The following is a 121,595-nucleotide window of genomic DNA, read 5'->3' as shown; positions in this document are numbered from 1 at the left end:
TCCGCGTAATCTGGTCAGGATCCATGCTCTTCGCTTTTAAAGCCTAATGGAATTAGAGAAACTGTAAGCGAACAGCATGGGTCCTGACCAGACTGCACGGATGCGCAGGCTGGTCTGGATCCATGCTGGTCGCAAACGCACTATGTTGGTTTTCCCATGGCGCGGCTCAGTTATGTGATTCATCCGCGGCTCATATGACAGTGACATTTAAGCCGGATAGGCTTCTCTTTTGTACTTAATTTCATATACTTATTGTTGTCTATACCATTATTTTGATAATAGAAGTTTGAATATATTTTGTTACGAATATACCGTTTTTGGTTCATTCCCGCTTTATTTGATCTCATTTCTACAGTAACTGTTATCAAGTTAATTTTGCGATTAGAATGATTTATTTTCAGAAAAGGTTCAATGTTTATCTATATACAAAGGACTTTTATCGTTTTTTTCGATTTATATGCTATGGTGAACTTATCTATTTAAAACATTGTCATATAAATGCTACACTCGTCTATGAACATTGCGGCAGTCAAAATGGATGAGGAGGGAGGCAGGTTCATATCATATAACAATTAAAATTGTTCAGCACAAACTGGTACATGCCCCAAAAGTACAATTAATATTGCATAGAGTTACATATAAATACATCTGTGCAATGCTTTGACACAAAGTTCTGGAGACAAAAGCATGTATCTTCTCTGAGAGAAACACAAAAGTCCCTATTAAGTGCTTCTTTTCTCCTTTCATAGGTCAGAATGAATAGTGTACTGCATTTAACCAGAATGAAGCGGTCAAACCGCCTAGTTTCTGTATAAATCCACAGACAGTTATTTGCAAAAGAAATCCTGATTTTCCTGCAATTTTTTGCCCCTTTCCTCTTCAGTCACATTAGTTTTATGAAATTGGGTTAAGCAAAAGATAGAAATGAGGGACTGCTTCTCTCTCTAGGATACATTTCCTTCTTTCGGATAACGAGAGGCAGATAACTGTACCTTATTACAACATAGACATAGAACATACTAGTAAGACTTGGTCTCCAACAGCAACAATAATAACAACAAAAATCAGAGCAACACTAATACGAATATCATTTTATCACGATCAGAAAGTATTAAGAAACACCTTATTGGTTTTGACAAGGCTTAATTCCGTCAAAATAATTATCATCTTAACAATCATAACCTTTGAAAGTGGGTGGGGTGGATTTTGACAGCCTTTGTCGAAATGAGCGAGGGTATTTTGTTTGGGTGGTGGGGAGTTGGTGGATGGGGCGGAAGGGGGGAAATAGATGTGATGAAAATGCATGGACGTTTCTACTAGAGCAACTTCCAAGAGTACAGTCCCCTAAAAATATAACAGTATATGTATAGACACAAGTCTGGCTTCGAGCTGGTATTTTTTCATCTTTTATTTCTTTTTCACAATCTCTCTGATTAGATCTTGTTTATGTCTGATAATGTATTATGAATAAGAAAAGGGACAAAATAATGTAAAATTTGGGTAGCTTTCGGAGTTATATCCGAGGGACATAAGATCTGAATATGCAACCAATATAAACGAACTATAAAAGGAAAATTTGTCTCGATTGGATCGTATCATTAAAGGTATACTGTGCCCAAATTTAATGCCGGTATTTGAAAATACTAAATATAGTATATGCAAATTTGAAACTAACTTTTTTATGTGAATTATATTTAAAAAAATGCACACTTAATACAAGTGTAACTTAACACAGTATAAATGTGTAATACCACTAAATTTCTGGAATTAAGATGGGCATTGGATATCATTGATAATGGGAGGAGCGTCGTTTTTTTATGCACGAGCGCGCTCATACTCACCCATATGTACTATCTGCACATCAACCACAAGGTCAGTTGCCATGTTTCGATTTTAAATGCAGCTATCCCTATCCATCACGCATCAATAGTCAAGTTATGCAACCAGAAAAGCATGCCAATCTTACGGTGTCCCGTTACGCCATCGTGCTATCACTGTCGCATCATGTATGCGAAAAGGCACAACAATACGATGATACGATGGTGATGGAGCAAAGGTTCTATGACGAAGACGCGATACTACGATATCACGATGTTGATGGGGCGATGCTACGACAGCACGATGACGAAGACGCGATATTACTTCGCGTCTTCGTCATCGTGCCTTCGCCCCATCACCATCGTGTCATCGCTGTCGTTTTATCGTCTTCGTATCGAAGGGGTCAAAGGTGGTCATTTTAGAGCTTTTCCGGCCATAACTTTGACAAGTATAACGCAATGCTATTTTTATTTGGCATACATGTCAAAGTGGGATGGTGTGTCGCGAACACACACTATGCACACATCAAAAAGGTCAAGGTCATATTTAGGGGTCAAATGTCATTTTAGAGCTTGCTCTGGCAGTATCTTTGACATGCATTGAGCAACCTTATCTTTGTTTAGCATAAATCTTTGTCTCAATTAGACAGAGTGTCGCACATAAAGCTGAGGCACCTATCTGAACTAAAAGTTGTTATTCAAATGTCACACTCGTATGGGATGGGTCAGAACAGGTTCACATCGTGCCAGATAAACTGTTTCAAGCGTTTATTACAATTTTGGTACATAGACATTGTACCTTAGGCCTTGTTATCAACATCAATAACAAGAACAAAATCAAACTCAAAGCAAAACTGAAGCACATATCAGTTTTATCATAACAGGATTTTCACAAGGCCTTAATGTACAAATGTTGTTCCTAGTATAATATATAAAACGTAAAATGTTAACAGTGCTGTCAAATATAGCTACCCCATGAGTAGTCTAATATTTGAAATAAAATGACGGAACAAGTATAGCTTACTACAGAATTGCGTCAAAATTGGAATGCCGTTTTCTGGCACGACTACTACTAACAGTTACTTTCAGTTCTGTGCCCAAAAAACAATCACCACCATCATGTTTTGTTACAGATATGACAAACATTCATCATCAATGAAGTTTAAACACAATCCGGCCCATACTCATATCGCTGCTGCTTTTAAAGTAAGTGAAACTAATAGTATTCATACACCATAGCAAATTATTATTATGCAAGCAGATCAGATGTGCCTAATGCTGGCTGATCTCTGGTATTTTATATAACTGTGTTGTTTTCATCCCTCGTAATATTTCGAGAAAAAAGGGATACAAGCTCTCTCTTTCTTGATATGACTTTCGGGACATAGTAAACACCTTCTATGTAGCTTTTGACCTATACAATTTTCAAGGAAATATATATCTAACTCTGTCCTTCAGTTTTTGCTGTAATAATCATAACTGGACAACCAGTCTGTAAGTACTCATAAACTATACAGACAAAAATCTTGCATATTGGGGAAGGTTAGGGATATTGATTAAACACGGCTACTGACAGTGCGACGCGCTCCTTGCAAGCATACATTTTGGTTAATGGTAGCATGTTTAAATGGTATTTGTTTTACTTGGCAACTGTTTAGACTTTTAGAATACAGTACAAATACCTTTGCCATAATTTTGGCTTGGCTTATCCCATCAAGGGACGTTACCTAGAATATTCCTTTTTTCACTAAATTAAAGAAACTCATATTTTATAAGCTGCCATATCAAAATTAAGTCTGTCTGATAAATATATGTTATATAGCTCGTATTTCATTGTTAACATTTACTGTTTAGGTATTCCAGACGAATCATTATTTAGCCAAAAGCTCACTGGTCCGTTTTTATCAACCCTTAATTATGTCCGAGATTTAGTCTTAGACTTTCAGGCCGAGTATTGACGTTCATATCCCGTTATAAATTCATTCACAGATTTAAAACAAAATGCATGAAAGTGCAACTGGCAGCTGGCAAAAATAGTCAGCAAACTTTCATCAGTAGCAATCAGCAATACACATATTTGGTTTCACATGGAGCCTATTTAACTTTGACAAAGTTAAGACCTAGGTGTAAGGATTCTTATGAAAATTATTATCTATAGATAATTATTAGGCTATTTCGAGAACATATGATGGTCGTGCCATAACGTTGAATTAAGGACACCTTTTAAATATGATATCAGTAATATCTTATGAAAGAAATTTGTTTTAAACGTCCATGCTTGTACATATTACTACCGTATCATTGCCAACACATATTTCGTACACTCATTTAATCTCACAGTGTTCAGAAGAGCGAAGGGAAAGGCAAATAAGTTAGAATTAGACCTTCATTTTAAGTCATTATTTCATAGTCACATATCAGGTTGTAAGCCCAATAAATCACTATTACCAAAACTCATTTTTATATGACATGTTATTGGATTTAAATTACACAGATACTATGTAGGTCATATGGCGACTTGTCTAAGTTTGAATTTTATAGAAAGATCCCAGTTGCCGTTCCGGACATTTTGGGTAGAACCACTGACTTTCAACAAATCAGCTGTGCGGCTTCCTCGCATAGAGAAAACTATATCCAAAGTCAGTGATCTTAACCACTCAGCCACGGAGGTTCTAAAGGCGTTCTAAAGATATCATTCAGGGAGGTAATGTATTGATTTTCACGTTTCTCTAAATTGATAGAAAGTAGAATTTAAAATATCGTAAACAGATTGCCCGTCCTTCGTGCAATGTAGATATATTTTGAAAATAACGTCATTTATTTTTGATGTAGCGATGCGGAAAGATGCATGTTAGGTAGCATTTTAGTTTAGCATTTTAAGTAGGCCTATTGCAATAAACCCGCCATAAACAATTTTGCGTATGAATGAGATAAAATGGAAATGGATTGAAATAGATCTAAAATTACTACCTGTAAATACGGTCGATGCTGACTGAAGTATCGTACCATCATTTAGATTAAAGTGCTGAAAAAATATTGGAATATCTTGGCCCATTGAAACTTCAAAGTGTTTCTATCTTTTTCCCTGTAAAATAGTGTTAGTGACACAAATAAATTTGTTTTGAAGCGTATTGTTTTCATTTTTTTTTTCAATGCCCCTCTGCTTGAGTATAATTAGTGCGTTCAAATAATGTCAAGCACGTGCGTGCACGCGAAACTATTGTCTTAACATTCGGATAGCCTTACCTAGTAGTAGCTTTTACTTCGAAAACAGTTGTTGTCGTTGTTCCTGACGTTTTGTCATGTTTGATAACAAGTAATTGAGAATAACTTCTGAATTGGTACTCACAAGTCATGAAATGTCACCAGTGTACTATGTCATATTACGGAGATATTATCTAATCCATCAATATTTGGGTGTTCGGATGGACATTGTAGTTTTTATGTCGAGGATGTAGGGCAGTTCTCTTGCCTTGATACAACTGAACTTTAATAGCTAAATGTAAAAGAACGAAGTTATACATACATTATACACTTTTATTTTAAAATGCGATAATACATGATAAGAATTTCACAAATTTAAATCTATTATTATCCCCCTTGAATGTTTTTGGATTAATCACTTTTACTTTGTTTCATTTTATACAAAATCTGTATACAAATTGTAAATCGAAAACATGTAACCTGGCTTGCTCAATCCCATGGTGACATTATACAGCTCGCAAGTTGAAATGGTAATAAGTCGAATATATTACTTAGTAGTTTAAGGAGGTAGGTTACCTTGTTACAAGGGTAAATTCAAATTAGTTGAACCGCAGCATTCTTTTGTATTTCGTGTAATATGAAGTTTTAACTGCTACAATCTCAATTTTGTTTGTCTCTGTCCCTTCAAGTTCATTTTTTATCCAGGTTTGAAGAACATGACCCTCCAAACGTATTTCATATTGAAAGAAGAAGGAAAATATGGATATTTAACACTTTTCAGTGTATTTTAATTTCATTGATATCCGTAGAAGTCTGCATAATTGATAATTTTACTAATATGCACGTTAGCTTTCTAATATAAGCTTAAAATGTATATGTCGCGGGGCTCGTGTTTCCATGGTGACGCATTTTCTCTAATTTTTAAACAAGTATGTATAAAAATAGGGGTTTTCGACGGCTTCAGTGTCATTCTGTTAATGACCAACATGGAATATTCGGGTAATATTATTAGCAAAATACCAAGCACTTTACATGGTACACTATTTTTCTTAAAGTTTAAAGTAACCATGGCAACAGAGATGTTTAAAATAGCTTATATCTTGCTTTTTGTCGTAATTTCTTATTAAAAGTATTGAATAAGATTATCTTTCTAGTTGATATAGCTTTAAAACATATTATTTCTAACGTAAGTTATATTTTCGTGTTATTTGCATTTATTCAAACAAATTTCACAGCTTAGAATACTTACAGCAGTACCCCTTGTCTGGAATTTTTCATGGAAAAATCGTTCAGCATGCTGCTATTATTCTCATGGATATTGTTGAAATGAAAATAAAAAGCCGAAGCTGTGTTTCTTAAATAGACCAGTGTCAACGCTTTTAAATTTTACATTTAGATACATAGGTCACGGGCTTCGTTTCCATGGTAACATCAATTCAATTCAAGAAACCACAATTTTCTACTGAAATTTGAATAATTTTAGATCTTAGTTTTAGTACATAAGTAACAAATTATCAACGGAACCTGAAAAATAGGTATTACAAATCAAACTGCTAGATTTTCTATTTGAAAATGGCCGTAACAAGTAACCTTTCACCCAACTATATTCCAAATAACATTGCTTATCATCATCCATTTTCTTACATTCCGCATAACATTTCAATATAACTACATAAAAGAAGCAAAATATTGCTTATTATTCAGAGCAAAAGACTCATAAAAAATATTTCAGCAAATAATGGTTATTTGAAATAGTTAAAATAAAGAAAATGCACAGAATTACATACTTTCAAGGTAAAAGCTATTAATTTTGCGCGGTAACTGACACGTAACGTCATGACGTCAATGACGTCATTTTAAGGCAACATTGTTTTGAAGCGTTTCTGCGGCAATTTATTCATTATTTCTGCATTATTAAACCATAAAGCATCAGATCGAAGACAGGTTCATGATTTGTTTTCAGAAGAATGAATATGCAAACACATTTAGTTTGTCGTAAACGTCGTCGTAAATCGTCACGTTAGCTTCCGGTTGGACATGCGCACATACAAATATGAAGGTAACCTACCTCCTTAAAGTGATTTAATAAGACGAAAAATGCAATAATAATATAACAACTTAAGCCCTCAAATCATATTTCTAGTTCCTATTAGTACAGATAGGCTTACATTACAATTTTATATCGTAATGAATTTGTGATTTGCATTTACTATGTAGTTTTGAAATAACAAATACATAATTCTAACAGGAATGTCATTTCATACATGAAATGAATAAATGAAATGAAATCTATATAAAAACGTAACATTCTAAAGATTAATATTAAAATAAAGCAAATTAGATGGCATGTGATAAACATATTTCAGGCAGCAGACTTGCAATCACAATCGGCAATTTCCTTGCGGTAACATACTCTCGAATGTTTTTCGACATCATTCGGCCATATCTAGCCTGGTTCCCGACTGGTTGTGAGATTTCCGCTCTACAGTCAATATGAAACGTAGGGAGTAAACACGGGCACCAGTCTAGGCCATATCAGGAGAAATCGCATCAACAGAATATGCTCGACAGTTTATTAATTTATTACAGTCCATAAAACGCGTATACATACATGACAAACAATGATGAAATATATATGCGTGCGTGCGTGCGTCACTGATCGAACGGAAAATGCTATTTGTCATTAAGGGTCCACTACCTCAACTTTAAAATATCAAATTACTCACAAGTGGAGTCAGTTATTACACGACACATGTAGTTTGGGGTCCTCCCACTGCATTAAATAATACAGTTCATAAGAAAGTTTAGCTATATATTAAAATTCGTAATATAAGACTGAAATTACATAATTTGTAAATATCTAAAATAAAGCAGTGTTTTAGAGGATGGCTGACTCTGTATATCAGAAACTGTCCGTGTTCAAGTGGCAAATGTACAAGTCGAAATGGATAACACAAAAACATGGTAATAAATTGAATGAAAAAGAATCGATGCGAGTATGCCTTTTGAACGACTTATATGAATAATTAAAGCTATTTTCCAGCAACCATCACCATACAAAAATGGGGAAAATGCATTTTTGGAGTATTTAAATGAAAATAAATCAACTGTCATGAGAAGAAAAACAACATAAATACAAACAAACAAGCAATTTTCGAAATGCGAAATTAGAAGAAGAATAATTTAACAATATACTATGAAACACAAATAATTGCAATGGAATCTCCATTCTTAATGTAATAAAATCAAACAATGTTTCTAATGTCCCTTCCTATGTAAAACATGTACAAATGGCATTTTAATTTTCACACGTAATGCAACTGGGTCCGTGTAAAAAGATTCTTGTTTTTTTGACTATATGATTTTTCGGGTTCCCTTTAGTAACTACTGAGTACTTTAGCTAAAAGGGACAGTTTTTGGCCATTACTCTTTGGGATTACATAACGGTTACGAAACATTCAGAATATAACAAAATCGTAGCGAACCAAAAAAATTGTGAGCTGTTGCAATATTTTGAAATCTTGCAATAAAATTCGTCAAACTTTACAATCGTGTTCCAACCGTTTATCCAACTTAAAAATTGAATAAATGGAAATATTTTTTGTATTTCTTTTCGATTATTCCTCGTATACTGAGAGATACAAATTCATATGCTAATAATGCATCCTGCTATCAATCAAAACTAGATTCAAAACTAACATCCTTGCAAAAAAAATCGACCAATTACTCAATGCACTCCATATATAAATTAATAAGATTTTCACTGACATTTCCCGAAGCAAAACACCTTTATTCGTCCGCTTTTATCTTATTTCCGGTTACATATGTTTTTTATTGTTCAAAATGCACATCTGTTTTAAAAGCTAACACGCCCTTTACAAAGTATAAAAATTGAAATATTTCGTCAAAAAAGGATATAAGAAGCAATTCTGTATGTTAATTACCTTGATGCATAAATGTTGATCCTACTGCATTATATCTCCCCCTTAATGTAAAAAGGGTGCCTTAACCGTCTTTAATTATCAGCACATGGTACCTTTTTGCTTTAAGGGGACGATATGTTATTATGCGGATTGCAAAAGATAATTCTTGAAGCCGTAAGATAATAAAACATAATGCAAACATGTATACTACTAAATGCAGGAAAATCAAACGTAACTTATCGACTTTTTGTCTTCAGTTTTACATACTGTAAGCAACAATGACAATCTTTTGAAAAGTACAAGGGGCAGACCTCTTACGCGGGCTTTATTTTTATACTGAGATTCCTCAAACGCAAGCAAACATTCTGCCGCCATTAGCCTTGCAATAAACTTTATTGTCAAGCCGCACTTTATTTTCATACGATGACTATACCCTATTATATCAACTAGAACCGGTTTTGATTATTACTTGTATAACTGCACTTCATTTGTTAACATGGTTACTTGTTGACTTCGGATCTAAATCATTTAATCTTTTTACATCGACTAAAATACATTATATATACTGTCTAGGGAAACCCTACGTTGGACTAAAATTGATGACTTTTATACAAAGTTCTCACTTTTACCTCAGCAAAGTAACAAATACACAAACGTCCATTTCCTATGTGTGATGATAAACAAATATTGCACATTTACAATAATCTCTTGAAAACTCAATATTATCCCAGTAAAATAATGTTGTTCTTTAGCAAAAGTTGGCGTTTATCCCACTGTAATGTTTACTATTGTTCCAAATTTGGAATCTTTTCATCTGTTCACATGACATACCTGTAATGCAAGTCACACATTTGAAGTATTTCTAATACAATCAATAAATAGTTCGAAAGACAACATATAACTTAAATGCAATGTATGCCTCATCTAGAACTACACTTATGGCCATTTCTAACCCGACACTTTTGAAATTCCGTTTCTTCGAATATGTTTCAATGTATTGGTTTGATATTTTGCTACCTTACCTGTACAGAAATGATAAAATCTTTCAACATTGACGATCCAGCAGTTTTGCGCCTGGTACGTGTCCGATTTCAACACTTTGCACGAGGAAATATTTGTAAGCAAAAATATCGATCTTTAGTTTCATAATAGGTATTCTAGAATGCTATTCACCCTGAAAAAACGTAATTTAGCTATTAAAATTTTAATGGTTACGATGGATATCCAAGAACGCGGTCGCGCTATAGGCATGTAGCAAACCGGACATTCACTCAGACATGTAAGTAAATCGCATTTTATTTATATAACGATATTTTGACTGTAAATATTTGCAAAATGAATCTATTCACAATAAATCATAACACAAATGTACTTTTTAGTGAAATTTTAATATTGAGTCATTTTCTTTACAAGCTGCCCAAGTCCTTGGCAAACAAGTGTCAACCATGGCTAGCCTTCGGCAGAAGTTTCAGCGCACATGCCGAGTTGACGATGAACACAGGTAGCCTCGCAGAAAGGTCACAACGCTTATACAGATGCGCAGATCGTCCCAGATCATCTTCGAGATCGTTTTAAGACCGCGACATGTATTGCAAGGGCGACCAATGGAACGCATGCTTGTCCCGTAAGTCGACGAACAGTCGCCAGGCGGCTCAGCGAACACGGAATAAGAACAAGGCAGCCGCTCGGGGTCACTGAAAACAGCGGGAACGATGGGCCCACTAGCACCAGCGTATAACACGAGCTGAGTGGTCAAGTGTCATGTTCACGGACGAGAGTCGGTTTAACTTGTACCATAACAACGGAAGGATGCGAGTGTACAGACGTCGAGGTGAAAGAACGAACGACGCGTGTGTGTTTCAACAAGACTAGCATGGCGTTATTTCCATAACGGTATACGGGCCGGAGCGTCGTTACAAACCAAAACAGACTTGATAGCTGTTCGCGGGAACCTAAATGCAGCTAGGTACCTGCAGGACATCTAGGTCCTTGCCGCTACTCCGCACCTATGAGCCGGTGGACTTGGCATGCAATTGCTGCAAGACGGAACATCGACCCATACTGCTCGTACGCCATAGATATTGCTGCAACAACAGAACGTACGGCAGCTGCCTTTCTCGCATAAGTCATCGGATCTCAGTGTTATTCAGCACCTGTTGGACCAGCTGAACAGGGGAGTACGGAGTCGGCTCGCAGCCCCTCGCAATCTCCGCGAACTGGAACAGACCCTTGTGCAGGGTATATTCCCTGATGGGCCATCCGGAACTACGTGTTGTCAATGAGGCAGAGGTATGTGTATGTCGGAAGACACACACACGAAGTATTAATTACTCGGAGGTACAAACTGTTCTGTGATTCAGTTACTTTTCACATTGTTCGAATTTTGCTTATGCCATTTTGTGAATTTGGATTTTACTGGGATATGTTTTATTTGTTAAGTTTTATACTTATATGTTTATCAATTGGGTTTTAATAACGTGGAAGTAAGTTTAATGTGCTAAATTATTTATATTCAAAATTTGAACGAAATCCGTTCCCATGGCATTACATAGGTGTCGGGTTAGATATGGCCGCAAGTGTATAACCTGTCAGCCGCAAAAACGGATTTACAACGATGCATAGCATGGGCATTCAATATAACACAAGCTGGAGTATCATCTCACAGTTCTAATCGTCTACGCCACTGAGTATCCAGAAATAAAACTGCTACAAATTGGATCTAGTAATTTACAGAAATGATTCAATATGCCATAGTGAAAATCACACGGATTACATGAGTTTTCAATATTTTCCCTTACTCTTTAAACAGCTTTTCAAATCCCTGAAATAACTAAAACTTTCATTTAATTTTTATAAAGAAATACTCACGATTTACTACTCGAACTCGCACCTGAAATATATAACAATTGATGTATTACTTATGACAGACTGTTTTTTTAATTACAAATTGAAAGAGAAGCTTCCACTTAAGTGTCGCTAAATACTCTGAATACTCAATGTACAAGGATGGCAATATAGCTAACTAATGTTGATTAATCAAAGGGCAATAACGCAAGGAAAAGTTATCCAACCGGAATTGGAAAAAAAACAACATATCCGTATGAGAGTAAAGCATTCTAAAACTTTTTGCTGAAATTCCAGCATGTCGTTGCTGAGAAATACTTCGGGTAAGAAATGGTACTTAAGTATACTAATGTTGTATAATCAATGGCAATAACTGAGTGAAAAATCTTCTGACTGGAACATAAAGACAACAGACAATATTCCTCTTAGGTGTAAAATAGAGAAAAGTGGAAGCTTCACACGAAAAAAAACAACAAAAAACGAAAATGTTGCAGGCTCGGTTTGATTGAGCCTGTTCATGGACGGTAGCGGAAATGCATGCTACCGTCCACATTTACACATGCTAAAAGTACAAAAATCAATTTAGAGACATCCGCAGATGTATTCAAACGGCGGTGAACATGGAACCTTCAATGATACACGTGACACTTCCTATGACGTTTCACCAAATTCCAGCCAGTGGAGAAATTTTCAGGTCAAGAAATGGTGCTACTGTATACTGATGTTCGATAACTAAGTGAAAAATCATCCGACCAGAACATGAAAATAATATGCATATCTCCTGTTGGACAGAGAAGCTTCCTGTGAAATTTCGCTGAATTCCAGCCAGTGGTTGGTGACAAGAGTTAAGTTACTGGATGAATTCTATACCAAGATGAACCCAGTTTCAGTTTTCGACTTTACAGTATAAAGATTCTTACATTTTCAAGATTTAACTGCGCAGTCAATATGTTAAAGTAATAAGATACTCGCATTCTACGGTTTTGGAGTACAGTTAATATGCTACAGTATATTCCAGTCATAACAAAACAGTCAATAGTAGTAAAATACGCACAATTTCCATTTTTGACAGCACTTTAATAAGATACTCTCACATTTTCTATTGTTTTTACAGCACTAAAGAGAGATATATTTTTCATTTCTAGTAGAACAGTAGTAAGATACTCACATTTTCCATTTTTGAGGGCACATGTTATAACGACGAGAATAATCAGGAAAACAGCAGCGGTTGCAAATACAGAAATAATGATCGCATTTCTGTACTTTGTCATGCTAACCATGTCATCTTCTTGCGAAACAACCTCTTCTAAAGAACATAGAAATAATGATATTCATTAATCATGAAAGTATTTAAGCACTGTTTCTACATAGCTTTTCTCAAACCTTTCCACCTCTACCCTAATAATTGGTTTACACCACACTACTTTTAGTTTGTGTGATTTTCTAAAACTTAGCTTACATTATATATAAGTTTGAACAAATTCTTTTTTACCTTATTTAAAAGTAAGGTTAATGTTTATATAATACAGATTGTACATAAAAAGACAAATACCATAAAGTTGTGTTTTATTTAGAGTCAATGTTTCCATATAATTTTGCTAACTGTACGAACTTTTGGAACATCATTGACACCGTTTTTGATATTGTAAATTGGACATGCATAGTTTTAATTGATGTTTTTCCGGTCGTGATGTCCTCAATCACAATTTTCTCTTACTTACTCTCTGTCCGAATCGAAGACTTCGATGAATATGAAACCAATCCATAATCATCTACCGACTTCACTCTGAATTCATAATCACTGTCAGGTTCAAGCTCGCTTTTCTTGAAGCCGTGGCTGTATGTCGTTGATTCCTGTCCAGGAAGGGTATCTTCATAACCTGTACTAACTTCACGCCAGGACATCTCTCCTACTTTTCGATACTGGATGTAAAATTTACGAGGTACATCAGGAGCAGAAGCGCTGGTTTTAATTTCAATGTAATATTTTTCGGCATCAACTGTTGTTTCTACAACTGGTTCGGCTGGCTTATCTAAACAAAAGTAAAGTAAGTGAAAACAATATGTCACGCCATACTAAAAATCTAAGTCCATATATGTGTCTAACGATGAAATTATATTCAACAATTGTATTTAAACCCTGGAAAATATTGAAACCAGTTGTTTCAAAGAATGCTACACTGTTGCTAGTGAAAAAAATCTTGAAATAAATACTTTTTTTGTAATAATTCAAGGGCATACACAGTGCGACATCTCTAGATCAATCATCATTGAATGAACGAAACTGTATCATATACATTGTACAAACATGTTCGCTCTGCATGAAATTTAATCAAATGGGGAACAGCCGCCTTTCAAGATTTTCTCAGCTGCAGTTAGCTATATTGGGTAAACACAAGGCACAAAACTGATCGACTTGCGATCTAAAGACATTTGCCAATGTATATCAAATCACATGATCTTAGAAATATATAATTTATTCTGTTTGTAAATTGTGTTTTTAATAAAACGTATATTTTATAGCTATAATAACAAAAATGACTTTCTGTATGAAATGTATACGGTTTTTCGTAACATATATCTAATACTTACCAAAAACAGTAAGTTTGGTTGATTTAGACACTGCTTTACTCACATCTTGTAGCTGGCTCCAAGCTTTGCATATATAATCCGTGGCATCCATATTTGAGATGTTCACTATCTAATGTCATATCACAAGAATGTTTAATTAATCATTACGGAGCAGTGGTTGTAGAATAATGCTTAATATTTATAGAAAAGTCCCAACACAACGTTGTTGTGCTATGTAATTACGCACACCATGATAAAGAGCATGTGACTATGTAGTGTTACATATAAAATGTTAGCTTCTCTGAGAAGAAAATATACCAAAAGGAAACTGAGTAAATGCGCTGTTTCGTTACAGTTGTTATATAAATGTTACTTAGTTTTCCCTATGCAAACTAAATAATCCCAATATGAACACCCTTTATGCTTACTTACAGCATTGTCATTAAATAGGTAATTAAAACAAAAATAATCGAAGCTGAAAGATGCAACCGAAAACGCAGCGGACTATAATGATGTCATGTAGCTGCAATGTCATGTAGTATTGAGACGTAAAACATGTCATGTAGTTCAATACATGTATACGGTATTTTAGAGAATACAAACCATTATTTTTCTCTTAAGAATTGAAAACGATATAGATGACATGTCACCTGAAGATAGAAGACATTAGATGGGTCGTCTGTATTATTGCTGATATGTGTAGAATTTTGATCTTCCATGCGATACCAGGCGATATGTGCGGCTGGACTACTGTCGGCAATACATGGAATGGATATATTGTCCCCAGCATACGCTCTATATTCGGACAGCTGTGGTGCTAGCAGCTCGGGTGGATCTAAAGCAAACAGATATATTGACTTGAAAAACTATTTGTAGCTAGGCTTACAGAATATTATGAATATCGATGTGATCTTCGTGCACATGGTATTCAGTTACGCGGGTGAGTCCAAAATCGATATATTTAAAGTCACAATTGAAGTGTGTAAAGGTAATTTGTACAAAATCAGATATTTATTTTATCAAATACAGATGTCAATTTAGACAAAAAAAACCATGGTCGATCGCCAGTTATTTACCCTCAAACTATTATATTATTTTCTAATGAAGCAAAACGTTTTAAGGTTGTTCGCATATTATTGGAGATTAAAATATATTTAACTACTGGTAGACCGCTAAAGTGATGAAAGTAGGATGATTAACTTACACTGTATTTCTAATATAACATCAGTGCAAAAATTGTCATATGCACAACATGAAACTTGTTCATCGTTCATCGTCCTGTTTGCCACAATGTCGATTTTCTGGGATACATTCTTTCCATTATACATCTCATCCACTTCTACAGTAGGATATGTACTGTTTACTTCACGTTTTTCAGTTCCTATATACCAACGTAGAGTTTCTGCCGGGTTCGCGGCATCGGTCGCACAGGTCAAGGTCAGAGTTACGCTACCACCGCTGTCAACAACTCCAGTGTTATTGCCAGTAATTGTAACATTTGTTGCACGAACTGAAGTGATAATGTAAGAATATTTGTGCAGCAACATCACAATTTTCAATCGGGAAGTGATCGTCTAAAATCTAACGGACATTTTCCACGCATGTATCATTGCATTATTTTCCATATGTGGCAAATTTGGACATGCCTTATTATTAATTCATTAAACCACTTTTCATTCGAATTGCGTTTTTGAAACGTGTGTTTTCATGTTTGTTGTTTATCTATGTTTCTTGCAAATAACTGTTTGAACAGAAATAACCAGATGCGTTAATAAGATAATTTCTGTATACTATTATAAAAATTACGTAATTAGGTCTTGCTAATTTAATCTAATGGATACATTCCTATCAATACCCAGTATGCTGTCAGAGCATTATCAAGTACTTTTTGGTTACCTAATTGCCATTTATAAACATCCATAAATGAAAGAAAATAATAATAAAATCTGTAAAAAGATCCTCTGGGAGCATAGAATGCAACCAAGCAGAAAAATAGCAGACCCGGTTTGATTGAGTCTGTTCATGAGAGGTAATGATATAAAGATAATTAAAAATGATAGTTTTATATGTATTGTATGATAGTGATCGCAAGTCAAAAGAAAAACCAGTGTTTGTTTATAAATGCATTTTTCAGTTTAGCACAAACTAAACTATGTCACTATTTATTTCTTGACAGTCCAGACAGACGTATCAACTGAGTTTACACATACAGTTAATTGTAAAAAATGTAAAAGAAAATATAATAAACTGATGTAAATTAGGATTCCGTGAAAAGATAAAGTGAAAAAAAGATATACATAAAAGCCAAGTTGTCACGATTAAAACACTTTCTTGTCAAGAAAAATCACGATGTGTTAAAAACCTTATTATTTTGTAAAATTGACAAATTTTATTCTGAATCTGTTCGATTCACTGAAAACAAGAGGGCAACAACAACATTAAGTCCCTCACCTGACCTTGACTGTTTGTCCTTGAATATATGTATGATACACTGTGCCATGAATGGTAACAATAATGTTTCCCGTTGGATATTCATCCTTGTTTTAGTATTAAGAAAACGATAAAACATGCCCAGTGCCAACCCCCAACCCTACCCCCAACATTTGAAACAATTTGAAAGGGGGCATTACAAGGCTGTTGCATACAAAGTTTAATGAAGATACACCAAGCAGTTCAAGGGCATATGCAATTTAAAGATACTTCTACTTATTACTCTAGAGTCAGCTTAAAGGGGAAATGTTCACAGAGGGCTTTGTTAGAACGTTACAGACCAAGTCTGATGAATATCAAGCGCTTCGCAACAACTTGTTATAAAATATTTATATTTTAGATTTTGTGGCCCTGTTTGAACAAAATGAAGACAGGGACCTTATAATGACGCTATATTGAACAATTCTTTTCACAGAAACGAATCCTGCGCACGTAATGAACAATTCGTGTGAAGTTTCACATATTGTTATAAATACGACGAAAGTATCACAAATCAGAAATGTGACATTTACGTTAGACTCACGTAAGAGTGAGGTTGGGTTCGCACCATAAACCGGTTTAAGCTCCCCAGTGGTGTTTTTGCCACTGACCGTTCCAAGGCGGTGCCCCACTGTGTTCCTTTGTTTGTTCGTTTTGTCCTCTTGTGTAGGCTTTGTGTGTGTGCGCGTGTATGTGTGTGTGTTCCTTTGTTTGTTCGTTTTGTCCTCGTGTGTTGGCTTTGTGTGTGTACGCATGTATGTGTGTGTGTTTGTGGTGTGCACGTCTGCGTGCTGTAGGTTTCGTTTTTGGGAGGCTGCGATTTTGGTACGTGGGATTCCCCGTTTGATATTTGTCTTTGTTGTTTTTTTTTGCTTTCGCCACCACGTATTTTCGCAGCCTGCTTACAAGATATAGCTTACCGTTTATTTTATACATATGGTATGTTAAAATTCTAGCCGCCATGATTTCATGAAATCTGTACTAACTTTTGGAAAATACATGCAGGGTCAAATGCTTCTTTCTGGCCAAGTTTTATTATTGTACAGATCTTACTAGATCTAGAGTTCTGTCTAGAGCTACAGTCCTTAAAATGGCAAAACGTTATTTATCTTGATAATACACTAAAGTAGATCTAATCGACCACCTCTGTTGATTCATACCCATATTGTCACAGCATGTGAATGCTTACACAGGCTAGCCAAGTTCAAGTGGAAGAATAACGTGACATTTTTTAAAGAGACAGTTTGAATTTTTTCTGGGTTTAAACAATAATTTGTGTACTGTTGTATACTTTCGCAAAAAGCTTTGATTGAAAAATCTACATTCCTAATTTAAAAGTCTATTGTACAGGCCTACTCTGTCTTAGTACTTAGCTGTCAAATATATACGACTTTGTTCTTTGCCTAAGTTTGATATTTACGTAAGTACTTTAGTTAAACAGTACTTTATTCAATCAAGGACCATACCAAAGGACTGCATAGCACTCTTTTCCACCGTGCAATCCTAACACCGGCCGTAGTGGCAGTAGGTCTATTCATCAGGTTATCGGAGGAGCATGCAGGCTGCAGCCCTGAATACTTGGAGTTTAATAATCTATGTTGAGATGCTACACGGTCCGAGACCCCGAACTGTAGAATTTAAATAGTACGGCCAGCCGTCTTATCGCTCAGTTACAGGGGTGCACTATTACTATTCTCTCCCCTACCTTTTCGAAATATTAAATTTTGTATTATACACAATTATACTTCATTCCGGAGGATATATCCTTCTAATTGGTTGTCTGAAATACCCTAATATTTAACAAATACCAAGATGTCTAACCCCTAAACTGCAACGACTGTTCTTTCATTTGAAGAGAACAACAGGAACAACAGGATGACACGTATTATTTCTATTCTTGACCCTACCAACTTCGAATCATTCCATTATAACGAATCTCTTTACTGGATACCCAGAATGAAGGAAATGGTCGTTAGAAAAAAATGTTTGCATCGGTGCGAGGGAAGAGGTGTGGCATCTGAAAGCGTATGATGATATTATATTTCTCGCCTTTCTGTGTCAGATAATTTTCGGACAGTGATGATAAAGTGGCTATAAATTTAACAAAATAAACAAAATGTCTAATTAGTAAGTAACGGTAAATATGAAAAAAAAAATATGCAGGAGGCAAATTTTTAAACAGAGAGAGAGAGAGTATAATTATACGAAACAGACTTACACGGTAGATTGATTTTCGCTACTGGTGAATTTGACGTTTCACCCTGGAAGGTAAGTCCACAGCTAATTTCCTTCCCATTGTCTTCTTTTTTAATATCATCAATTGTTATATTTGATTTGCAGGTGAATATGTAAGTTGTTGAATCCTACAAAAAAATTATTAATTGCTAATCAAATCATGTACTGCAAAGGGAAACAATGTTGTTCGTATGTTGTTTCCGTCTGCTAGGATTTCTTAAATCATTTTAAGAAGTGAAAGAATTTTCAAAATCGGCTCAAAAATGAGAAAGTTATGAGCACTTAAATATTTTACTAAAATGGCGGCCATTTTGTTTCTATGGCAATAACAAACAAAATGACGGATTTATTGAATTTCTAGATACATATTAAGTTGTACTGTATTTACTAATTTCTGTGAAATGATTTCTCTACTTTTTACAGTTATGATGAAAGAAATTACCATGTTTTATATCTTATACTCAAAAAAGATATGAAAGTAACCTATTCAAATGGTTATTTGCTATATAGAGAAAATTCAGCAGTGTGTAAATGACGTCATAAACACACTAAAATGGCTGCCTCCATGATCAGACATTTTCTTAAATTTGAAACTGCCGTATCTTTTTCAATAGTGGTCCGATTCTAAAAAATTCTAAAAACCCTATGTTACGCTTCCAGCTGAAAACAAACAAAATATTATGACCGTATAAAGTTTGTGATTTTAGATATTAAGATATTCTCCCTCGAATCAGTTTGAACATTTTTTTTTTGAAAGAACTATAAAATGTTTAAAGAGCTGATGACTCGACTATTTTCAGACACACTGCACGTTAGTTGCTTTCCTAATTAACTGTGTCTGACACACTCCATGATAGGTGGTACTTAAGGCAGGCCCAATAAGACTGAATATGTGTCTACCGGCATGACTTGTCGGGTCGGTAATGCTGTTTATCTTTTTGTGCTGCTTTCTGCAAAAGTATTGAGGACAAGCATATATGGTAATTTAGGTTGTCTCTCCCACGTTGTGTTTCTGTTTTGCCACTGTCTATTCCAAGGCGGTGCCCCAACGTGTTCATTAATGTTGTATTTTTGTTTTACTTCGCAAATGTATTTTGTGTTATATGGTGTATCGTTTACATTTCCATGCAATCACTTCAGTAGGCAAGCCGAGTTCTTCGAACATGTATTTTTCTCTTACATCTTAGTCCTTGTTTTGTTTAACCGAGTTCGATTCCCGGGTGAGATGTGCTGATTAATCAGAAGACAGTCCTATTAGTGAAGGAAATATGCTAATGGAGAAATATAAGTACTAGAACGTACTCAAAGACATAATATAAGTTACCGCAGTACCGATTCTACGAATATGAGCAATCAATGAGAATAAACATATGGTATGATGTAATATATAGTAATATATACATACAATTATTAATTCTACATAAAACAAACTGACACTGAAACAAAAAATGTGTTGAATTAAGACTTGTATGCTAATATTTACCTGCGTACATCCTTGGTAGTTTTCTACAACATCGAGTTCAGATTCCGTTATATTTTTACCACCTATAATCCAGTCTAATTTGGTTTCAGGCCTGCTTGTTGTATCACAGGTTGCTTCCATTTGGTTTGACAATAAGGAAGGATATTTGCTTATTGATAGCGCATTAAGCAGAGGTCGACCTAAACAAATGAATACACAAAATCAGTTAAATACTGAAAGTAGTATAAAAACGTTGATAAACTAATTTTCTAAAACATAAGAATTCTAAAGATACATCGGCCGAACTATTTTTTTTTTATTAGGAAAGCAAACTTCAGCAAACTATATTAAGGAGCTACAAATATGCCACACATTTCAGGAAGGAACTCTAACATGTTATATCTAACTAAAAAATGTGATTATTTTTAAAGTGCCACACAACCTTAACTTTTTGCTGGACGCTTTCTTTCAGATCTTTCACGCTAGTCGTTCATGGCATTCATCAGAGAGAGAGAGAGAGAGAGAGAGAGAGAGAGAGAGAGAGAGAGAGAGAGAGAATGTGTGTGTGTGTGTGTGTGTGTGCGCGCGTGTGTGTTATTTGCCAAGCATATATCTTGTTCGATGTGAACAAATGTATAACCATTTTGCCAGCTTAATTTCCAAAATTTTAAGTGGCTTTTATATGCGTACTTTATTAATTCCTAAACCGCACCATGTTTAACCAACATCAAAGATAGAAAACAGTAAATACTTACGGAGTAAATATATAAGCACTTTCTTATCTGTTGAGTTTTTATCCTGGTAAGAAGCTGAACATACTATGTGTTTGTAGTCGACGGAGCCATTAGCGTTGAACGTCACAGTGGCGTTAACTGCAAATAAGAAATAATATATAACAGATAAGAACCATGTTTTAAATATCGAAACAATACGATTTGATTTGTATTGTATCTATATGTTTAAACATTGTTCTACTAGCCGACAACAACATAGCAGTTAAAGAGCCCAATTCAACAACACGTATACCAAACTTGTAAATAGTAAGGCGTATTATACACTTTCCTTGCAACGTTTATGAAATATTCTAAACCATTTCAGCCATTTGAATTGAATTTCTGTATAAACTCAAGTTTATGGAAGGACTTTGAAGAAACCCTTATTACAGAATACGGTAAAAGCTACAGAATATAGAATGACAACAATGATAAGTCACAATGTAAGTAACAGAAACTAGCGATATAAACGAACAAATAAGACTAGACATACCACTGTATGTGTTTTCTTCAGTCATCGCTTCTGATATTAATGGCGGGCTCATTTCTGGCGGGGCTGTGACGTCATCATCAAAGGCCAGTGTCACAGTAGGTGCTGGGTTACCTCCGTTTACTTGGCATGTGACATTCATTTTTTGGTCAATCTCACCTATAAGACGTTCTGTGTCCATTCCTTCTTCTACATCTACGTTTAGGAAGGTAACTGTCACGTCATAAGCTGACGTGTTGGGGAAAAAAGATATCTTTCATTAAAAAATATATTAAAAAATATAGCTATGTTTTGTATTTGATGTGTATAGAAGCAACACGTTTTCCATAGCAAAGTAAAATTCTGAAGTAAACTTGGTGTTCTCAAAAAAATAAATTTGTGTTATTTTGTTAGTAACGTTAACTTGTAGATGCTATCATATACTAAATAAATCCTGTTTATATCTTTATGTTTCATCATGATACTTCTGTGTAATTTTTAATTCCTGAATTCGTAATATGTAAAACTGATTATTCATTAACGATAAAATATCTTAGAACCTGAATATCGCCCCCATGAAGTGTTGATAAAACAAGTTTTGGATGCTTACTTAAAACATTTATAGGCTCTGCAAGACCTTCTCTATTGTCTTTGGAGCATGTGTATTGTCCTGTGTGTTTCGTCTGCGCACTCAGTATTTTTAAGTCCTTTTTACCAACCCACTCTATACCTGGCTCGCTTATGTTTTCCCCACTCGTTAAAGGGGTAGCTAATGTTGTTGGACCAGTCCAGTCTGGATATTCAACACCTGATAGCGGGCAAATGATGGTAACTTCTGTGTTGATTGTTACATCGAGTGCTGTTACAGACAATGCACCTGAAACAGAAAGAGAGAGAGAAAAAATGAATTATGGTATACCCGAAATAATTATAGATAATAACTTTACCTGATGCATATTCATGGATGATAGCACTGAACAAATCATTTTCACAGTATATACCTGAAAAGGAACAAATTTCATTTGAGGCGAAGTAACCAAGTATATAAACCTTAATTGTACTGAATGAAGCATTCAGATTCTGTACAGACTCGATACTGTACATATAACTTATGTACAAGTCGCTTTGTGTTTTGCATAATTAAGTATGATGCATAAGAGATATACCGTGATGGATAAACTAATGAATCCGCTATTTATAACACACACTATATATATATATGTAAATCCATATAAAGAGATATATTTTCGAAAATTAAAAACAACCCGTTATATCTTGTAAATTTGAAAAATGTTACTTTCTAATTAAATATCAGCTAGGTGAGTTGGTTACTTTGTTCCGCGAATGAGATCAGTAATGGTATTTGTTGTCACAGGTGTGATATACATTTACTTTTATGCAATGTACACTTTTACATATGAACAGAACAGAACAAAAGTTTATTCAGTAATTTGTACATATAGTACCTCATTACATAATATACATTTACATATAAGATATGATCATGTGACAAAGTTGTTGAAAATTTATAAATGGAGAATGGATCGTAACGGGCGGGTCTTTTTACCCCAATACACCACCAGAACACCCAAAAACACCCCAAGACACCCAAAAAAACAACAACCACCATATCACCCAGCATCAAAATAATCACTTAGTTTGATATTATGAGTGGGTAACTATATAACATGATAACTCAAGGGGAACAACCCAAAACCGCTTAACTGTAAATAAAGGTGTTGCAGTTATTTCCCTCTCAATTGGTGCGATTAAAGTAGTTGTTCTTTAACAGACATACAAACCTAAAAATGTACACATGGAGGTCCCGGGGCAAAAGAACCCACCGGATCGTAACGGTCTTAAGAATAAAGATGATGATGTTATTAAGAAACACAAAAAGCGTTACAATGAAGACATCAGTGTTTGCTATTCAATATAAATACGGTAACCTAAACTGTCTGGAGAACGAACTATGTATAATTCACTATGACAAAAGATAACGAGTTTTTAGTACTGCTGATATTAATGTTTCCATGTAGGTATAATTGTCACTGCTTTTATACAATGTAGATGTGGGAAGAGCACAATTAATAATTTCAATTGCCCGTAAATACTGAAAACTATCATATCAACACTACAATGATCATGTTGCCCCTTATTATCTAAGTAACATATTATTCCTTTTATCGCTTGCTAGTCTGATATATCTACATAAACCTAATTGAACAGATTTTTAGTACATTGCAATAGTTCGACTGATTTATGCATATTTGGTCTTTCATAGAAGTACTTCTTTATACATTTGCTACAATATTCGTTATAAAAGTTACATTTCAAACTAAAATGAAACTCGTCCTCAATATCGTGGACGTTACATGGTTGACAAAATCTTTGGTTTCTCTCCAATCTATCTCTACCATATCTTTCAGTTTTTATGCGCAAACTATATGCAATTACCCTAATACGGGTTAAATATTGTCTAGATTTTTTACAAACATTTTTTTCTAGATAACATTCCATACCAAATACAGGTTTAATATACATATACAAATTATTTAACACATTGTTGTTTACAATATCAGAAAACCACTTTTGCTTGAAACAATCTATAGCCCTTTCTTTAAATGTTAGTAAAAACACATTTGACTGATAAGTAAGTGGGTAATTCCATACATCTGAAAAACCATATTCTTCAAGCAAACATTTTACTTTGGAGACCCCAATTTAACACCTGTTTTACATTCATTTAAAACGTTATCATACACTACTTTTAGTAAAATATTGTTTGTATGCAACAATTTAAACCAGTACTTGATTATTTGAACATATCTCTTTATGTACAAAGGGTATCTTCCTAATTCGCCATAAACTGCCGCATTACTGGTACTAAGTTTAACACCCAAAATAGATTTACAAATTTTTAAGTGGATCCTTTCTAGATCCTTACTTTTGGTAATTCCCCAAACTGGACAAGCATAATTTAAAATAGACCCAACAAATGAGTCAAACAATTGCAGTACAATATGTAGTGGTAATTCGCACTTATGTACATTTAAATTTATATAACAAAACATTCATAGCTTTTAAGGCTTTCCCACAGACGTACTGGTTATTAAGTACAAAAGAACCTGTATAGTTAAAAACAACACCTAAATGGTTGAAGTCATCAACAACTTCAATTTGTTCATTATCATAAAACCAAGTTTCATGGGGACAGATATTACCCCTTTTGCGAAAAACAACTATTTTGGTCTTTGTAGTGTTGACTTCAAGTCCCCATAATTGACAGTATTCATATAAACTATTAAGACTATTTTGCAAATCTTCTTGGGAATGGCCCAATATAACCATATCATCCGCAAATGATAGTAATATGACACAAATTTCATATAAAGATAATCCAGAATTTGTATTGTTCTGTAAATACAGTTCCAGATCTTCTAAAAAATAAAGCAAACAGAGCTGGAGAGTTATTTTGACCTTGACGTAAGCCCACTGATATGCTGAAAACATCAGATAAACTATTACAATGTCTTACACAAGATTTGACAACATAGTACATGGCTTTAAAAATCCTCAACAGTTTGCCATCTATGCCTAATTTGAAAAGTTTATACCACAGACCATTACGGTAAACTGAATCAAACGCCTTTTTCAGGTCAATAAATGCACAAGGTAATCTTAATTTTTGTGACAAAACATGTTCAACTATACTATGTAAAACAAAAGTCGCGTCTACTGTTCTACGGCCTTTGCGGAAACCAAACTGGGCATCTGACAAAATATTGTACTTATCAAACCATCTCTCCACTCTATCCGTCAATATACTAGTAAATAATTTACCAAAATTACTTAGTAGCGTTATGCCCCGGTAATTGTCTGGAGCTCTGACATCTCCTTTTTTGTATATCGGTACAATATAACCATATGACCATGATTCGGGAAAATGACCCAAATCAAAAACTATATTAAACATGTCTGTTAAATGGCCAACTAATATGTCAATAGAAACAATAAAATCTTCGTTCAGTAAATTATCACTAGGACATGATGTCTTATTTCTGTTTAGGCGTTTAACAGCATCTCTTACTTCAACAGAGGTAATAGGAATGTTTAACACATCAAAAACTAGGGTCATTTACATTGCAATCATCTTTAGAATTGAAATCTTCTGCTTCATTGACTACTGTTGTCCTTATCAGGCCCGGATCCAGGACCCGGCCGAGGGGGCCCGTGCCCCCCCCCCCCCCCCCCCCCCCCCCCCCCCCTCCCACCCCCAGTTGGCCGAGAAGTGACTTATACTCATCAAAGATGCACCTCAAAATTTAGATCCAGAAATGCACCAGAGGCCACCATTTCATACCTGTATTTCAAAATTTTCCAGGGGGAGATCGTTCAAGACTGGTGCCCCCCAGTCAAAAATTTCTGGACCCGGTCCTGGTCCTTATATCATCGAACATTTAAGAACAAGAAACGCGGCAATGCCACGAAACCAGGTTTTCAACACTTTTCATAAGAATAAAAAAGTATACTGAATCACAGTGCACCACTTTAAAGTACAACCCTAACCCTAACCCTAAACCCTAACCCTAACCTAACCCTAACCCTATTTTTAGTAACAATGACCTTGACCTTGATCCCAGAAACCCCAAAATCAATCCCAAGCTACAACTTTATATAAGTTTTCTATACACCAAGTTTCACCATGATAGCTCATTCCTAAGTTAAGTTATTGACCGGAAACCCTTTTTCTATTTTAAGTAACAGTGACCTTGACCTTGACCCCAGAAACCCCAAAATCAATCCCAGCCTTTGTCTTGATATAAGCTACATACATACCAAGTTTTATTCAAATATCTTTACCAAAACAAAAGTTATTGACCGGAAACACCAGTTTGACGCCGCCGCCCGCCCGCCCACCCGCCCGACCAACGACATACCCCAATCTAATAACTCAGGTTTTCGTTGAAAACCTGGTTAAAAATACTCATGAAATTCATTTACATTTATATCAGCACCCGACACTGAAGTTTTCTTTTTGAAGTGTTTCCAAAAGTCCTTAGGCTTACTTTTCTTTAGTTCGGCCAACTCCTTAGATTTCTGAATTTTATGTGCTCGTTTCCTTAAATTTGATAATACATTTGTATTCCTTTTTTGCATTACATAAACTATTTCTATCTTCCTGTGATTTATTTTGATTAAAAACATGCAGAGCCTGTTTGTATTTACGTTTTGCCGTGATACAGTCGGCATCAAACCAAGAGTTATTGAAAATTGTTTTCGTTTAAAATTATTACAACGTTTAAAAAGTGAATCTGCTACTTCACAAATAACTTTTGAAAAATTCAAAATCAAATTGTCTACATCTACAGTGTCATGTACAACAGAGTCATATACAATTCTATTAAATGTCGGTAAATTCCCTATTAGACCACGCTTAAATTCATCTTTGTGATCCTCAGACCATTCTTTGTTTATCCTATTTGTCAACTGCTTGTTTAGAAGAGGAATTAGTAAATGTTTAGAAAAAAGAGTCTGCAAGTCTGACTTTAAATTCATTTCCCCTTTAGCTAAGAAATACTGGTTACGCTTTGGTACTCGAGTACTATTTGGTATGTAAGCAAGAATTTCATTTATCACTTTTAAGAAAATAATGAAACTTCAAACACTTATTTACTCTAATGACCCGATATGCAGTGCACATGCTCCAAGAATCCCCTGCTAATTCATTGTGCCGCTATATTGACTTAGAACTTATGGTTAAGTTCATGTATGTAAGCAGGTATCTTATTTAGCATCAGAAGATGGGAAAATTCTATAACTGAATCATACGTCTTACCAAAATTGTTGGTCCTTTTGTACTTATTTATGTCATTTATTCATTCAGTTAGCTTTCATTAGTGACATAGCATTTGAATAGCTGATCTTTGTTGGCACTATCAAACTTGATATTTGCCTTTTTTCATCGAGATGCATATAAACAGTCGTGAAATTAGAACAGAAGTGAGTATATTGGTAACCAAATAAGTGAATCATTCCTTTTAAAAGCTCTGTTTTGAAATGTAAGATCAGAAGACAGGAAACAAAGCTTTTAATGGGGCCTAACTATTTAACTATCTTGCTTAATTAACAATATTATGTATTCATGCACTTGCAGCCTATCTTATGTAGAACTAGGCATGTGCGTTTGAATTTCCAACGAAGATTGGTGTTGACCACTGCTTTTCGTGGCAATTCCTCTACCACTGGTGTTTTAGACTGGAAAATTTCACTGCTACGCTTAAGAATAGAAATTTTAAAATGGGAAACATTTTCAATAGAAAACACCACGATGTACTCGTAAGATCAAAACCTCCTGAAACTGAACCCTACGGCAGTGAATGTATGGATTTCTACATTATTTAAACTATTCTCAAAATATAAAGACATATTATAATGTATTAGTTTTATAAAGTAGAAGAAAGAAACAATCAATCATCTGGGCGTCGCCTTGGAACTGTCATTGACAAAATCACCACTAGGGTATAAACTTGTTAGTACATACAGGAAGGTGATAAGGTGTACAAGTCGTGTGTTAATTAAACACTATATATTAAACCTGTCGCTTAACGTATTTCCGGCAGATCATGGAGCACGCCTTCCACGAGGATGTTCATTTGGGCAAGTGCTAACGCATATATCACAGGTGAGGTGTGCGTCAATGTATACCGAACTGAAGCAGTCTTCAGCATGCATTGATCATTTACTCAGTCTTAAAACATTTTTTTCATGGTCATCTGCAAGGATATGTGTATACTCATTTCAACAGTTATTGATTTCAAAATTGTTAACAGTAACAGCCTTCATATTGATCAACATACGAGTGTATTTCTTTAAAGTATACATCCCTATTTTATAAGAATATATATTTAAAATAATCTAAAATAAATGCTTGATGACCATGCTTGGTATGCCGGAAGATATATTTGAACATGTACCATTGTAAAATATGAAAACATTACTTAGAAACAAATAGTATTTCAAAATTAGCAGTTAAACGTGTTAGTCCAAACCGCAAACATCCAAGGAGATTAAGTCATCCAAACCGGTGTACACTTGTTATCCAAACCGTTACATTCATGTTTTTACTACACAATACGTTTTGTGTCCTTTTGAATCTTAGGTGTTTTCTACATATCACGGTTTATGCATACTTATACTAGAGATAATCCTAATGTATATTTACATTCATTTAGTCCAAATATTTCAATTTAACAAGTAATAAAAATTAAATTTTGGAACATCTGACCGAAAACTGGACAATTTCCATGAGTTAATAAGATATATCTATGCTAAATATGATTCCGACCGCCATATCAGTCCGGCGATTACTTCTTTAGACATTACCGCGATTACTGAACAAAGTTTGGTAACGAAACATAGCAAGGCGTAGTAAATATCTTCAATAACTTACATGAAGTTCCATTGTTTTTGGTGGCTGCTGCCACCAGTGTCAAAAAGAATACTCAGTTTGAGAAATCTTGTCAGTTCTGAAGACCATCCTAACAACACAACCAAAAATAGTTCAAAGCTTTCCAGGTAAACAATTATCTACACAACGTGCAGAATATGCAAAGCTACAATATATGCCTTAATACCATTTTTAATGTAAATTCGGCGACTAAAATCAATACAAACTGAAGTCAACGTTTAAATTAAAACAACCACGTGTATGAATACAAATATGCAAATTTATGGTCACGTGAATAAACGATGACCTCATGTCACATGAACTGGAGCGATGATATTGATTAGCTATTGCATAGTACTGCCACAGAGGTCACGTAGCTTATAACGTAGAAAAGGTAGCTTATATATATAGAAACCTAGCCTGGGAATCCAGACTGACAATTCAAAAATGTTTCCTAACCGCAGTGTCACATGTATAACTACCGAATTTTAAGGCTTTATTTGATAAAGAACAATTACTTCTGCTAGCAATAATCCGCGGCTAAAAATAGAAACGGAATTTCAACGGAAAAGTTTCCAAACATTTCCGGTCCATAGACAATACCAGTTTGTACCTCTGATAGCTTTTCCAGCAAGTTGTAACACTTTTCAAATATGTCAGAACAAACTTAAATGTTCGTCATAGCTATCAAATTGTAAGATATTATATTAATGCAACCCTAGTGATCTAAGAATGTTACTGAATTTTCGACTGCATTGTCTCGTTTTCGTTTCAAGCACGCAAAAATACGACCACATGTTAATTAGGCTATTTATAGAAAATAGATAATCAGCAGTGATATGGATTTCCTCAGGCGTTGGTACTGCCAATTAACACTAATTAGCGCAAATTTAGTGAGATGCTTTATGAACAGGACAGTAATTATTGATATAACTTGAACATGTACAGTTCATCGTTATATCAAGAACAAAATATACTAAAACATGCTTAGCAATACGAGAGTGAACAAAAATAAAAGAACATTCAGTTAAAATTCATTCGATATTGTTTGCAGTGTGACCTGCCGTGAGAATCAAAGACATGTATGTTTTCTAAATAATATTCCCTCACGGATAATCTTCCTTCAGCAAATGTACAATATAAGATACTATATGTATGCATAGATACACATGTATTCCGGTACAATTTCGTCTGACAAAACACGACTTATCAACGTGGAAACCCACAGGTCGCCCAAGGTGACAAATGTTGCAAGCTCGCTTTGACTAAGTTGTGCTAATGTATCACGATTTCATCAACTTGTAAGCCTGTGAAAGTTGGCGCAGGATGATACTAATACTCGCCTTTTTGAAACGGCAATCTGTCAGACTGTAGCAAGTCGTCGGATAACAGATTTGACCAACTTAAAAATTGAATTGTTTCAAGACAGATTCTGCTCACTTCAGCTATATTCATTCGAGTCGCACCATGAGAAAAACAACATAGTGCATTTGTGACCAGCATGAACTCAGATCAAACTGCGGATCCACACACTCTGGTCAGGATCCTTGCTGTTCGCTAACGGTTTCTCTAGTTGTAATAGGCTTTGAAAGTTAACAGCATGGATTCTGACCAGACTGCGCGGATGCACAGGCTGGTGTGGATCCATGCTGGTCGCAAACGCACTATATGTTGGTTTTCTCATGTTGTGTCTCAATATATCTGGATTGATACAAATATATGTATAAAAATTAAAACGGTTTCGTTTCGCCAGTTACATATTTTTCGACTTTTTTCTCGGTCTGACTAAAGTTGTAAGTTTGTCTGACTTAATGTCCAGCATTTTTGCGAAGCCTGCTGCATGTCTAGCGAACTTTTGAGTATAACAGATGGAGTGATAATTAATGCACCTCTAAAATACCCTGGCTGCAGAACTGACATTCTGAGATGCATTTGTGGTGCTTGTTTGTGTTGTTTTCTTTCACAAAAGTCTCATGAAAACCACAGCTATCTGATACGGACTAAATCAGTGTGTATAATAATTCATGACAGACACTGCCCAAAAGCTTTAAAAAGAAATCTTTAAAGCTGAATTATTTGGAGAAAAAGCTTATACTATTTATTCATAGTAAAACATCTTCGATGTAGTTTATGTTGTAGTTTTCGTCACAAATAATCAAAAAGGATCAAAACTATTCGTTAAAGACTGAATCAGTGTGTATGTAAACAATGACCGGCAGTGAAAAAGTTTTAATTTTGAAAAACCAAAGCCGAATATTAAACAAAATGCAAAAAAAAAACGTTCTTATGGTTTATATTAACAATTCCTCAGTTGTCGCTTTCTTTGTAATATTTTAAACATTGATTAGCAGCCACCATCAGCGCTTTGAGCGCTTTCATTTATTTGAGCGGCCATGTTGGATAGATCCAAACACACGGCTACCGGTGTAGTTACCATACAGTGTACACAGTCTATTCTATTGTAGTCAGTCAAAAACCCGTTATTATAGTCATTGTGTAGCCGACCGTTAGCTAACCGCATTGAAGTAGTCTTGTATAAATGTAACATTTTAACCACACTTCCATTACAAACCATATCACATGAGGCCCGTAATAATGGCACATCTGGAAGACAGTCAACTGAGTCTAAGTCAGAAAGTTGACGGTCACAAGCAACGAAATCAGGTTTAGTGCCCACACGAGCATTCCAGTCTCCAGCCACCAGTACGGTACCTAAACTTCCAAAATGAAAAATGTCATTTACGACAATTTCAAATAAATCATCAATAATTATGCTAGAAGCCGGTGACTCATCACCCCACGTATAAACACCCCCTAGAACAACGTCATTTTAGATCTCAAAGAAGTGTTTATCAAATTTTAGCCAGATGATGGTGTCAAAATGATTCCTTTCAATGGTTATTGCAGATTTTATGGTATTTCGAATAAATAAGACAACCCCTCCGCTATTTCATTTGGCCCTTCTATGTTTAAATTTCCTATAGAATTTGAAGCATGAAAAATCATTCAGCTCAATATTTGAGTTAGAGTCTGTCCAAGATTCCAACATAATAATGACGTCATTTTTAGCGATCTTATTCACAAATTCAGGGTCACAAAGTTTTGTTTGGGTCAATCAATTACAATTCCAAACATAAATGTTGGGTCCGTTCTCCGAAAAATCCTACAGTTTATCTTTAATTGGTTTGCCATCGATGAACAGCGTGTCGTACGATATCCAGGCATTTTTATTGCCTTTAAGGGCTTCTTTCAATTTTGGTATCAAACGACGCCGTTTTGCTACAACTTCCGGCGGGAACTGTTCATGAACAAAGTGTAAGTTGTTATCTAGATTTTTGCGATAACTCTTGACCAGCTCTTTATCTTTGAAGTACGAAAACTTACAAACAATTTTTCTGTTAATTAACTTGTTAGGATCATCGTTTTGATGGCCCATCCTATGTGCGCGCTCAATTTTAATACTTTTGACTATATCTTCGCCCATTTTGAATTTCTCTTTCAGGTGCGCACGTATGAGGCTCTCAGTAACCGTTACGTCTGGCCTCTCGTCCTTCTGCTCAGTAACACCGCCAAAAATTAAGTTGTTCCTCATTGACTGTGACTACATATACAACATTTCTTCCTTTATTTTCGAATTTTCTTGCAAAAGTTTATCAATCTCGTACTCTTTTCCAGACAAATCCATCTGAATGTTTTCAACTTTACCATCTAACTTGTTAAATTCACTTTCACTAGTTTTCTCTACATTATGGACGTAGTTCCACAGTTCCGATTCAATGTTATCTACTTTTTTCTCCAATTTGTCTTATGTTTGTAACTTTGCGTCCATACTTTTCATCTGGGCCTCCATACTACCAAATTTAACATCCATATTTTCAACTTTAATGTCAGTCTTTTTCAGATACGACAAAATATCATCAGAAATGTCAGCTTTAACAGATTTAGCACCATCTTTATCCTGAATCTGTTTGGACGTACTTCCTCTAGCATTGGTTGCCATATTGTTAGTGTTACTGTTTATTTCATCGAACACTGTAACTTCATACAGAATAGAGTTAGTTGAGTTTAAAACAGCACTTATATTTACTGTATCCGTAGAATCTATATCGGAATTACACCCCGTCGGACCTCCCAATTTTTGCACTTTACTCAATGTCACGTATTCCTTATCAGCACTACTGCCTTTTTGCCGTTTATGATGCTTTTTAGTCATAATTCATAATTTCCGATAAGACAGATACCCATAGACTATCCAAATAAAAATTGTACAATTCATAGTTCTGTATATATGATATCCAAGATTTATTGACAATTTTATCCGCCGATCTATTATTGTAGTGAAGTTTGTGGTTTTGTAAATGATCTATCAGTTGAAAGAGTACACATGCAATTTTGTAAGAAAATTTTAGGCGTTAAAAATGTACACAAAATGATTTTATATATGGTGAATTAGGTCGTGTCTCTTTTAGAACAGTTCATATGTATAATGTTATAAAATACTGGTTAAAGTTACTACAATTTAGTCACAATAAGTATGTTTATATGACATATAACTTGTTAAAGGATGATTTTGAACGAAACGATGTAAGTAATTGGTGTTCTTTAATTAAAGATTTACTGTGTTCTTTAGGTTAACTTTTCTGTTTTGTTTCGTTCCGTTCTGTTTCTAGTTGCAAAACATATTTTATTATATAATATAGACATATGTAGAATTTTGAATGTTATTTTCTACATAATATATATATCTTTTAATTATATACTGTACTATATATATTTTTAATTATATACTGTACTATATATTGCTCGGCGATATATGACCATTTTGTGTCGATTCGCCGTAAAACCCAACTCCCTCACTGTACTATATATTGATATGTGTCGCAGATACAACTGTATAGACAGGTGTAATATGTGGTAGTTTTGTTTTTTCATGTATGTAAATGTGTATATTATATACCGATAACAAATTTCTGTTTTTCAAGAAAGTATTACAGTATCTTGATAATGTCAGAAATATCTAGGAGTGTTTATTGACACGAGTGTCAAATCATTTTAACAAGTTACAATCGAGTAAATTTACGCATTAATATTTTGCAGTACATGTTGGAAACTAGTCCAGTATTTAGTGAAAACAATAACAACAATAGAAACGTTTACAACATTTTGATATTTAAATAGTGTCACGCATATTATCATTAGTGAAAATGTTAGAGGACAGATTTTCTCATAGTTATTTCTGACCTTCTCCGTAACAGTATTTTTAATTCCAATCTAAAAAGATATTTTACAATGTAAAATGTCCTCCACTGTTTCGCTATATCTTGTATTATGTAAATTGTATGTCACCATGGGTTTTGTAGCTTATATGAAATTAATAAAGTAATCTATCTGTCTAAAACATGTCCACACCTAGTCACCTGATCACCATATGCTAATACCTGTAAGAGTGATAAAACTAGATTGATGTTGGTTTTATATATTTACATCAGGCCTCTTGCCTTCCGCAAAAGGCAAAACTTAAAAGAATACAAGAGACAAAAAAAAAAAAAAAAAAAAAAAAAAAAAAAAAAAAAAAACAAAAACAAACAAGAGGGCCAAGATGGCCCTAGGTCGCTCATCTGGGAAACACACCATAACAGTGTAAACATGTTTGGCATAGTGACTTCATGGGAACAAATATACTGACCAATTATCATTAAGACTGGATCAAAAATGTGATCTCTTAAGTGTAAACAAGCATTTTCTTCAATTTGACCTAGTTTTTAAGCTAAGATGACCTACATTCGAATTTGACATAGATTTGATCAAGGCAATCATTCTGACTAAATTTCATCAACCTCGATTGAAAAATACAGCCTCTATCGCATACAAAACGTTTTTCTTTGATATATCCTAGCGACCTAGTTTTTTACCCCAGATGACCCATATTCAAACTTGACCTTTACTTCATCAAGGCTAGCATTCTGACAAAATTGCATGAAGATCAGTTGAAAAATACAGTCGCTATTGCATACACAAGGCAATCATTCTGACAACATTTTATGAATATCCAGTGTAAAATGCAGCCCCTATTGCGTACACAAGGTTTTTCTTTAATTTGACCGGGTGACCTAGTTTTTGACCCTAGATGACCCATATTCTAACTTGACCTAGATATCATATAGACAGACATTCTGATTAAATTTCATGAAGATCCAGTGTAAAATTTAGCCCCTATTGCATACACAAGGTTTTTATTTGATTTGACCTAGTGACCTAGTTTTTGATCCCCGATATCCCATATTCTAGCTTGACCTAGACTTTATCAAGGCTAGCATTCTAACCAAAATTCATGAAGATCAATTGAAAAATACAGCCTCCATCGCATACACAAGGTTTTTCCTTGATTTGACCTAGTGACCTAGTTTTTGATCCCAGATAACCCATTTTAAAACTTAATTTAGATGTTATCAAGGTAATTATTCTGACAAAATTTCATGAAGATCAGTTGGAAAATACAGCCTCTATCGCATACACAAGGGTTTTCTTTGATTTAACCTAGTGACCTACTTCTTAACCCCAGATATCCCATTTTCAAATTCAGCCTAGATTTTATCAGGATAATTATTCTGACCAAAATTCATGAAGATAAAATGAAAAATACAGCCTCTATCGCATACACAAGGTTTTTCCTTGATTTGACCTAGTGACCTAGTTTTTGATCCCGGGTAACCCATTTTCAAACTTGGCCTAGATTTTATCAATGTAATCATTCTGACAATATTTTATGAAGTTTAATTGAAAAATACAGCCTCTATCGCATACACAAGGTTTTTCCTTGATTTGACCTAGTGACCTAGTTTTTGACCCCAGATGACCCATTTTCGAACTCGGCCTAGACTTCAAAAAGGTTATCATTCTGACCAAAATTCATGAAGATCAGTTGAAAAATACAGCCTCTATTGCATACACATGCTAAATGTTGACGGACGACAGACGCCGGACATCGAGCGATCAGAAAACTCAGGTGAGCTAACAACAACAACAAAAAAACAACGTGTAAGTTGTGCAACATTTATTTCTTAATACATAATTACATAGCTACGTATTGAGTAACTCCAGCACCCCGGACCTACTTGAGCAAGTTCATGTGGTTCCCGGCAGTTTATTTCTGTGTTTGGATCGCTTGAAACCCTGATCGCATGTAGCAATTAACTTACTTCAGTTTTATTTAAGACAGATTTTAATTCGAAGCAATCCGTATTTAATGACCAAAAACCACTAGAGCTCGAAACTACTTTTGGCCGAATCGCCAAGTTTCACTTAAGAATTAGCAGGCATGCATCAATTTGAACAATCCTATAAAATAGCTGAGTTACGAACAAGAGCCATGTTAGACATGGCCAATCCCCCCGCCGGGCATATTATAATTGAAGGCTAAAGTTCCTGGCAAGTTAGTGTCTGAAAGTATTCGTTTTGGGAGAAGCTTTGAAAAACCGTTTAGTTGTGGTCCATATCAGGGGTTTTAAAGATGTGGAAGAAAGAATTATTCAGTGGTGAGGTGGTTTACTGCTAAATTTTATTAATTTTCATGAACAGTATAGCTGTATGATGTTTTTCTATATGGCTACTGTAAAAAGAAGGAATGGAAAGCTAACAGGGAACAAGAGTGCCAGAATGTCACAATATATGCCCGTCACAGCAAATTTCTTACCAGGTAGAGATGTCTTAAAATACACCTAAAATTGGAAAGTAAATCCAGGTCGTACCACAGAAAAGTGGTCTTGTTTTTTCCCTGTGGTCAATTATAACAAGAGGGCCATGATGGCCCTATATCGCTCACCTGTTATCATTGCACTTGAGGACAAGAAGGTCCTCAGAAAAAATATCTAAGTCCAAAGGACAGTAACAACAAAGGGAAGAAATTTAACCGAAAAGAAAAAAAAATTCTTACAATGTATAGATATGTCAAAATACACCTAAAACTTGGAGGTACCATCCATATTGTACCACAGAAAAGTGGTCTCGGTTTTTCCCTAAGGCCAATAATAAAAACGTTCAAGAAAGGAACCAAGATCTTGTGGTAATACAAGTTGTGTGCAAGTTTGGTTAAAATAAAATCATAAATGAAGCTGCTATTGTCCAGACAAGGTCAAAATAGCTAATTTTGGCCCTTTCAGGGGCCATAACTCTGGAACCCATAATGGAATTTCGCCAGTTGAAGAAAGGAACCAAGATCTTATGGTGATACAAGTTGTGTGCAAGTTTGGTTAAAATAAAATCATAAATGAAGCTGCTATTGTGCAGACAAGGTCAAAAAGCTAATTTTGGCCCTTTCAGGGGCCATAACTCTAGAGCCCATAATGGGATCTGGCTGGTTCAAAAAAGGAACCAAGATCTTATGGTGACACAAGTTTTGTGTAAGTTTGATTAAATTCAAATCATAAATGAAGCAACTATTGTGCAGACAAGGTCAAAATAGCTAATTTTGGCCCTTTCAGGGGCCATAACTCTGGAACCCATAATGGGATCTAGCCAATTCAAGAAAGGAACCGAGATCTTTTGGTGATACAAATTGGGTGCAAGTTTGGTTAAAATAAAATCATAAATGAAACCGCTATCGTGCAGACACGAAATTATTGACGGACGCACGGACGGACGCACGGACTGACGACGGACGACGGACGAAGGGTGATCACAAAAGTCACATAGTGACAAGGTGAGCTAAAAATGTTACAACATAAGTTATTTATAGTAAAAACTAATGGAAGTTAATCTTAAAAAAAAAAAAAAATTGTAAGTCCACACAAAAATCTTTATTAGGTAGAGACTGGTCAAAATACACCTCAAAATTGGATGTAGCATGCATGTTGTACTACTGGTCTCGATTTTTCCCTACGACTAGTAATGAAAAAGTTACAATAAAAACTATTTAAAGTAACAACAAAGGGAAGTAATTCTAAAGAAGGGAACTGCGCATGACACTTCGTCTCATGATGGTGTATAATTGTGCCAAGTTACATCAAAATCCCTCCATGCATGAAGAAGAACTGCTTCGGACAAAGTCATTCTTGTATCTGACTTTTGGCCTCTAAGTGTGACCTTGACCTTAGACCTAGGGACCTGGATCTTGCACATGACACTCTGTCTTGTGGTGGTGAACATTTGTGCCAAGTTATATCAAAATCCCTCTATGCATGAAGAAGAAGTGCTCCGGGCAAGGTTTTCATTCTTGTATCCTTTGACCTCTAAGTGTGACCTTGACCTTAGAACTAGGGACCTGGTTCTTGCCCAGGACACTCCATCTCATGGTGGTGAACATTTGTGCCAAGATATATCAAAATCCCTCCATGCATGAAAAAGATATGCTGCGGACAATTTTTTTTTAGAAAATATGATAAAGGGGAATAACTCAAAAAGTAGGCAAGGTAGAGTTATTGTTCTTGCACACTGCACTTCCTCCCAATGTGTTCTATCAGTGTATGAAGTTTGAAGAAAATCCCTCCAGTACTTTTGGAATTATGCTCCGGACAAAATTTTTTAAGAAAATATGATAAAGGGGAATAACTCAAAAAATAGACAAGGTAGAGTTATTGTTCTTGCACATTGCACTTCCTCTCAATGTGTTCTATCAGTGTATGAAGTTTGAAGAAAATCCCTCCAGTACTTTTGGAGTTATGCTCCGGACAAAGATCGTTGCGGACGCACGGACGGACGGACGGAGAGCATTTCTAATATCCCCTTCGCCTTTGGCGGGGGGATAAACAAGATAAAAACAAATGTATAATATTTTTACTCTGGTACATAATAGCAGATTGTCTGTTTTAATTAAAACTGTTGACTTACATTAATTACTTTATATTGATTAGATAACATCTCTGCAGCTGTTATGTGTTTTGATACTTGCATTTACCTCCACGTATTATGAATAGTATCATTTTAACTGCGAATTTTAGAAATTGTTGTAAATATTTCTATTGAAAACATGACAATGTTTAAGTGTAAGTGTGCCCTTTCGGTATATTGTATTTTTCTAACTGAAAAGAGTATGCCAAGATCTTTCTGACGGTCGGTAACAACAACAAGCTGCGTTATGTCTGAGTGGTATGTAGGACCCCCGAATGTAAAAATGGTCACATATGTAAAAATAGTAACAAACGTAAAATAATCTTACCGTATATGTAAAGACTTTCTACAGATGTAAAACCGACTTGTTACAAATGTAAAAACGTTGCTGGTGATATATGTAATAAAAATGTGTCACAAATGTAAAAACAAACTTTTTGTCACATATGTAAAAACAACTTCCTACAAATGTAAAACACAATATTTGCAGTCACCTTGTGATTTCATCTATTAGAAATAGTTTCGCCTTCTATTTCCTAAAACGAAAACTATATAGCCGGAGTTGTCTATACAGTGATATGTGTAGTGTGCACGGGTGTGTGTAGTAATGGGCTTGTCTGTCCCTCAGTTTGTATGTTCCTTCTGCATAAAATATAGAAGACAATGCTCCTAGCGGTGAGTACAGGTAAACTGCTTGGGCGGGGGAAAGGGAGGAAGCAGGGTTGTGGTAATAGATGTTGTTTTTTTTTTGTTTTTTTTTTTCGGAAAACAGCTCCACAAGAATAATGCTACTTCTTAGGCGTGAATTACAGCTTATGTTTACATTGACTCTGTGTTTGTTACGGATCTGTGTACCCCATTTACATTAATGAGCACTTGAAAGGATGCGAAAAGCGATTTTTCGCGCCATATTTGTGCACGTGCAGTTGGAAAGTGTATATTTAAGGTATATTTTTTTCGATTATTTGGTGGCCCTTTGCATAATAAATATATCGTGTGGCCCAGTCTTACAAGTGCTCGCATAATGTCAGTCACATGCCTAGCTTTTTTTATTAACATTGAAGATGACCGTTTGGAAGGCCCCGCTATCCCCCACCCATCCCTCCGTGGCATAAAACCAAATTCCACATATAACTTGAAATGACACAGGTTAGCTGTGTAACCTAGCTGTAGCCCTGAAAACGTCCACATTCGACAGGCCACATACTTCAATAAGTGCACATTGGCAAAGTCTGTACCTTTTGACAAGTTCCGTTTTCTCATATAATCTGAAGGATTAAACCTGTTACGAAATATTACAGGTCTTCTATGTAGGACTCGACCTTGCAAAATAACATAGGGGTAGCCATTTTTGTTTTTGACTTAAGTTTGACTTTAAGCCCTGCTCATGTCCTACATTTTAACCTTGAATTGTCACTAAAAAGGATGACAATCCTGACTATGAGCAGTGACGCCTGTCAAAATTGAGTCTATCTTACATAAAATTCTATATGAAATACCTATGGTTTTGCATGCTAAAGTGTGGCACGTGGCCGTTAACTATTACCTATTGTAACACACAAAAGAATTTGAATAGCCGCGGAGCAGGGCTTTAAGACAGGTAGCCACCAGTCCTAAAATCGATTCAAATTTTGGACTTAGTTTTTTGTCTAAGACTTTTGATGAATAAGCTTAAGTCGATATTTTAAGATTTAGTCAAGACTTAAGTCAGATTATTAGTCTTAGCCCTTTTGTGAATACGGCCTTTGTTTTCCTACGCTTATACACAGAAATAGAACACAAAAAGCGAGAATTTCGTGCTTTGCCATAGACCACTAGCTTACCGTATGATCTTTGGTATGCGACAATTTTCTTTTGTTATGCAAAGTGAGCTAAAACAGGTCTTTAAAGAGCCTATTGATACCGTTAACACATAAAAAACGAGAAACCTATGATTAGCTTACAGCACCGTTAGACTGAACGGTATGCGACCATTTTTGCGATAATGTTCCATTGTTATGCGAAGTGAGCCAAACAGGTCTTTTAATAATGTCAGACAGATACTACTAGTAACACCAGGTTACACACACATGAAGTTTCCGTATTTACAAAACAGACCATTACAGACTGGGTGATTTGAAAATAGTTCAATGCTTACAAATTATTTTCTTTCTTGCGTGATTCCATACGGGCACGGGTAATCTACGTCATTAAACATCAAGGTTTTTTTTACCTTTTTACAATTAAATGTATATGTGTAACTACGATATTTGAAACTTGCTAGGTATTTCTAAAAAAAAAATGTACATCTGCGACTCTATTCCGTCAAAACTCTCAGCTTGAAAGGAGCAATATTAGATAATACATATTAAACTGATTATAAGTGATGTTCCGCAGGCCAATTCTTCTAATACCTGTCTATATATTCGATGATTCAAGATTCCAGTTTGAGCCAAATACAAATGTATACTTTACTCCACTCCCCACAAGCACTTTGCCTGTACTCAGCCTTCTATAGTTTCTCTTATGCAGAAGAAACAGCAAACTGAGGGACGGACAATCCCATTACTACACACACACGCGCGCGCATATTTATAGGTTATTAGCTTTGTTTCGGGAAGTATGCACGAGTTCTTCAGCGGAAATATTGCGCTACTTTAGGAGCGGAATATTCTTCCGCTGAAGAACGAGTACATATTTCCCGATGCAAAGATAATAACCTTTTTATTACATACGCATCTACACGTATAAATATAATGGAAATATCATAAATTTGTTCAATAGTCTGAATATGATTGACAATACTGTACTAAATAGAAAAAATAGTGCAACAACAAACGCTGAATTACGTCACGCACCCGATATGAAATTCAGGCTTATGGAAAAATATTGACGTTTCCGGTACCAGTGTAACTTAACGGGGAATAGAAACGAGTATGTAATAAATATATAATATATAGTTTTTACTTTTACTCGTATATACCCGTCACGCTCCGAGAACACATATCACTGTGTAGAACACTCCGGCTATGAAATCGTAACTATTTCATACAGATGAAATCGCAGGGTGACTGCGAAAATTGCGTTTTACATCTGCAGGAAATTGATTTTACATATGTGACCAAAATTTTGTTTTTACATTTGTGACACTTTTTTATTACATATGTTACCAGCAACATTTTTACATTTGTAACAACTCGGTTTTACATTTGTAGAAAGTTTTTACATATGTTACCATTTTTACATATGTGACCATTTTTACATTTGGGGGTCCTACAGTGGTATCTTATATATTGCATATACATGGGAAAATATCCTAAACGATTTGTACCGATGTTCATCACAGTAAGATGCTCAAAATTGCATAGTCATTAATTTTCAAAAAACGGGTCACCGGCAATGTATTTAGTTATTTATATATTAATATTTCAAAGCATTTAAATGATTGAAAATATGTACACAAAGTCTTTCAAAACTTCATTTGAACTAATGATTGTTCTTTCACCAATTCGAACGACATTGCTACAAGGTAACATTATAATAAGTTGCTTTACACATTTCGTGACAACATGAAAAGTCAGTGAAAAGCGAAAAGATCATGAAAGGTTTCTGAGTAACACCATCGTTACGTACATTACACGTTCGTCCTTACCATCAAGGAATACCTATAACAGTTTATGAAAAAAGTGAATGAAGTAGATTACCTTTACATTTTTTTATATTCATGACAGTTACTCTGCAGCAGGAAGGTATTCCACATATTTTTTTTATTATATACTTGTATAAATTCTGTCAAAATACAGCTTGTATTTCACAAGTAAATATGAACAGGCAGAAAAAAATCCGTATTGTACCTTTTGTATTGTATGTTGCGGACTACTTTTATTTAATATGCATGACCTGACATAGTTCTATAAAAAGTGCACACAAAAACTTCATTCATGTCTATTTTAACATTGACAAACATTTAAGACTTCATTCGTTAACAAAACAACAAACAAAACATGGATGTATATAATAAAAGTGTTAAAGGGTTATTACAATAGTAGCTAGATCTGGGATGTTGTATTCGGCTCTCGTGAATTCTGCAAGGACGGATCACACTCGGCGCTTGCGCGCTGGCAAAATCCACTCGAGCCGAATACAGCATCCCAGATCATGCTACTGTTATAATAAACCTATTGTACTGGAATCCTTGAGGTCACACTTTTTATGGATATGTTTGTTTATTTTGTGTTTAACCCCGTTTTTCAAAAGTATTTCAGTTATGTAACGGCGGGCAGCCTGGATTCTGTACCAGTACAATTCTGTTCTCCGCAGTAACTGCCAACTTACATGAATCAGAGGCTGAGGACAAGTGATTTCAGACACAATGTCTTCAAATCGTCACATAGAAATACGCTTCGCCCGGGGATCAAACTCGCAACCCCGCGATCCGTAGATCTGCACTCTCCCTACTGAGCTAAGCGGACTGGCTACACATTTATGGGAAGTTGGTTATCTGTTTGTAAATCAAAACTATCTAAAACTGATATTATCCGATAATCGTGGATGCACATAAATTATCAAATCGATAATTACTGCAATATATGAGACTCAATTGTACAAAATTTCAAGAGTGACTTTTTGTTGTGTTTATGTACTGCACAACGTTTCTATGGTTGTTTGGTTTGGTAAGTAAAGGAGTGCTTAAGTAAGTAAAGGAGCGCTTGGTAAGTAAAAGGAGCGCTTGGTAAGTAAAGGAGTGAGCGCTTGGTAAGTAAATGAGCGCTTGGTAAGTAAAAGAGCGTTTGGTAAGTAAAGGAGTGATTGGTAAGTAAAGGAGCGCTTGGTAAGTAAAGGAGTGCTTGGTAAGTAAAGGAGTGCTTGGTATTGCTGTAATTAAAGACAACAAGGAAGTTCAAATATTAAAAAGAATACAACGTAGCGCCATATTTGAAAGGTCAGCGGCAGGAACCAGTGAACTGGACGCAAAACGTCATTCTTAGTCCCATCCACGTTTATTTAAAAGTAACTGGCACATGGTCTCGAAAAAAAAAACAAAACACCAGAAGACAAATATCAAAGCAGCTAAATGTCAGTGGACTTTTAAAACTGCCTATCATGGAGTCTTTTACATGTTTCGTCATGTATATTTTAATAGGGAAGCACATCATTCAACTATTTGTTATCAAACAGTAACTATAAAATTGCATTTACTTTCATAAAATCATTTTGATAGCAACGAATTGATGCGCACACTCTGTTGCGAGCAATTTGAAAAAATGAATCAAGCAAATCAAAGGATATGAATCACCATAATAGCTAGTCTCAACTTGAATACAAGGAAGTTTTGATTTTATTAAAATCGAATGAATTTTCACTAAACATTTAAACAGCTAACAATGTGCATATAGTTGAAAAAGGCTTTTAAAATGCGTGCGATATTGTGCTCGGGCATGATGAATTTCAGAATACGCAGCCGAATAGATATTTCTTCGGTTGAGATCAATCACTTCCTTATATCATAGACACTACTAGTGTATTATAAGAGTAGATAAATTTTCTGCAAAACATCAAAACCGAAATCCTCTGTCGTATGGCCCAGGTAATTTACTATTATTGATCATTCTAACTTTTAACGCGGTACTGACAAATTATTTATTTGCATAATTTCGCTGTGTGTAGCACTAACTTTTTTATTTCATTAAAACATATTGAATAGGAGATTCAGACCAGGAAGAAACACGATCCGTGCACAGCATATTTAAGCAAGTAACATTGGATCTTACAATAATCAATAACTGAAACGATTAAAATCGAATGCATTACTAAAACATGAAACAACTAAATAGCAAATACGCAATTTAACGATAACGTGATTTCAAACACATTTTGAAATACTTCAGATGAATGGATTTCAATGAGACATAAAATAAAAAGAACCGTAAACATTTTAACTTATTTCGATTTTTCAGAGTATGCAACGAAAGACCAATTACTTTAAAAACAGGACTTTTAAGTTGTTTCAGAATAAAAACGACGGAACAATGCTACTGAATACAAATTTAAAAATGATAATAACAGCCACATGATAATGTTACTGAAAGTTTGATGGCTGTCTAGATCAGGAAAGATATTAGATTTTGTTGAAATTGTCATACTATTTAAATGAAAACAATATATTTTGAATATAAACTTGTTGTTGATAGCGCATATATACAACGAGTGACAACAATTCAATTAAATGACAACCCATTTCAGCTATAGTATACAATAATGCAGCTGCGTCTGAAAAAATAACATATATATATAATTGTATGAAATCTATGTACCACTTAAAATTTTATGCTTGTTAAAAAGACAGAAAACAGTTTTGAATCATACCATATAAACTGTTTGAATGACCAAACCTTTTCGCGTCCGAAACGAATTTCGACGAAATGGCAGGTTTCAAGCTGACAAATATAAAGCTTAGTAAAAAATGTTTGTCAGAAAACATGGATTCCCAGGAAACGGCACATTGAAAAAACCCGGAACAAACTAGCTGACACAGAAGAATATAGAGCAGAAAGTAAATAATACAAGAACACATAACATATATATTGTCGCAGAATAATCCGTAATAAACCATTATACTCGGCGGTACCGCATTGGAACGGTATGTTGGACAACAGCTAACAGCAATCGGAAGTTTCCGTTTTATTGTATATTATCCGCTTGTAAGCTCGGTATTTCCCGATTGGTTGGTAATGAAACCGTTTGCTGGTAACGAAAGTATTACAGTAACGACTTAATATCCGGATTACCAGGCGTCACTACTGGTCAGTTGTCTAAATTCTATTTAGCGGATCACCAATAAGAAATATTAGAAACACGTTCTACAAAAAAAAAAAAAAGAATTTGATTTCTGAAGGTCTTCAGAACTATAGTAGCATTTACAGTTAAATGATGGTTCAAACAATGTAGGCCTACGTTGTTTTGATTACCACATATTGCTTTGTTTGATCTAATTTGAACTCTTTATTCTTAAACGACCTGAATTGTTTTCCTGTAAAAGAAAGAAGAATTTTGTGATTTTATGCAACAAAGCTTTTTAGTATGTCACAATTATTACGGTAAAACGTCGTAGCGGCGCGCTGGAAAAGATACCCGCACAAATTAAGCAACTGTTTGGTAGATGGCGTCAAGAGCTCGCCGCTGAGATAAAAAAGATGTTTCTACGGCTTGCATTTTCTACACTGGCTACACAATGTACCATTCCTAGTAAAACAAATGTGACTTAAATACAACATTTCAGGTGCCACTGAGGCCAATCTGAAAGGAGAACATGGCAGAAACTGTTAATGCATACAGACTGCAATATATTCTTTTGCTTGCTCAATGTAGTTATCACAAGAGTTGTTAAATCTTTACATAAGGCAGAAATTCAGAGTCTAAATATACAAGCATCCATGGAATAATGCATGATATTTTTTCTGGAAACGAACACAGTTTTGGCCAGTTGTACATAATATCTGTAGAAAGACCAAACCGATAAAACAATAGCAGACTCGGTCTGACTGAGTCTACTCGTATGGGTAGGGGAGGGGAGGGGTGTGTGTGGGGTGGTGGTGGGGGGATAATGAATTTGTGATACACCTACTCATAGTATCATCCCAAGCGGTATTCTGTTACACAGATGTATAGATTAAATCAATTTCATGATCGCAAAGGACAAGAAAATGTGTTAACACCAAGTCCAAATGCACGGGTTTGTTTTACTGCTCACACAAGGCACATACAGACTGATGTTGTCTGTAAGAAGACCGTTAGGAAGGCTAGAACGTCACCAAGCAAAACAAAACTAGACCGAGATCATTCATGAGTGGAAACACCCGTCACGCAATGAACTTCATTTTTATTAGCTAAAAGAACCCTTTAAACCATTTAATAAAACTGTATTGTGAAATATATACATGTACAGTACTGTCACCCCTGATTGTGACATATCATCAATATAAAGGTCATGTTAAGAATGGAAATAAAAATTACTTTACATTTTGTGTAACAGTTGTGTATTGATGTACAAGACTGACACATTGTTGTGTTTGATATATCTAGATTTCTTTACATACTCGGTACTTTGTTTTGATAACTGAATAAATGTGTTTCTTCCATGATTCGGTTCAACATTTATACTTGGTCCTAACAATGTTTGTTCTTTGTCTGAAGGCGCAGTTGTTAATAATTTAAGGTTTGGATCTACCATCTGTGTTGTTTACAAATTTATGATATAGAGAATATTTGTTTGTTTTAGTGTAAGATCGAAATATATTTCACCGAGTGAACACTATAATGTAATATTTTCGCGAGTGGCACAGCCACGAGTGAAAATGTAAATTATGGTGCTCACGAGTAGCCACTCGTGAAAATATTACATTATAGTGTTCACTCGGTGAAATATTTCGATCTGTCACTGAAACAAACAAATTTTCTATTTATTTTATGCATTTTAATGGTTTTAACCCAATTATATTCAGTTTGTCCGCGCAACGTCACCGGTGCATTGCATCATAACGTCATAATGTCGTGACGTCAGAATGTCTTTGTAAAAAAAAAACTATAAATAGTTCTAGATTCTATTACGTTTCCCGATTTCTTTTACATTTTGTTATCATAAAAATGTAAATATTTATGATCCTTTAATTGCTTTTATGCATCTTTATGAGAAAAAAAGGATTTGTTTTGAGTCATCATCTCAAAAGGCATAACCAAATTTGAATGGTAAAGGCAAAGCCCCGACAGGCATTAATTTGGAAGGTTATGTCCCACCCTCCTCCATAGGAGGGTTTTTGGGGTTTTCCCCCAAAATAGGATATATAATATCAAAAACACACTTTGTTGCGCTGTTTTTATATTAAAGAGAAAAATTACCCTTTCACTCCGCGATCTACTCCGGGTACTAATACCGATTTATGGTTCGTTTGTAATGTCTGTCTTGAGATGGAGGTCTCGGATGCAACACAGGACTTACTTTTTGGGAGCTGTATGTCTATAATATTCTTCTTGATGGAGCTGCTGATTTATCTCATACGAGTAAAATTAAATGTAAAAATGTTCAAACAATTTTCACTAAAATCAAAGTTCCGTCTAATGTTGCTCTCATGCTGAAAAGGACATTAGTTTTCTATAAAAAATCTTCTTTCATAAAATGACAAGGATGTTGCTACAAAGACTGGATATCAGTTTAACTCGCCACAGAGGTAAGAGCAAAATGCGTTTTAACAAATTGTTTGTGGGGTGAAATTAAAATCAAACTTCATTAGGTTGAAAAGAACATTCAAATTCATATAATTAATGATTACAGCATACGAGTTTCATCAATTGCTCATGATACCACATCTTCTACCTATCGTCTGCTTCAACAAGAATTTCGCGCTTAGTATTCTTCAAAATAAATGAAAATAAACTGCGCCGTTTTCCATCAATGATATTTTGATAGAAATGAAATACATATAAACTATAATGATAAATCATTAAGTTTCAAATGATTTTGCTTTTGGCACCAACAAATTCATCGATTTATTTTGAATCTTAACCATACTTTGAAATAAATTAAGTTTGAAAAAAAAAAAGATTTATATTGTAGGAAATTAGACATAAAGTAGCTAGAAAACGTAGGTATGTAAACTTTTCTAGTGCCGCTACCTCCCGATCCCGAAGTTCCGTAAATCATTGCTCCGGCTATAAGTGCCCAAGTACGAAATGACGATGGGAGGGATGCGAATATTAATTCGGGATCCGAATGTTACACGAATGAAAAATGCAGTCCTTGTGAATATTTAGAAATAGCCATTTGGTTGGTTTAACAGGCCTATTTTATCACATATAAAGGGCATTAATTTTATGTCGAACTGTGATGGACGTATGTAGTACATTTTGCCTTAGCGGTCACTTACAGGTATTATTCATTAAGTAGCCAATCAAGAAACTTCGCAAACTCACTATTCATTTGTGCCGAATAAAAAATACTAAGACATTGTTTTGATATACTTATGGGCAACACTTCGGCTGATACTACAATACTGGAGCTTTTTGAAACTGAATAGGGAAGATCAAAGTTAAAACCAGTATCTACAATGTTTGACATAATTTGTTTTTGACAGGCACTATGTATATAAAGCTGTAAGACTTAAAGTGTAGTACACGAATATAATTTTTCTAGTATGATATATATATATATATATATATCTTTATTCGTATAAAATACTCACGAGTACAATTTTGAAGCAATGGTAAGGGTAAACGTGTAACAAGAAGTTATCATTAGGTTCAACACATCTGACCGAAAGCGTTTTGCTATTGATCATTTAAATTCTAAATTTGACTGGTAACTTATTCTGTCACGCTCTTTGGAATAAAAGTAGCTAAATACGTCTCTCATTGGTATAAGACACTTTTTTCGTCCTGCTGTTTTTGAATTACCTTACATTTACAGTAGTATGGTTTCTTTCTGTTTATATTATTCGAACGCAGTTATTAGAAGCTTTTTTCTCTCGTTTTGTTTTACAAATGCAATGACACTGCAACTTATGCCCATATTACCAAGTAATGAGATCCAAGCTACTAAAAGGGAAAAAAACTTACCTTGTGGTTATGCATTTCGCTATTTACATTTGAAAGCAGTTTCACCATTTTTTCATAGTATTTTAGATACATTTTTTTTGCATTTAGCGGCGTTTAGATTATGACGCAAATGTATCTGATAACATATACTGTTATTTTGATACAGACAGAAGACATTTTTGACCGGTAACTTGATTCAGTATTATATCTTATAAATCTTTTGAAGATTACTAAAATTTCTTTACTGGCGTGTCTGAATCATGAAACGATCATGAAAGGATATCAAATTATGTTAACCTGACATCTATTTCTTGTAAAAGTAGTAAAACTTTTGTTGGTTTTAACCAGTATGGTATCATTTGCATTTAAGCAAGATGAACACTTACAGTGGAATAAAGGTCTACAGTAGAAATTATTAAATGAATTACAGTTGTGAAATATTTACTAAGCTGTAGGACTAGGAGTACCAAAATCTGCATTAAGCAAATATAAAACATTTATTTTGACCGTATCCCAGAGTTTCAGACTGCACTTGCTAATAAATTTCATTAAAAAGTGGAACGTCTTAACTGAACGACTGAAACGTCGAGGTCTGATAATTCTTCAAACATGTCCTCGTAAGTATGAGACCGAAAAAAGATGCAATCTAAATAGTTTGCGCAAATGGTTTGTAACAGTTTTTACGAAGGGGAGGAGGTGGAGGTATGAAGTGTTTAAGACCAAAAAAATCAACCTTGCTACGTTCCTGTATTTTCTTTTGAAAAACAAATCTACAAAAATACATTTGCCTGTAACCCATTGACTGAACTGCGCGTTTTAGGTGAGAAATGTACGATTGAAATGGGTAAGTGCACTTTCCCGTTCATGACCATGGTTCTTATAGAATACCTAGGAGTAGGGTATAACATGTACAGAGGCTTTTTCTTTCTGATCTGGTGCCAGTGGTATAAGCGTGTAATTAGACTCCACACCGCTGACCGAAAGAGGTTTAAATTTTAAATCGGAAAATTGTTTCGCTACTCTTCGTGGTATAAAATTAGCTAAATGCGTTTCCCGTTTCTCCAAGACGCTGTCTTCAGGCAGTCTTTTGAATTTCACATCTTCCATTAATTCATTTCATTTACAGTATGAGGCTGCTGTCTGTTTCTATTGTTCGAACGGAGTTATCAAGTGCTTTTTATTCCTATTTTATTTCACAAATCAATGACACTGCAACTTATGCCCATGTTACCAAGTAATGAGATCCAAACAACTAAATTGGCATAAAAACTTACTTTGCGGCATTCACTACGCTTCATACATTTTAAGATCATTTTTTCCACCGTATTGTATATATTGTTTCATTTAGCGTGTTTAGATTACGATGCAAGTGTAACTTAATGAGTAACATTTTTGACTGCAAAACTTGATTTAGTATTATATTTGGTACATCGTTTGAAGATTATTAAAATTTCTTTTCTTTTTCTTTACTTGCGTAAATGAAATGATATCTTAATATGTCAACCTGACATAGCCTTCAGTGCTATACTTAGATTTTTAATTTTAAGTACAGTCAAACTTGCTTGAGAGACCACAACACTCAATGACTCAGATAATAATCCTACCTTGCATTCATCCATACATCTGTATGTCACAGCTTAGTGAAAAGTCATTTCAATGTAATGTTAATTTTCATGGTAAATATTATATAGTTTTTCTTATTATGATATATGATGTGGTTCGAATAATATTATATCTAAATTTCAGATTAAATAGTGGATCTGAATTTATTTTATTAGACTTACAACATTTTTTGATATCATACAATATGCATATATCTTACAATTTTCCGTCATTCCCGCAATAATTATCAATAGCTTGATAGGTAGGTCTATCTGCAGGAGCGGCTACAAAGAAATTAAAAAACATTAAAACAACATGCTCAAAATGATCAATTCAAGATTGTTTGGTCTTGCATATTATATATAAGCAACAAACATGAATTTTATTTCACTGATAAATTTCAGTATTTCACAGAAGAGCATAAAATAAAAGGTTATGTTATAAAAGACATATGGTATTCTGGTGTTATAAACCAATAATTTAAAATTACTTACCCAAAAGTATAAGAAATAGCTCCTTTGTTACTTTTCCCATCTTGGTTTTTATAGTCTTTATTCAAGTATAAACAAACACTTGCACGCTGCAAATTTCTCACGTGTATATTCCAAGAAACTTATATGAAATGTTTTTCTATGCGACTTGTGAATTTATACTCGGCGTCCTAATCCAATATCAAATATTATTTAAAACCATGCAAGAGTGTTTCAAATAACCTCCGTTATAGCAATTAAACGGTGTTGATAAATATCCAGATAATAATAAAGTAAGATAGAAATAGTACAAAATACAATTTCAATAAACTCATATCAAAGTAAATTTAGAATTAAACTTTGTATTTTTAACTATTGAACAGTGAACATTTGTAACAGGAAATAATGTGCTCTTGGCCATGAATAGAGTAAACTTAAAGGCGTATGCTAGAATTCCCTGTATATGAGATGGGCGAAAATTTTCCCAGTAACAGAATTTCTTTAAACTTTGGATATTGAAGGACAATCATCTAAGAAACAAAAATATGCAATAAGAATCATAGGTCACCGGTATCGAAAAAGAGTTATCTGCCCTTGAAAACGTCATTTTTGGGGGAAATGCCGTTTTCAAGGGCATATAACTCTTTTTCGAATCCGGTGACCTATGATTTTTTTGCATTTTTTTTTGTTTCTTAGATGATTGTCCTTCAATATCCAAAGTTTGAAGAAATTCTGTTATTGGGAAAATTTTCGCACCAAATTCTAGCATACGTCCTTAAGGCAAAATTGGCTGGTAAACTGGGAGATTTATGTTTAGGATAAACATTTCGTATATGCAAATCAATGTAAGAAATAGATTTAAACCAACAGTAAATGATCGAGAAGGGTGAGTAAGGAATGTCACATATTTGTTACGTTGTATTACGTACCGTAGCAAAGACGGTGCTAGCGTACTCAGCAACCACTTTCAGTCAGTAGTATGTTATAAAGTAAAGGACGAAGCTGTTCATTTTTTACTAGGCATACGGTGATTTAAATATATTTTCAAGTATCATTTGAGACTTCTGACATATTATTCAGATTTTGTGCTGTATATTAATCAAAGTATGTCCCTGCAGGAGTGTGAGGTTGGTCAGAAAGAATGATTAGTACTGTGGATGACGCTACCTGATATTCAATGGACAACACCTGGATGAACCCACTATTTGAATATTAATTTGATTCTTTTCGTCCATGAATCACTTTCAAACTGAACATTCTCCATATAAATGACAACAGTTGTGTGTCAAAAATTCCCTTAATGACAAAGTTTCGAAAAACAAATTTTGTAGATATAGAGCGCAACCAAAACACACGGCATAATCAGTTTGAAAGTCTGTTCACGAGAGGTAATGGAAAATGTAACAAATAAAACCACACAGCAGGATAAATTAAATGGACTCTATGATTCTAAAGTACAAGAACATATATCAAAACATAACACTAAATCTAAGTACTGGGAGACGTATCACGGCCGCCTACTGTTGTGATACATGTAGTTAAGAAAATCTATAAGAATAACATTTAGAAGGCTATAGCAGACTGGGTTTGATTGAGTCATTTCAAAATACAAGTTTCTTTTTATGACACAAGACTGAGTGAATACATTCAGATATATATAGATATGCTTCAAGTTAAGCATATCGTATCATTTTACAATATGTAACATACTGTAGCCATGACGAAAGCAGTAGATCATTGATAGACGGAAGTATATATGACAGGTAATAACGACATATTTCAGGTACCATTGCATTGCAATAAATTGTTTCTTTGCTCATTTATCTAAGGCGCGGTCTTCCTAGATTTCAAACCAGTTATAACTTGTACGAATGAATACGTATCTCCTTCCGATGATGGAACATGTGACCTCTTAATCAGTTGTATTTTGCTACATTTTCTAAGCGAACTAAGCAAGATACCCCAATAAGGAGTCGACATAAAAATTGATTAATAAAACACATAACAATAGGTTCGTTACTCATTTGCTTTAGAGGTATGTTAGTTTAATTATCTACATGGCCAGTTTTGCCACTAAATCTGATCATCATTATATACGAGCATATATCAATCAAGAGTGGCTTTGGAGGCAAACATACACACAGCTTGATATGGTACTAGTATTCGTTTGTCAATACACTTCGCGACATGGAAACTTTAAGTAAACAGGCGTTATTTTTTCTATATGCTACTTTACTTCTTTGTAAGCCTGTATTACATAACATATTCTTAATAATTGAAATTCCTTGCAGATGATATTGATATAGGTGTAAAGGATGTAAAACGTTGATATTCCAAATTTTTTAGTTCTTGTATTAACGACAGTTGAAGAAGATACTAATTTCACATTGCAGTGTAACCTGTAAACAATTATCTAACGTCTATGTTTAAGGTGACAGGGTACATTTGGTTTCAAACTTTTTGGGCACGGCCAGGCTTTCATGTAGCGAGTCGGTAGTTATATTGCACTTCCCTATTGTGCAGAATCAGAGTGGTCACTTTATAAATATTGTGTGCATGTTTTGTGCTTTTAATTAATCACAAAAGTAGGACTCACAGAAAAAGTCATACAAAAAAAAAGACAGTTACCATAACGAAAGTTGTACCTTTCCATTAAAAATAACACGCCCAAATCATCAATTCTGCACTTTTTTGAGAGCCTGCAATGATCCCGTTGCTGGAACAATGTCCATTTCTCAATTTAGTAGGACCTACTGAACTGCAGGATATAAATGGAATGTCGGCCTAGCCATCTCGTTTTTTTTTTCTTTTTTTTCTTTTTCTTTTTCTTCTCACAAAATAGCAAAATGTACCCGAGTGTCAATCAACAAACATGGAACTCTTCAATGATATGAATTTCCCGCGCCGAAGATGACTATGACTGATGATACGAAGCTAACAGCAGTTAGTTTTACAACCGACATGAGAAATTACATGTATCAGCTGTTTAAAATTTTCTAAAGAATTAACAATCATTATCTCTCACTGTAATTTACAGACATCAAAAATCACGAAGTTCTATTTTTTACAAATACTGACGGGGCCAAAATTCGAAGTGTACCCTATTACCTTAAGTTACTAAATATTCAAACTATTTTCATTCTCTGATTAAATAATAATGAATGTATCATTGGTGTAATAAAAGGCATGTCTGTGTTGTACTTCCTTCTAATTGAACAAATTCAGGTATAGTCTAACATAATCATGACACGCCAAGTTGTAAACAGTACAATAGCACAAAACTTATCTTATTAACTGTTGATTTAATGTATTTTCTAAAGGATTTCTTGCATGCTTCCTGTAATTGAAAACTTGTTTCCTATATTTTTGATATGGAATAACATAAAAAAGAAAAACTTGTAAATCTAATGCAAAATTTCAAAGGAAAGTGAAAGTCAGCTTAACTCTACATCATCTTTATATGACATTTTATAATGTTACTGAAATGTTTTCCTGCTTCTAAGGTTCAATGCTTGTGATAAAATCCTAGTAGGTTTTTTTTTGTATGAATCAATATATTTCTCCGTTTCTTAAAAGCAATGACTGGAAAATCGATTTTAAAACATGTACATTTTACGCTTACCGATTATGAACGCAAATGTTTAAGAACAAGTGAATGAAGTATTGCCATGCAATACAAAGTCCCCTACTGGAAGGCACCTAATTTTCTCTACTGCAGTATAACATAATGAACTGATATCTGCCAATGATGTGATTTGATTTGATTGATGTATAAACAATATTGTACTATATATACAATATGTTATAACAAAACACTTGGATTAAAATTTATATATATAAAAACCTACAGTTGTTTTCATATTGAATTTTTTTGGCTGATTATAAAAATGTTATCATGTAAGTTATTTATAGTAACAACAAAGGGAAGTTAATCTTTTTTTAAAAAAAAAATCTATATAATATAAGTCCACAAGAAACTCTTTAACAGGTAGAGATAGGTCAAAATACACCTAAAAATTAGATGTAACATGCATGCTGTACCACAGAAAAGTGGTCTCGATTTTTCTCTACCGCCAGTAATAAAAAAGTTACAATAAAATCTATTTAGAGTAATAACAAAGGGACGTAATTCTAAAAACAAGGGTGCCTCATGGTGGTGAACATTTGGTCCAAGTTACATCAAAATCCCTCCATGCATGAAGAAGAAATGTTCCGTACAAAGTCATTCTTGAATTTGACCTTTGACCTCTAAATATGACCTTGACCTTAGACCTAGGGACCTGGTTCTTGCGCATGACATGTTGTCTCATCCAGGGGAATATTTGTGCCAACTGATATCTAAATCCTGCTTTGCATGACAAAGTTATAGACCGGACAGGTAAAAAAATCCTCTTGACCTTTGATCTCAAGGTGTGACCTTGACCTTTAAGCTAGGGTACTGGGTGTTGCGCATGACACGTCGTCTCATCATGGGAAACATTTATGCCAAGTAATATTGTAATCCCTTGATGGATGACAGAGTTCTGGATCGGACAGGGAAAAAACCTTATTGACCTTTGACCTCCAATTGTGACATTGACCTTTGAGCTAAGGGTCTGTGCTTTGCGCATGACATGTTGTCTCATCATGGGAAACATTTGTGCCAAGTAATATTAAAATCCCTTCATGGATGGCAGAGTTATGGACGGGACAGGAAAAAAACTCTGTTGACCTTTGACCCCCAATTGTGACCTTGACCTTTGAGCTAGGGGTCTGGGATTTGCACATGACACGTCGTCTCATCATGGGGAACACTTGTGCTAAGTGATATTAAAATCCCTTAATGAATGTCAGAGTTATGGACCGGACACGAAACAGACCCTGTTCATGCTATGTTAACATTTGACTGCTAAGTGTGACCTTGACCTTTGAGCTAGGGGTCTGAAAGTTGTGCACGACACATCGTCTTATTATGAGGTACATTTGTGCCAAGTAATATTAAAATCCCTTCATAGATGGGAGAGTTATGGACCGGACAGGAAAAAAGCCTTGTTGACCTTGACCTCCAATTGTGACCTTGACCTTTAAGCTAGGGGTCCAGATTTTGCGCACGACACGTCGTCTCCTCATGGGGAACATTTGTGCCAAGTAATATTAAAGTCTTCATGGATGGGAGAGTTATGGACCGGACAGGAAAAAAGCCCTGTTGACCTTTGACCTCCAATTGTGACCTTGACCTTTCAGCTAGGGGTCCGGGATTTGCGCATGACATATCATCTCATCATGGGGAACATTTGTGCCAAGTAATACTAAAATCCCTTCAAGGATGGGAGAGTTGTGGACCGGACAGGAAAAAAGCCCTGTTGACCTTTGACCTCCAATTGTGACCTTGACCTTTGAGCTAGGGGTCCGGGTTTTGCGCATGACACGTCGTCTCATCATGGGGAACATTTGTGCCAAGTAATATTAAAATCCCTTCATGGATGACAGAGTTATGGACCGGGCACGAAATTGCGGACGGACGGACGGACGGACGTTCTAACGAAACGGTCTTTATGTGACACCCCCATTGTTCTCTCTATTGTTCTAACAGTCACATAAAAAGAAAATAGTCACATAAACAGAACGGAATGAATGACTTCAAAGAGAAAGTACCGTTATGCAGTCACTTAACCATCATTTCGCGGGCACGGACAGACGGACGGACGGAATGACGGAAAAGTGCATTCCTATAGTCCCCGAAACTGGTTTTCAACCAGTAGGGGACTAATAACTGACCGGGTTTCATTTGGCACTGTGCTAACAAAATGTTTGATCTTGTAGTTATTGTCCACGTTTTTCTGGATCTTTGAGATCATTGATTGCATTAAATGTTACTGTCTTGAACCCACACGGGGGTGGCGAGGTAGGGGGAGGGTTTGCGGAAGAGTTTCGGGTATCGGAGGCGTAAATTGCTTTCCATTATGTCTCGTCAACAGACTCAGTCAAACCGAGTCTTTTGTACGATGCCTGGTTGCATCATATCCTTCGAAAAGGTTTACTTGTAAACTTGACATTAACGACATCAGATTTTGTTTTAGTGCCATAAGCACAGTGTATAGACTCTCTGTACGCCCAAACGGAAGTCGCCAATAACTAGGCGCTCACTTTCGTTTTTCAAATTTTTGGAAGCTGTCGGTAGTGAGTATTTTTATGTTGTTCTTTGGCTATTTGAAATAAATATTCTTGTTCTATATATTTTTCAATGTATGATAAATGTCTCTGCAACAAACTGCCGTTAAATAGACATTAACACATGAAATTAAAACCTATTTTCACCCAAAACCCGGCAGGTCAAAGCAAAAGACGATGCATTCAGGCTAAAAATGTGCATTATTTAGGAACTGCGAGTGAAATACGTGTCAGAACCGCTTCTTAATGTTAAATTATTAATCCATGCAAATGAGTTTATACCTACAAATATGAATTTACAATCCTGAATAGTTTAAATATTGTTTAATTCAACATGCATCTGAATTATGCACTGACCGCCTAGTCGCAAAACTTTATATAAAACTGTTCCACTATTCGCCAAAACACTGTACGCCTATTCAATAAAGAAATTACGTGTTTGGGCTTGTAGGCTCTATACACTGTACTTATTGAATTTATAAATATAAGTTTTGTATTGTATTTTACTTGCGACAGTGAAACAGTATTTATTGGTCTGTTTCACCAACGATGTCCTTGTATTGGACAAGAAATAGATCTGTGTACGTGACGAGAAAAATATATATTTATTCCGCTCAGCTTGACAGGACACTTTGTTTTTTCTTTGTATTTTCAGCTCGACTATTCGGGGAATAGCGCTGCTATTCTACTCGCCCCGGTTTCGGTTAAAGTTAAGTTTTTCGGCAACCTTTTTTTCTGTCACATCTTTTTTTTTACTTTTGCTTATACCTTACTGTAACTTGAAAATATCACGAAATTGACTGAAAATCTTAACAGAAAATGCTTTCATTATGAAAGAAAAGCACACTTACTGGCATCCCAAATCTTACAATTTTCTCGAGGGAAAACCCCCGAACCCCCCTTAAGAGAGAGGATAGGGAAGGGGAAACCCCTCTCTCGTGGTTCTCCCTCTCCTGTCTTCAGCATTTGCGGGACGCCGAAGGCCGGACCACTTTTACGAAGCCGCCGACAGCCCTGACTTCACATAAACATTGTGCAAACAAAGTCTTTTTATGCAGGGACTGCCCATTATACCCAAGGTGAAGGTCACTTAAGGTGTTGTACTTGAAATTATTTTTTTAGTTTAAGCTCCGCCAACAGACAAACGCGCTGTCTACATGAAAACTTTGTACAATCAAAGTGTCCAAAACGAGTCCGCTCATCTATCATCCAAGACGGTGGTTAGTTATACGTGTAGAACAACTGATGTAAACATTAGGAGCCAGGTCATTTTCATTTTGATTTGTAGCGATTACTGCAATAATTATTAATGCAAAAGAAAAATAACTGGATATTAGCTTCAATCTGCTTGATTTTGACTGATATCAGCGGTGATTTGGAGCCGGATTTTAAAATAAACAGAAATTACCAATAACCGCGCCGACGGCAGCTGTTTCTTCTGTGAAAGATGATAAAGTTCCCGAGGTAAAGTCCGAACAAATCTGAGATGCCGGAAATGGATCAAACACAGTTGTGCCACGTAACGATTACATGAATGATGCGTTAGTGATTTATGTGTAAAGAATCTAGTCATTATTACAAAAAATAATTTCAAACACTATGCAGGTTAGAGTTTATTAGTATACGCATTTACCAAATTGAATTAGTCGCGCGGCTGTGCCGCGCTAGACTAAATTGATTTGATAATTACTTACTAATAAACATTAACCTTTACGAAAAGTGGATTCGAAACTGCAGTAATAACATATAAACTGGTCCGTGACTGTTACGAAAACGAAAGAAATTATAACTATTACTTTTTAACTGTTGGTTATCATAAAAAGTCAAATTATTGAACTATATGAATGAAAAGAAGTTTTGAATATGCGTACAGTTTTTCGACTAAGCGTTCAGTCCGGATTTTAGAAATTGCGATTAGTGGGCCAGTAATGTATCAACTAGTGGGACAGTGTAATCGGCATATATGTCTCAGAAAAATACATTTTCCTAAAAACGCATTCGTTACCGTAGAGCCATGCTAGTATTTATCGATGCGTAAGATATTTATCTACGAAGTAGCAAAGGTTTCAATTCTTTGCAAAAGCTCAAGATACATGTATTTCTAAGAATTGATAGCTTCATAACAAAATCGAACAAATACCCACGCGTGATTTGACTTGAAATGAAGTATATTAAGAGTTTTGATAGGCGTGTTTGGTATCTACGTAAACAACAGCTCTTAAACAATACGTAGATTAAAAATACACTTACTTTATGCGATATTAACGAAATAAATAATGAAAATCCAAGCCATCCGCGACAGCAAAAATTTGTGTTTTGATTTCTGAACGCCTAGTTTTTGGCGACTTCCGGTCGGGCGTACAGAGAGTCTATACACTGTGATAAGGCAGACGTATATAATCGCCACTTACAATGGTAATCTGGACCAATGCTACATAAGGCAGACGTATATAATCGCCACTTACAAGGGTAATCTGGACCAATGCTACATAAGGCAGACGTATATAATCGCCACTTACAAGAGTAATCTGGACCAATGCTACATAAGGCAGACGTATATAATCGCCACTTACAAGGGTAATCTGGACCAATGCTACATAAGGCAGACGTATATAATCGCCACTTACAAGGGTAATCTGGACCAATGCTATTATTTCAAGTTCGTTAGAAGTATGTTGTAGTCTTATCATTTCTATAGTAGAGCTCCACTTACGTTTGTACGAACGGCCGAGAAACGGATTGCCTTCAAATGATCAGACTCAGTCAAACGAATTGCTGATGTTTTCTTTTTAATACTATATTTTTACCTATTTCGTTTCATTTACTTGCGTATGATTTTTATCCTTAAGCCTGCTAGCGGCAAGTGATTCTGCTTTTGTGACCAGTGCAGACCAAGATAAGCCTAAGTAACTCAAAATTTTGAAATACCTAATTTAACTTAAGACTTAAGTAACACGAACGTTCGAGTTAATGAGTCATTTTTCTTTATTTATACTTTTTATAATGCCTCCTCTGCATATTTTGAATTTCTGTCCGTCTGTCGAAAGTCAAAAATCCGCCGAAAAAGAACGTTCATATCCGGAAACAAAATAATGTAGCTATGTACGGGGGTAGTCTATTTCTTCTTAATTTTTATGTAGCATTTACAGTTTCAGTGGCTTTCATATTTCATCTCTCCGCTATTTACCATTGCTTTCCAACTATCTTATCTTTTTGGCAGTGTAACAAGTAAACGTTGAATCGGGCCAGGTATATCAGAGATATTCCACGGTTGCTAACATTTGACGTTTTCAGTCTTTAATAGAACTCCTAAATTTAACTTTACCTGGTATTTTAAATAATTTGAAGTTATTTTCTTTTCATGTAGTAATGACATTCCGCGTAATTTTGTATCTATCCTCTATACTTTTTGAAACACTACTGGCTCTATTTTATTGTTACTGTGCGTTTAACCCTTTTCAATATATTACTTACCGGCTCGGTTCTTCAACTAGTTAGAAACCTTTACACAAGTCTCACAGACTGGGGAACAACAGTTTTATCATATATATAGTTGTCACAGGCCAAATAACAAATTCAAAAAAGTAACACATTTATATTTCTGATCAGATCACTCCTCCGAATTGAAACAGCAGAAAATGGACTTCGATGGAAAGAAAATAGTGATTTTAAAAATTCTTAAATACAGCTTTTAACACCTTATTATTACCGCTATTTTCTCCACCAAATAAATATACACGTTACATATCCTATATCCATAGCAATATAGCAAGAGGAGAGTAAGCTGCTTTCTTAAGTAATATAACGTATATAAAATTGTATTGTGCACGGTTCTTACTATTCTAGAGCACTAATAATTTCCTATGATCATCAAACTTCAGAACATAATTATTTACATACTAGCCATGACGACCAGTTGGACTTCAGTTCCGGTCTCGTTCAGTGCACAGATAAGAAAGGAAATAGTGAGACTGATATATTCAAGAAACAGTGGACGTATGTATTTTATTAGGTTTGGTTTAACAATATCAGGTCATACGGTAATGTTCCAGCTTTTCGTGCACAAGTGCTGACACCTAGCTCGAAAACCGACCTTTCCGTTAGTAAGCTTGATAACTCCTCACGTGAAAGAATTCTATACCAAACGCGAGGTTTTGAGGTCAGAGCGTTAAGGGGGAAATGTTCGTAGTCACAGGCCTTAACCACTCTGCCACGGAGGCCCCAAGATGAACAATGAGAGTCTGGGTAAATGTTGGTAAGCTAAGCACTTGAATATAAGCTAAAGTAGCGCGTTCATTCATTTATATATTCTGTCCTAAGGCTTGATCTTTTATTCAGAGCGTACGGTAACATAAATTGCGTTCACTCATTGATATGTTCTGTCCTTGATCTTTTTTATTCAGAGCGCACGGTAAAATAAACTTCTGTAAACATGTTTAACATTTAGAAGTTCAGTAAGGATTCAGTACGTGATATGAAACATAATTATAGTGTTTCACTGATAATAAAATCAAGTTTCACATCTTTACACCTCGTTTATTATAAATAATTATATAGTAGATGTTTAGAGTATATCATAGATGATCAGTGAGTATATGGTTAATTTGAATAGACATACTTGCTATATTTGTAGGTTTAACGATGCATATACAGTTACATCTTACTAGGGCCGCAAGTAACCACAACTTAATCGGTTTGCAGCAGCAATGACATAAATGTCCTTTCTGGTGCCCTACACATTAGATGCCTACTGCAGAGAATGCAATCATTTTAGACTTTAAGCATAGACTTCCTGTGAATCTGGAAATTTCGCTGCAAACTTCCGTAGTTTCTATTAAGTGATATTGCATATTACTATGTTATTGGAAGGGGAGTCCCTGGAGTGAAACTTTATCATTGTAAATCCTTCATCGATGACATTTGCAACGTTTCAAACAAACCCTTCTACGCATCTGATTTTCTTTAATGTGATTGTTTTATGTTTTTCATTGTCAGGTGGGTCTCAGTCGTCTGAAACCGTATCATTTTAAACGCTACATCGACGACGATGAATGTCGTTTACAAATCCATCTAATTCACAGTAAATACTTTTGCTATACTGTTTATTATATGTCATTTCAAACTAAAACAAAAAAAAAAACAAACAACTTGAAACGTTAAATTATACTAATTAAATGCCCAGTAAAATGAAAAATAAAATATGACTAAACATCAAAGTAAAGTCATACTTTTTTCCCCAAGGCAGTTTACCTTTTTTTATATATCGAATATTCATCTCCGTTCAGAGCAGTTAATGATATTGTTACGTCTAAATATATCTAAATACTACGGATAACAGAAGAACAAACCAGCAACTATTAAAGATAACAGAATTTATATCCAAAAACCTTAAACATATTTACAAGCCAGGGGCGGATACAGGATTTGGTGATAGAGGGGGCGTAAAATATCTGTAGTGTAGAGGAAGTAGAGGTGTCCGTGAGCATGCTCTCCGGAAAATTTTGAAAACAATGGATCCATCTGGTGCAATCTGAGCGTTCTGAGGTACTTTATTTGCTATTGACAAAGGACAGGTTTTGTGACAAAATCAACCCAAATAACATGCTAATTATAGTCACATTTTATGAATTGTCAGAATAATTCTCGCGCAAGTACCTCGGAATTTCTTAGCCCGATTTCTGAGGACTTATTTGGGAAGATTAACCTAGAACTATTTAAGACAAAAACTGTGAAGGGCTTTATAGGAGCTCATACAAAATTTGTCAGAATTTATAAGTTCCAGCATAACGAGCGAGCAAAAATGCATTTTTTTCGCCAAAAATAAGACAAATAACCTGTGCGACAATGAAAAAAATGCATATTTTATATTTCTCACCAAGAACAGAAGACAAATTACGTATTCGATTGTAGCGAGAGAGACAAAAACATGCACATTTTTCACCCAGAACAAAAGATAAATTATCAATGCGAGCGTAGCAGTCAGAACAGAAGACAGATTATGTTTACGCGAGCGTAGCGAGCAAGAAAAATGTACATTATTGCGCTTATTTTACCCAGAACACAAGACAAATTACTTATGCTCCGGCGATTTTAATGGGACGGGCGCCGGGTGCGCCCCCCCTCTGAATCCGCTAGTGCTAGCCGCAATGTCCAATTCAAGCTTTATCAGAACTCCTTCCCGAAAAAGGAGAAACATAACGAACGAAATGGGCAAGGTACATGTATAGCAGAAATCTCACCATGTAAGCTGGTATTGTAGAAACGTGGGGAGGTGGAACAACTCTGTCAAGCATGTCTACTGATATACATGTAGTTACATTTTTAATGCATAGATCTACTTCGGGTCCCTGTACTTTACTGGTATGAGATAAATAGAGAAAACAAAACAATATTGCGTGCCTTTAGGCATATTTGGTGACATATATACGCTAGAGCAAGTGCTAGTTTAAAAGATAGACATTAAAATGAGAAAATATGCTCAAATATTAGCTTGCCACATCTTTTTATTGTTAGTATGAATGAAAATAGGAAGAAAACAGTCAATTTCTCTCTGGTTTGGAGATACACAAGAAGCAAAGTGCAACAAAAAAGGAGTCTATAAGAGACAAGAACTGGCCTGCAGGAACTCATTAACAGGCATAGTACTGGATGTACAATGTCCCGAATGACTGTACAGTCAGAAGCTTAGTGATCATACTCTTATTCTGCGATATATAGAACTGGAAACCACTATCCATTCAGACTGTTGGTAGGCATACAGCAGCCTTCGGTCTGAGAGATATAATCACATCACTGATAATCAGAGTATTGAGCAAAAAAAAACAGTGAAACCTATGCTTGCACCAACCCACCAACCCTATTCAGTAAACATGGAATGTGGTCATGATAAACAAATGTGCGTGAAATTAGCGGCCTAGCATCTAGCGGCCTATCAGCGTGTCGTAAACATTGATATTTCATTAATCGCCGGTAGAAACCGGTGACTATATTTGATACGCTTTAGGATTCTGCAGCTGGTAGGAGAAGTTATTAAAATGTGACAATGAAAAAAATGATATTGTAAATAAAAGAAAAAATATTGCAGTTAATGAAAGGCTTACATAAAGGAATTAGGAGCTGAAAATTGCATAAGATTTTTATTATTTCAAATATTTCAAGAAAATAGGAAAAAAGAACTTATCCCTATCCTATTCAGCCATAAATAAATCAGAGATTTCCAGCGAGCACTGATTGGCTGAGTTTGTACCCGTGTCTACGTCACGCTTCGTATATTTAGAATATACTCGTACTACTGCAGACAAAAAAAAGATCTACATAAGCGCATGAAGACAATTGAAGTAACACAGTTTTAAGGCAAATTATGTGACAGTCTCTTATCTGTAAGACAAGGGAAGTAACACAGTCTATAAATGAATAGTATTAAATTTCATGTTGTTTTTTTTTACTTTATTGTCAAACTATAGGCCTTTCGTTAGAAGATATTTATAATATATTAATATAATGTTTCGGTTACGAGAAATCTTTTGCATTTATTGTTTGAAAATGCGAAAAATTATGCTGTCGTAGATTTCCGTTCTTATTTTCGTGAGGATGCTGGTGCGTGGGTTTCAGAACGAGGCTGAGCGTGAGTTTGTAAACAAAGAAAAAAGATTAATTTTGGGTAACTTTCTTCAAGGATGCGACGTTTTTCAGTCTTTCAATGGCATGCAACGCACCGCAATAACAGTTAGAGCTTTATTAGCCTTTTTTCAATCCCATCTTCAAAATATTAGCCGACAGTTTTCTTTTTCACAAATTTTACTTGTGTCTTTATAGAAAAGAAAAAGTTCTATCTACTGGTACGATAAATACAATAGGCGTTAATAATACAATAAAATCAAATACTAGTGGGTTTTTGACCTTCTATCAGTCTGAGATTTGGTTTCGTTTCAGGGCCATAAGAACGATAGGAACTTGATAATCTGGTTGTATTCTGGAAAATCTTAAGTATGGTATTCGCCTCAGGCATGTTGTTTGTTGTGAATCACCATGCAACAAGATTCCATCCACTAATTTTGAGTGCTCATCATCAGTTAAATTGAAATAGATTGATTCGAATTAACTATTTTGCAATATCCACTCATACTAAAATCATTTGTTTCAATCAGTCGAAGTCCATAGGAAAATTTATACTATATTTTATATACTGAGCTTAGACCGTGCACGCTACATATCATCAAATTATAAACATGCATCAGTAGCATTTTATCAACCTTGAAGAAAATTGCTAGCAAAAAGCAATCACGCTAGCTAGGATAAATCTGCATTCAGCTGCATTTGCATTGCAGTTGCACTACTTTATATTCGGATCTTACACTGGAAAGGTGCACATACCTGTGGTATGTATTTATGATATAATAATATATTTTTCTGCACTGTTAAACGTTGAATAACATAAAATTGGAGTATATTTACGAGAAAAATATTCTTTGTAGTGTATGTCCTAAAATTATCAAGTAATTGATAAGTTCAGACAGAACCAAGGAAAACTCGTTTTGTCACATGTCCAAAATACTAAATGCGAATATGAGTTAAAAAGTTTGGAATTTCGATGTAATAAAACAACAAACGAGTTTGGATTAGGATATATGTACTTGTATTAAGGAGGTACGTTACCTTAACATTTGTATGTGCGCATGCCTAACCGGAAGCTAATGTGACGATTTACGACAACGTTACCAACAAACTAAACGTGTTTATATATTTATTCTTCTGAAAACATTCCATTAGCCTGTCTCTGAACTGATGCTTTATACTTAAATAATAATGAAATAATGAATAAATTAAAGCATAAATGCTACAAAATCTTTGTTGCCCTAAAAAGACGTTATTAAGGTCATAACGTTACGTGTCAGTTACCACGCAAAATTAATAGCTTTTATCTTAAAAGTACGTAATTTCTGAGCCTTTTTTATTATTTGAACTATTTTTTTTTATTTTTTAAACAGCATTTTTTTTTTGCAGAAATATTTTTAATGAGTTTTTCGCTCTAAAATTCAAAAGCGTTCACCCTGGTCTACTTAAGGATCACAGCTTCAGCTTTTTATCTGTATTTTAATACTTTCAATGCGAAAAAAAAATCCAAGCACAATGATTTTTCCATAAAAAAATACCAGGTGAAGGGTAGAGCAGTCAGTATTTTAAGACTTGAAATTTGTTTAAATAAATGTTAATAACATGAACATTTCACTTTCTTAATTGAAAGAAAATGTTTTGAAGCTACACTGAACGAGACAAATAATTTCATTTGATATGTCTCTTAGACATTCTGATAAAAAGCAAGATATAAGCTATTTTAAACATGGTTACTTTAAACGTTAAGAACAATAGGGTACAATGTAAAGTGTTTGGTATATTGCTGTTAATATTACACTTATATTCCACGTTGATCATTAACAGAATGGCACTGGAAAAGATAATAGGTAAAGGTAGATTTCTCGGAAGCACAGAGCACCGCAAACACAGTCTCAGAGCCACGCATTTGCAAAGTTGGCCCACAACGAAAAGAAGCTGTAACGTAAAAATGTTACAGACGGGTTGCTTCAAAAATCAAACAGTAAATTTTAATTATCATACAAAATATAGAAAGGGGGGGGGGGGGGGGGGGAAGGGTAAGAGGTAAAATGGGGGTTGGGGAAGGGGTTCAAGGAGAAAGTAGAACAAGGATGAATATACAAATGGAATGCTACGTTCTTTAATCACAGTTACACTACAACGTAAACCACAGTAGGGCAGACATTCATGTACCGAAGACAAATACCCACACCCACACACAACTAAATAACGTAGATAAACAGACAAATCAGATATAACAACATTTTATAGCACCGCCCAAGACACACAGACGCACAAACAAACAAACGCACAGATATAAGCAGAAAACAACAATTGGGCACCGCCTTAGGATTCAGGCAGCCAAAATTAAGGTTGGCACGATAACTTATTCATAGTAAAGGGGGAGGGGATGCCAAAACAAGGGAGCACAATTGTAAGGAGAAAGGATGGGGTCGATAGGCGGAGTGGGGAGAAATAGGAAAGAACAACAAACAAGACAACATAACGCAGCACAAAAATACAAGTCAGACAGAAAACAAGTTGAAAATAGGGGCACCACCTTGAAACGGTCAGTAATCTATATAAAGGAAACTAAGGGTTTAAACACGTTAAGGCATGCCAACCTCCCACCTATTTTCAACAAGTTAGACAACACAATGTAAGTAAAATCCTCGCTGAAAAAGGCTCTAACATACGTGAAACAATACCAGATCATATTAAGTAAGACATAAAATCATGGTAAATCTAAGGTATAATTAAACTTATGTGCTCAACAACTTGTCTGAAGTCAGCGCACCAGGAGCCTAACTTTTAAGGGCACGACTAAGGAAGCTGCAAGACAAAATTCCACTCCCTCCGTCCGTTTTATGTAGAATCTAGGACAAATGCATCATGAGTCTTACACTTTACCGCACCATCAAATAGGAAAGCGTAGCGATTAATTGTAGATGGGTGTGCACTGTGTTTGGACGATTTTCGCATCGTATCCACTTTCAATTGATAAACTTTTAAACAAATTTTACAAATATCTTATTAAAAGACAGACTATGCTTAATTTTCCGAATTTTATAAACTACATCTCCATAGTATTCCGGGTGTGTAATTCAAAGTTTTAAAAGTGTTTTAGGTTAGTTTTTGATTTCCCTGACTGTTCGGGCGATCTGTAGTAAAATTTGCTGAAGGCTTTCCGTAGCTTATGAAAACGGTAATCCTGATTTAATTTTTTAAATTGTGAAATATAGACACCGTATCATGTTGCTCGAGGAACATCTTAATCAAGGTGGGGTGAAGCTGACATTTTCCAAATTAAAATCGTCTCTTTTATCATATATTTCATTTCTTGATTCTTATTCACAACTGTTAAATCTAAGTCCAAAAATGACGCTTCTAAATCTGAAGCCTTGTTAAGCTTTTACTCTTTTGGGTAAATTTGTTTCACCATTTCTGAAAAATATAGGTTGTTGAAGCCGTTGTTTGTTTTTGTTTTGTTTCGGATTTAACGCCCTTTTTCAACAGTATTTCAGTCATCTAACGGCGGGCAGTGTTCCTAGATTCTATACCAGTACTAACCTGTTTTCCGCAAGTAACTGCCAACTTCCCCACATGAATTATCAGAGGTGGAGGACGAATGATTTCAGACACAATGTCTTTTATCAAATCGTCACGGAGAACATACGCCCCGCCCGAGGATCGAACTCGCGACCCCGCGATCTGTAGACCAACGCTCTCCCTATTGAGCTAAGCGGGCGGGCTGCTGAAGCCGTTGAAAACCCCGTTTTCATACATAGTTGTTTAAGAAAGTGAGATTGAAGCCGTTGAAAACCCCGTTTTCTTACATAGTTGTTTAAAAATGAGAGAAAATGCGTTACCACGGAAACACGAGCCCCGCGACATATTCAGTTTAAGCTTATATTAGAAGCTTATGCGCATACTAGTGAAATAATCAATTACACAGACCTGTACGGATTACAATGAAACCGAAATACACTGAAAAGTCTTAAATATCCGTATTTTCCTTCTTTTTTTAAATACAAAATACCGTTAGAGTGTCATGACTTCATACCACGATAAAAACGATACAATTGTACTTGAAGGGACAGAGATAAACGAAATTGAGGTTGTAGCAGTTAAAACACTAACTTGACACGAAATACAATAAATTGGTACGGCTCAACTAATCTGAATTTACCCTGGAAACAAGGTAACCTACCTCCTTAACATAAAGGCTCGTTTCTGCTGGTATTGTTAAATGTTTTCTTGGATTCTGCAAATACTGGTTAGTGTTTTTCTATATGTATTTCAAATTTATAAAATCAAAAGTAAATTAAATGAAAGTAAATATGAAAATTGTGACAAGTAATTACATTTTTTGTGTTGTATGAGGTCAGGTATTCAGTTTTTGCAATTCAAACTTTTTCAGATTATGTCGGACATCCGGTCGCCCATCCCTGTCGTTGACGTAGATAAAATTGGTATGCACAGAAAATCGGATGAAATTGATAAGGCGTCACTGGAAGCTGTTGCTTTGTCACTGAAAAATTCATTTTGTAAATATGGCGTCTGTTACTTCAAAAACCACGGAATTGAGTACGAAGACAAATTCATACACATTTCAGAAGCTTTCTTCAAACAGCCTTTAGACGTGAAAACACAACACCTTCGTGGAACGAGACGAGATTTCGGATATTCACCAGTGGGACAGGAAAAGGCTAACCTTGAAAATCCAGTAGATTTGAAAGAGTCTTTTAATTACCAGCCAGGAGACGACCAAGATGACTGGATGGATAATGCGTTTCCAGATGCTTGTAAAGAAATGTTTGGTCAATGTTCAGTTTTTGGGTACCGTGTACTTGACGCACTTTCCCTGGCGCTTGGTCAACGACAAACATTTCTAAGAGATTCCAGCGCACGTATCGGAACACAGGACAACCCAACAACTTTAAGATCGTTATATTATCCTCCCATCCCGTTAGATATGACAACAAAGCCGGGCGAAATTCGTTTTCCCGAGCACTCGGATTATGGAACAATATCATTCCTGTTTCAAGATGAAGTTGGAGGTCTAGAGGTGGACTTTCCTGGCAAAGGATTCGTGGAGGTAATTCCTATACCTGGGACTATCCTCGTAATTGCTGCTGATTTACTGCAGCGCTGGACTGCCGACGCAGTGGTTTCCACTCCGCATAGGGTGCTCATACCAGCAGAAGAATCTAAGAAAAGAAAACCTCGACAGTCAGCTGTTTTCTTTATTCTGCCTGATAATGACTATGTGGTGAAGCCTTTAGACGGATCGACGAAATATAAACCAATTACTTGCATGGAATACCTACGACCCAAAATGACGCAACTCGTTGGCGTTACATATTAGAGTGTCATCCAAGTCCAAAAACATTGAAAGTCGTAACCCAGAAATTAGACAAAGGCTGAAATATATTATGATTGTATACTGTCCTTCCGGAAACTTTTAAAGGTGGATATCGTCTGACCAATTTGTCAGTAAAATTAAATGACGATTTATTTTCAAAACGTTAGTGCCTATTGAGTTTGAGTTTCAGTTCCGGGCGATTTGCATACTGAAAGACCTTTTCTTTGCTAATAAGGTATAAATGATGAAAGTTTAGCAAAAGCTGACACAAGCGCAAAGGTTTCAAGAAAAGACCCTATGAGGAACATCAAAAGGGAAACAACAGTTTAAGTCTTTATTCAAGATAACAGCCTTTTGAAATATGCAAACTGTATTAACTCCTAAATTACAATTTGAGTTTAAAGCCACCATTTTTTAAAATGTTTTGATGGCTTTATTTCAGTTCAATGCTAGTTTTGGTCTAATTTCAGGTAATCATTTTTGTACGCAGTAAATCACACAAATTTAAATTAGTAAACCTGTACAAAATATATTATTTGGTAACACAGACCATTCGCCATTTTGCAAATAACAGCCTTATAGTCGATCAAACATGTAAATCAAAATGTTAATTGGGATTCCACATAGCCATAGCTGTAACAGAAATAATCTGAAATTAATTTGAATGTTACAGTGGATTTTACCGATCACAAAATGACTTTCTGAATATGTACAAATGTTGACCTGCTATTGTTTTGTTTAAAGATTCATTACTATAAAACAAATCAAAACTAATTTTGATTATTCAGATAAATCTAATAAAGACACTGTCATTTTCATGTGTGGTCGAGATACGCTATCGAACGCTTGAGATAAGATGTCGTGCGATCGAAATAAGATGTCGTGCACTCGAGATACGATGCCCAGTGATCGATATAAGATATCGTGCGTTCGAGATAAGATGTTAAGCAATCAAGGTAAGATATCGAGCACTCGAGATAAGATGTCTTGCACTTGAGGTAATACGTTGAATGCTCGAGATATATATTTTGTTTAAAGGAATGTTCCATGATTGTTCTAGATCTATTATCCATGTTTCACAGCTCAGACAAGTATCAACACACATATTAAAACAAGACACGGCCATCAGCGGCAATCCCTTTTCATTTATCATATAGAGTGTGCAGACTAAGTAAACTGGTTCCATAAAGATACATTAATAAAACATATTGAGAAAATAAGTCACGGTCATGGCGACCATGCTTTGTAACATATCGAAATTCCGTTACAACATACAAAGCACAATTAGTGCTTGCAATTATTTTAAAATCGAAGCAATCTCAAACAAAGGAATTTGGTAGAATGTGCCTTTCTAGCAAAAGTGTTTAGGTAGGCTACCATGGACAAGATTATCTTTTTTATATTTATAAAGTGGATACTTTGAACACCGTCTTGTCTAAATAGCTTGTTTGATTTCAGAAAAAAGTCATTAACCGAAGTCATGAATTGAACATGGCTTACTTTTTCTAAATACATTACTAGATAAAACATTATGGCATGTGAACATCTAACTAAGACTGCTCACAGTTTTGATCTGTACAAAAATATGGCCGTTAGTGGACGGGACATACCGGTATTTCGTATGTACTTTAAGCTCTTAAACTCACATGATCGATATAGGACTGTGTGATTAAAAGACAAAATTATTTCGAGCACTTGAGCGCACGGCATTTTATTTCGTGAGTTTGACATCTTAACTCGAGAGCATGTCATCTTATTTCCATCGCTCGACATCTTATCTCGAGAGCACATCTTATATCGAGCTCTTGACATAATTTCCTTAAAAGACATAAGGTTGTGTCCGAGACATACCATCGTTCTAATGTAAGTGTCCTTAAACTGAAAATTAACATTGCTGACAACTTCCCCACACAATACCAAAAGCGCACCCGTTTAGCTCAATCAGGAGAGCTCAGATCTACGGATCGCGGGGTCGTGAGTTCGAGCCCTCGGCGAGGCGTATGTTCTCCGTGGCGATTTGATAAAAGACATTGTGTCTGAAATTATTCGTCCTCCACCTCTGACTCATGTGGGAAAGTTGGCAGTTACTTGCGGAGAACAGGATTGTACTGGTACAGAATCCAGAAATAATGCTTCGGTTAACTGCCCGCCGTTATATAAGTGAAAGACTGTTGAAAAACGGCGTTAAACCCAAAACAAACAAACACTCACAAAACCAAATATAACAACAAGAAAGAAGCAAGGAAGAATATCCAACAGGGATAGCCACGTTCAAAAACGCAGCCTCCCTAAAGGTACACACGATCAACACACGCACACCACACATACACAAAACAAACTTACAAGGACAAAACAAACAAATGTACACAGTGGTGCACCGCCTTGGAAAGGTCAGTGGCAAAACCACTACTGGGGAGTTTAAACCGGTTTATGGTGCACCTGAACCGCACTCTTATCCCCATCATGTTCCAAAGACAGTGTAAATAAAAGTTATCACCGCCAGGTGAAACCCTAACATACGCAAAGGCAACAGAAGGCATGTAATGTAAAACACAAAAATGCTCTTATATGCAATACTTAAGAACCTAAAACGCATGTACTCAATGCTTTGCAGAAGACAGAGTAATAAGGGAAAACCCCTTAAGGGCCCGACGAAACAGGCCAGAAGACGGAAATCACAATAGCTCAAAACGAGTGATCTCCTATCAAAGTTATACACTAAACTACACTACAAGTCCAGACCAGCCTAGCTCAACCCGGTCTGGGTAATTTTATTAGATATATTTTTGTAATGGGAAAATGAATGATATATGCAGTACAAGAGGGTCATGATGACCCTAGATTGCTCATCTGAGTAATATGAGTAATATTTCAATTGTAAAATTGATGCTAAAATACATGTTTTAAGAAAGTAGGTAAGAAGGTCACATTCATGGTCTCTGAAAGTCAGTTTTAAGATCGCTGTGCAAAACTGAATACGCCATTTAAATTTCACGGCTTTATCTTAAAAAACAAGAAAGTAGGTCAGCTGGTCAAATTCAGAGTCAAGTGACCCTTAATTACTTGGGGTCATGAGGTAATTATTATTAAACTGTCTGGAAAATATGATCAGATATTTTTGAAGTATTTTTTCCTATATAACTAATGTAAAACCTAAGTGACCCTCGGAACAGAGCCTTTTTTCATCCAAGTGGCATAATTTGAACAATCTTGTTAGAGAACTACTATGCAATGCTACCAAAATAGCATATATCAAAAGCCCAGGCCTTGAATTTTCTGTCAAGAAGAGTTTAACATGTTTTCTCCAAAGTAAGTCTTTGTTAAACCTGGGACCACTAGGGTGGGCCTCTTTCTACCCTCGGGGCATAATTGAAACAATCTTGGTAGAGGACCACTAGGCAACGCAACATACAAAATATCAAAGGCATAGGCCTTGCAGTTTCAGAATGAAGATTTTTATTTTTTCCCCCTATAAAAGTCTATGTTAAACTTGGGACCTCCAGGGCAGGGCCTCTTTTCACCCTAGGGTCATGATTTGAACAATCTTGGTAGACAACTACAAGGCAATGTTACTTACCAAACATCAAAGGCCTAGGTCTTGTGGTTTCAGACAAGATGATTTTTTTCCTATATAAATCTATGTAAAACTTGGGAACCCGGGGCGGAGCCTGTCTTCACTCCAAGGGCATAATTTGAACAAAATCTTTATAGACGACTATTAGATGATGTCACAAGCCAAATATTGCGGCTCTATGCTTTGTGGTTTTGGACAAAAAGATTTTCAAAATTTTCCCTATATAAGTTAATGTAAATAAAATCTGGAAAGTAGATCCCTCGGAAGCACCGAGAACAAGGCAAACAGTGAAAATTGCAGACTCGGTTTGATTGAGTCTGTTCATGAGCGGTAATGGAAAATGCAACCCTGCCCACGCCCCCCTAGCACCGGCTTTAGCAGGATTCAATCTTCAAATCTAAATGGATTGAAATCATTGATCTCGAAGGACCAGAAAATATAACAACACTGAGATGAAGTCGGGCTGAAGCCGCCACACAGCACTGTGAAGTAAATTATTTGACCCTAGGGGGATAATTTGAAAAATCATAGTAGAGGACCACTAGATGATGCTACATGCCAACTATTAAAGTCCTATGACATGTGGTTTTGGACTAGAAGATTTTTAAAGTTTTTCCTTTAGGTTGCCATGGCAACCAGAGTTCTGTATGGAATTCAGTTCTTTGAACAATTTTTAAAGAAGACCATCCAAGAAACATTCCTGTGAAGATTCATCAAAATTGGCCTGCTAGTGTAGGAGGAAATGTTGTTTAAAAAATGGAAAATGTGGACGGATGGCCGACGGACGGACGTCACAATAGCTCACCCTGAGCTTTTGGCTCAGGTGAGCTAATAAAAAGATCTTGTCACCATTGGATCGAACCCCAATATGTTGTTATGCGAATTACACTGATCTTGACAACACTTGTTCATATAAAGGGGTGAATATAACCTGTTCGTGCTACTTATTCTATACCCGCAGCCAGTTAATCTGAACATTGTTTCAGTGTGCACCTGTATAAAAACGAATGCTTTCCTAATAATTAATCATCGGCTCTATTTTAGCGGTTAAGGTCATAAGGTGACTATCTAGATTTATACTGCGAAGAAATATTGTTATATATGTCATTTTCCCTGAGGTTATACTTTTATGATAACTGACTGTTTTCTGACCTAGTTTTGAGTGTATGTGTGCGTGTGCATGTGTATGTGTGAGCTTAATTATAGCCGCCACCGGTAACCCATATGTGCAACTCCTCCAGAAGCATGTAAGTACTGCTAGTAGGAGGAGATTGCAAGATACAGAAGACGCTCCAATTTCAAAAGTTTGTCTGGCTCTATAGCGTGTCAGGTGTATAATACAAGGGACTCTTATCCCAATTTTAGTAATTATAATTGGAGGATCAGGAGCTCGAACTCATGAGCCTGGTTTCGTAGTCAAACAGTGTTATCACTGGTCAACTGTGTCCGCTCTGATAGATTTGAGACATGGTGTATGTTATTTATATTCAATGGTGTTCCAGAATGTTCTACCATCATACTGATAAACAGGGTGTGACAATTATTTTTATAAAATTTTGTTCTTGGTTTTTCCAGAATCTTCTTCTTATTCTTGGTGATACATGAATTCTGGAGCCTTCCATGATACTTTAAATAAGAAATTGTCTGAGGATAGGGTAGAACCTAAAGTAGAAATTATTGAAAACCTTTCCTACATTTCTTAAAAAAATATTACCAGTTTTGATGCTTTAAATTTGAAGGATTTACATTAACATTGTGGGTTTAAGTTATCTTTTAAGAGAGGATTTATATTCTTTGGAAATACTAAATTGAGTTTGGATTTCTGAACAATTTAGAATTACTACTGTTTGGATTAAAATTCGACAAGGAAAGGAAAATCCGTCTCTCACCAATGCCAGAACAATGCCTGTAGGGAAACCTTGGGTCTTCCTCCTCCTTCAAAATCTGGAAAAATTGTCATATGGCCCAAATTACAAGCTGTGCTGGTTTTTGAGCTTCTCGACGTAAATGATCACATTTTAATAATAGTTTTTCATTTGTGTATCCAGACAGCATAAAAGCAAGTAAAAAGAAATATAGGTACTTTAATAAAGATAACAAAATTGTTATTTTCACTGTGAAACAGCAGTAGTTAACATTGGAAATTAATATGTCCCTCTATTTCCTACAAGACCAAAGGAAAAAATTTGATTTAAACATAAAATCATAAATAGACCTACAGCCTGACTTTTAACTTTCAAAATGATTGCTGGGGACCTTTTTCATTACTGCATAATGTGAAATCTTTGTCGTTTAACAACTTTCTAGAGGACTGAATAATGCTTTGTTACAGTACTGTAGAAAAAAGGTTTGCATTTTGATTTCGGATGTTGCATTCTCAAATTTATATACCCAGGAAAACGTCTTTCTGCAACACTTGATTTAATTTAATCTCGCACTTTGACAGTTACCGTTAATTATCAGATTATAAACATGTATCAGTAGCATTTTATCAACCTTGAAGTAAACTGCTAGTACCGTATAGCGGGTTAATTCTGAGGGGAAAACATTCTGCGGTTTTGTCCTAAAATGGGCCTAGTTTATTTCTGCGTTTTATATTTATGCGACCTTCGAGAAAAGCAGGAATTAATTTTTGCGGTTTGCATAAACCGGAAATAAATTCTGCGCATGAGAAATAGCTAGCGTATTTACTTAAGAATAAAATGATTTTTTTCGGTGTTCATGCGAAATGAACGACAGAGTAGGATCGGCAAATCCATGAATCGCTAGCGATTAATGTTTAATTTGCCGATCCTATTCTGTCGTTCATTTCGCATGAACACCGAAAAAAATAGTTTCATTTCTTATATTAACATTATATTTCCTTTCCATTTGTAAACAAGATAATATTACAATTTGCACATATTTTATGGCATTTAACATTAAAATCAGCTTCCCGGCCCATTCTGTAACTGCGATGTCATCTAAGGAACGTTCTCCCTGACTATACACGGACGTCGTCAAAACAGCGGCCGGTTATCACAAAGCAGCGAGACGTAATTTTCGCGCCTTTCCTTTTGCTGTTCATACGAAATGAACGTCGTAATTTTCGATGGAAAAGAATAGGGCGAATGTAAATATTACGTCATAATTATCGACTCAAATGCATATCGTTCTCGGCAGTTTATGTCTTGGTGGCATTATCTTGGTTGGAACCCAGGACAGTGAAGTTGGCGCAGCTGATTTATGTTTAAATATGATTTCTTATTCAAATGTCAAACTTTTCATAAACCTAGTGTGTTTTGTGATATAGACTTGTAAAGATTACACGCCCGAAACGGTAACGATTTATTCGTGGACAATGGATTGATACAATAAAAAAAAAACATTCCAACAACAACCGATACGGTGTGAATAACTTGACAGCAGACGGAAAACTCGTGAGATAAAAATAACGGGTCATTATATTAAGCGAAATATCAAAGTTTATTTCTGCGTCAAAAAATTCTGCTGATAGTTCAAATGTGCGGAATTTATTTCTGCGTGACAGCCTCGATCCGCAGAATAAGCATAAATAAAAAAACACAGAATTAACCCGCTATACGGTAATCAAGCTATCACGCGCTAGGATAAATTTGCATTTGCATTGCACTACTTTATCTCCGGATCTTACACTAGAAAGGTGCATTTACCTGAGGTATGTACTTATGATAATGATATATTTGTCTGCACTGTTAAACGTTAAATAACATGAAAACGGAGTACATTTACAGCGAACTTTCTTTCCGAATCAGTTTTTAATTTCTTATCGCTTTACTTCGTCAAGTTTATATATAAAATATAAATTTCATCTTAAATGCTGGGCAAATATATGTCACGATCAAAATAACGTGAAAAGAAATTCAAAACAAAACATTGTTTGTAACAGATTTCTGTATACTGTGCGTAATCCGAGTCATACTCGCGTATTCCGAATCACCACAAATGAACTAAAATGGTTTTCTTATTACTATCCACAACAGCATAAAACTACCATCTTGAATAGAAAACTGAAATTATTTTATGTTAGGAATAGAAATAATCGCATTTAAGGCCAATAAAAGGACTTAAACGATAGGCATGACAAGCTTCTTTGGCATTATTGAAATACGCTGTTTTAAAACAATCATGTGGGCGGTTTTGTCCTTCGTGTGAATAAAATAGTTACATGGTATAATACCTCCGCCTTTTTCTTTAACATCTGGCTATTGGTAAAATAATAACATACATTAATATTTTGGACACACTGAATCGGCATTTTTCTGCAATCTTTAAACAAAATGCAGCTGAAAGAACAGAACTGAAAATGTGTGATTCGGAATAAGCACAATGTATGCCATCTATATTTCATCTTTAGGCATCTCAATGGTCAAGTTGTTTTTAATGTGGGATATATGACTGGAATGAACGTAAAATTTCGTTCTTTTTAATCTCCATTTCGTTTCATTTCGTTAAAAAATTAGAACGCAAACGCTCCTTGAATCTGACATTTTTGTTTACATTCGTCAGATTTCACATAAGAAAAAATATAGCATTTGGACAATGTTGCAAATATGGATTATGTAAGAATAACTTGAAGCAATGAATTATTAGTTTAATGCATTATATATAAAACCAAAACATATCTTGCGGTTTTTCTTGACGAATGCGCGACGGCTGCTTAAAATCTTGGAAATGAGTCGATTTACAGACTGGTTCGGAATAGGCGGGTTCGCTGTACGAGTATATATGCTTTTGTAGTGTATGTCTTATTAAAGGTTTGAAATTTCGATGTATACTGTAAATTTTTGAAATAAAACAACAGACGAGTTTGGATCAGGATATATGTATTTGTATTATCTTAGTTATCTTGATGTGATTTCTGTAAACAAATTAAGGAAGCAATTCACTTCATTTAGAGTTTGTTCTCATAATTTAGAAATTGAGTTTGGTTGATTTTCAGGTATTAATAGACAAGATCGCGTGTGTAAAATGTGTACCAAAAATGCAGTTGAATCAGAATACCACTTTTACTGTGTTGCCCTAGATATGCAATTATTCGTCAAAAATATTTTGGGCATGTATCATGGCCATCAATTAAAAAATGTGTCTCTTTTATGTCTTCAAAAAGGAAAAATATGTTGTTTAGAATTGCTAAATTCTTAAATGTTGCTTTTGTTTTAAGAAAAGAAGCCTTAGAACATATTTCTGCTTCTTAATTATATGATGTTAATTCATAAATGTTTAGTGTATGTTATGATATGGTAGGTAATGTATTGAATAGTTATGTTCAATTATTTAAGTTATATTATGTATTCGTTTTCTGTCTTGGCCATATTTGTTTGTATGCTGTGGTCAAAGGCATTATTATGTGCCGATTAACCAATAAATGAAATGAAATGAAATGTATTAAGGAGGTAGTTCACCTTAACATTTGTACGTGCACATGCCCAACCGGAAGCTAATGTGACGATTTACGACAACCCAAGTATCAGTCCCCACATGCGCAGATGATACAGCTCTTCTTGCAAACACTGAAATAGAACTGCAGAGTATGCTTAACACTGTTGATTTTCAAACTAAAAGAGATTGTGTCATAATAAACCCGGAAAAGTCTGAAATTATTAAATATGGATTAACAGACTCAATTAATGTTACTTTGAACTCCAGTGCAATTAATGAAGTAGATACAGCAAAACATTTAGGAATGATGCGTAATAATAAAAACAGTGTAGACATAGATAAACGTGTGCAAACTGGAATACAGACAATGTACGCGCTGTTAGGACCTAGCCTTAACGCTATAAAGAATTTCTCACCACTTGTCTCCCTACATATATGGAAAACATGTGTAATCCCAAGATGTCTTTACGGTATAGAGGTCTTTCACACAACAAACAAAGACCTACAGAAATTAGAATTAATGCAAAGAAGGATCTTAAAGCATATTCAAGCTCTGCCGGATAGAACAGCAAATATTGCGGTATATGCATTAATTGGAGCAGAACCAATAGAGACTGTTATAGACAAAAACATAATCTCTGTCTTCACAAACCTCATAAGACTGCCAGGATCCTGTGAATACAATATCATAGAGCGACAACTTACATTTGGGGACCAACCAAAACAAAGTCTTCTGAACAAGGTGAGACAGTCACTAAGTAAACTAGACTTACCAACACCGGAAGAACTTTTTATAAATCTACCCAAAAAGAATACATGGTCAAACATGGTTAAACAAGCAGTTAATATTTATTGGAAAACTCTATGGGAAACAGAAAAAACAGAGAAATCAACTCTTAAATATTTGTATCTGCAAGAAAGCCCAATTAGACCACCGCATAATATAAGGAGAGCAGTAGAGTCTAAACACCATGAAATTCGTAAAGCAGAGATAAAGGCAAGACTCCTTACTGGGACATATATTCTGCAGACTAATGCAGCACGTTATAATAGTGTAAAAACATCTCCAATTTGTCTTTTGTGCAATCAAGAAAATGAAAATTTAGAACATTTTATATTAAGATGCACCGAGTTACACTCATACCGATCAGAACCTTTAAATACTATTGAAGTGATATGTAATAACATTAAGTCAGGAAGCTACAATGAAATCTTGAAAGAAGGACTATTACTACAACTTGTAGTAGCTTTCTTTGTTTTTTGGGTTTAATTTTAAAGTTTACTCAAGTGAGTAATTGAGTATGCCACGCTACGCGCCTGACAACTGGGCAGCGTTCCATTTTCCATTACTGCTCATGAACAGACTCAATCAAACCGAGTCTGCAATTTTCACTGTTTGCATTGTTTTCGGTGCTTCCGAGGGATCTTCTTTCCAGATTTTATATTAGACTGCACCTACAGTAAAGTACAAAATGCCATAGTTGCAAAGACGGCAGATCTTATAAACATAGAGAGACTCTCCCAAAATATGGTATATAAATTGCATCTTAAATGGACTGCAATTCTTAAAGAAAGGCACTTAAAAGCAGACAGTATAAAATAAGGTAATTATTAATAGCGCTGTTAAAAATAAATACCAGTGCTAAAAATAGAACAGTTTAAGCATGTCAAGCATTTTATGCCATAAAATCTTTTAATTAACAAATATAACAGCGATCATATATTTTATGGTTTTATTTGGTTCTATTCTATTCTATTCTGATAGTCAGAATGGATAAATAATTTGGTAAGCAAGATTTCTTCCCCTTTAATACTCTTCATAATGAAAGTCAAATAAATATTTAAATTTACACATGAATAACTTTGTATTCATCCGCCGATAGTTTAAATCAGCTGTTTTGCTGGGACTACTTTACAGTTTTTGTTTGACACGATACTATACACATCGTTTAGAAAATCTTTGTTGAATTTGGCGGTCTTCACTGTGGCCATATTGAAATTTGGATCAGTTTAGAAAAATTAAAGCAGAAATAACTTTTGATGATGGACTAAATTTTAAATTCTTGAGTGAGAGTTTCCCAGTGGGGAATTACATTGTATAACGTTTTTTAAAAACGGCGAAATCCAGTGACTTTGTTCATGAAGAAAAGTGAAAGATCTTCCAGAAAGAAGATAGATTATAAGAAGATGGCGTCGGGGTTAAGCCCGGTTACCGAAGTGAAAGGGAAGGAGAAGAGTAAAATCGCCGAAGTGACAGCTCCCGCTGGAGCCTCAATAGCAGATAAACTTTCTGAGCCGAAAGACACATCTACACCGGTAAAACTCACACTTCCGGTGAATCCAGGTGATGAAAAAAGTTCGCTTCTAAACAAGTTAGCAGAGTTGGATAAGAAACAAAAGCAACTCCAAGAGAAGAAAGAACTAGAAACGTTACGGAAACAGGTCGAGGAACGAGAGGAGGCGGTGCGTGAATTAGAGAAATCCCTCACCGAACCGGTACGTAAAGGTAAATCCAAAGAATCATCTTCAGGGGAATCAGGCGGTGCCAAGCCGAAAAAACACAAATCAAGATTAGCAGCTAGTTTTCAGGAAGGACAAACACCATCTACCTCAACAGAATCAGGACAATCAGGTACGAGTTTATTAAATATTGATACGTTGAGGCAGATGCCCAACCTCAGAGAACAAGTCAGAAAAGAACTGAAAAAACTAGGGCTTGAGATTGCAGACTCTTCTAGCAGTAGCACTGACTCTAGTTCAGATTCAGATAGCTCAGAGGACGAAATTGATGACACAGTGGTAGAACAAGTGTTAAAACGTAAAAAACATAAAAAACACAAAACAAAATCTGGCATTACGTCCAAGGCATCAGATTCAGTGAAGAACAAACAAAAATACCCTCATTCGAATCTAAGATATGATTTTGTAAACAGGAACATCTCTTTTGAAAAAATAGAATTCAACCTATTTATAGCAGGAGAGTTGGAAATCATTACCTCCACAAAAACAGGAACAAAAGAAAAAGAAGCACGATTAAAACTGTTAAGAAATTAATGTACCTTAACAGTTCTTATGAATTTTCAGTAGTTAAGTCATTATATGCCGCTGTTCTGAGGGAAATCGAATTAGGCCATAGTCAATGGGGAGATGACTTTCAGTATGTTGAATCGACGGTTTTACCCAGGTACAAAGTACGTTATAATAGAAACCCAGAGCCCGTTTCATTAAGACCTAAACCGTTTTTTGAATTACCCCAGGAAAGCACAAGTACTGGTTCAAATGAAGAACCTAGAATATGGTTCTGCAGTAAATATCAAAGGAATAAATGTCCTCAGAAATCTTCACATATTATTGCACTAAAAGGAGGTAAAACTCGTTTTGCAAAACATGTTTGTGCTACGTGTTGGCAAACAGACAAAAAAGAATTAGTACACCCGGAATGTTCAAGTGCCTGTCCTCATGCCAATCCGTGACTCTTTAATGGTATTCAGTCAATGTCTTCAGATTCAAAACATGGAAAAAGTTCAAATGAATTAGTTGATATTTTCTTACCAAAATTTTGTAAAAAATCTATGAATGCTCCAGATTCAACTAATAATAAATCTTGGTCAACTGATTGCTTCTGTAATCACAGGAAAGATTGCAAAGTTTGTTCATCTGTTAAAAAAGAATTATGTACTACGTCTCAAAGAAAAATTGAGATTAGTGAAACAGTAAAGGCATCTGGTAAATACAATTTTGAAGGCTGTAAAATTCCGGTAAATGAAAAGATTGATACTGAATTTCTTCGTAAAATGTTGTGTGGTTATACAGACACATTAGTATGTGATTTATTGAAATACGGATTCCCTATTGAAGTAGATCAAGAAGAAAAAAGGTTTTAATTTGCAAGTCAAAAAGTGTAAAAAATCATACGGGTGCTCTAGCTTACCCAGGTCACATGTTAAATTACTTAAAAACGGAAGCCTCACATGGTGCTATTATTGGTCCATTTACTATATGTCCTTTTCAAGAAGGTATGGTTATTTCGCCCCTCAACACAGTACCTAAGGCAGATCCTAATAAACGTAGAGTTATTCTAGATTTAAGTTATCCAAAGGATGGTACTGGAGTGAATGAATTTGTGTCAAAAGAGTTATATCTGGGTGAAAAAGTAGATTTGGTTTTTCCAAAGATAGATGACTTTGTGTCTTTAATTAAGACTAAAGGTCAAGGTTGCCTGATGTTAAACTTGATCTTCAACGGGCTTACAGACAAATTAGTATTTGCCCGTCCAGTTATAACTTTGTAGGATTTACTTGGAAACACCATATATTTTTTGACACTGTTCTGGCCATGGGTTTAAGGTCATCTGCTCATATTTGTCAGAGAGTAACTAATGCCTTTGCCTTTATGATGTATAAATTTGGGTTTTGTGTCTGCAACTATTTGGATGATTTCTGTGGAGTTGAAAGAAAAAAGGAAGCTATATTTGCCTTTTCTTTGCTCAGAGAACTGTTCGTTAGGAGTGGTATTGAGGAAGCCTTAGATAAAGCTTGTCCTCCTTCAGAAATAATGGTTTTTCTTGGTGTTCTTTTTAATAGCCGTACTATGACAATGGAGGTCACGGAGGAGAGACTTGAAGAAATCAAACAACTAGTTTCAACTTGGTTAAACAAAGAAACTGCTTCTTTAAAAGATATTCAAAAATTACTAGGAAAATTAAATTTTGTAGGTGCATGTGTTAGATCAAGTAGGATTTTCGTGAATAGAATTTTGAACTGGTTACGTGAATGTTAACTGATACAAAAAGTGTGTTTGTAATTCCAGTTGAAGTTAAAAAAGATTTGATATGGTGGCACAAGTTTTTGCCTTTATTTCAGGGGAAAGCACTCATTGATTATGGAGAATGGTTAGAGGTAGATTCGGTTTTCAGTTCTGATAGTTGCATGACAGGTTGTGGGAGTATTTGTGGAAACAAAATTTTTCATAGTACTTTCCCTGAATTTGTTCTCAACCAAAATCTGAGCATCACTTGCTTAGAAATGTTGACAGTTGTTGTTTCTGTGAAGTTGTGGTGTGATGAATTACGTGGGAAAAGGGTGGTTATCTTTGTGATAATCAAGCAGTATGTATAGTTATCAATTCAGGTAAAGCCAAAAGTATCTTTTTACAGAAGTGTTTACGTGAAATCTGTTTCAATTGCTTCAGTAAACGAGTTTCAACTCCGGGCAATACATCTCAGTTCTAGTGAAAATCGTTTATCAGACTGTTTATCCAGATGGGATTTAGATCCTATATACAGGAAGCAATTTTATGATCAGATTCCTCATGTGTCTCCTCTAATAGATGTCCCAGTATCGGAAGATCTTTTTAGATTGAACAGTGATTGGTGATTTTGTTGTGTTTCAGAGTCACAGATTGGAATCTTGAGGCAGGACCTACAAAAATCCCTTAAATCAGCCTTTGCTGAAGGAACGCATGAAAATTTGCGTATTCAGTGGGAAAGCTTTATTTTATTTTGCTTATATTTTAAACTTTGTTTTTTACCAGCATCAACTGCTACATTACAGTTATATGCTCAATTTTTGAGCAGATCCTTTAAATCAGTTCAAAGCGTGAAAAATTATATTAGCGGGGTCAAAACGTTACATTTATGCCTAGGTTACAATATTGATCATATTAATACTTATTTATTAAACTTATCTTTTAGAGGAATAGCTAGATTGAATCCGTGGTCTGTTAAACGTGCTGAGCCTATAACATTGGAAATTTTGATAAAGATATTTTCAATTTTGGATTTTTCTCATGTAGACAATATTGTTTATTGGTGTTTATTTCTATTTGCCTTTTTTCTGTGTGCAAGAAAGTCTAATTTGGTTCCCACATCTTTAGATGATATTGAGAAAGGTAGATTTTTAAGCACTGATTGTGTTCAACTTTTTGACAATTACATTTTAGTACATTTTAATTGGTCAAAAACCATTCAATTTGGTGAAAGGGAAGTAATTAATCCATTATTAAGATTAAAGGATAAAAGGTTATGTCCTGTAGCTGCATATGAGCGTACGCTTGCATTAAAAATTCCTTATCATAGAAAGGTGTTATTTACTTTAACCAATGGATCAGTAATTACCTATTATTTATTTCAAAAGAAGTTAAGGGACTGTATAAAAGATATAGGATTAGATGCTGACCAGTTTTCAAGTCATTCGTTTAGACGAGGTTTTACTACTTTAGCTCATCGTCTAGACATTCCACATTCACATATACAAATTCTTGGAGATTGGAAATCTGATGCTTATAAGCATACTTAGAACTCAATTGGTGTGATAAAGTTACAATTCTCTCTAAAATGTTCAATATTGAAAAGTAGTCAAGGTTGGTCTCAAGTCCCTTTTTGTTATTACAGGTGTGATGGTTCATATTATTTCGGATTCAATTGCCAAGGATGTGGGTGGTATTTGGCATACTAAAGTGATAGCCTTTCCTGGAATTGGTATTACTCGTCTATCAGTAAGGATTCAAAGTTCACCTTACTTAGTTTCTAAACCCGTCACAATTATACATGTGGGTACAAATGACATAAACCCTAGAAATCCCAACGAAGAATATTCTGTGGACGATATTATTAGTTTTTATAATAATATGATTACATTGATCAGAAATGTTAACCCACATACTCATATTGTTTTTTCATCCATTTTGCCACGTCCATGTGATTATGAACAGACTAAGGATAAGATCAAGCAGGTTAATCAGTTATTAGAAGTTAAGTGCAAAGAAAGATACTGCCAATTTATTCACTCATTTAGACCATTTTTCAAATACGGCAAACCAGTACGTGCTCTTTTTGCTGTTAGAGATAAAGGCCTCCATCTTAACCTGGAAGGTACTCGTCAGTTACGCAAGTTTTTCATTAACACAGTATCTCACTTACTTAAAGGTAAACTTGCAATGTAATCCTTAAAACATATTAAGGGTATCACCAACACATAGCACAAACAGATATATCCTTATCATTAAATATCAAACAAAAATTTTGGTTCATTATATAAGGACATAAAATGTGTTACAATATATTATATGATTCTTAGAATACGTTTTTCATTACTCATTAGATTGTACTGGAAGTTTTGATCGTTTGTATGTGTTGTGATTTCAAAAATTTTTGGACTTGATAGTTGGACTTACAGGGTTGTGAAGGAAGTACTTTATTCCTTTAGACCTTTACACTTGTAATGATAGTACCTTTATATCATTCTAGTGAATTTCTCCTTCTGAAGAAGGTACCTTTACTTCTTTGAAGGTTTAAGACATGTGGTAATGGTAGCTTTCACGTTACTCATGTCTCACTAGGACTCCTTTGATGTTGAGATCATAACATTCACAATCGACCAGGGCTTATATCTTGTATGGTTTTTTATTTTTTAATATTGTAATTTATAAACATGATGTATATAGTGTCATTAGTAACATCTTGTCATGATTATTACTTTACAGTTGTAACAGTATGCAGTCATGTAAGTGATTTCAAGTTACATAAGTATTTAATAAATTTTGCTTCATTGACTTCCTTCAATTTAATTACCATGTTTTATTTATTTTGTCTTATTTGCTTCATTTCATTTGCTATAATTTCTTTAATTTGCCTTTTTTTTTTGGTTTGGCGGGTTTTGGCGGGATTTGCTCAGTATAAGCTCTTTGGCTTATTCTTGTTTATTGTTAACATATGATTTACATTGAATTTCATATGGTATTTATTAGTTAGTAATAATTGATTGAATATTACTGATTCATATAAAATAGTTTGATCTTTGGTATCGTGTCATGCATTTAGATCTAATAAAATTCATTTGATTATTTATTCTATTTGTTGTTTTGAGAACTGGTTATGAGATAATTTCAAGCATTTTATGCCATAAAATCTTTTAATTAACAAATATAACAACGATCATATATTTTATGGTTTTATTTGGTTCTATTCTATTCTATTCTGATAGTCAGAATGGATAAATAATTTGGTAAGCAAGATTTCTTCCCCTTTAATACTCTTCATAATGAAAGTCAAATAAATATTTAAATTTACACATGAATAACTTTGTATTCATCCGCCGATAGTTTAAATCAGCTGTTTTGCTGGGACTACTTTACAGTTTTTGTTTGACACGATACTATACACATCGTTTTAGAAAATCTTTGCCACACCCGCCCACCCAAATTTTGTTTAATCTTGTTGTTTATAGTTTTTGTCTTTGTATATTGTATTTGTCTTGCTTGTATTCCTATTTGTGTTGCTTGTATTGCTATTTGTCTTGCTTGTGTTCCTTATAAATAAGGATTTATCTGAAGTTAAGCAGTAGTGTTCCCATGATTCATATTAGTTTGATAGCGGGATTTGCTCAGTATAAGCTCTTTGGCTTATTCTTGTTTATTGTTAACATATGATTTACATTGAATTTCATATGGTATTTATTAGTTAGTAATAATTGATTGAATATTACTGATTCATATAAAATAGTTTGATCTTTGGTATCGTGTCATGCATTTAGATCTAATAAAATTCATTTGATTATTTATTCTATTTGTTGTTTTGAGAACTGGTTATGAGATAATTAACCATAAAAAGTTATTTATAGCGAGCATCTAAGCGTGTAGATATTGATTTAACATAGTGTGTGTGTATACAGAGTGACCTTTTATGTATAGGATAGACAACGAGTGCCGTTGTCTACGGGATATATACAACGAGCAAAGCGAGTTGTATATATCCCGTAGACAACGGCACGAGTTGTCTATCCGACTTAGACCACGTGACATAAAAACTGTAATTATTGAAAATTCTCCCACGTGTTCTATAGAAATTAGGATTAACGTGTTTTTACAAGAGTGATATTAGCATTGTACCGTTAGCGCTTATTTGTCAGTAGGGCATATGAAAGAATGCAGGTTATTTTGTATAAATTCAGTTTTTACTCAAATACCGGATTTACTAAGATTTGACGTTCATTAACACTTTGAGTCATTTGCAATCACAAATGCTAATTAGATAAATATGGATTTCTCAAAAATACTCAAAGCTGAACTGCATGCTGAACAATTAGTTTTTGTGAGGAGTTTGCATGTTGGCGAAACACGATGACAGATACGTTGATTCAAGACGATAGCCAGGTTCCGAAACTACAAAAAAAGGCTGACAGCAAATCGGAGGTAAACATGTTGGATAAAAAAATATTGTTGTTTGAAGTAATCTGGTATTTTAAGTATGGACTAGTGCTTACTGGTGATATACATAATCACAGTCATACAATTTATCATGTTCTATTAGAAATCACTTTTCAACAATCGGTGTAAAGCGACAACGTGGTTATGGTTAACGTTATATTCATTTTTTGTTCTTATTTAAACAGGAACCAGTGTCGGTGTTTATTTATTTATTTATTTATTTTGTTTATCAGGATACAGTTAGTGCGTAGATGCTCGTAGGACTACGAACACCATGTCCTTCTTGTAAGAATGATGTAGTTGTTCTACTTTCTAACTGGGCCAAGTTGTTCGAAACTTTAACGGGCTGTAATTTAGTTTAGTTTAGTTTAGTTTAGTTTATACTAATTTGTTTTAGCTCGATTGTGATGTAAGCTTTAAGCTTATTGTAACCACTCCGTTTCCTATGAAAACCACTACTGGGGTCATATGAGAAGTCATGGTCGTGATCCCAATGATGCTCGAACCCACGACCACTGCATTAAGCTGTTAAACTAACCGCCTGTTAAATTTCTATTCAAGATACTAGTCTTGGTGGGTGGGAAACACTAGTATGATGTTTTAATTTTACTGTAAAGATGATTTAGTGTTTATAATCCTTAACAAGTACATTTGATTTTCTAAGTTTTCTAAACTGTCGAAATCTAATGATAAAGTTAATCGACCGTTAACTCATCGCCTGTTAAAGTTTCGAACAACTGGATCCAGTTGTTTGCAAATGTAAGGATCGTGCTGACATGTCTATTTTATAACAAGTGAACATAAAAGTTACAACTGTTGGAAACGTTTCAGACAGTAAATGTGTAAATTACGTTTTTTCCACTTGGTTCTACACTACAAATATGTAGTTTATTGTAATTCAATTTTATTGATATCCAATAACATGGGGTCATTTTTACGATATTAATATTTAGACGTTGTCAACTGAATTTACCTCCAAGTCAGTCTTATTTTTTATCCCATTGGTAACTGGTGAGAGTATTGCAAGGTCATTTAACTCCGGCGTTAGCCTGTATTGTTAGATGGTAAATTGACACGAAATTCACGCGTTTTTTGCCCAAGTTTCCCCCGATATATATACAACGCTACTGTTGTATATGAAATATAGACGAGTACAGGTCTGCTTTGCGATTGGCTATTTACGGATTATCGTGGTCTAATCACAAATATATTGGATTTTAAAGTGTACTGGATTTATACCAATATCCTTTGTTGGAGTGCCTCGATACGGACGGGGGAAGTTACAAGAACAGAACAGAACAACGTTTACAACAAACTAAATGTGTTTGTATATTCATTCCTCTGAAAAATCTTCATTAACCCGTCATTGAAATGATGCTTAATGGTTAAATGATACTGAGATAATGAATGAATTACCACAGAAACGCTACAAAACATTGTTTTCCTAAATGACGTCATCGACGTCTGACGGTACGTGTCATTTACCGCGCAAAATTAATAGTTTTTATCTTGAAAGTTCGTAATTCTGAGCATTTTTTTTTAACTTTTTTTTTTTTAAACAGCCATTATTTGCTGAAATATTTTATGAGTCTTTCACTCTGAATTATGATCAATATTTTGCGGCTTTTTTGTAATTATATTGAAATGTTCTTCGGAATGTAAGAAAATGGATGCTAGTAAGTAAGTAAGTAAGTAACGACGTTATTTATAGTGGATAACATATTTGGCAGAGCCAATTTACACTATGGTTCACTGTATAAACTGATGAAAAAAGGTCTGTCCACTAAATCTAAATAAAAAAGCGAAAATTTTACTTCGGATCATAATCACTTTATAAAAAATATAGTTGGGTGAACGGTTATTTATTGCGGCTGTTTTCAGATAAAAATTTACAGTTTGATTTGTAATACCAATTTTCCATTTGTATTGATAATTTGGTACTTATTTACTAAAACTATGCTCTAAAATTGTTCAAATTGCAGTAGAAAAAGGTAATTTCATGAATTAATTTAATGTTACCTCGGAAACAAATCCCGTAACCTACATATCCAAATGTAAAATTCAAAATGGCTACTCAAGGATCACAGCTTCAGCTTTTTATCTGTATTTCAACACTTTCTATGCGAATAATGTTTACAAGTACAATGATTTTTCCATAAAAATGTCAGATGATGGGTACTGCTGTAAGTATTTTAAGATTATTTGTTTAAATTAATGCAAATAACACGAACATTTTGCTTACTTTATAGAAATGAAATGTTTTGAAGCTACACTGTACGGGGAAAATAATTCTATTTAATATTTTTTTTTAAGAAATTACGACATGTAATGTAATGTAAGCTATTTTAAATATCTCTGTTGCCATGGTTACTTCAAACGTTAAGACAAATAGGGTACCATGTAAAGTGTTTGGTATTTTGCTGATGATTGATTATTCTCAAGAGAAGAAACACTTAGAATTGGTAAGTCACACCTAACTGAGCAACTGATGGCGAAAACTGTTGTCATTACAAGCTGAACAATCAAACTCCGTCACCTTAGAAATAACCTCTGACGTTAAAATTGTTCTTTCCGAATTGAGGCGACTCTCTGGCTGAACGCGGATTACATATTACTAAACCCGAGGATGGAAAAGTGGCGTTGTTGAAACATGCCAACTCATTGTGCGCAACAAATTCACGCACCGAGTGCCCGAATGTCACATTCACGAGATGTAGGGCAGATACTACTAAATTTGTTGATCAATGTCCACTAAGTTTGTTATGTGCGAGGAAGTAGACTGTTGGCGCATCAAATCACTACATTAGAATGTTAAACGGAAACAAGTGGGCCATAGTGCCCCTAAATCGCTCACCTGAGTTTATTTGCTTGCTTCAACGAATTTCTTTGCTAAAGCTTCAAAAACCAAAGGTCATGGTAAGATTATTCAAGAAATCTATTGAAATCTGTTAAAAATATACAGGTGGTACAAATTTCTATGCTGTACCTGCAAAACAAGAAAGTAGGTCAGTAGGTCAAGATTAAGACTTTTCAAGATGAGTATTGAAATCTGTATCAAAAATTATACAAGTGGTCCAAATTTCAATGCTGTAACTTCAGAATTAGGAAAGTAGGTCAGTAGATTAAGATAAAGACTATTCAAGATGAGAACTGAAAACTGTATCAAACATTATACATGTGTTTTTGCTGTAACTTCAAAAACAAGAAAGTCAGTAGGTCATGATGAAGAATATTCAAGATGATTATTGAAATCTATATCAATCATTATACATGTGGTCCAAATTTCTATGCTGAAACTTCAAAAATGAAAAATAGGTCAGTATGACCCCACATGATCCAGTGCTTGGCATAGAGAGCATCAAGATAAACATTATGTGCACGTTTGTATCAAATTAAAGCATAAATGAAACCTCTATATGGAATAAGGGGCCAAAATAGAAAATTCTGCCCCTTTCAGGGGCAGTAACTCTAGAAGCAGTGATGGAATCTAACCGATGAAAGAAAGGAAAGAGGATCTTAAAGTTGTTTGTAAGTGTGCTTAAAAGCTAATACAAAAAAATATCTATCGTGTTCACAAGTTAAAATTAGTAAATTTTGGCTCTTTCAGGGGTCAATAAGGGGTCGTAACTCCGGAACCTATGATTTGATCTGATTGACTTCTAATGGAATCCAGGATCTGTTGTTGTTAAAGATATTTTGCAAGTTATCAAATACAACCATAAATGAAGTTTCTATTAAAATCAGCCCCTCATCGATGTTGGTTCGAGCCTCACTCGGGGCATTGAATTCTTCATGTGAGGAAGCCATCCAGCTGGCTTACGGAAGGTCGGTGGTTCTACCCAGGTGCCCGCTCGTGATGAAATAATGCACGGAGGGGCACCTGGGGTCTTCCTCCACCATTAAAAAGCTGGAAAGTCGCCATATGACCTATCATGTGTCGGTGCGACGTTAAATCCACGCCCCCCCCCCCCCCCCAAAAAAAAAAAAATTAAAATCAAAATAGCAAATTTTGGCCCTCAAAGGGGTCATAACTCTAGAGCCCATGAAAGCCAATTTCCGAAAGGAACTGAGATATTATGCCAATACAAGGAACCGAGATGTTTTATGTGTAAATTTGAGTAAAATCAATTGCAAAATGTTGTCTATATCGTGTTCACAAGAAATTGTGAGCAGACGACGGACGGACGGACGAAGGGCGATCACAAATGCTCACCCAGTTACTACGTGACAGGTGAGCTAAAAATAAAGCGAATATATGTCAATAACATAGTGGCAAGGCTTCCTCTAAACGGACATCTAGACAACAGACTCAATAACCCAGTGGTAGAGTATCCGTTTTGAGTTCAAAATTTCAACTTTCAATGCCTGTCCTTGCATAACTAGGTCACAGGAGCTAAAAATAGTTTCTTTTAAACAGAAAAGAATCTTCATGTCTGAAACAAAATGGCCCAGACCTTTGATATTTGGTATGTAACATTGCCTAGATTGCCTCTACCAAGTTTGTTCAAATTATGCCCCTGGGGTGAAAGAGGCTCTGCCCGGGGGTTCCAAGCTATACATAGACTTATATAGGAAAAATACTTTAAAAATCTTCTTGCTCATTATATATCTATAAAGATGTGCCCTAGAAGAAACTTTTGCTATGCTTTAACTTGTATTACCCTAATATTTCATGTTGGTCATTAACATAATGGCACCGAAGCCGTTGAAAAGCCTGTTTTCATACATAGTTGTTTAAAAATGAGAGAAAATGCGTTAACATGGAAACACGAATCATGCGACCTATACATTTTAAGCTTATATTAGAAGCTAACGTGCATACTAGTAAAATTATTAATTATGGTCATGTACTTCAAACCTAAATAAAAATTGTACTTGAAAGGACAGAGATAAACGAAATTTAGATTGTAGCAGTTAAAACATTAAAGTACACGATATACAATAAACTGGTACGGTTCAACTAATCTGAATTTACCCTGGTAACAAGGTAACCTACCTCCTTAACAATCTATAGGTTCATTTCTGCTGGTATTGTTGAATGGTTTCTTGAATTCTGCAAACAAATACTGGTTAGGTTTTTTTGTATATGTATTTCAAATTTATATCTTATCAAAAGTAAACAAGAGCTCGTCGAACACGAAATGCCCCCCTTGATGCATTTAGTAATTGCACAAGGAACAGAAATTATATGCTCACTGTAAGCAAAAGTTCTACCATTCTGTTTTAATCTGACTTTGACCTTTAACCTAACAAGAGATTACAAAGTGATCTTGGTGCCATCCACTGAGCCATTTTTGAATGTTCCGAATTTCAAGACTAGCTCAAGGTCAAAATCAAGGTCAAATTTCATTTCGGTACAGTATAATGTGTATGTGGTCCACATTTGAAAGCTGTAGCTTGAGAAATGTTAAAGTAGGTCACTAGATCAATATCAAAGTCAAACTTCATTTCGGTAGACAGAAATATGCAAGTGCTTCAAACTTTGGAGGCTGTAGCTTAAGAAATGTGAAAGTAGGTAGTAGTAGGTAAAAATCAATGTCAAATTTCAATTCAGAACACAAAAATATGCATGCAGTCCAAATCTGAAGTCTGTACAATCAGAAATGTGAAAGTAGGTCACTAGGTCAATCTCAAGATCAAAGTTCATTTCGGTACACAAAATTATGCATGTGGTCCAAATTTGAAGCCTGTACCTTCAAAAATGTGAAGGTAGGTCACTAGGTCAATTTCAAGGTCAAACTTTTTTTAGTACACAAAACTATGCATGTGGTCCAAATTTGAAGGCTGTAGCTTGAGAAATGTGAAAGTAGGTCACTAGGTCAAAATCAAGGTCAAATTTCATTTCGGAACACAAAACTATGCATGTGGTCAGAATTTGAAGCCTGTACCTTCAAAAATGTGAAAGTACCGGTAGGTCACCAGGTCAATGTCAATGTCAAAAATTTTTTCGGTGCACAAAACTATGCATGTGGTCCAAATTTGAAGGCTGTAGCTACAGAAATGTGAAAGTAGGTCACTAGGTCAAGGTCAAGGTCAACTCATGTCAAGGTTCATCTTGCCACTCAAAACCATACATGTGGTCAAAATTTAAATGTTGTAGGTTATTGACAAGAAGATTTTAAAAGCTTTTCCATATATGTCTATATGGGGGCCTCCGTGGCCGAGTGGTTAGAGTCGTTGGCTTCAAACCATTTGCCCCTCATCGATGTGGGTTCGAAACCTCATTTGGGGCGTAGAATTCTTCACGTGAGGAAGCCATCCAGCTGGCTTACGGAAGGTCGGTGGTTCTACCAAGGTGCCCGCTCGTGATGAAATAGTGCACGGAGGGGCGCCTGGGGTCTTCCTCCACCATTAAAGCTGGAAAGTCGCCATATGACCTAAAATTGTGTCGGTGCGACGTTAAACCCAACAAAATAAATAAATAAATAAATATATGTCTATATGAACCATGTGACCCCCAGGGCGGAGCCATATTTGACCATAGGGGGGTAATTTGAACAAACTTGGTAGAGAATCATTAGATGATGCTACATTACAAATATCAAAGCCCTAGTCTTTGTGGTTTGAAGAAGAAGATTTTCAATTTTTTTCCCTATATAAGTCTATGTAAACCATGTGACCCCCGGGGCGGAGCCGTATTTTACCCTAGGGGGAAAATTTGAACAATCATAGTAGAAGCCCGCTAGATGATGTTACATACAAAATATCAAAGCCCTAGGCCCTGTGGTTTTGGACAGGAGGTTTGTCAAAGGTTTCCCTATATAAGTCTATATAAACCATGTGACCCCCCAGGGCGGGGCCATATTAGATCCCAGGGCAGTAATTTGAATCATCTTGGTAGAGGACCACTAGATGATAATTCATACTAAATTTCAAAGCCCTACGCTCTGTGGTTTTAGACAAGATCAGAAACTGCTTTAACTGTTCCTGGCCAATGTGACCTTGACCTTTGACCTAATGACCTCAAAATCAATAGGGGTCATCCGCTGATCATGACCATCCTAACTATCAATTTTCCTGACACTAGGCCCAAGCGTTCTTGAGTTACTGCCCGGAAACCATTTTACTGTTCCTGATCAATGTGACCTTGACCTTTGACATACTGACCTCAAAATCAGTAGGGGTCATCAGCTGGTCATGACCAATCTCCCTATCAACTTTTGTGACCCTAGGCCTATGCGTTCTTGAGTTATCATCCGGAAACTGTTTAACTGTTCAGGGTCACTGTGACCTTGACCTTTAACAAATTGACCTCAAAATCAATAGGGGTCATTTGCTGGTCATGACCAACCTCCATATCAACTTTCATGATCCTAGGCCCAAGCGTTCTTGAGTTATCATCCGGAAACCGTTTTACTATTCAGGGTCACTGTGACCTTGACCTTTAACAAATTGACCTCAAAATCAATAGGGGTCATCTGCTGGTCATGACTAACCTCCATAACAACTTTCATGATCCTAGGCCCAAGCTTTCTTAAGTTATCATCCGGAAACTGTTTTACTATTCAGGGTCACTGTGACCTTGACCTTTGACATACAGACCTCAAAATCAATAGGGGTCATCTGCTGGTCATGACCAACCTCTCTATCAACTTTCATGATCTTAGGCCCAAGCGTTCTTGAGTTAATTTCCGGAAACCGTTTTACTATTCAGGGTCACTGTGACCTTGACCTTTGACATACAGACCTCAAAATCAATAGGGGTCATCTGCTGGTCATGACCAACCTTCCTATCAATTTTCATGATCTTAGGCCCAAGCGTTCTTGAGTTATCATCCGGAAACGGATTGGTCTACATTCCGACCGACCGACCGACCGACCGACCGACATCTGCAAAACAATATACCCCACCTTCTTCGAAGGGGGGCATAATTAAATAAAAGTAAATATGAAAATTATGACAAGTAGTTACATCTATTTATTTGTGTTGTATGAGGTAAAGTATTCAGTTTTTAGAATTCAAATTTTTCAGATTTGATGCGTCATGTCGGACGTCCAGTCGCCCATCCCTATCGTTGACGTAGATAGAATTGGTATGCACAGAAAATCGGATGAAATTGATAAGGCGTCACTGCAAGCTGTTGCTTTGTCACTGAAAAATGCATTTTGCAAATACGGCGTCTGCTATTTCAAAAACCACGGAATTGAGTACGAAGACAAATTCAAACACATTTCGGAAGCTTTCTTTAAACAGCCTTTAGACGTAAAAACACAACACCTTCGTGGAACGAGACGGGATTTCGGTTATACACCAGCAGGACAGGAAAGGCTTAACCTTGAACACCCTTTAGCTATGAACGAGTCTTTTAATTACCAGCCAGGTGACGACCAAGATGACTGGATGGATAATGCCTTTCCAGATGCTTGTAAAGAAATGTTTGGTCAATGTTCAGTTTTTGGGTACCGTGTACTTGACGCACTTTCCCTGGCGCTTGGTCAACGACAAACATTTCTAAGAGATTCCAGCGCACGTATCGGAACACAGGACAACCCAACAACTTTAAGATCGTTATATTATCCTCCCATCCCGTTAGATATGACAACAAAACCGGGCGATATTCGTTTTGGCGAGCACGCGGATTTCGGAACAATTTCATTCCTGTTTCAAGATAAAGTTGGAGGTCTAGAGGTGGACTTTCCTGGCAAAGGATTCGTGGAAGTAATTCCCATACCTGGGACTATCCTCGTAATGGCTGCTGATTTACTGCAGCGATGGACTGCCGACACCGTGGTTTCGACTCGGCATAGGGTGCTTATACCAGCAGAAGAATCTAAGAAAATAAAAGCTCGACAGTCAGCTGTTTTCTTTATACTGCCTGATAATGACTATGTGGTGAAGCCTTTAGACGGGTCAACGAAGTATAAACCAATCACTTGCATGGAATACCTACAACCCAAAATGACGGATGTCATTGACGTTACATATTAGAGTGTCATCCAATGTATGCAAAAACAAATGGAAAACAAAGTGTATCGTTTTCGCTTTGGTCTGTGGGCGAAGGCCAAAACTATTGAATGCCGTAACCCAGAAATTAGATCCTTCAGGAAACTTTCAAGGGTGGATATCGGTCTGAGCAAATTGTCAGTAAAATTTAATGACGATTTTAAAAACACTGGTGCCTATTGAATACAATTAAGCGTTATATTGGAATAATGTAGTTTTGGACGGTGAACATGAATTTTATTTGACATTTCGTATTATAGATTTTATCTTTTTATTGATAATTTACTCTGGTTGTTACAAAATGCTACTTTATGTATTATATACCGAATAAAATGTAAAACGTTGAAGCTGTAATCCACCCACCACATTAGTAAATATACATATACGGAAAATCTTAAGAACTTCTTGTCCTTTACAAAGAAACATTACCCTCATGATTGCAATAAATGAAACAAAATGCATGAACTAACAACTAAACATTAGTTACCTTTACAGCCTAATGTCGACCGGCTAAAACTAAGGTTCGAATTTCAGTTATTGGCGATTTGAAAAGACCTTTTCTATGCTAATGGAGTATAAATGATGAAAGTACTGCAAAAGCTGATACAAGAGCAAAACGAAAGTTCCCCAAATTCAACGGTTTAAGTCTTAGTCTCCCCGTAAATTCAATCAGGACTGTTATATTTCGATCTTTTCAGATCTTTCAGCACGACTTGGTACTGTTTAGTTTCTCAGCTTAAGCATTTCGGCCTGTGTGGTTCCAATACTCCGGCTTTCATAGCTTTGGGTATTGTATGAGCTGACACAAACGCAAAAGTTTCAAGAAAGTTCCCCATGAGGAACATCAAAAGGGAAGCAACAGTTTAAGTCTTCATTCAAGATGACAGCCATTTCAAATTTGCAAACTGAAATAATTCCAAAATTATAATTTGAGTTAAAGCTTAAACTTTTTTTAAAATATTTTGATGGCTTTAACTGACTTCTATGCTAGCTTTGGTCTGATTTCAGGTAGCCATTGCTGTACGCAGTAATTAAATCACACAAATTAAATTTAGTAAGCCTATCCACAAAATATGTTATTTGGTTACACAGAACATTCAAATTAAGTTAGTCGCCATTTTGCAAATGAATGCTTATATTCGATCAAACATGTAAATTGGGAAGATGTATAGCTCTTCAAATAGTTTAGGCAAACATAAAGTAACAGGTTTATCTGTATTAACACTACTATATACCCTAGATTTAAAATAAGACGTAATGCATGTATAGCTAAACACAGTATAAACATTTGCTGCTATTACAAAAAGCCATATATCTACTGTTACTATTGATGTCTAATGTACGAAAACAGGGAGTATATTGTGTAGAGCAATTCACCGAACTCTGATTCTTCAACGTTCTAAGTTTCAGCCGTGCTAGAGCGATACACAATTTCATTGTCAATATCCTGGGCTGCTCGAGTAGCACTTTTTGCTTTTAGACAATGTCACGATCCCTGTCATTAAGCATGAGCGTTGTGCTAAACTTTGATTTTAAATGATTACCTCTGTAATATGTAGTACAAATGTGACAAACAAAATAGATTAACGATGGAATATAGCGAGAGAACGCCTCTCTTGCCTAAAATATTCACTAAATCTCAATTTTCCAGGAGATGGAGACCCCTCCCTCATCTACACCATACTCGCAGCATCACTGCTTCGTTCGTAACTAAGCTGCTCATATCTAGCGTACAGTTCAAAACCATCCAGGTACACTCCCGTTCTTGACTGATTCATTAGCTCCTACAGCCTAACCCCCCTTACCCTTCGATTTTTATTGCATATCTGGCATTTTTATTTTTTCATTTCCTCGGATAATCTGCAGGCCTGGGCATGATGTGCCTAATAGAAGCTACGCCACTGTTCACAGTGAAACAGCCGGAGTTACATTGGAAATTGAATTAAACTAGGTTTGTTCTCATGCCAACGTCATTTCCAATAAGGAAAATTAATTTATGACCGTGTGTTACGTCAATATTTGTATTTAATCATCTTATTTAAACAGCAGTATATGACTCATTATACAGCAGTATAAAACCACAGCAAATAGATTTTTCACATTGTTTAGTTAATTTTGGTACCTTCAATAAACGGCCTAAGGGAAGGTACACTAATGTCTCATATTTTGTTTTAGTAATGCTTCCATACATGCTAATCCAGAAATCAAAATTACTGTCACCAACTAGCTTCAGTCCTAAACATGTAAAGATGTGGTTTTTAAGTTTTATTCTATTTTGTAAGTTTCACATGAGCTTGTTAAACGTTAACACAACTTCATAAACGTATTCCATATTTTGCATGAACAGATGCATGTCGTACCAAGTTCAAAATCACGTGAATCCAGTAATACTTTAATACCGCAGAATTGAAAAATCGGGCAACACACGTGAGGAACAAAGTATAAAGTTTGTTTGTTTGTTTGTTTGTTATGGGTTTAACGCCATTATTCAACAGTATTTCAGTCATGTAACGGCGGGCAGTTAACCTAACTGGTGTTCCTGGATTCTGTACCAGTACAAACCTGTTCTCCGCAAGTAATTGCCAACTTCCCCACATGAATTACCAAAGGTGGAGGACGAATGATGTCAAACACAATGTCTTTTATCAAATCGTCACGGAGAACATACGACCCGCCCGATGATCGAACCCGCAACCCCGCTCTCCCCACTGAGCTAAGCGGGCGGGTTGGAAGATGGAATACGTATATGATAAAATATTTCTCAGTGGAACATGGCATACGTATATGATAAAGATTTTCTCATTGGAACATGGCATATGTATATGATAAAGATATTCTCAGTGGAAGATGGCATATGTATATAATAAATATTTTTTCAGTGGGAAATGGCATACGTATATGATGATAAAGATTTTCTCAGTGGAAGATGACATACGTATGCTTAAGATTTTCTCAGTGGAAGATGGCATACGTGTTTGATATCGTTTTTCTCAGTGAAACATTGCATAATCATATGATATCATTATCCTTAGGGGAACATGGCATATGCATATAATATCGTTTTCCCAGAGAAATATGGCATACGTATATAAAATAACTGGATGACTTCCTCACATGAACCAATTTTACAACCCAAGCTAGGTTCCGAACCCAAAGTGATGATTCGAAGTCTGACTTTCATGAATAAGATGTGAAAGGCCCGTAACATTATTAAAAGCCATTATAACTACGTACACTCGGTCACTATCTCTAGCACGACAGAGATATAATACGGCACCACAGCCGTTAATTCATAAATGGAAGAGAGGATACGGACTTGCCATTACTCATCCATCCTGATCAAATAGAAATTTTCATGGAATAAGGTTTGGAAATCAAATTTCAGTACCCTGCAAATTCTTATTTGCATATTTGAATATGGGCGGTAGTAGTGTCTTTAAAATGATTAAACCAGTTTGGTATTTTTCCTGGTCATCATAGGAGACTACACAAGGTCCAGTTAAAAGACATAATACAGTTCTGCATACATGCTTAATACAGGTATGCGCATCTACATATTCACTCACTGATCTATTTATGTCAAAAGATAAAGCATTCGAAACATTTGAAGTACTCTTCAAGTTATCAGTAACGTTAAGATATTGATAGTAACGTACTCGTCCTTCACTCGTTGTAACTGGTTTTATGATCAAGGATAATATTAAGATTGCACCAGGTATGTATAAATATATCCATTATAGACAATTATTAACTTTAAATGAAAGATGGCAATATGTATATACACAAACCAACACGTGTGTCAATACTGTTACCACTATTTCTTCTTTCTCTTAACTTCATAATTGTCACCAAAAGTGCTCAAAGGAATGCATATTGCAACACTCTATACATGTCAAATGAACGTTTACCTAAACTTCAAAAAAAATATTACGAAAAGATAATTATTAGCGATTCAGCAGGGATAGAATTGAGAAAAATAGTAACGTTCCGGGAAGGCAGCTCCCACACAGGAAAACTAAGTATACAACAAACGTAGACAATCTAACATAAGTAGACACCGAGGACAAATACACACAAACATAAATAGGCACTGTCTGGGAACGGTCAGTGGAAAAACCATTACTGGTTTCTTAAAACAGGTTAATGTTCGACTAAGTTCGAACGCTACAGGACATGACGAACATTTGTCACATTAATACAGTAAATGACAAGTATTTAATATGTTCTAGCTGTCGTGAGGAAAATTATGTTAGCGTTTATTAAAACGTGACCCGATATTATAGTCCGCATCTTCAGCTCAGCGTGTTTGTTTATAGTTTAGTTTAGTTTTGTTTTGTTAAATCATATTGAATTGCTCTCTGTTTCAAAGATACACATGGTAGTACATACATTTTTTACACATAACAAAACAAATAAAATGGTCTGGCTACGAGTTATTTCAACATCAGCATACAGCCCTTCCCATAGAAAGAATGTTATACTCTACTTAACATATTTAATGTGAGCAAGTTACTTGAGAAAACAAGACGGCCAAGATTACCCTAGGTCGCTCACCTGAGAAACACACCATAACTGTGTCAACATGTTTGACCTAGTGTTTTTATGGAAACAAATATTCTTGCCAATTTTCATTAAGACTGGACCAAAAATGTGGTCTCTTGAGTTTAAACAAGTATTTTCTTAGATATGACATAGTGACCTAGTTTTTAAACCAAGATGACCAATATTCAAACTTGACCTAAATTTTATCAAGGCAATTATTCTGACAAAATTTCATGAAGATCAATTGAAAATACAGCCGCTATCGCATACTCAAGGTTTTTCTTTAATTTGACCTAGTGATCTAGTTTTAACCCCAGATGACCCATATTTGAACTTGACCTAGATTCCATAAAGGCAATCATTCCGACTAAATTTCATTAAGATCAATTGAAAAATACAACCTCTATCGCATACACAGGAGTTTTCTTTGATTTGACCTAGTGACATTCTTTTTGATCCCAGATGACCCATATTAATACTCGACCTAGATTTCATCAAGACAATCAGTCTAACCAAATTTCATGAAAATCAGTTGAAAAATACAGTCTATCGCATACACAAGATCTTTCTATAATTTAACCTAGTGACCTAGTTTAAATTTCGTGAAGGTCAATTGAAAAATACAGCGTCTATCGCATACACAATGTTTTTCTTTGATCTGACCTAGTGACCTAGTTTTTTACCCTAGGTAACCCATATTCCAAATTAACCTAGATTTTATCAAGGTAATCATTCTGACAAAATTTCATGAAGATTAGTTGAAAAATACAGCCTCTATCGCATACACAATGTTTTTCTTTGATTTGACCTAGTGACCTAGTTTTTGAAATCAGATGACCCATTTTCAAACTTGGCCTAGATTTTATCAAGGCAATCATTCCGACTAAAATTCACGAAGATCACTTGAAAAATACAGCCTCTATCGCATACACAAGGTGTTTCTTTGATTTGATTTAGTGACCTAGTTTTTGACCCCAGATGATTTATTTTCAAACATGGCCTAGATTTTAACAAGTTAATCATTCTGACAAAATTTCATGAAGACCAGTTGAAAAATACAGCCTCCATCGCATACACAAGCTAAATGTTGACTGACAGACAGACGACAGCATAATTTTACCCTATCAGCATATAGAGAAATCATTTTTAACTTACTTTGTTTCAATTTAACAATTTTCTCACAGCTTTTTCTTATTCATCTTGTTACTGTTAGTTTTGTTATTTGTTTACTTCCCAGAACCTTAATTACATGTTTTTGTTCTAAAGTTATTTTGTAACATAACTATACTCTATCATGCTGTTAGTATGTTTTCTTTCTTTTTTTCAGATTCTTGCAACATGTCCGACACCATCTCTCCTATTCCTGTCGTTGACTTAGATAGGATCGGTCTGCACAGAAAACCAGAAGAAATTGACAAGGAAGCACTGGAAACTGTTTCTGTTCTATTGAAAACCACTTTCTGTCAGTTCGGCGTCTGCTATTTCAAGAATCATGGAATCGGCGAGGATTTTATGGATAAATATATGGCAATCTCAAAAGGATTCTTCAATCACCCCGTAGAAGTAAAATCACAATACCTTCGTGGAACAAGGAGAGATTTTGGTTATACCCCCATGGAAAAGGAAACCGTAAACTTTGATCGCCCTGCAGATTTGAAAGAAGCATTTACCTACCAACCAGCATACGACCCAGATGATTTGTTAGATAAGAAGTTTCAAAACGTTTGTAAAGAGATGTATGCACTTTGTACAACACTAGGCTATCGTGTACTAGACGCACTTTCATTAGCGCTCGGTCAACGGCAGACATTTCTGAGAGATTGTCATAAATGTATCGCCACAACGACTAATGGAACAACTCTAAAAACTTTGAATTATCCCCTTAATCCTGCCACGAACGCCATCAAACCAGGTCAGGTTCGTCTAGGGGAACACTCTGATTTCGGAACGCTCACATTTCTATTCCAAGACGATGTTGGGTCTGGAGATCAACTTTCCAGGCAAGGGATTCATACATGCAACTCCTATACCTGGAACTATTGTGGTACTTGCCGCAGACTTACTTCAGCACTGGACCGCTGATGCTGTTAAAGCGGTTCAGCACAGAGTCCTTATACCAAAGGAAACATCACAAAACACGAAACCACGACAGTCAGCTGTATATTTTATAGCCCCAGACGATGAATGTGTGGTGGAGCCATTGGACGGATCAAAGAAGTATGATCCAATATCTTGCAAAGATTACGTAAGCCCCAAACTAAAAGCCACAGTGGGTGTCACGTATTAAACTCGAAACCAGTTTGTAAACACGGGGAAAATGTGTACTAAAACTCGACAGTTATATTATATGAAATGACTCTAATGAACTTTTAAATGTTGTTGGCATTATTTTCATGTGTAAAATTCAATGTGTTTTTCTTTAACTTGTTATTATTTGATCTGTGCATTTGATAATGAGTGTTCACTTCATTTTACCTGAGAACTGTAACCAAACATATTTTAAAGTAGAATATTTCGTACAGAAGAAGAAACTGTTATTTTGTAGTGTTTGTGAGTTTGTTGTTGTTGTTGTTGTTTATTTTGCATGTATGGTCGAGGTGTTGTGATGCAGTTATCATCTTCAGATGGATGTTTTCGCACAAGAAGCATTTACTACAACGTTTACTCAAGCTATTCTACACGTCTTGAAAATATTCTCACAAAATGTTCATACCTTGTATAGAATGATTCACCATTGAGCGTTGAATCAAATGCGAAAACATTATTAAAAGTCCCAATTATTTGTCAATAAAAGAAATGAGTTCTAGTATCTAAGTGTTATTTTAGCCTTCGGCGTGGGGTTTGCTGTCTGGAAAACTATGGCTTGTTTGATATATCAACATGTGTCGTGGAAGGCAAAGCGATCGTGACACCAGTAGGGCTTTAACCAATAACCTTCCAGTTGCGCACCAACACCTTTCCAAGTAGATCCCCGCTCATGTGTCACCTCTGTTACTTTTACTATTTATGTTACATAATATGTAACATATACTTTATAGTCGTTCAATTCTCGTCGTTGTGTGAAAAGGATTGCCCTTGCATGACAGTAAGGGGTGACTGGTAGGGTCTGGACACTTTATTTTGCTCTAGCTCTGTGGTTCCAGTTTTGATTACATACGTCATATTTTATTTCGATGTAAATGAGATGTGAAAACATAACTTTAAGGAGTTTGGCGACGTATAAACTCTACTGTGTTGGTAATGTTTAAAACCTTAATCACTAAATCAATATAATTGATTGTCATGGGATAAACCTTATATTAATTATGTGTTCATATACCATTTAATAACTTTTTGCATTTCTTGGTGCCGCAGATGTTACTCACTTACACATTCGTACATGCATTGCCTTTGTGCTTGCTGTTTGGGAAAGCTGCGTTTTATTGTTTTTGTTGTTGTTGTTGTGGCCCGAGGGGGGTTTCGTACGACACCTGTATCCTTATCTAACTATCGTTCGGGTATCTTTATAGATACGTACATAACATGTGCACTGAGAAATTTAAACTCTATACTGTGAAAGATATATTAGTACTTAAAATAGGAGAAACACCCAAAGTTGATTCATTATCGAATATAAGAAAAGTTACTCCAGATTTCGTATTTTTCTCATCAGATATATTTCGTGACACGAATGACAACAACCAGGCTCGCGTTGTTAAGAGCTAACCCTTTAAACATTTGCCACCTTTTAATTTCATGAGTTACTCTGTGATATATTAACGAAACACTGTTGCAAATATAGTCCTGTCTACATTGCTGCAACGATTGTTCATCTGTAAACAAGTCGCGTAAACATTTTTTCAAGCATATCGGATAACCATTGTGAGTCTTAACTTTAATAAATGTGTTATAAACATATTTCTCCATTTTGTAATAGTTACATAATCACAATGTCCGGTTGAATTCAGAAATAAGTTCCCAAACGTGGTATATTCTTACGCATAAGAACTCAAAACTCGGGTTATTCTACGATAAATCACACTTGGGAACTTATTATTTCGATTCCAACACGACATATAAGTATCAACAGTGTTAGAAAAAAAAAGGTAACAACTTTTTGCGACCGTACTACGCCCCTGGATCGGATGACGTCATTTCACGCGAGTGGTTTATTGCAGAATAACCCGAGATTGATTTTGCTCTGCATGTATGTAGGTTCTTTGCAGGTCGTGTTAGAATGTACAATAGTACTAAATAGGTAATCAAGCAGCACTTCCGGCTAGTGAGATAATGGCGGAAAGAATTAAATCCTCAATTGTTCCATATAAAGTGGAATTTTCATCTTTTATGTAAGCCAGTTCCTGTTTGTTATTGCCTTGTGGACCTATTCTTGACACATTGGTAGCATTTTCAGGGAAGTTTTTATTCCCCCATGTTCCTGACATACAGCGCAGTGAAAATAGAATTAATCCCCGCCATCATTCACATGGTCACAAATTTCTAGATGTGTAATGACCATGTGTTATTGCGCCAAGTGTTGGCAGCAGAAATTTGTGCTCTTGATATTTTGATTATTCTGTAAAAACCTGTGACTTTAGAACCGGGATTTTTTGCATAGTGTTTCATTGATGTATGTAGATAACATTTCTGTGTTTTTAATTGGATTTATTCATTCGATAGTGGATTTATTCAATAAAACAATTGGATGTACAATAGAATAGACTGCTTTTACCTGTAAAATAGTGTATATTTTTCAGTGAACACAATCTCACAACATAATGTGCTTTATAAAGTATAATAGAGACCAATTATTGAAATTGGAAAACATACCCAGAAGGTTTTCACGACAAGACAAAGAAACATTGAAAATTCTTAAGGATTATGATATTTTGATGTATAGATCTGCCAGAGGTGGTAAAAATCAACTTACACGAAATTGGGATATCAATCAGGGGATTAAACTGGACAATATTAGAACATTACCTGAGGCAATTTCAACTGTAATATCAACAGATAGACCAAAGCATAAGAAAAATATCAACAAAGAAGTGCTTGATTCGAAAAGAACAATGAATTTATCCCACATAAAATATGAAACTCAAACAATAGTTAAAGGCCAGAAAAATATAAAAATCTGTTGCATTAACCCAAGATCCTTGAAAAACAAAACGACAGCCTTCTGTGACTTTATTATCTCGAATGATCTAGATCTTATTGCTGTGACTGAGACATGGTTAGGCACCTCCATCGATAAAGCATGTCTAGGTGAACTGTTACCTGATGGGTACAAAATAAAGCATGTACCACGCCCTGGTAGTAGGCGTGGAGGTGGGGTGGCCCTCATTTATAGATCGGTGATAGATGTAAAAGTGGTCTCTTCAACTAGTGACAATACTTTTTCAACATTTGAACATATTGAGTGTAATGTTAGTATCACTAACTACACATTGCTCATGGCCGTTATTTACAGACCTCCTCCATCAAAGAAAAATGGTCTGAATACAAATGATTTTCTGGATACCGAATGGCCAGATTTCTTATCAAAATACGCCGCAGTTGACAAGAATATCATCATAACTGGCGATCTGAATTTTCATTTAGACATTCCTTCTGATCGTGACACCATCAGATTTAACAGTGTGTTGCAATCTTGTGGCATGTATCAACATGTGAAAGGGCCCACCCACGTCCACGGTCATACCCTAGACGTGGTCATCACCACATACATAAAGACATAGATATAGAGACATAGATAAAACAGTATCGGCAGTAGTAGTGACTGATCCTGGGTTATCAGACAGCTCTAGAAAAATAGCCAAGGACCATTTCGCGGTAATGTTTAATGCACTTGCCGCGAAACCCCCTCCGGTAAAGAGAACTGTGACATACAGGAAACTCCGTTCGATTGACATTGATACTTTCAAAGCTGATATTCTATCATCCGATCTTTTGAATTTGTCACAGAGTACATCGGATGCAGAAACTCTCGTCTCATTATACAACAGTGAACTTTCAGCTTTAATTGACAATCATGCGCCTTTGTGTTCAAAAACCATCACATTAAGACCATCTTGTCCCTGGTTCTCGGAGGAGCTCCACGACGCCAAACATTTGAAACGTAAACTAGAACGTAAATGGCAGACTTCAGGACTCGCCGTTTACCACTTAATGTATAGGAACCAATGCGCAATCGTTAACAAAATGTTAAAAAGGCAAGAACTGATTATTATTCAGAGAAAATAGAATCAAGTGAACGAGACCAAAAAAGCTTGTTCAAAATAACGAAACATTTATTGAACGGTCCAAGTGAAGCGGCACTTCCATCAGGCAAGAACCCAGAACTACTAGCACAGGAGTTCAGCGATTTCTTCATAGATAAAATAGAAAAAATCAGAACTAATATTGCATCCCAGGATAAGAATGAATCATTTACTCCAGAAGACGGACGCATATCACGATGTGATACCGCGGGTTTGACTAGTTTCAGTCCGGCAACAGAGGAGGAGGTGAAAAAGCTTGTTCAAAAGTCAGCTAATAAGTCATGTGAATTAGACCCTCTTCCTACATGGCTCTTGAAATCTGGTATAAACGAACTTCTCCCAATATTGACGAAAATTGTTAACATCTCTCTAGAAAGTGCAATCGTCCCAGAATCATTTAAAACATCACGAATAAGACCATTGTTAAAAAAGCCAAGTCTTGACCAAAACACACTCAAGAATTACAGGCCTGTTTCCAATCTGCCATTCCTCTCAAAAATCCTTGAAAAAGTGGTAAACAGAAGAATTGAGGAACATTTGACGAACAATCAATTACATGAAATAAACCAGTCAGCATACAGAAAATTTCATTCAACTGAAACCGCATTGTTAAAAGTTCAGAACGACATTCTCGAATCCCTTGACAAAGGTGACGTCACAGTACTTGTGATGTTGAACCTGTCGGCTGCATTCGACACCATTGACCATAACACCCTTCTTCACAGACTCAAATTTAATTTTGGATTTGCCGATAAACCCCTTCAATGGGTGGCATCATATCTAACAGACCGCTACCAAACAGTATGCATCGATGGCAAACTCTCTGAACCAGTCCTTATGAAATTCAGTGTTCCTCAAGGATCTGTTCTAGGCCCAAAATTCTACACGATGTACACAAAGCCAGTCGGGTCCATCTGTAGAAACCACGGTCTAAACCACCACTTTTATGCAGATGACTCCCAACTCTATCTATCGTTTAAACCAGTTGACCAAGCATCAAAGGCAGCCACAATCACACGAGTTGAACAATGCCTGAAAGAAATCATCTCATGGATGAATTCAAACATGTTAAAATTGAATGCAGACAAAACTGAAGTAATTCTTTTTTCGTGTCAAAAACACTCCAAACATGTTGAAAATCTAGAACTGAAAGTTGGCGAATCAAGCATAAGACCATCAAAAACTGTTCGAAACCATCGTGCTACGCTTGATTCGAACATGCACATGGACCATCATGTTAATTCTGTGACTCGAACATGCTACGGTCAAATACGACACGTTGGTCATATTCGACCATATTTGACAACTGAAGCCACAAAAACCCTGATAATCTCGCTTGTGACCTCACGATTGGATTACTGCAATGCTCTTTTGTACGGCGTGTCAAAATCAACAACGAGCAAACTGCAAAATGTCCAAAACACAGCTGCACGTCTTATTACGAAAACAACCCGTTTTGAACATATAACATTAATCCTTAAAGATCTTCATTGGCTTCAAATACAAGATAGAATCAAATACAAAATTCTCATTCAAACATTCAAGGCCTTGCATGGACAGTCGCCGGTGTATATGAGAGACTTACTGGAGGTGTACGTGCCAACTAGAAATCTGAGGTCAGCAAATGCAGCAACAACCCTTGTGCCACAAAAAAGTCGACTGGTTACCTACGGGGATAGAAGTTTCAGGGTTGCCGCCGCAAAACTATGGAACTCTCTCCCTGACAATCTCAGAAAAGATTCATCACTTAATTCATTCAAAAGAGCTCTCAAAACACACCTTTTCAAAATTTTCTACAACACATAGATACCAACTGTGACTGTTTCTACTCATAATAAATATGCCATTGTTATTTTTGTAAAACAGAACTACAGCAAGTCATTCGTCGCTGACGAAGGTCTTTTAACTGTACAATTCATCATGTAATTAACTAAATTGACAATCCATCTTTTATTTCATCATGTCACATTTTAAGGGTTATGACGTTCTATGTGTGTGTTTTTCGCAAGACTTGAGTTTCACTTGAAATGTGTGGTATTTCTTTCTAAAACAGTACATGATGGCACCATTTACCGGGAGGTTGAACCACTATATGCAGCCCGTCTGGGCGTACCAGATGTTTAAAGCACTGGTATTGGCAATAGGGGTAAAACGACCTCAGGGGTGGGGGGTGCGGTCATGGCTGTTTGTTACAATAAGGCTGTAAATATTATCATTGTTCATTTATGATATTGTTGTTATTTTTTATTATTATGTACAACGCCATTGAAAATATCATTTATAAAAAAGGCGTTTAATCAAATTGTTCAGTTTCAGTTTTGTGATTGCATATGTCACGTTTTGTTATTTTCCTACATATCTGCGATGTGTCACATGTTTAATTGTAAAGCGCCTTTGAACGTATATTACATATGAAAAGGGCGCTCAACAAATCTGGTATAATAATATAATAATGTGTAAACCACTGACTTCTTGCTAAAAAAGGACTATTAACTCCTAAAGAATTACCTTTTTAAATTCTGGTTCATTACAGTAGTTTGAACTGTTCAAAACATTTACACTTTATCTTTAACTATATCTATAATTAAAACCCAATTCAATAAAAAAAGTATTCGTTAAATAAAGTCTAAGATAACGCTTTTAAACAATTATATTTGAGGTTCAAAATACATGTACATATTTATACCTTCTCTAGCTAGCACGGATTTCAACAAATACTGAACGGGATTCGCATGTTACCATGGCAACTTAATTATTAAACAAAACTAATAAATGACGAGGTATTAATCAGTAAAATATAATACCGCAACAACAACTCGTATGCTAACAAGTCTTGCAATATTGAATAGCGAGTCAGAAACTGAATAATGCAGTGAGCACAAAATCAACAAGAAATAGCTTTAAAAAGGATGGTCGGCGTGATGTAACTGAGTTTTATATGGGCAGAAACCTGTATTTTAAATCTTTTGGCAATGTTGAAAGGGGCCTCTGTGAAGTTTTGTATAAATGAGGACAGTAGTTCTGAAAAAGACTGTGTTTACAAATTGTGGAGGGACACACGACGGACACCAAACAATAACAAAAGCTCTTTGAGCCTTTGGTGCTAAAAAGATGGTAACAGTAAGCAAACAATATTGAAATACGTTCTATACTTTATCTCTGGAATTGTTGGAAGCAACATGAACCCTTACCCTACTTCAACTTATTATCAAATTTGTCTATCATTCATAATATGTACAGTACTGTTTTCACCGGAAAGATAAATTTAAAATGGAGAGTCTAAAATTTAACAGTTACTGTATCGGACATGTAATGATTTGCAATGGTTAGAAATTGTTGCTGTAATGCAGGGTAAGAGTTAATGACTGTATAAAACAAATAACTTTTTTGTAAAAGCAAAACTTAAGGAAAGGAAACATAACAAAACAGAAATAACTTAACAAGAAAACTTAACAAAACAGAAATATGTCCGGATGAGCAGATGAATACTTGGTTACTCACACTGTTCAAGTGGTACGCATACAACCCGATGGTGCTGTACTTATAGAGGTTATAGGTGACGAACGCGTTGTCATTTCACTCAGTGTCACACATGACTCAGAGTGAAGCATTTTCAGCCTTTCCTCCAATCAGCGCCACTCTTACAAAATCTCTCATTATGGCTGAAAATACCGAGAATACCTTACCAAGCAATCCGACTGGTACATTATTCAGGTAGCATAAGGTCATATGAGGTCATAAAATCGTGCTTAATACGGCACGCCGAAAAACAAATCAGTCTTTAATAAAGTATTTTAATGAACCATTTCCATTATGGTATAATTCACATTACTTTACATTGCATTGGTAATTAGTGTTCATACATGGCGGATCATCCATTACTTTGTTGATATTGTTGATGCAAAATTAAAGCGTCTATCCAGCTTGTATTTGAGGAATTGTCGTGACGTAATTCTGCCATTAGTCTAAATCAACACACATCAAAGACGATCTTTGCGTTATCTCCAGGGCCTCAAACATAAAAAGAGTTGTAGCTTATATAACTTTAATTAGCTCATCAGTGATGTTTCAAGCGTTAGGGGAATAAAAAGGGAAACTTTTAATCATATATCTTAAACGTGTTCGCTAGTTGTCTGAACACAGAGCTGATAAGCTTGATTGTTCGTGGACCGGTTACTGAGTAGAATGAATTTGAAAGTGTGCAACGCTATTGTATATACATGTACAAATTAATATCATTTCGGCTGGAAATCAGTCTGTCCTTCATACTAAATGCCAGGTTTGTTTACATGAGGTTACTTCTCAAAATGATATTCCTCAGCTCGAAAAAAAACCAACAGTCAATCTGCTGAAGCAGTTTTCATACATAACAATAAAGTTACAAATATTAACACCAAACACAATTTTAGCGTAAAGGCCATGATATGTTTAGTAATGAAGGTGGGGACGACAAGGGCAAACTAATTGTCTCCCCGGTGTGTCCCACAGTCTTCAGGAATCTCGACTACAGAAGGAGTAAAGAATGTGGCCAACCCTACATTTACTAAAGCCACTGTGAAGTATTATAGGACTTTTGTCGTGAAATTTGGATAACGATTTTGTAAGTTCCATAATCTTTCTAATAATCCGAAAACCATTCTAATCAGAAATGCGTTTCGGTTCGATCACGTTTGAAGCAGAGAGGTTCAATCATACCACAATACGAAGTATATATACTTGACATATACAAATTGATTACTGGTAAATTCCCCGTACTATTTCTACACGTATACTAATTGACTTTATGCAATCGCTCTGTATTTTATTTTATTACAAACAATATTTCCGCTTAAGGCTGTTTTGATAAGGCAAACATATACTAGTTGTTTTCGTTGATAATATTGTAGATTTTTATTACATAACCGTTTAATTAAACAAGATTCAAACATTTTATAATATGTTCATCTACTATTGATGTTTTAATTGCATAGCATATCATTTTACATATGAGCCGTGCCATGAGAAAACAAACATGGTGGCTTTGCGACCAGCATGAATCCAGACCAGCCTGCGTATCCGCGCAGTCTGGTCAGGATCAGTGCTGTTCGCTAACAGTTTCTCTAATTGCAATAGGCTTTGAAAGCGAACAGCATGGATCCTGACAAGACTGCGTGGATGCGCAGGCTGGTCTGGATGCATGCTGGACGCAAAGCCACTATGTTGGTTTTCTCATGGCGCGGCTCATATATTTTATTCTCTTTCTGTTAAACGTTAAATAGCTTAAATATCCATACTCGCCATCATTGTCTTATCGATTCAAACCACTGTCTTAAACGTTATTTTAGAAGCTACAGCAGCTCCTACTCAGGAGAATTAATTGTAGGTACAATAAACTGTATTGATTCACAACAAACATAGAGGTAGCAACAGAGTATACAGTAACCATACTGTGTCAGATATACATGTAGGATTCAAATTGTCATCATTACTAGTTGAATGCTTCAGTATCCACTTTCACACTCTATGAGAATAAATAAGCGGCGAAAGTTTTATTTTCAATTTACACCTGCTGAATTTCGAGCCTAAGCTGATGCCAGTAAAGGCGAAAGTAAAAAAGTAATGATATCACATGTTATGAAAGCGTGACTGATGCTTTTCAAGTAATAAGGGTGATGACTTTATTCCTTTTTGTATGTTGGTATCACATTTACGAGTTGTTTTTCTCTGCCTATTATTATATGTCTTTTTTCAATTTGTTGCAAGCTTCGTTCTTCATGTTTTCAATTTGTTGCAAGTTTCGTTCTTCATGTATTCTCACACAATATATATTATATATATTAAAAAGATCTACCTGACGTGTGAAATAATTAGGATCAGCTAAACATAATCTAGTCGGGTTACCTGAACCGCAGTAATTGTTTGCCTAATATACTATTAAAATGCATAGTCATAATATTCTTACATTAAAACAAATCTTAAAATGTTGTAGGCATTGTTTCAGTTATAGATAAGATGTACGCACTAAACGATAAAATGTGTGTGATTACCTGTTACAAAGAGATATATCCATGTATTCAACAATGCTGTTTTCTCTGCCATATTGTTGTGAATATCACTGATGACTGTATGAAAAATCAATTTATAGGAGACATATGTTTCTCCTGAATATCACCGCTAATATTGGTGACGCATTCTCACATACAGGCAGTACCTGTATTACCTGTACATTACAGTAAAAATCGGAAAACAGTTTGAATGTATTCGTGTTGTGATTTGTAGAATACAGAATAAATGTTTTAGCGTTATGTTTAAATAATTAATTACAGAACCCTTATTTGGTTAGAAACATCTAAAAACATGTAACGAAAAAAGAGTACTGTGAAATTATTTTTATTCGCGTAGGACGAATTTTCGCGTATTTCGCGCTAGGACCGATGCGCGAATTTAAGACAGCGCTATTATTATTTTTTGATTTTATTTTTTCATTTCTAAAATTGAAAATGCGCGAATTAAAGCCCGCGCGAAATAGTCCTTTTCACGTTTGCGCGAAATTTCATGCCAGCGAATTTAAATGATTTCACAGTATTGAACAGACAGACAGACAGACAGATAACTTTATTTCACCCAAGGTATTATACAATACTACATGAGGATATACAAATAAATTTGAATAAAGCCAAAAACTAGTTCCGGTAGTAACCTGCAAAAAAAAAGTGTGCAATAAATTGTTAACAAATACATGTATATATGTATTGAGGGGGAACTCATTTACTCCTTTAACACAAATACATGATAAACTCACGATTAATAACAAATGCTAGAGAACAAATATGGAAAAAAGATGTTTAGTTCATTGACAAAAGCACAGTAATACACACACACAAAAGGGATTACGAAAAATATAAGTTCAGTAGGAACTACATAATATGTCGCAATGATTTAAAGTAAAGCGTGGGAGTACGTGACTAGGCTTTAATGACCTGTCATTCTATATTTAGACAAAAATAAGTGTTTGCTTATATGGATCAATAACAGCGAATTACGGATAGGTTACACAACAGTGTTGTGCTTTCTGTGTAAAACATGCATTTGCAAACAACGAGACACAAAATTAAGAACTATAATTTTAGTTGTTCTTACCGGTAAAAGTAAAATTAAAATTTTAATGTATACAGAAGAATCATCAGTGGTGTGTAGTCATTTTAATTTAGCAATGATGCATACAGAAGGAGCGATTATATGAGTTGTCGTTAGCACATTCAGACAACATTATCAATAATTCCTACAAGTTATAATATCTGTGTGATTATTTTTGTATGCATAGAATGCAACCAAGCAGAATAATAGCAGATTTAGTTTCTCTGTGTCTGTTCATGAGAGATGAAGTGAAACGCCATTTAATATCCAGAGTACCGTCTAATGCGAAACTTTATTATGTTAAACATTACTTATTTTATCTTTGGTTTAAACATATTTATTTAGCGAAATGGTTTACAAAATACATATACAATCAACAAAATTCGCAAAAACGCTTAGGATAGGATCGAAAGCCTAAGGCTTATATAGATCTTTTCCTGTATGAAACAGTTACACATTCAGGGTAGTATATGAGATAATAATAGTCATTTTTTCATAAATGTCACGAAGTAATAATAATTATTATAACTGTAGAAAAGTGAAAATAATAAGTGTGAGACACAAAGACTTGACGAGAATGGGCAGATGGTTAATTTCAAGTATTATTCAAAACGTTTAGAAGACTCAATGAACCTATATACTGATTTGAATATTGTAGTATTTGTATCATCTGTAAGGTAAGAATTGCCATAGAGTAATAAATCAGTAGTAATATCAATATCCGAAGCAACTGAATTTACACCATACAGTAGAAGATTTCTCTCATCAACGTAAAACGGACAAGAGAGAAAGTAATGAAAATTCGATTCCTCACTTCCGCATTGGCATTGGGGTGAATCCACAATATTCCTGGCAAATAGATGCGCATTCAATGCGCTACATTCAGTACGCAAGCGGGTATGGAGAATTTGAAGTTTTCTTGGACCGAGAAAGAAGTAAGAGGGGACTTGTAGTGGCTTATTTATATTACTTAGAAGGTTCTTGAATATATTCAAGGACGGGGCATTTCTTAATTCATCAGGTAATGAGTTCCAGGCTCTAATTGTAGACGGAAAGAAGGAGTTGTAAAACAAAGACGTTTTACTTGCTATGGAGGGGATACACTCTGGATTACGTAAGTTATATCTGGGTTCACTAATTCTCGTAGGGATAAGAGAGTTTAGGTAGCCAGGGACAAGAGAATACTGAATTTTATAAAACAATGTGAGTTTATGAATATAACGTCTATTTTCAAGCGTTTGCCAGCCTGTTTCATGATAAAGTTTTTCAAGTGATACTAATCTGGTTGTACCTGTCACGATTCTTGCCGCTTCCGTCTGAATTTTGTCGAATTCTTGTTTTTCATATAAATAACAGTTATCAAATACAACATCACTGTATTCCAAAAGAGGTCTTATAAAAGAAAAGTAAATTGTTTCTAATGACTTTCTATCAAGTTTAAATTTGAGTGACCTAATAACATTTACTCTACCCCAAGCTTTGTCCAGGATATAATTAGAATGTGCACGCCATGTACAATCATTAGAAAGAAATAGTCCTAAATGTTTATGTTCAGTTACTTCAACAATATTCTGATCTTTCATGACTATTGATGGATGAAATGGTTTGTTATTTTTTCTAGATATTATCATAGAATTTGTCTTTTGGGCATTAAAAGTAACTAGCCATGTTTTAGCCCACAATTCTATTTTCTGTAAATCACTATTAAGGATATTTGCTGCATGAATAGGATCGTCCACTAATATCGACAGGCTGGTGTCATCAGAAAAAAGTCTTATATTTGCTTGAATATCGCGCACAATGTCATTAATATAGATTAAAAATAGTAGGGGACCTAAAATAGAACCCTGGGGAACTCCTGCTTCAATTTTGACCGACCTTGACGATTTACCATTAAGTTGTACTTGCTGATATCTATTCGACAAATAATTTTCAAACCAAGAAAGAACTTTATTTGACAGTCCAATTGCCTTAAGTTTTAAAAGTAGTCCCTTGTGCCATACTTTATCAAAAGCTTTGCTGATATCACAAAATACAACGCGCAATTCTTTACCAGAATCCACAGCTTCACAAAATTTATGATATAAATATGTCAACTGGTTAGTGGTAGAATCGCGAGGTAAGAACCCAGACTGGTACTCTGTAAGGATATTGTTAACTACTAGATGGTTAAAAATATGTTTGTACATAGCACGCTCAAAAACTTTACTCATGGTAGAAAGAAGAGAAATTGGTCTATAATTTGAAACCAGTGATGGGTCGTCCTTTTTATATACAGGACATACATTTACTAATTTCCACTGAGTAGGAAATATTCCTTCCTCGAGAGACTTATTAAAAATACAGCTTAAAGGAACACTCAACTGATCGGCTCCTTCCCTTAGAATACGATTGTGTATAAGGTCGGGACCAGTGGCCTTTCCGAGTGGAAGCGACTGCAAAATTGGAACAAGTTCATCAGGTTCAAAATGTATATTAGATAATTGGGTATTAATATTGTAGTGAGGTGGTTGGGGATCAACTTGAGAATCAGCGTTTAGTTTTGTTTGCGCAACAAAGAAGTTATTGAATGCATTGGCCTTTTCAACATCATCCTGCAATGTATCTGAATTAACTTGTAGGGGTGGTATGGAATTAGTACAGCTTGGTGACATAAATGCTTTAATGACTGACCACCACGACTTATTACCACGGTTATTTAATAGAGAGTCTATAGCTTTATCCGAGTGTTGTTTTTTTGCAAGTTTGATATCCGATATAATTTGGTTGCGTAATGTGCGAAATTTATTCCAGTCAGAAGTAAGGTTTGTTAAACGAGCACGGCGGTATAAGCGTTTACGTTTGCGGATTAGACATTTAATCGATGATGTCAGCCACCTAGGTTCATGTGGATTTATACTCACGGTTCGATTAGGTATAAATCTTTCACAAAGGTCGCGTAAATACGAAGTAAAATTATTCACCCAAACATCAATATTCTGATTGTACAAAGCATTCCAATCTGTAATAGAGAGTTCGCGACGAAAGTCATTATAGTTGCCTTTATCATAAAGCCAAACATGTCGTTTAAATGAAGTAGATTTTGGTTTCACAAATTTGAAGAAAGCAATTATGGGACAATGAAAACGAATATTCTGCTCTAAAAAGGGATCTCCAACTCCACATAAAAGGAGGGAGCTCTTGTTACGAAGTAAGAAAAGATCAATAATGGATGATGAATGTTCGGTGAAGTGTGTCGGCTCATCAATACATTGTGTAAGCCCAAACTGGGTACATAAAGCAGTAAGTTTCCTAGCGGAAGTAGTATTGGCTGGATTTAAATTAAAGTCCCCAGTTATAACTAAGTCTTCGATTCCAGTATTGTATGCTAAGTCAATAGATTCTTCAATACGCTGATCTGTAAGAGCATTTGAATTAGGTGGACGATAAAACAAGCCAAGAAGAAGTTTCTTGTTCTTATGAACTAAAATTTCAATCCATATACACTCAATTCCAATAATTTCGAGGTCATACCGACGTTTATACGACAAGGAACTTTTCACATATAAAATGATTCCACCATAACCACCCAAGGCACGGTCTTTACGTTCGGGTAGTTGAAAAGTTGGTAAAAGGAGCTGATCATTAGTAATATCAGGCGATAACCATGTTTCCGAAAAGGCCATTATGTCAAAATGAGAAAGTTCACCTTGAATTAATGTAAGTTTTGGTAAAAGACTTTGCACGTTGTAATGTACAACAGAAAAATTATGTGACAAATTAAAAGACACGTCGCTGTCAGTCGACGTTTCCTCAACATTGACTAAAGGACCAGGGTTAGGATGAACATCTCCAGAGATCAGTAGTAAATAAAAAGGCAACGTTAAAAATATAAGTACGGGTAATAGGGCTATTAGGCTGTTTGCAAACCTGACGTTTTCTAGATACAACTCTGATACAACGAATTTTTTTTTTAAGAAATGGGCACGAGAAGAAGTACTTAGTAGCACCGACCTTGTGTGTAAGACCCATATTAAAATACAAAAATGAACTAATAAATTAAATCTGAGTATTCCAACGTAATTTGGCGAGGCTGGCTTCCTATTGGTTTTGATATATTTTATCTTTAGGAAAACTATCGTTATATTTTACATTTAAAATTGGGTTATGATTAATTCATAACTCTTTCATTTTAGATAAACAGTATGGGTTGTAAAAGTAACACGTAAGTCATTGATATTTGGACCTATTTTAAATGAACAGATATTGGCCGCTGAAAATCATGTTCACGAGAAGAGTTATCTTGTTAAAGGAATAATAGTGTTATCTGCTTTCTTGTATTGAAAATTGTTCGGAAACATTCTTGCAAACTTTTCGTACAAATCACATATTATCCGTATACAGTAGTTATCAAGATTTCAATACGTTCAAGTCTCTTTTTACCTGAAAAGTATGTGAAATGAAACTACATGTTATTATAAAACAAACGATGACTGAAAATAACAAAATATAAATGAAATGAAAACACACTCCTTTTTTTACAGCTTAAGATGAGTCTTTTGTACGTGATGTATTCAACTTACATTTGCACACTTTATAAATAATTTTATACATATACGTCCCTTATCCGTGTTTCACTGCAACAAAGTTCGATTTAAGATCTGTTACAAACGACGCATTCTACAACACTTACACGAATATGGCAAAGCTGTATGAATAGTTCTTCCAAGTGTCCTTAAGATAATTTTTTGTAATCAATGATTTTATATTGCGCTTCTACTGTCGTATTCCCAATATACCATAGAACATTGCAGGATTCATAACCCATTTCTCAGAGAAATGAAACTAATTAATGTAGTTTTAAGAAGTCATATGTCTGTATTATGACCAGATGCAGTGCGTTGATGACATATATCAAATATTATGCGAACTCTGAAGAAAACAGACCATGCATATATTATTACATCATAAGGGTTATTTTTTTGTTACTTGTTGTATCATCAAAAATGATTTCGGGAGGTAATTTCCATAGTAAATTTCGGCCAATCAAAATGTTTAACATTTGGCTTTACCCGTTGATAGTGTTGTTAGGCTATGATTACACTTTTAGAATGGTTACCATTAAAGCAACATTTTTATGCAAAGAGTTTGCAAAATTACAACAACAAAAAAATAACGCGTCGTCTAAAAAAACAACTGATACTACGTAAAATGGAAATCTTAAACATGCATTTGAATAAACATACTATTTCTTGAAATGGTTGACTACATTTTGCCATAGCCCGCCCGCTTAGCTCAGTAGGGAGAGTTGGTCTACGGATCGTTGTGTCGCGAGCTCGATCCCCGGACGGGGCGTATGTTCTCCGTGACTATTTGATAAACGACATTGTGTCTGAAATCTTTAGCCCACCACCTCTGATAATTCATGTGGGGAAGTTGGCATTTACTAGCGTAGAGCAGGTTTGTATTGGTACAGAATCCAGGAACACTGGTTAGGTTAACTGCCCATCGTTACATGACTGAAATACTGTTGAAAAACGGCGTTAAACCCAAAACAAACAAACAAATTTACCATGTGATACAGTATTTAGGTGTTTATTTTTATGTCCGTTTAAGGATATCAAATGTTAATATATCATTGAGGCTGGTAACAAATATATGTTTTTATTTTCTTGAATAAACGATACTCAAGTTTACGCTCTGTGTGTGGAAATAATTCTGTATAAATACATGATATCCACATCAGTAAGTCCAGGCTAGTTGTACATTTGTTTCAAAATATTTATAGCTTTTAGCTTTGTATCAGGAA

The 121,595-nt window shown here is 35.3% G+C and overlaps 4 protein-coding genes across 12 annotated transcripts; 3 read left to right on the top strand and 1 right to left on the bottom strand.

Annotated features, from left to right (window-relative positions):
* Nucleotides 1–7,667: 7,667 nt before the first annotated feature.
* On the bottom strand, nucleotides 7,668–114,854 carry LOC123561058 (nephrin-like). Of its 2 annotated transcripts, none has more exons than XM_053516560.1 (13): nucleotides 114,718–114,854; nucleotides 22,378–22,644; nucleotides 21,792–22,016; nucleotides 21,281–21,397; nucleotides 20,547–20,725; nucleotides 19,047–19,191; nucleotides 15,564–15,869; nucleotides 15,010–15,194; nucleotides 14,381–14,489; nucleotides 13,510–13,821; nucleotides 12,957–13,094; nucleotides 11,813–11,834; nucleotides 7,668–9,775 (listed from the first exon to the last, which is right to left on the bottom strand). In XM_053516560.1, the coding sequence occupies exons 1-13, from the start codon at nucleotides 114,767–114,769 to the stop codon at nucleotides 9,763–9,765; spliced, it is 2,070 nt and encodes a 689-aa protein (XP_053372535.1). In that variant the 5' UTR covers nucleotides 114,770–114,854; the 3' UTR covers nucleotides 7,668–9,762. The 2 variants fall into 2 exon arrangements, with proteins under 2 accessions (XP_053372535.1, XP_053372536.1); XM_053516561.1 differs by lacking the exon at nucleotides 114,718–114,854 and adding an exon at nucleotides 51,705–52,105.
* LOC123561061 (uncharacterized) lies at nucleotides 66,054–71,606 on the top strand. Of its 2 annotated transcripts, none has more exons than XM_045353225.2 (2): nucleotides 66,054–66,208; nucleotides 69,844–71,606. In XM_045353225.2, the coding sequence occupies exon 2, from the start codon at nucleotides 69,847–69,849 to the stop codon at nucleotides 70,789–70,791; it is 945 nt and encodes a 314-aa protein (XP_045209160.2). In that variant the 5' UTR covers nucleotides 66,054–66,208; nucleotides 69,844–69,846; the 3' UTR covers nucleotides 70,792–71,606. The 2 variants fall into 2 exon arrangements, with proteins under 2 accessions (XP_045209160.2, XP_045209159.2); XM_045353224.2 differs by lacking the exon at nucleotides 66,054–66,208 and adding an exon at nucleotides 69,541–69,699.
* On the top strand, nucleotides 77,987–98,257 carry LOC123561060 (uncharacterized). 7 transcript variants are annotated; one of them, XM_053516562.1, is made up of 4 exons: nucleotides 81,719–82,394; nucleotides 86,154–86,257; nucleotides 87,245–87,264; nucleotides 96,939–98,257. In XM_053516562.1, exon 4 carries the CDS (start codon nucleotides 96,951–96,953, stop codon nucleotides 97,893–97,895), a length of 945 nt encoding a protein of 314 aa, XP_053372537.1. In that variant the 5' UTR covers nucleotides 81,719–82,394; nucleotides 86,154–86,257; nucleotides 87,245–87,264; nucleotides 96,939–96,950; the 3' UTR covers nucleotides 97,896–98,257. The 7 variants fall into 6 exon arrangements, with proteins under 7 accessions (XP_045209153.2, XP_045209155.2, XP_053372537.1 ...); XM_045353220.2 differs by lacking the exons at nucleotides 81,719–82,394; nucleotides 86,154–86,257 and adding an exon at nucleotides 78,004–78,038; XM_045353223.2 differs by lacking the exon at nucleotides 86,154–86,257.
* LOC123561062 (uncharacterized) lies at nucleotides 101,471–105,261 on the top strand. Its single transcript, XM_045353226.2, has 2 exons — nucleotides 101,471–101,625; nucleotides 103,780–105,261. The coding sequence occupies exons 1-2, from the start codon at nucleotides 101,595–101,597 to the stop codon at nucleotides 104,532–104,534; spliced, it is 786 nt and encodes a 261-aa protein (XP_045209161.2). The 5' UTR covers nucleotides 101,471–101,594; the 3' UTR covers nucleotides 104,535–105,261.
* Nucleotides 114,855–121,595: the final 6,741 nt, after the last annotated feature.

Source organism: Mercenaria mercenaria, chromosome 10 (genome assembly GCF_021730395.1).
Source record: "Mercenaria mercenaria strain notata chromosome 10, MADL_Memer_1, whole genome shotgun sequence".
Taxonomy (NCBI): domain Eukaryota; kingdom Metazoa; phylum Mollusca; class Bivalvia; order Venerida; family Veneridae; genus Mercenaria; species Mercenaria mercenaria.
The sequence above is the reverse complement of the archived record's forward strand: the minus strand, read 5'-3'. Positions and strand labels throughout refer to the sequence as shown.

What these genes read in the sequence shown, in the direction of transcription:
- LOC123561061 (XM_045353224.2), top strand. Translation starts at nt 69,673, where the DNA reads ATGTTTTCTTGGATTCTGCAAATACTG. An exon ending in CTTGGATTCTGCAAATACTG is followed by an intron (nt 69,700 to 69,843) that starts GTTAGTGTTTTT and finishes AAACTTTTTCAG; the next exon opens with ATTATGTCGGACATCCGGTC.
- LOC123561058 (XM_053516560.1), bottom strand. Translation starts at nt 114,769, where the DNA reads ATGGCAGAGAAAACAGCATTGTTGAATACATGGATATATCTCTTTGTA. An exon ending in AGCGAAAATCAATCTACCGT is followed by an intron (nt 15,870 to 19,046) that starts GTAAGTCTGTTT and finishes TTATCACTTCAG; the next exon opens with TTCGTGCAACAAATGTTACA. An exon ending in GTCTTCGATTCGGACAGAGA is followed by an intron (nt 13,095 to 13,509) that starts GTAAGTAAGAGA and finishes TATGTTCTTTAG; the next exon opens with AAGAGGTTGTTTCGCAAGAA.
- LOC123561060 (XM_045353217.2), top strand. Translation starts at nt 81,902, where the DNA reads ATGAAGAAAAGTGAAAGATCTTCCAGAAAGAAGATAGATTATAAGAAG. An exon ending in AACAGAATCAGGACAATCAG is followed by an intron (nt 82,395 to 86,153) that starts GTACGAGTTTAT and finishes TTGTTATTACAG; the next exon opens with GTGTGATGGTTCATATTATT.
- LOC123561062 (XM_045353226.2), top strand. Translation starts at nt 101,595, where the DNA reads ATGATCAAGGATAATATTAAGATTGCACCAG. An exon ending in TAATATTAAGATTGCACCAG is followed by an intron (nt 101,626 to 103,779) that starts GTATGTATAAAT and finishes TCTTTTTTTCAG; the next exon opens with ATTCTTGCAACATGTCCGAC.